The sequence below is a fragment of the Lates calcarifer genome, linkage group LG3, assembly GCF_001640805.2.
Source record: "Lates calcarifer isolate ASB-BC8 linkage group LG3, TLL_Latcal_v3, whole genome shotgun sequence".
Classification (NCBI taxonomy): domain Eukaryota; kingdom Metazoa; phylum Chordata; class Actinopteri; family Centropomidae; genus Lates; species Lates calcarifer.
This window is the reverse complement of record NC_066835.1, coordinates 29,500-173,678: the sequence shown is the minus strand read 5'-3', so window position 1 is coordinate 173,678 and position 144,179 is coordinate 29,500. Positions and strand designations below refer to the sequence as shown.

General features: G+C 41.1%; 5 protein-coding genes and 1 long non-coding RNA gene across 8 annotated transcripts in view; 3 read left to right on the top strand and 3 right to left on the bottom strand.

Moving 5' to 3' along the window:
• LOC127143692 (uncharacterized) overlaps positions 1–12,279 on the bottom strand; it is a 28,332-nt gene extending 16,053 nt beyond the window's left edge. The window contains exon 1 of the long non-coding RNA XR_007815276.1: positions 7,669–12,279. This is a non-coding gene — a long non-coding RNA (uncharacterized LOC127143692). The remainder of the gene's footprint in view (positions 1–7,668) is intronic.
• On the top strand, positions 3,797–6,896 carry LOC108896208 (thioredoxin-interacting protein-like). Its single transcript, XM_018695247.2, has 6 exons — positions 3,797–4,141; positions 4,420–4,495; positions 4,612–4,759; positions 4,892–5,251; positions 5,351–5,653; positions 5,755–6,896. The coding sequence occupies exons 1-6, from the start codon at positions 3,886–3,888 to the stop codon at positions 5,800–5,802; spliced, it is 1,191 nt and encodes a 396-aa protein (XP_018550763.1). The 5' UTR covers positions 3,797–3,885; the 3' UTR covers positions 5,803–6,896.
• An 11,616-nt stretch (positions 12,280–23,895) lies between the features above and the next one.
• On the bottom strand, positions 23,896–72,567 carry gatad2b (GATA zinc finger domain containing 2B). The gene is made up of 11 exons (XM_018695246.2): positions 72,398–72,567; positions 40,135–40,518; positions 38,146–38,275; positions 37,714–37,845; positions 33,588–33,716; positions 30,347–30,517; positions 28,645–29,014; positions 28,170–28,372; positions 26,687–26,797; positions 26,314–26,530; positions 23,896–24,728 (listed from the first exon to the last, which is right to left on the bottom strand). Exons 2-11 carry the CDS (start codon positions 40,515–40,517, stop codon positions 24,592–24,594), a joined length of 1,983 nt encoding a protein of 660 aa, XP_018550762.1. The 5' UTR covers position 40,518; positions 72,398–72,567; the 3' UTR covers positions 23,896–24,591.
• An 8,610-nt stretch (positions 72,568–81,177) lies between these two features.
• On the top strand, positions 81,178–91,511 carry LOC108896210 (gonadotropin-releasing hormone II receptor). Of its 2 annotated transcripts, XM_018695250.2 has the most exons (4): positions 81,178–81,342; positions 83,195–83,735; positions 86,094–86,295; positions 88,497–91,511. In XM_018695250.2, the coding sequence occupies exons 2-4, from the start codon at positions 83,196–83,198 to the stop codon at positions 88,910–88,912; spliced, it is 1,158 nt and encodes a 385-aa protein (XP_018550766.1). In that variant the 5' UTR covers positions 81,178–81,342; position 83,195; the 3' UTR covers positions 88,913–91,511. The 2 variants fall into 2 exon arrangements, with proteins under 2 accessions (XP_018550766.1, XP_018550767.1); XM_018695251.2 differs by lacking the exon at positions 81,178–81,342 and having other exon boundaries at positions 83,102–83,735.
• Positions 91,512–97,989: 6,478 nt separating this feature from the next.
• si:ch211-57n23.4 (immunoglobulin superfamily DCC subclass member 3) lies at positions 97,990–113,470 on the bottom strand (the record flags this gene model as incomplete). Its single annotated transcript, XM_018695244.2, is given in 14 exon segments — positions 97,990–98,064; positions 98,877–98,991; positions 99,268–99,394; positions 100,047–100,160; positions 101,041–101,229; positions 102,210–102,275; positions 102,278–102,373; positions 102,503–102,753; positions 104,475–104,640; positions 109,376–109,534; positions 109,655–109,792; positions 110,048–110,178; positions 110,558–110,702; positions 113,152–113,470. Coding segments are annotated over 14 exon segments (2,091 nt in total), but the record flags the coding sequence as incomplete, so codon positions are not given.
• A 14,523-nt stretch (positions 113,471–127,993) lies between these two features.
• On the top strand, positions 127,994–139,275 carry stx12 (syntaxin 12). 2 transcript variants are annotated; one of them, XM_018695248.2, is made up of 10 exons: positions 127,994–128,134; positions 128,911–129,051; positions 132,420–132,489; positions 132,894–132,993; positions 134,717–134,854; positions 135,027–135,070; positions 135,922–136,027; positions 136,193–136,265; positions 138,218–138,300; positions 138,387–139,275. In XM_018695248.2, the coding sequence occupies exons 2-10, from the start codon at positions 128,952–128,954 to the stop codon at positions 138,477–138,479; spliced, it is 807 nt and encodes a 268-aa protein (XP_018550764.1). In that variant the 5' UTR covers positions 127,994–128,134; positions 128,911–128,951; the 3' UTR covers positions 138,480–139,275. The 2 variants fall into 2 exon arrangements, with proteins under 2 accessions (XP_018550764.1, XP_018550765.1); XM_018695249.2 differs by having other exon boundaries at positions 128,026–128,138.
• Positions 139,276–144,179: the final 4,904 nt, after the last annotated feature.

Here is a 144,179-nt window from a genome sequence, read left to right as displayed (position 1 = left end):
ACTAAAATACTCCTAGCTAAAAATAATTTAAGAATTACTGAAGGTCGCAATTTATATCAAATAAAATGACATGAGTTCCTGATGAAAGGATGTTTTCAGTTTATATACAGGGAACATTTAACCATCAGTTACACACAGGAAGAACAAACACACATGCAATTACATGAAAAGACTGAAGCTGATCCATTGATCCACTCTGCATTTCACAATGGGGGTTATATAATGAAATGACACTTATGTATATAGTATTTTGTAATGATGATGATATTGTTAAAAATAAAATTTAATCTTCATGACGACTCATAACTGGATAAAGAGAGGAAATCTGGATTTATGGATTTGGAGCTCAGCCAGTCACAAAGGATTCCATAAGTGCTGGATCATGTCACAAACATAAAACAGGTGCTCTGCTGTTTCTTCATGTACATGGGTCTGCTGTGGTGCATCCCTTTAAGTGCTGCTGCCGCAAGGAACTGTGGGACGGCATTACCTCCTTTCCTTTCATTCAAGGAAGGTCCAGTGTATCCTGTATCCCCTCAGGAAGCACTGAAGCTCCTTTAGAGACCTGGACCAGCTCTGATCATGGCTTAGACTCAGATACTTCAGGGTCAGTTAGGAACCTTCCTAAGCTAATTTTTACCACAGCCCTGTGTTGGTTTGTGCACCTCTCTCTACCCCAGCTGACTCACTGGCTGATAAGCCTGCACTGATCTCATTCACTGGTCAGACTAGATTCTTTGCCCAATCACACAAACCTCTCTTAATCTTCAGTAATATATGACAGTACAATCAAATCATATACGCTTTGTTTTATCATTGGGAGTGCAACATCAGACAGCACAGCTCACCTTCAGAGCTGATCAACAGCCCCATTCTCAGTCAAGACACAAGCTGGCAACCTTCAACAATCAGACTGGACATGAGACACAGACACGTAATAGGTCCCCTGCCCCTCCCACAGAGGGGCGAGACCTGCCGGCTGAAATGAGGCGCCTGCGTCATTTGAGGTTGTTTTGTGTTGTGTTTTCAGTAGCATTGTGCGGGTGAACCAAACTCTACGACACAAAAATTCCTCTAAAAGTTTTATGGTAGAAAATTCTCCAGTGGGTGAAAGTTCACAATGAAATCTCATCAGATCCAAAAACAGCTTCTGGTCCAAGCCCCAGCAACAACAGTGGGTTGAGCAGATCACATTACACCATACAAACACATTACAAAAGAAACACCTGTGTAACTAGGAAGAAAAAATCCTGAGTGTCACACACATTCAAAAACTCCAAATGGAGTGTGAGGAACGTATTGTTGTGTGTGGGCAGTCAGCCAGGTGGACACACAGACAGGCAGCCCTGCCAATATAAAATGTTCAGCTCACACAACATATACACTAATTAACCTTGTTACCTAGGTATGTTGTATATATGTAGTACTGTGAAAAAGCTTTGTCATTTAAAGATTTAATGACCATCCATATTTATTTTTAGGCCTTTTTGATGAGATACAAACAGAAAAAAACAGGAAATATGTGCAGAAAAATTTTAAAAACACAATTTTCAGAACAAAATGGCCTCTACAGGCAAAAGTATTTAGTGTGACCTCTCTTGGCACTAAGCACATCGAACTCATTTGGGGACACTGTCTTAAAGATTCAGAAGTAATCTTCTGGTATATTTTACCAAGCTTCTTTCAGCACTTCCCTGCTTTGGATTTAGGCTGTCTTTTCTTTCTTTGTCTGTCCAGGTGATCCCATACTGCCTCTGTAATATTCAGGTGTGGACTCTGTGGAGGTCACTCCATGACTGTCTTATCAGTTGTTTTTCACTGCATTAGCAGTGTGCTTCAGATCATTATCATGCTGAAAAATGAAACCATTTCATATCAGGCACTTTACAGAATGAATGGCACAATGAATTAAAACATGTCTGTACTTTTCCGCATTCATGACCCCATCAATTCAGACAATATCACCAACAACACTGGTAGAAATACAGCCCCAAACCAGCACCGACCGTCTACCATGTTTCACCGAAGGCTGCAAACACTTATTCTTCCATCTCTCTCCAGCTCTTCTCACATATTGTCGACAACTGGAACTAAACATTTCAAACCCTCCATAATTCAACATCTTCATTCCAATCGTTGTGAGCTTTAGCATATCTTAGCGTTTTCACCCCGTTCCCCTTCTGCAAAAGTGGTTTCTTGGCAGCTAAATTTCCACATAGACCGTTCCTGATCAAGCTTCTTTGGACTGTAGAAGGGTCAACTTGGCATCCTGATGAAGCTTCCAGATGCTGAGCCAGGTCCTTGCTGGAACTTTTTCGGTTTCTCAAAGAAGAAACAGGGAAACTTCTCATCAGATTTTGAAAGTTTTCTTGGCTTTCCAGTCTTTTTTTTTTTTTTGTCCTTGACCTCTCCTGATTCTTCAGATTTCTTAATAACTGGCCAGGGTGTCATGTAAGTTGACAGTGTGCTTTACTGATGTTTACTCCCAGACAAAAGTCAATGGAATTAGCACAAACAGTGATACACAGTGACCCTGGAACTTTCAGGGCTCCAGGAGTCCATATTTCTTCCTCAGCCTGTGGGGATGCAGCCTTGCCATACAATAAGCATGGTACTCATACAGAGCAGGGTGGGTGGTATATACTGTAAATATTTGCCTTTAACACCAGCAGCACACTTATAAAACTCTAAGCTATTAGTTAACTGCTCTTTCCAAGGTCAGAAATGAACTGTTGAACTCAACATTGAAGTCAACATGAATGTGAAGTCCTCAGAATCACAGAAAGCTTTCACTCATACACGTCTCTGAAAACTCAGTCTGCTAATGTGGACTGTGTCGTACAGTTGAAAGCTGTTTCATCAGTTTCCCAGGTCAATTTTATCATTTGCCCATGACCTTCACCCATCTATTCTAAAAATATAATCTAGACATTTCACACAAACCTTATTTTACTGATGCAGTATAGCTGTATAGTATATGCACAATACTGCTTAGGTTGTTAATAATGTTAATTGTGAGACAGAATTGGGTAAATAGTCAATAAATGTAGTCAATAAATGCAGTAACATGTATACATTGTGAATGATTATGCAGAAATCTTTACTACTTACTGGAAGTATATGTACCAAGTAATAAGAGTTTAAAACATCTCCACAGTTAGTTCAGTCCGGGAGTCTTAAAATCATAAACCTAAACCCCCCCAGGCCACGTCTCTTTAGTCCAACCTGTGATAAAGGTTTGAAAATGCCCAAATGAATATTTATAATATTCAGAATTAAGTATCTTACATTCATACTACCAACTATATTCATTTACAATAGCCAACATCCACACTCCAATTTCTTTAGGATGTTATTCATAATTATTTCATATATGTTACATCAATAACCTTCAGTGTGAAATACTTAATGTTTTCTGTGGGTATGTGTGTATATTAACATTAACAGCAGGCCCTGTAGGTTTTGGGGTTCAGTGTCTGTGATGAGGTGACTGTGTGAGTCAGATGGATGCTGGTTTCCAGACCAACCCTTCCCTGGTTTCACTGTTTACTACAAATGTTCTGTTCTTTCTGTCTGCCTCTCACTTCCTGTGTTCACATTCGCTCAGCACGTCCTACATTCCCTCAGCCACGCGGTGTCCACGCGTCGGTTTCGGCCGCTGATTGGCTAGAGCTCACACAAACAAAGGTTTTCCACCAATGGCAGCGGTGTGCACGCGCTGAGCCATGCTGTTCATTCTGGCTTCTCGTGCCCCGCTGAAGCTCGTCATATAAAAACAGCGGCTCGCCTTTGTTTACAGCAGATAAGTCGAGATCGATTTGAGGACTACGGATCCACACCTCCGTTTTTCTTTATCTTTAGCTTGCGTACCTGCAGGAAGCAGTCATGGTGGCCATGACGAAGAGAATGAAAACCTTCCAAATTACCTTTACGGATCCCAGTAAGACTTTTTACTGCGGCGGGGACAAGGTGTCCGGTCGGATAGAAGTGGAGGTGAACGAGGTGACGCGAGTGTCCGCAGTGAAGGTCCTGGGTCTGGGCTGCGCTAAAGTGGAGTACGCTAAAGGCAAGCAGCGGTGCCGACAGGAGGCCGAGTACCTCCGATACGAAGAAGTACTGCGACTGGACGACCAGCCTACAGGTACGGACACTAAGCTCTCACACTGTCACAGTCTGAAACCAGCTTTGTTATTTACCAGCATTACCGGAATGAAGCCAGTATGAACAGCCACTCTGATGTAGTAAAGAAAGACACTGAAGCAAATAGAGGAGACTGAGGAATATTTATTTCACACGTTGAATCAAACCGCTGTCAGCAGCCACACCAGACACTCAGCAAAGCAACTTAATTACTCAAATAAGGAACATGTGCTTGTCATTTGACAGGGTAATTGAACGTATTTCATTTTCTCTTTCCAGACTCAGACGGATCTGTCGTTTTGAGGCCTGGCAACAAATACGAGTACTCCTTTGGATTTGAGCTCCCACAGCAAGGGTAAGGCAACATTTCTCAGCTCACATGATACCACAGGCCTGTGGATGTAAACCTCTTCACTGAGCAGTGTTTTGAGGAAAACCTTTGAGTGACACTTGTTCCGCTCCTTGTTATAGGCAGTTGGTGTCATCCTACAAGGGGAAGTTTGGCTATGTCCACTACTGTGTGAAGGCCCTGTTAGAGAGGCCACAGCAGCAGACGCTCGAGTGCAAGAAATCCTTTGAGGTGGAGGAGCCCCTGGATGTCAACACCCCAGACCTGTTGGTGAGTTCACTGACACAGCATAACACAGGGTTTATTTTATGGGCTTATCTTAGCTTAACATATTCATACATATACATTTAGTGCAGTGCTGCTGAGTTTGACATGGAGTCTTACTCTCCTGCGTTTCCTCAGTCTCCCACAGGTGGCATGAAGGAGAAGAAGGTCACCTGCATGTTCATCCCCGATGGCCAGGTGTCACTGAATGCAAAAATTGACCGGCGTGGTTTCTGCGAAGGTGAAGACATCTACATCAATGCAAAGTTCGAGAACACCTGCTCCCGCATTGTGATACCCAAGGCCGCCATCATCGCCAAACACATCTACCAGGCTAACGGCCGCACCAAGGTCTTCCGCCAGAAGCTGTCCTCAGTGAGAGGGAACCACATTATCTCTGGCATGTGTGATGCCTGGCAGGGGAAGACCATCAGGGTGCCAAAGATCAAACCATCCATGCTGGGCTGCAACATCATCCGTGTGGAGTACGCTCTGATGGTAAGCCTCTACCTTCAGCAAGTACCCAGTGGTTTTTGGCCATTCCTTTTGAAAACTGAAAATCAGTTTTAAAATATGTACCCATTATCCTTTTTCCAGATCTACGTCCACATCCCTGGTAGTGAGAAGCTGATCCTGGAGCTGCCGCTGGTCATTGGGACTGCCGGTCTAGGCAGCCGCAGCAGCAGCGTGAGCAGCCAGGAGGGCTCGGTCAGCAACGCCTCTCAGAGCTGGGTGTCCCTCAGGATGCCCTCTGAGCCGCCCAGCTACGCCGACATCACCCGCGACTGCCGCCTGGACCAGCCCCTCACACCTCTGCTGGACGACTTCGACGGAGACGACAGCCCCATCTTCATGAACACTCCAGCCTTCCAGTTCCCACCGCCACCTGTATACACTGAGGTGTGTGTCCCAATCAAGTTGTTTGAATAACTGAACATAGCATTCTGTAGTTAATACAAAGTTACCTTTGTGATAGTCTAACTAATAATTCTCCCCCCCAGGCAGAGGAGGAGTACAGTGGCAATGCTCGCATGATGCCAGTCTGCTGAAGTCCAGCAGGGATTCTGAGACTGTGGTCCAGCTCTCAGGGACCATTCATCTAAGGCACTTGAAAAGGAGCAGAAGGTCCAAACTCCAGAGGGAGACATGTCGGATGGAAAACTAAAGCCGAGACTGGAGGTGGACAGAATGATGCTTTCCGGTTCTGTTAGCTGTCTTCACCACGCTTTTCAGGTGGTAGATGTGGAGGTGGCACCATAGAGCCTGTGGTGCTCCCTATCAGAATAAGCTGTCCTTCCAGAGACTCTTTAACTGTCAGGGTCTCACTGTCCATTCGCAGCCACTTTATAATCTGTTAATGGGGCCAAATGTTGTAAGAGTCAGCCCAAAGCCTGCTGTGACATCTTTGCTTTTTTTTGGGTTTGTCTTTTCCTCATAATGCTTTGTCATTCCAGTCAAACCCTGTGTTTTTAAGGGATTTTGCTTGTGGAACCATCCATTTTACTGACAGAAGTCAGCTTCTGTTGCTGTAAAAAGAATTGTCTAATGTTGTTGCCTCTTGAGAATTACAGCATGTAGAATAATCGTCATCAGATGCTAATAGAATGTCATGCAGGATCCATATTTTCCTATGTACCAGTGTTTGAAAATATTCCTTTGTTTTATTGCACTTGATTGACGTATTTTGCTCCACTTCTGCCCACAAGAGTTTCTGTTTGTTTAGTTTGAACTGTGTTTGGCAGGTGGAGAGTGAATTTTTTTTGAAGTAAATCACTCCAAACTTGTTTGAACCTCACATTTAATTTCCAAACCCCAGTTTAGTGATTGGCTGTTTTTTGTTTTTTCTTGACACTGTTAGTGCCAAACGTGATTTGTACAGATGACATGCTCTGATACCATGGAACGCACCTTATTTGAGGATAATCATTGTATCTGTTCTGCAGTTGTCCTAGACGATATTTCACTGTGAGATCTCCACTGTGGTGATTTCACAACTTCTGTTCTTTCAGGGCATAAAGAAAATCACTGTTAAAGACTGATTTGTGAGAAAGTATGTTTGCAATGCATCCTTGATACTTCAAAGTATTTTTGTATGAAACCCTATGGGTTAGTTTTTTTTTTATTAAAGAAATGTTGAAAAATATCCAGTGTTTCTGCTCCTCCTTTTTAACTCAGCCATCAGGTTGTGGGTCAGCGAGGTGTGTGGAAGAGACCAGCAGTCTTCAGGACCACTGGGACCCTGTAGAGAGCATCATCACTGTAGGAATCGTGGTTATATCATGGCCTTAATCAGCCTTTTGACCTCCATACAGGCTTAAACACATAGGCCGCCACAGTAAAGCTGTCTTCCACAGAAGCGAGTCACAGCCTGTATAATATTCTGGTACAGTATGACCTCTCACTTTGTCACACAGGAAGACTACTGAGTGCTGAATATTCACCGACATACAGACCTGGAAACACAAGACGTTGAAGCATGATCTCCTGCTGTGACGTGTCCTCTTGTCCTCATTAAATGACGAGGACCAGTGTCCACAGACGTTCAGCTGAGACGAGATCCAGAGCCTGCGGGAGGGATCAGACGTCCCATCAGGCCACGGGGATGCACTGGATTCTCTAGGAGGAGCTGGAGGATGTGATTGGTGAGCTGCCAGGTGCCGTTACATAAATGGAGATGAGCAGCAGCTGCCCTTTGTTGGAGATGTGAAGAGAACATTCAGGGCTTCACCACCACCCTCCAACACACTGACTTCCTTGAAAGCTGACGGATTATTTTGGCTTTTACAACAGTTAAACAGTTAGTAATGAGACACTGGAGGAAAAGCATCCATCCTTCTAATGGAGAACAGACTAGAGCACTGTTGAAACCAGCATGGAATATACTGCATAGATCACTCCCCAGTGTCTGGTCAGACCTGTGTGAAATGGATGTTCATGGTACACCACGAGCGTGCGTCGCTGTGTGAGGTGGCAGGTAACATGAAAATGTTTCTGGATGTCTTGGAGCCTCACTGATGTCACAGAGACAACGGACACCTTTAATACTCCACCGAGGGGATGGAGCTAGCCACACACCCAATCAAGGATTGCTACATGCAACTAGTTTAGTTTTTATGAAATATGTGTATCTGAAAATACCAGTCAGAGGAGGTGTCCTCCACAACAGCAGAAACAGGGAAATCCTGTTTGTGGCTGAAAATCCAGCCAGTGTTCCTGCTGTGGGGTGTGCAGCCAGAGGCCTGAGCATGATTATTTTTCCCTTTAGAAAAGTCAGCTCTTTGCTCTGGGCTGCTGACATCAAGTAACTGCTGAGAGCAACAGATAAGGAAAGTGTTTATCAGTGAGGCGCTCAATGACGGGGGCTGCTGCGCTGGGCACGTATCTCCACCGCTGTAGGCCGGGCTGGGGGGGGACACTTCATTACGAAAGTTAGTACTGGATATTCATAATGTTCTAAGGACATTAAATTGTCAGTATGTTGCAGTTTATGACCATTTCAGCAGCAGTGTGACGTCACAAGAATGCCTCAATTCTGAATGTTCATTAGCAGCAAACTGTCATGTTTCCATTTGAAGTTGTCACTCTACAGAAGACACATGGTGAGGGCTGTGTACAATACAGTGGCAAGCGTCAACAAATGGAAAAACCACTCAGTGTGTGTTTGACATGTGCATGGAAAGTACTGCACAGCTGTCCACTGTCCATCTGCTTTCCAAGAAAGACTAACAGGGAGGAGAAACTGATCCTTTAAACCTCAGTCTCCAGTTTTCCATCACCTCTGATCCACAACTCCATCAGTACAAAACAACATTCTAGTTTAGTGGCCATGTGTGTACACCCACCCATCCACACACACACACACCACACACACACACACACAATGAGTTAGAGGAGTGTGTTAATTGGGTGAATAAGTAGGTGATTTCTTTCCGTTTCTTTGTTTGAGGGATCAGTAACACCCTTTTCTGTTTTCACCTGTGTCTGTTTGTGAGCAGGACGACACACAGGTACTGAACTGATCTGGGGGGATGGGAGTCATTCAAGTTTGGTGTAGATCCTGTTAAAGGGGCAGATCCAAGATTCTTAACATGGTGAGAGAGGGCATTTTTTTTTGACATTTTGACCTCAGTGGAGGAATGTGTTGTACTAGGATCTGAACAATGTGCCAGTGGCTTTCAGCGACTTTGGCTGTGTTGATGAAAATGGTTGTAAAATTTTGGCCTGGCTATGTATTTTGGCTATGCATTAAAAATCAACTTTGCTTTCAGTATATTGAAACTCTTTCTGTTTTTGTGCTTTTTCCCTATAAAAATGTAGGTATTATCACAGAACATAATGGCATTCATAAAAAATAAAAAAATATATATTGATGCATAATATTTCTATGGCAATCTTTAACTTTTTTTGTGTCCAAGGACACAGGTGGAGACCGTACATTCCTATATTACCTATAGGTGTTCAGCTGGGTGGAGATCTGGAGACTGAGGCCATAGCATGTGGTTGGTATATGAGGCAGCAGGCTCAGGCTCAGTGGCTGTGATTTCAATGAAAAATCAACTGCCTGATACAACAGGAAACATCTCTGTGATTCAGCTTCCTAATGTTAGGACAGTGAGCACAGCCTGAGAGTTTTATTCAGCAGAAGCAAACGTAACACTAAGTTACACAGACAGTCTTATGGTGACCATGACCTGGTTTACTGCATTTACTCTCCCAACTGCTGCGGTGGCTCGTTAGCTCGTCAGGATGTGAGGAGACGACTCGTGACTTAGCTGAAGACACAGCAGAAGAAGAAGAAAAAAAAAAAAAAAGTCAGAAGAAAATGACAGAAAACTTTGGGATGAGGTTGTTGAGTGATCAGAGTCTCAGACTGTTTTCAGGGCATCTCTGTTTGTACCTGAGCTGGCTCAGACCTGAACCAACCCTCAGTTATGCTGCTTTAGGCCTGGACTGCCAGGGGACTTCCCATGATGCACTGAGCTTCTCCCTCTCCCTCTCTATCTTTATATATATTCCTATCCTATAAATACATGTTACTAACTTGATATCTTTCCTTTCCCACAGTTTTGTGCTCTTTCCTCTCCCACTCTTTCTGCAGGTATTTCTGCTCCGGAGCTGTAGGACCTCATCTGTGATGAGTTAAATTATTAGTCCTACAGTGATGTTGTGGACCTATGATTAAGATGAATTAATGAATTAGACCACTTTATGTCACATGGTTTTGTTCTGTACATATATAGGTCAAAGGTCAGTGGATATATTGTGTATACTGTTATAACACAGCAGATACATCTTGTACTTTCCTTATGACTCATCTCTGGGTATCATCCCCAGCTCTGTAAATAAATCTGACACAACATGGTCTCATGCTTAAAGTTTGTATGTGGGAAGTAACACCATTGTGCTCATGGTACCAGCATGCAGCACGCCTCGCCCTGTTCTCAAACACGCTCTCTGATTGGCTGAGGCGATGAAGCACTCGCCTCCTCTTTGGCTGAAGCGATTGTTCACGAGGGTTAGCATTCGAGGACTGCATGCTCACACACACACACACTGAGCTGGTTTCCTCCAGGCATAGATTTGTTCATCCTCCCCTGTTTGTTCCATGAGTGCAGACTGTGATTCACTACAGGAAGTTCACTGTGCCAACACAGCAAGTTTGGTCATGAGCCTGAGGTTAGCTATGATACAAAGCGTGCTTCTGATAAACACACACATACTTACAGTTAATGAAACATTCATAAGGAAGCACTCGCTCTAAAAGAATCGAGTAATAACCCAGGTGAAGAGACTGGTCTGAGGCTGACACTTATTATCATTCCAAACAGCATTTACTGTTTACTGAAAACTGCTGATGCCCTTCTGTCTGTTAAATAAGTCAGTGTTCACACTGAATTTTCATTCAGGCCTTTAGAACCATCTCAGATGGACTCCACATGGACTCCAGTCAGTGTTTTCAAATCATTTTGCGACCACTCGTCATTAACTTACTGACATACTTCCCAGCATGCATTGTCCTTAGCTGGATTTGTTAGAGTCTAGATAAGGCTTCATGATGGGGACACCAGCGACTCAACAGTAAAATGTATTGTACTTTGGACACACACACACACACACACACACACAGATAAAAAGAGACAGAGTGGTTAAAACTGAAGCAGCAGAGGCTGAAGTGTCCCGATGTCTGGTCCTTTTCAAACTTCAAAACACTACACTTCCCACAATGCAGCTGGTCACAGTCTCTACCGACCCTGGCTAGATAAACGGCCACATCTGACAGAGGCTGACTGTCTGAGGTGAAACAGATTTTAACAGGAAGTATCTCAACATTTGTTCACTGATAATGATGAGCTCATACATGCCTAACATGTCATGTCACATACTGATGACAGGAAAACTCTTTGTGTCATCTGTCGCCTAAATTTGAAGTTTTTGAAATCACAGAAAGTCACAGAAAAAGAAAGAGAGAGAATGTGAACGAGGTGAGTTCCCATCAGCTGGATTGAGGCTGTGAAACCAGGCTGCGTGGTGTTATCAGAGGGTGGTGGTATAAACTACAAACAGAGCAGAAGAGGTGGAGGTCACAGATGAGTTGTTTGCCAACTTCTCTTTCAAACTGTGAGAAAATGAAGAAATAAAACCGACTGGTTCAGCCACCTACGAGAGAATAATGGAAAGGAAAGACTCCAGAAACAGAAACAGTCTCTTCCTCTTCTTCTTTTTTGCACAATTGTTTTTTTTTTGGAAACACAGCTACTGAACTCTGGCACAAAATACAGTGTGTCCAGCATTAATCCTGCTCTGCTCCCAGCTGAAAGGCCAGTGTAATTACAGTGTAATTACAGTTTGACCACATGTTGTCCAGTGTCAAGTAAACTCCTGTCTGTCATACTGTCCACTGTCACTCAGGCTTTATGAGGCCTGTCTTCTCTCTTAAATCAGATCAGGAAAGTACAGGGTCAGAACCTGAGGGACAACAAATTAAGGATCAGAGAGATGAAGTGGTTTTCATCAGAAATCAGCAGGACAACATCTGTACCAGCCTGGAGGTGTGCAGGACCAGGACCAGTGGGTAAAGAACAAATGAAGAAATAATATTGAGAGGTGTGAACAAAGTTCAGTTACTCTGAATACAGTTGTTTCATCACTCCTTCTCAGAAGAGCAGGTTTCCCTACTTCTCTTTCTCTGCTACATTCACAGAGAAAAACAAATTCCCCTCTTCATGACACCCATTCCTGAAAACCCCACATAGCACTGATTGGCTGAGGGCTGCTGCCATGCGTTCTGTGATTGGCTGAAGTCCTTGTACATGCGTGGGGCATGCACACAGGGCATGATAGCAGCCTCTGGTATGAGTCTGTTTCCAATGCAGTTATTGTCAGCCAGTTGGCCTCAGACATGCGGAACTTTCTGCACACTGCTGCATAGACTTATTTCACTGTGATCCTCTGTGTGTCTTCATCTGCTCCACATCTGTCTGTGAAAACTATTTCTTTGCTCTATATAAAAGGCATGACATAAACATGACTGTAATATGAACCACAGAGTGTCGACATCATCGTGTGATCGTCAGACTGAGAGTTGTTAACTTCAGCCTGAGGACCAGGACAGTCTGAGCCCAGACTGAGACACGGGGCCAGCTGTTCACTGGATCAGCAGCACACGCTCCACCTGCACGCAGCTTCTCCACCTGCGCACACAGAACACATGAACCAAGCAGCAGCTGAGTGAAGCAGTAAAATGAACAGATCTTGCACACTGTGTATGTGTGTGTGTGTTCATGTGAGGACAGGTGAGAGAGGAAGGAATAAACAGACTGAGGGAATGTGGAACGTCTGGCTGCACCTTCGGTTAAAAACCTGCAAAACAAGTTTTATCATGTGGACAGAGGAACCCCCACTTGACCTCAACCTCTCTGCTCCTCCCGCCCACTCAACTGTTCACCGTTTGCTAAGACACATTTAATGAAACAGATCCTTTTTCACTGGTTTCACATGATTTTGGTTCCCTTTTCTAAACAGTTAACACTGAATTGGATTAACTGTGTTAAACAAAAGGAAAATATTTATCCACAGATATGGAATATGGAAAAATCTGATGCATTACAATAAAAATGTTTAGTATTTTTAATCTGAGATGAAACTCTTGTTTCTTTCTTAGTCTAGTCAAAGTGCTTCCTGTAGGTCTGACATATGAAAAGCAACGCATGGGCACAGAAAGACCTGCACACAAGAGGAAACTCTTTTATTCTTTCTTTTATTATTTTTGAACTATCTTGTGCGGGGGCAGCCACCAGTTGTGAGGTGACAGATGAGAGGGTGAAAAATATGAAAATATGTTTTGAGCCATTAATCAAAAATACTCACAGTCTGTATCAGTGTCCTTGCTGCCAGTGCAGCCAATCAGCATCTCTCCCTCTCTGCTGTTTGGGTTATTTCATAGTTGAAAAAAGTGAAAAAGTATGTCAACAGTAAGCACTTGTGAAGGACAGGCCATCTTCTCCTCCTCTCTTCCTCTCATGCTGCTGGGTTGGTGCACAGATGTAGAATAATGAGCTGTCGATTGGGTGCTACTGTGCCTGTACAGAGACCTGACTGCATCTCTGGAAACCTGCACCTCAGCTCAGAGATATTGCACAGACACGAAATAATTCAAACAGGGAACTCCACCTAAAACCCTGAACTGTTGTTTCATACATTTCTGTGTAAATTAAAAAAAGGCAAATTACCTACCCAGTACTATTTATTTTAGCTGGTGGCTTATGCTTATGCTTATGTAGCATTAGCTAATCAGCTCGCCATGACCTGGCCATACAGTCTATAGTCCTGCCTAGTTAATTGAAAAGAATAACCCTGTATCACATGTGTTGCTAAGTGAATTAGCAGTTAGCAGTCCACTGGTCCCTTATGGCAACGGAACAGTGAGGTAACACTTTTATTTTCAAGGCGAGGACATGGTAACAGCATGTTTTGTGATTATTCACAGAAGTTCATGCACTTGGTCAGCACGGTGGTGCAGTGGTTAGCACTGTCACCTTACAGCAAGAAGGTTCTGGGTTTGAGCCCCAATGTGGGCCCCGGGCTTTTCTGTGTGGAGTATGTTCTCTCCTGGGTTCTCCAGCTTCCTCCCACAGTCCAAACACATGCAGGTTAACTGCTGACTCTAAATTACCTGTAGATGTGAAAGACAGTGTGAATGATTGTTTGTCTATATATGCTGGTCTTGTGATGGACTGGTGATCTGTACAGGGTGTACCCCGCCTCTCGCCCAATGACAGCTGGGATAGAAAATTCAACACTCACCTGTGTTGACTGGTGTTAAATTTTAACTGAGAGAGCTGCTGGAACTCTGTCATAGTGTGAAGTATTTAACACTTTCAAAATGTAGTTTAACTCTATGTCATGTGGACCTTTCAAGTGTAGAATTTAAGGTTGAATTAACACTGCTGATTTTGCTGTGTAATCAGGGAGCTTTAGAGGTGGTGGCTGGTGTGTCTTTAAACTGCAGACAGAGCCAGACTAGCTGTTTCTTCTGCTTCCAGTCTTAATGATAAGCTAGCCTAACCACAACCTCGTAGCTCTGGTTCTGTACTGAACACACGTGAGCTACGTGTCCATCTGAACATCTCTCAGAGAGAAAGTGAACAGGCGTACCTCCAAAATGCTGAGCTAGGGTCACAAAGCAAAAGACTGGAGAGCTGAGGATTCATGAAAACTTCAGTTAGAGAACTATTTCACCAGCCCAGTCCAGTACTGTTGTAATAGTTGGCATAAGGAAAACAAAAGGATCAAATGGAGATGAGACAAAGTCAGTGGTGACGTCTGCACCTTCATTTACACAAAGCTGTTAAAGCTGTATAAATCTCCACTGTTACTGCACTGGAGTTATATCAGCTACAACTGTTGCACGTCAGTCTCCTGCAGCCTGTGCGTATTGTTGTTGTTTTTGCATACAGCTTTCTGTACGTTTGACGTCTTCCAGCTGCTGCAGGTCTGCTTGTCCTCGAGGCAGAGCTGGGTAAACGGTTAAATAACTTCACGTTCCACACGTTAACAGTGTTCCACACAGCACCCGCCCCGCCCACTGTCACATCGTGTACCGTAGTAACACGGCTGTCCTCAGACATGTTGTTTATAGCCGCACTTCCCGGGTCACATGACTGCTTTTGTGTTGTGTAATGTGTTTTCCTGCTGCAGAGTGACAGGTGTTTGTGTTTCTGCATGTCTGCAAAGAGTTCAGAGCCTGAAGACTTCATCAGCGTGTTTCAGTGAAACCAGCTCATGCACTATGATTTCCAAAGGACAGGAACCATGATGTCAAAGAACCAAACAGGCAGGGGGAGGAAGAGGAACTTGATTTCCATGCCAGTGTGTTTAATGGACATGAACATCCCACCTGGAAATCCTGGAAACATCCTTAAAACTGAGTGCATGTCTGTTTTGGAAAACCCTAACAGTCATGTTTAAACTTTTTTGAAAACCATACTTGCTTCCTGTCTTACTCAGAGTCAGATGAGATCTGCTGTGTGTTCAGTAAAGGCCTCCACATAGGAAGTGCTGATTTGACACAGTGGTCACAGTTTCATATGTCACATGACACACTCTGAGTGTCACACACATTCCTAAATGACTCCTTGTATTATCCCAGTTTGGGCCCTCAGGTCCAATAAACAGGAGCCACATGATTCTTTTAAATGAAGAGAAGTACAACAGACAGTATTAACATAAATCACAAACATTTGTAAAGCCATTTATCAGCTGAATGTAACCGCTTAACCCCTGCATTGGATGGAACGAGGACTACCTTAAAAGACTCGTTGGAGGCATCTTAAAGGTCTAATCTCATCTGACTGCAGGCTTCATAAACAAGAGCATTTCCAAAGATGGTGGTGGAGGCAGTAACAACATTTGCTAAGTTGAAATGGCAGCACAGCAGTGCAGTGTTTAGTGCTGTCACCTCAGGCTGGAGCCTGCTGGTTGGCCCAGCCTCTGTGTGTGGAGCTGACATGTGTCATGGTCAGGTGAACTTGATAGTTCAAACTGCCAGTTGGTGTTTATGAGACATGTTTGGTTAATCCTGTCCCTCATGCTGGTGTTATGCTCCTTCAAACATGAAAACACTCCTCAGACAGCCTTTCCCTCTTTCAACTGGTTGCTTGAATCAAATGTATCTTTGCTTAACTCTGCCATCTAGTGGTCGGTAAAGGACCCATCCACCTGGAATGAACTCAGACTTGACCAACTCAGGCCTAAAAACACTGTAAAGGACCAAGTCTTGAGTCACAGTTTGTCTTTTGCAGCACACTGAAAATAAATGTGGAACCTGTTGTCTCTAATATAGATTTATATTATATATATATTTTCAGAGTTGGAAACTTTCCATGGGAATTAATGGGAATATATGGAAATTAATGAGAATTAACATGAATAAACAGGAATTTGCAAAATCACAGGTTAGCCTATAACAGGGAACTTAAATGCAGTTTAAAAAATCCTGCAGCATAATGTTGGTTAAAACAAGCAAAATCTGTGTAAATTCAGTTGAGTTTCTCCCCTGCACTGGTCATTCCTCCATCACATATTCAACAATCCTGCTCACTACAGCCACACTACTGCATCTGAGCTCACAGACTACATCCAGCCAAGTAAGGTTTGATGGTATTACTAAGGTAAATATATTTGATGTGTGTTACCTAACACCATTTCATTGACAATTTGAGTCTGGTTCTGCTCTGCTCTGGAGAGAACTTCTGTTGTGATTTGACGCCATATAAATATAAATGGACTTAAATTCAAGAGGCTAGCTATCATGGTGCTAGCTAGCTCAACTGCCATACTGTTTCTTCTTCAGTTTTCTGTTTGTACAGACTGTAGGTTATAGTTTGATTTAGCAGCTGATTGAGGAGAGTTCATCTACTCATCTAAGCTGTTTCTATTTATTTATTCAGCATCAATTATAAAATATTTTTCCAACTTGGAATATTCCCAAAATTCCCCAGCGTAACTTACCATGGAAGGTTTCTGGAAAGTTTCCAGAAATTTACTGGAAATTTTCCACCTCTTTGCCACCCCACTTAAGATAGAAAAGGAAGTCTAAATCTGTGCAGCAGACATGGAGGTATCCGGTCTTTTAGTCCCTAGGATGAGTCAAGCTCCTAAAACAGCCTATTAAATACCCAAACCAGATCTTGCAGTAGCAAACTACTGTGTTCAGTGAATAAGATCTGTTCATTCATCCACACTTCTGGGCTGATCTGGCTTGCTGTTAGATAATTACTTCATCAGCTAACAAACCAACAGCAGATCCTGCAGTGAAGTTACAGCTACCTGCTGCAGTTCACTTAACGGCCACAGGTGTCAGTAAAACAAGAGTTTTGGATTTCTACATACAGCGCCTTTAGTTGCTCAGTCCACGTAACAGTCTCCTCTAACAGCCCTGCATTAAATCTGCTCTTCACCAAGCTCCTGATGTTCAGTTTGTGTTGTGTTTGAGAGCTGATTAACTGTACACTGAGAAGTAGTAATCATTTATTTTAAAGTTGGACTTGGAAAGTTGGAATTTGTTATTGTTGTTGACAACAGAGTCGGTCCTGTTACAAAAAGGTTAATGAAGTCACACTTGGAAGCAAATTGTTTCAACCTTTATTAAACATAGCTTGCAAGAGATAAATATTACAAAGTTATTTCCTCCAAAATTAGCTTATTTTTTCAATCAATGCATAATTGTCAATCAACTGGCAGTATTCAAACAGCATTATTTTCTTTTACTTTTTTGAAGACCGTTAAATATCAAGTATGTGCAAAAGGTCAGGATTGATGTAAGCAAAACAAAAAGGACTTCAATTAATCTCCGGTCAATTTCATCTTCTGTTTCTGCTTCCCAGATGTTTATTTCAACATTGTCAACATTATGCAAAAAGAAATGCTTCTACAGGTAAATTGAAAATTGATAAAATTGATTCTGCAATTAAATGTTTCCCTGCATTAGCAACAACTAATAGAAGATAAAGCCAAACAGTAGAGGACCATACATGATGTTTGTCAGTGTTGGCAGGAAAAGATCACTGATTCAGCGTCAGCTCATCAAGGGTCAAGTGGCATTAAACAAAAATACACCTTATAATGTCAGTCCAGGGTTCCACTGATGGAGGAGCTTATTGGCATAGACTGAAATATTTAGTCCCGAACTTCACTATAAAATTAACTGTTTTGTTGCCAATAGTGTTGCATCCAGAGGGCAGCATGTGAACCATGGGGAAAGGCTTGAAGCCTTTTGAAATTGTTTAATTTGTTTACCTTTTTTTTTTTTAAAACACAAATCATGGATACATTAATGACCATTTATCACTGTCTGTTTAGTAAGTCACGGATATCTTGCTCTAGATTTCCAGACATTCCATTAGGACACTGGAATGAAATGGTTGGTTCATACAGATGATGTAGTTTGGCTTTTTTAATTTGTCCAGATGCTGAGCTCTCTGTGCTGCTCACAGCACTGAGACGACCAGAATCAGTGTTCAGTTGAGTCATTGTGAACAGCTGGAACTTTCTTCAGCCAAAGAAACTGTCCTCACGATTCTTGTTCTGTGGATTCCTCACAGCAGCAGGACACTGGAGACCACAGACTTTGGAAAAAAAAAATGTCACTGTATCAATGCTGTGAGCAGCACAAACAATTCAGCTTCTGCTGATCAGTTCAGCAAATTCCAAGTCGTAGTGGTTCATAGGAGACCAGTGGCTGTGGTCAGCAGTAATCTAACATAGACGTGATTTATAGTGAGCATGGTTCTTATAGTGAGAGGCCAGTATCTGTAAACTGATCCACTGACCAAACTATTAGATCTGGAGGGTCCATCTAATTCAACACACACAGTGAAACAAAGTGCTTTTATCTAGAGCATGTTCAGGGAACCATTCTGTAAGAAACAAGGTCTCCTCAAGTTTCCAAGATCCAAAAAGAAAACATAAGAAATGTTCAGGTTTCAGATGTGGCTGCAGACCCCGTCGGAACCAGTGAGCACTTTCCTACAAACTCTGACTAGTCCAAAACCAAAGCAAATGCATCCAGGGAGACCGCTTCAACAAGCAGAGGAGGGAAAAAAAGAATCCCAAACATTTTGCACATTAGTTACACAATAATACACAGTGATCACAAAACGAAATGACAAGCTTCACAATATTCATGGCTTTTTGTTTGCTTTTCTACACAATATACAACCATTTAATTTCTTTTTTCAGTACAAGGGAGGAAAAAATGCTTATTTACAATAAGTCATTATTACTTCAAACCTAGCAAATATCGTGTCATTTATTTCATAGTCAATACATTTGTTTATTTTTTTAAACTGCAATAGAAAGAAAACAGAACTCAATTGAGACATCAGAAAAAGAATGACTTTTGAAATTTAAAAATTGACGTTTGAAAAGAATCTGCAGTCCAAATACAAAGGTGTGAGGATGCATCTGCAAAAGAGCGAGAGACGGGAGCTTTTTTTTTTTCCTTCAACTTCAGCTTGGCAGCAAAAGGAGATGCGTGACACAAACATTGTAAAGTAAAAAATTACCCCAGACATTAAAAATTCATGAAAATATATCTCTACATCCAATTTCAACGGTTCCACCAAAGGGAAAACTGATTCATGTTTTTATATAATAAAGAGAAATGATGTTTTCCAAGTGTAAACTTCAGTTTACATCTCTGAATCTAATCCTAGGTAGTTTCATAGTTGTGGCCTAAGGCTTCCGTTTCACTGGGCTGTTTATCATCGGATCGCTTTGACGCACTGACGGGTAGATCTGGATTCCTCAAACACACACCAGAACACGTCCATCTGACAGTCTGGCTGGAAAAAACACCACCAACCAACCACTGTGCACATGTGTACAGTGGAAGTGTAACAGTGCAGGGGGGGGGAGTGTAACAGTTACACAGAAATAAACAGAGGCTGTGCAGTTCCACCAAACATTTCACAACAGTGCACAGCTCCATCACTGACTGAACAGGCTGTGGCTTAGGATCAATTTAATGACATTATAGACACGATGAACAATTTGCTGTAGTACTGTAGTGCTTTAGTACTGTAGTACTGTCTTGGGTTTGTCCTAAATGGTCTTGGCTAAGAGCCTGTGCCTCACTAGCCTTGGTCAAACTTTCTTTCACCGATCTTTCAAAAAGGCTCAAACTATCATATTCTGCTGTGGGACTAGCTAAAAACTATTATTTAGTAAAAATGACAGGTTCCCTGTTAAAAACATTAACTTCAGATTTTATTAGTAACCTGAAGAATCCATACTTAGTTTAAAACACAGATTCAAAACCTTAGTATCTTGTTTTAGCGTGTTTTTTTCGCTTTTTTACGCAGAGGCCAACAGTGACAGATACACTGAGCAACGAAAACAAGCACAACAGATGTGAACCCTTTGTTAGCTATCTTAGCTAACTAGCTGATGGGCTAATTCAACAAAGCAACTGAAATGAACACTACTGCTGCTAGCTTCTACTACTGTACAGACATTAGTTATGTTCAAATTAAAAGCGCTGACAAGACTGGCCAGTTCCACACACACTCTCTCTCTCTCACTCACACACACACACACACTCTCTTCCATATGAAGTGCTTTAGCTTTTTTCCCCATTTAATTTTTAGTGAGAAGCTAAAATGTTTACTTTTAGGAGTTTTTAACTGTGACCTTGGCTTCTCTTGCTTTTTAGCTTCATCCTGCTTGTTTGCAAAGGAGAAGCTTTAACAGTAAGAGTCCACAGCCACGCCAGCTATGTGGTTTTACTTAGCATAGCAGCGCTTTGAGCTAAATGCTAATGTCAGGAGGCTAACATGCTCACAATGACAACGTTAACAAGGTTTGTAGCAGGTATAATGTTTACCATGATTACCATCTTATTTTAGCATGTTTGCATGTTAAGATTTGCTAATGAAGACCAAACACCAAGTCCAGCTGAAGCTGAATGTTATTGTTTTTTTCAGGTATAGTTTTTGGTGAAAAACTAAAGTAGTGGACAAAGTCAAATTTTAGAACATCAATGTCTTTAAAAAGCTGCACAGAGGATTAAACATTAAAGACTGAGTCCAGAATGAAATAATGGAAGTGACTGTGTGTAATGTAACCAGACATGTGGTATAAAAAAGTTAACTACACAGAAACTTAGAGATCAACATTTTGTTAGAAACACATCAGCTGTTGCCCAAGAACTGAAGGAATCCAACATGGCTGCCAGAAGGTGTGTTAGTCCATCTGTAAGCCTCTACGACAGTGTTGTTCTCATGCCAATGATGAACCTGTGCCATGACGTTTCACCACATCAGTCTGGATGTTTGCCTGGAAGATGTCTGATGTGGACTGGACTTTCAATCAGACATCATCCTAAAATGAGTCACTAGAACAGTCTTTGCATGGTATGCTTCTGAGTCAGAGAGATTTTACAGATGAAGGGGTGACAGTTTGAGACTTTTTGGAAGCTGAGGCTTTCCCCTGTTTGTCAGACTGAAATGTGGTGGGTGGTCAGTTCAGACCTGTGTCAGCTACCTGGTTCACCCTGTCTCCAACCCAAACTAACTTCACAGCCTCTGTAAGGACTCACCATATTCATGAAAAATACTGCACACTGACTGAACACTGCTTGAAATGCTTGAACTACGAACACTGGGAGCCAGCACTCCTGAGGAAACCAGTGACGAGTTGTAGGTTCATTTTACATCGGAATAAAGTTTGGATGACTGACAACCAATACCAAGTACTGCATACTTAGGACTTGACCGGAACACTTCCTTCCTGTTAAGGTTGTGCAACAGTACACTCAGATGGAAGTCAAGGTGTATCTCTGTGTTAGCCCTGTGGTCTAACCTCATCAAGGCTGATTCTCCTCCCAACACAACTAGATCATCTATCACAAGAAACATTAGGTGGTTTTCTCCTTCATGCCAGGGTGACACATCCCATCTACTGGTGGGATATACAGAGGAAACTCTTGGGATAGTGCTGCCTCTAAATGACATATATACACAACAGACTGAACAGTTCAGTGGATGAAATGTGCAAATCAAAAGCAATGTCATTTTAGGTTTCTCTGTGGCTGTGATAAACAAAGCCGTGCCATGGGCGTCCCACATGACAAGCTAATATCTGAGGAGAAAAATCCACATTAGTCTGAGCATCATCTCTGAATAAGACGGTGCTGGTTTGTGTTGCTGCAGCGGTGTGTGACAGCGTGCCACTGACTCAGTGTCTGTGCTAAATAAGTCTGGGTGACAACTCCATTTGTGAGCTCAGCACTCGGTATGTCGCTCCATGATTTTGTTGACATGAGCAAAGAGACACAATAAGATCATGAAAATACCTTTGAAAATGAAACTAGTGGCTGAAAAACAGGTGTATATGGATTTTACCTTTAGGTTGCTTTAGAACACTATGTAACTTTATCATATGGTAACATGTGGAGTGCTGAAGCCACACAAGTGACTAGTGCAACAGCCAATGCAACTATAATTACCTTAAGTATATGAAATGTACTGAGTAGGATTCACAGAGCCATTCTTACCTCACGTGTAAGGTTTGAACCACAGAGGGGAGAAACTTTCCCTGCCTGACTGGAATCCTTCTTTATGAAATCATCTTGTTCTACGTTTATTAAATGAGGCCAAGAGGTGAATGCCTCATGGGAAATAAGAGGATGGATTGCTCTGGAAAGAAGAATAATTGAACTGATTACTGATTTTTCAGTTACTGCTGGGTTTATCAGACAGTAAGTCAGTGGGACTCTGTGCTGATGCTGGTACATGTGTTCAGGCCAGCACCAGCTTACATACAGGCTGACTAACACCCCAGCACACCGGACACCAGCGACATGGAAACTGACACTTGAAGTCCAACATTCAGAGATCAACACTGGCAAAGCAAAGGATTGAACTTTTCATCAGCCATGAAAACACACCTTCCTGACTTGTCCCCTGACTCTCTCTGGTCGGCCATCAGCCAGCATCCAGACCTTAGCCACTGTAACAACAACTGTAACATTCTTTTCCTCTTTAAAAAAAAAAAAAAAGTTTTTCCAATTGGAAATATGCAAAGTGCTCCTCTGGAGTGAGGGAATTTGTGTGCAGAGCGTGCACACAATGATTGATCCATGTCTCTCCCATAAAAGATATAATCCACATCCTTTTTTTTTTTTATCTGAAGCTAGGTGTCTATACATAATCCATACAGATAATTCAATAGTTTCTGTTTTTAGCTATGTTGATTATTATCGTCTCCGGAGGCTGATACCTCTCAGGTATGCCACCAATTCATTAGGAGACGCCGCAAAAAAACAAATAAACGAACCAAAATAAAGAATGGGAAGTGGGGCGGGGGCAACAATCAGAAAACAATCTAAAAACCCAAAAGAAGAAGGTTTCTAGGTACAGAATCTGTGGTTCGGATGCACAAAATGTGCTTCCTCCTTCAGATTTGAGTTTGTTTCAATTTCTCAAAGAACATGTGATGCCAAGAGGAGCTTCTGGGTAAAAAGGGTTCAGTCTGTGCATACCAGATAAACAAAGGAAGTGAGGGGGGGCATGGAGGGGTCAGTGGCAGGTAGTGAGATGGGATGGAACCAGGAGGGAAAATCGACTTGCTTCTCTGAGTGGAGACCATCACCCCCCTGTGAATACTGGGTGACTTTGTAGACAACGTCCTCCCCGCCGCCCGTCCGTCAGCTCCCTCCTCACTGGAGTCTGTGTGGACTGCTGGTCCGCTGATGGTGTACTGGGACGTTGCCGTGTCTGTCAGTCCTGATTAGTACAACTGCAGTAAGTCCCGCGTACGTCCATCTGGTAACTGTTCAATCCTGTAACCGTAGACGCTGACATCTGAAGTGAAGAAACTGATGAGGATACTTTCTTTGTTTTCTTTTGATGAGGAATAGTGGGAGCCGACTAGCAAAGGAAAAATTTTCCAAACTCTGATCACTTAGGATTCTCTTCTGTACACATGTGCACGTTCTGTCAGTAATTTCCAGTTCATTAGCTCTGATGCCGCCCTGAACTCCAGGTTGGACTTTAGCTGCGTGTCAGTGTAAAATCAGCTCTTGAAACTGACCTTGTCAACATGATGATATGAGTGTGGGTGCTCTGCTCTCAATTTTATGCCCCCCCCCACCATATTCTCCATTTTTTGAGCAGGCTCGTCATCCTCTTTTCAAGAGCAAGCAGAGCAGTTACTAACTTAATTTTGTCTGTTTTTGATCCTATCAGTATTTTCCACTTTGTTACTTCAAGTTAGCAAGCTAAAGTTGTTAAACTTTATGTTGCATAGCAACCAGAATGCACCCTGTTGATCTTCTGTTACTAGCAATAGTCACATATAAGCTTTATAATTGAAAGGAGAAAAAAATCCTATATGACCGTGGCCTAAAGCGACCCTACAATGATTCACCGTCACTCCCCAAAGTAAAGGAGAGACAGCAGAGAAACAAAAAAATGGACCAAACACTTACAAAAGAAAAAAGCATAATGAGTAATAGTAACTGAAGCAAAAACGGTAGTTGCAAGAATAATAATAGTGCTACCAACAGCAATAATAATGGGAATTATAATTGTTAAACAACGCTGACGAAGAAGATTTTTACTATCATAAGAACATTTGAGATGCACTGACAGTTTAGTGTCTTTGTCCGACTCGGTGGGTTTTCATGGGTTGGTCTAAGGTAGGCACACGGACAGGCACTGCATGCGATGGGGGGTGGGGATGTTGGTTGATCTGGGAGTGCTTCAGTTTGGGGAGGAGGGTGGGGGGTCGGTGGGGCAGGATGGGGGTGGCATCAGAGGGGCAGGGCTGGTTGGGGCTCATTTCTGTCCGGTGATGGACTGCGATATGGATCGAGGTGGGATCATGTCCAACAGGTACTCTCTCTGCCGGTCTGCTAAGCTGGAGCTCTTATGGGCTCCAACTGCCGCTGGGTTCAGATAGGCAATATTTAACCCTGTGGGAACAAGACAGACACATCAAGTTTCTGTCAGCTCTGGAAACACGTGTCAGTTAGAGACAGGCACTTAGTCCTAATACTACTTGTTTTTAGTAATTATGTGTTATTTTATATACTTTTACTTTTTACTTCTACTTTTCAGTTTTTGTTTGTTTGTTAAGATGCTGCAAATAAAAGCTAACACTTTCTATTAATATTTTACATTAAAAGCTCCAGCAGCTCCAAGGGCTTCCTTTTCCTGCTAAGCTTTTAATTTGAAACACTGGCAGGAAATGTTGGTTTCAGCAGCAGCATTGTAAAGTGTTGGAGAGTGTTTTTCACAGGGTGGTGAGTATGATGTTGTACTGAAGGAGTTAGTGCTGTGACTGTAAATAAAGTCATTAGCTGATGTTGTTGTTGTGGTTTGTGTTTCTCAGGTCAGTACAGACATTTATCATACTTCATTTATCATTATTCACAGTCACCACAAACAGTGATAACGGTCTACAGCTGTGTCAGCAGCGCCGTCAGGCTCATGATGATATACCTGTTAAGCAGGTATAATGTTCACCATGTTCATTATGGTTTAGCGTGACAGCATGCTAACATTTACTGACCAGCACAAACACACAGTGCAGATCAGGCTGATGGGAATGTTATTACTTCTGCAGGTATCTGATCATAAACCAGAGTTTGGGACAAATCTAAATTTTGACCAGATGATGACAACAGGGGATCACCAAAATCAGGATTCTCCATCTGGGGGCTAAAATGAAATAACCATCCATCTTATCATAAAGATACATCAGCCCTGAACAAAGCAGTGGACCAACTGACCAACACTGCCATCCATGAAGTAATTATGCAAGCATGAAGTAAGAATGTGGTCAGTCCCACATTTGTCTTTTTACTGTTGTACACTCAGTTTATTAGGTGCACCTAACCAAAACTAATACAGTCTAATACAACAGTGCTGAAATAGCTCCTCCTTCATGAAGGTTCTGATGTTCGGTTTGTGTTCAAACTGTGTCAGAGGTCCACCACAAACACACCTCTCTGTATAATGCAGTACAGTTCAACAGCTCCACAAACCACATCCACACATCCAATCAACACCTCTCTGAAACAGTTCCAACAGAAACTGAACATTAGAAACTTCATGAAGGAGGATTTTTTTTCAGGACTGTTATATTAGACTGCCTGAGTTTGCCAACTGAGCGTACATCTGAAATGGCACAGATTATAAAGTACAGTGAATGCAAGTAGTCTGTTGTATCACAACCTCACAAATTCTTAAAAGTTCAGGTAATGGAAAAAAAAAAAAACAAGTTACAGTTCCTATAGTGGAAAAAGGCTTAATATAAATCAACTAAAATAAAACTGATCAAATTTGATCCCACTGAACTCTGTGTTTCTTAACTAAACTTGACTGTGTTTTGTTTTATGACTTAAAGTCCTGATTGATCCTGTTTCACTTCATACTGGCAGTGAACTGGTGATGATGATCTGGGCTCACTGTGTTTGTGCTTGACTAAAGTTCACCTATGGAGGAAGACACACAGAGGATGTGACAAACACTCAGTGGACACAGTACAGTAGGTACCTGGGATGTTGTAGATCTGGCGACGGCTGTCATGCTGCAGTCTATTGCTGCTACTGCTGCTGCTGCTGCTGCTTCCACCGCTGCCACAGTGCTTGGCACTAGTCATTCCCATGAGGCTGCTGGCCACCGACAGCTGGGAGGCCTGAGCGAAGTTTGACAGGACACCTCGCGCTGAGTTGGACAGACCTCGCTGCAGGGAGGCCTGAGGCTGGGGAGCCTGTGGAAAACACAGATGACCCATTCACTTCACCAGCATTGTCATACAGCGCACTAATTACTCTATTACACATTACAGTGTTGAATTACTGGATCAGAGATTTGCTGGTGTTTGCACATGTAGCTAAAGTATGTACTACACTATACTACAGCATACCTGGCGGAGGGCATGATGTCGGATCATGGTGTCAGTCTTGGAGGCGTTAGGGCCAGTAGGGACCGAGCTGGGAGAGAGGGCTGCCTGCTGCTGCAGCCTCTGTTCAATCTCCTGACATGGAGGAATACACACATTTAGGACGTCACATGAACAACATTCACATACGTGAATCTATTCCTTGTGGTCACTGGTGGTTTGAGAGAAACATACAGCAGCTTCAGAAAGTATTCAGACCCCCTCACTTCTTTTTTTAACCCTTTATTGTGTTGTAAATTTAAGTTAAATGGTTTTTGCTCATCAGTTTACACTCAGTGTCGTAGGGGTCTCAACTTTTGCCTGCGTCTGTTTGCTGAAACACACAGAGTTCACAGGTGTAGAGGTGACTGCATGCTGTAGAAACCTAAGAGGTTCCTAACTGTGGCCATATTGCCCTGAAACACTAGAAGAAGAAGAAGAATCAGTTTTATTGTCATTATACAGAGTACAATGAAACTGTGTGTGGCTACCCTCCAAGACAAAATATAAGATCAATAGAATAAATATAAAAATAAAATAAAATATACAGTAAAAATATATATACAAAATGTAAAACGTAAAGGGCTAGGGCTGCGGTCCAATAGTCTTTTTTACTTAGAAAGGTTCCTAACTGAGTGAGATGACCCTGGAGTATCTCAATAGCAGCCATGATCAGAGCTGGTCCAGGTCTCTAAATGTTGAAGAAAGGAGCTTCAGTGCTTCCTATTGTGTCTCCTTCAGCATAGGATACACTGGACCTTCCTTTACAAAAAGAAAGGAGAGAATGCTGTCCCATAATTCCTTGCAGCTGCAGCGATTAAAGCGACGCACTGTCATAGTTAGACCTCGGCAGATCCACAAACGTGAACACAACAGACCACCTGCTTAATGTTTGTGACACGATCCAAAACCTCTGGAAATCCTTCCCCCTCTAAAAAATAAATAAATTATTTTCTCTACTTAACACATGTATAAAAAAGGTAAAAGTGCCTATAATAGGAAACCATACATTTCTGTGTAAGTTATTCTGGACCCGTCACACAGTTATTTTAATGGATCAACTTTCTCAACTTACACATTTGTTTCAGTGTTATTATATTATCAGTGTTGGACAGGAAACCTTATTGAATTGTAGCCTACAGCACTGAGTTTGTCACTGTACATGTCTTCCACATATTATAAATAAAGTTGGTTTTAAAAAAAAAAAAGCCTAGTGTAAGTGCAGTCGAATTCTCTAAATACAGCGGTTCTCTTTCTAATTCCTTATCAGTTCTCCTTTGCATCTTTCCTTGACCTCATGACGTTGTCCATTGAAGTCAAGGAAAAGTGGTTAGGAAAGGAGATTATTTTGACTATTGGACCGCGGCCCAGGTCTACATATGAGCGCAACAGTAAAAGTTAGCAGTGCTCATGGAAGTATAGTGGTAAAATGACGATGGCCATGATGCAGGGGGACAGTGTTACTGACCTGCTCCTGCTGCAGAGCCTTCACAAAGGCGTTCTTCAGCCTGTTGGTGTGCTCCGCCTTCAGAGCCTTCTTCTGATTGGATGTCATGCATTGCTCGCAGAGGATTCGCCCGCTCTTCTCTTGCTTCCAGTGAGGGGTGAAGTCAGTTCTGCACTGGGCGCAAAAGAAAGGCTCCATGCGGGCCAGCGTCCCTCTGAGTTTACCTTAAGAGAAAAGACTCTGCTTCAGCCAACACTAGTGCTTACAGTCACAGTGAAAATCCCCACTGACACAGGAGTCTGAAGACAGTGTAAGGGGGTCACTTTCTCACTGCAGATAATTCCCAACACTGATTAATACTCTACCTGTCCACTCTCTGAAAGTAAGAGTGAGCTTGTAAAAAATGACATTTTCCCTTCAGTGGAAGGTTAAAAGCATCTGCACCTAACTCCAATGATCAAAGTAAAACAAACGTACACTTTGCAGAAACCCTTACCCTGACTGTCGAGCACACTCTGCACCACCTCCTCCAGGCCCACCATGTAGATGAACTCGCTGTTGGCAGCAGAGGGCAGGAAGTGGAGGAGTGGGGCAGGGGGTTTGGGTGGAGGGATCTCCAACAGGGTTTTCTCCAGCTGCTTCCTGAGGGCCAGCTTGGCTGCCGCCTGGCTGCTGGCCTGGTCGGCCATGGAGCTCACCCCTCCGCTGGCTGACCCGGACATGGTGGAAGGGCTGACGGCTGAAGCTCCGCCCAGGCCGCCCGCCACCCCGCCGGCCCCTGCCGCTGCCGCTGCTTGCATGTGAGCCAGGTTCATGTACATGGCACTGGAGCCTGAGCGCTGGGAAGCTGCCACCTGCTGGCTGGCCTGCAGGGAGACACACATTCTGTACTGCTTAGCAAAATGTTATTATTTTAAAAGGTCACATCTGAGGTTTGAACACTGCCATCTAAAGCTGCTTCACAGTCAAAGTTCACCACTATTTGCCCTTCATTCATACATCATGCCACTGTGGAGGCTTGTAATGGGACTGGGCTCTGTCTGTAGTTTAAGGTATGATGGTGTTTGGTTGTGGGTTTTAACAGTTTCACTCAGGTCTGTCAGCTCTGACCGTGGTGGAGCATCATGTTGCCAGTTAGGGCAGTTCTCCTCCATCTGGGTCTGCTTGAGCTGACTACATTTTATATCTAATTATCTTTAGGTTATTTTACAAAGCTGAATGTGAGTTATTCATCAGGTCCAAAATGTGAACACCTTAAGAAACTCTAATGGCCTATCTTTAGTGGGAAATTGTATTTGTTACATGGGTAATTCCATGTAAAATCAACAGATTTTAGAAAATTTTCCAGACTGACTATCTTGGATTTGCTTCATACTTCATGTAAATAAAGTCAGTGTACACAACAGGTAGTGTGCAAAGGTTTTAACTTGTATCCTCTTCAGTTACAGGGATATGGAGTAAGTAACTTTTGAACTATTCATGCTACATACTTGAAACTGACAGGGAGTGTTCTGTACTATTAAATGTCTAAACTTCTATAAATGGTCAGTCTACAGTTGCATATTTGCCAAGTTATAGCTTGTGTAGTCATGTGCTTCTGTTCCTTGTTTCTTTGTCTCTACTCCATATCTTATTCTGATCTTTAGCTGGTTGTTGTGTGAACCCTCTCATTGTGTATTTAAGGCCTAGTGTTTGACCTGTTCTTGATTCGTATCATTGGTCTGTGTTGATTTCCGTGTAAAGTGGCTTCTTTGGCACCATACTCATCCATACATTGTGGAGGAATTCAGTTGTACTGATGTGACGCTCATTTATTGGACAGTGTAGAACTATCCCTGGAAATTTCTAACAAGCTGCAGCTTTTCAAGCTGATATTTTCAAAAGTAATGACTTATGGAACTTTGCAGTTTTTAGTTTATTATTATTTTTCTTTTATTAGCTCCATGACCCCTTTAATGACATTATGTACATGAAATATGAGGCCTCCTGACTGACCCTCTGTTGATTTGACATAGAATGACCCACATGCTGAAATGACATGAAAAACAACTAACGACACTGCATTGCATAGTTTATGGAATGCAGACAAATGGAGTGAGCAGATGACTGCAGAGCAAGGCTATGTTTTGTTACTTTAGATTAAAATCACAATTAAAGAAACAAACAAAAACAATCTGTTGTGTAGCCAGAATCCATACCTGCTGGTAGCTTACAGCATTGGCCATGCTGCTGGAGCTGGAGCGAGACATCCCAGGCTTGGAGGAGACCCTCTGGCCCTGCAGCTGGGCGGGGTTAGGGGCTATCACTCGCTGGGACATTAGCATGGGTGGCAGGTTGGCATTGGCTGCTGACCTGATGACTGTATGACCCTAGAGAAAGGGGAAAAAAAAGCAGAGGTGAGTTTTATGAGAGGAAAGGGCTCAAAGTACAGACTTTGAGTCTGTTCAACATACACTTGTTTACATATTACAATAACAAGCAGTAGGCTGAAGTCTGATGACATGCTGGATCCAGCCAAAACCTACCAGATGGCAGGTGCGAGGGGTGATGAGTAGGTGGGTGGGTGAGCACACTGTTGTTACGCAGCAGTGCCATTACTGTACAGATCAGCTGTAGCTATTTAACATTCATTTGGTATGTGACTTGATGACAGGCCAAAGCTTGGGAGCTGATCACACGACTGCAGTTAGTTGAGGCAAGCATGCAGAGAAGCCTCCCAGCATGCACTGGGGCAATACATTCATGGACATAAGTTTAATTCTATTGTAACATTTAAAATCAAAGTATTCAAATAATGACAGAATATTTAAATAGCGACCGGGGGCGTGGCCAGAACAAATAAAAACAGTAAAACTACCTATAACCTACTACAACAGCTCACATGATAAATTCAGTTTGACCTTCATTTCTGCAGCATTAATTCATCTGTACAATGAAAGCATGTCCTATTCATCATTCTGCTCAGATCGTTTCCATTTTTCAGACTCTCAGTAACTCCAGCTGTTTCTTCTTTCCTGAGCTCTTGATCCATGTTAAGCTAACATCAACAAAAATCAGCACTTTCCTCATGTTGTTCACATTAAAAGCCTACACATGAGATGAAAGCTGCAAGTGTGTGTGTTTTAATGTGAAAATTCTGAATGACTTTCATCCATGTTAATATTGCTCAGGGAGGAAGGCAAAGTGAACATCTGATGTGCCTGTATAGTTGTACTGTGGAAGTGAACATTATACTGAAGGTAAACATGGAGGAGGTATTGACTTTGTATTCATGGTGAACAGGATATTAGAACTAAAAACCTGCCTCTAAGGAGGAAGTTTAGTAGACCTGTGTCCCTGCCACTGAGGTTAATAAAACTACTATCTGCAGTACAGTGCATTTCTTCATTGTTACCAGTGGTCTACATTGCCCTCTAAAACTGTTTCCACACTTCTGTCATTGAGTTATTAGGAAGTATAAGGGCTGTGTGCACGATTAAGGTTTAATAACGTGACCAAATTACAGCAAAATCATTCAAATATTGTACACCATTCCAAACTGTATACGAGGTGTGACCAAAAAGTTCAGACTGTTCGTGCTGCAATGAATGGGGTACAGCAGGTGTGAGCAGTAACTTTTGAGAGTCAGCATTCCACGTTATTTACTGCTAACCTCTAACCTCTAACCTCTAACCTCTAACCCTAACCCCAACCCCAACCCTCACCCTAGGGTGTCAGTACTGTCCAACTTTGTTCTGGAGTCTGCTCAGAGTGAGTTCAGCTTGTTTAGGACTTGTGTGTGAACCATTTGGCTGGCTTCTCTATCACTCGATGGAGATGTTTTATTTGTTTATTTACTGGGTTGCGTCCAATCATCTTTAGCTGCTTAGAGCAATAGGTTGTTTACATTACATTCACAGCCAACAACTCTTTGACTTTCCTTTGTCTTCTTTAGTCTAGCTTCAGTTATTTCCTTTTTAATTAAACAACATTCAATAAGGAATTTGAAATAACTAGATCTGATTAAATACTACTGAATTAATGTTGCCAGTTTATGTACCTGAGTACATTCAATGTCTGCTTTATGAGGTTAACCAAGCTAAAACCTGTCTAATCCAACAGTCATTGAACAGAGAGTCTAATGTACACTTTTTGCTCTAATTGTTTTAGACTAGTGTTTTTTCAATAATATAAGAATTCTTGAGGATTTATTACAGGGTTGTTGTATTAGCCTGCATTAGCTTTAACCACGTGTAACTAATAATCAGACATCTGAGTGTTTAATACTTTGTGTAAATCTCCTTTTTAATATATGAGGCTTTAGTGTTGACACATTTAACCACAGACCAGGTTTAGTGACCTTGCATACTAAAGCGGAAGTTGTTCTTTCATGATAGTCAGATCCAGTGCTGTGTGTTTAGACAGATATAATACACAGTGTGGGCAGCAGAGGGCAGCAGCTACATGGTGGCAACAAACCAGGCAGAACATTACCACCCCTACAACACAAGCTGATAGGACAATCCACACATACATACACATACACACACACACACACACACCCAATGCCATCCATAAAGACAGAGATCTGCTGAATATTTAATACCATCTCAACATGTAATGGAGGAGCAGGGCTACGTCATGAACAAAAGCTTCCAGCAGGAGGCTGTCTCAGTCAGAGCAGGACTTCTACTAACCCAGTCATACTCCCAACGAAAACCAAGTCCTAATGTTAGTCTACACCAACACCTTAATCCAGATTTAACTTGAACCTTTACCCTGATCTCACATACCAGACTTCTGTATCTGGGCACTCACAGAGAGCTGAAGGAAATTTTCAAAAACACCAGGATGATGAGAACCTGAAGCTGACTTATGATTTGCCTGTGAAAAATGCATTTCTGCTTCATGTTCTGTTAGGATTCCTCCATTCACTTCTTGGGTTGTAGTCTAGATCACTTACAGAAAATCAGGACCAGGACATCACTGAGCACATTAACATTTAAGTTAAGACTCTTAGAGACAGGCAGAAAATGTTCAAAACCAAGCTTGAACAAAGACCTCAGTGATGTAGAACTGGATTTCAATCAAGTTAGGGAAGTCACAAGAGACAGAGTTTTTTTGTTGTTGGTTTGTTTTTTTTTAAGAGTGGCAGCAGAGGCCCAGATATCCAGACTTTCAGCCTCGTGTTCCAAAAAAAAGTGCTAAGTGCTAAAACTGGACACTACACAGAACTATGACCACAAAATAACTCACTTATAGACCACAAAGAGAGATAAGTGAAATTAAAAAAACAAAAAATAAAAAAACAAAAACTCTTTACTTTGCTATTTTGGAAGAAGACAGGAATCACAACCTCACTGTGGAGGTGCAGAAATGAAATGGTTCGTCACATATAAGAATAAGGACACACACACACACACACACACACACACACCACACACACACACACACACTGACCTGTGCAGTGCGGAGGTTCTGGGGCTCAGGGTTGTGCAGGCCCGGCCTCACAGGCAGCTTCCCCAGGCCGGGAGAGCTGTGGATGGGAGGTGGCTGAACAGAGGATGCAGCGTTCTGGACCACTGGGACCTGAAAACAGCCATCAACACAACATTAACAGTGCATTATAACAGCACAGACAACGACTTTACACCTAGTCAGTCTGATCAGATCCTCCTTCGTTCAGTTTTTATTGAAACAAATTCAGAGAGGTGATGCCTCTGTATAAGGTATAATTCAAGTAGTCCACTAAATGCTGCAATTAATCTTTCTTCCTTTCAGACAATCATTTGTTTCCATACAGTGTCAATATCAATGTGCAGATGCCTGATAGCAGCTTGAGTTATGATGGGATCAGTCTACACAATATTCTGCCTGTACAGATGATCACTGTCAGAAGAGGTCATTCTAGGTCATTCTTGCGGCGACTTAAATAAAAGGCAGTGAATATAGCCTCAACCAATCAGAGGCTGCCATGACTTGTGTGAGGTACATACAGTGATAAGAAAAAGTATGTACAACCCTTTGGAATGACCTGGTTTTCTGCATTATTTGGTCATATAACACGATCTGATCTTCATCTATGTCATAAGTGTATACAAACACAATGTGCTCAAGATAATAACACACAATTATAATCTGTCATATCTTTATTGGGCACGTCCATCAAACATTCACAGTGCTGGTGGAAAAAGTCAGTGAACCCCTGAATTTAATGACTGGTTGAAGCTCCTTTGGCAGCAGAGACCTGAGTCCAGCTCTTCAGGAGAAGAATGGTGACTGTTCTTCCTACAGTCCTGCTTCAGCTCAGACATATTCTCAGGATGTCCTGTTGGGCTCTGTTGGGTTCAGGTCTGGGCTCTGACTACAGAAGGTGGATTTTCTTTGTTTGAAGTCATTCAGTAGGAGATATACTTCGATGTATAGGCTCATTGTCATGCTGCATCAGAGTCAGGGTGTCTGTCCAGCAGACGAATGAATGTGGACAGGAAGAATAATTTGTGTTTTATTACTTAAACAGATTGTGTTTCTTAACTACTGTAACCGGAATGAAGATCAGATCACATTCTCAGCCAATCAATTCAGAAAACCACGTCAATCTAAAGGGTTCACCTACTTTTTATTGTCACTGTAGGAAATGGGTAAGGTGCTGAGGACAGACATCATTGTTCCACCTGACAGCACCAACAACAGTGCTCTGTGTTCCTAGTGGCCAGTGTATTAGAAGTTGTCATACTCCGTGAAAGAAGACGGATACGTTTGTCTTTTTGTCAGGATGTCATGAGACGTCCAAGACAGCCTGTTTTCCACCAGGACACACTACATGGGATAAAAGCAGCAACAGACCCTCCACTCTCATTTTCCCTCCTGACACCACACACACCTCTCAGGTAGAAACATCACTGGTCTGATATTAATCCCTCACAGTCATCATCCAGTCTGCTGCTGTTACTGTCCAAGCTAAACTTGGACAGTTAAATTACCATGCATTCCTACATAGGCCCATCCAAGCTCCTGTTCTGTTAGTACATTAAAGACACACTGGGGGGTTGTTTTGAAGGCAGTTTATACTGGTAGGTGTCCAGCTGATTAGAACACCAATGCTGGTCATCCACACAATAAATATCTTGGTTGTAATGAGAAAATATCGCCATCTATAGGTCTACCTGACAACCTGCAGAGCTTTCGGGCTTGACGTGATGACGTCATTTCTGGTGAGTGCACCATTGCACTGGGCTTTATTCAGTCCTGCCACAGGCTCACACAGAGCAATGAGGAGAAGAGATGATAAGAAGAAAGGAAGGAGTAAAAAAAAAAAAAACAGAGATTGAGGAGTGGAGAATTGATGAGAAGAGGACAAAAGTAGAAGTAGAAAATTGGATTTGGGGAGAGAGGAAGAGAGAAGAAAGAAAGCAGGCGAAGAGGGATAGGAGATGAAAATGTATTGACAGGAAAGCAGTGAAGAAAAAAGAAAAGAGAGAGTTGCCCAGAACAGATGTAAGATAATAAAATATGCATCTTTAAGTTTATGATCAGAAATCTGAACATTTTTCTATTGTCTTCTTCAGTGGAGGACATTTCCAGGGACAGATGGGTAGATCAAACAAAGTTCTGTGAGACAATAATTATGTTATTTATCCTACTCTGCTATTCCCTAAAGAAATCTAATATAATTTGAGTAGATGTTGTTCTGTTGGCCTGATATTCAATTCAGGCAGTGTTGAAAATCCCTGATTTGCAATTAGAGCAGCTGAAATTATTATGGCATGGACTCAAATGTAGCAGACTTGCTAAACATTCTGTGAACTCTACTCCAGCGTAGTACAACAAAAATAGGTTTCAAGATAAGTAATGCTGTTTATACCAACTTCCCACCCTACCCATGTTATGAAACAATTTTTGCCTTTTTTCGGGTGGCAGGCGTGAAAATTAGTCGTCCTCAGCATTTGTTGTGTTGTGGTTTCAGAATGACAGATGGAGAATAATAAGATACAGAACAGGATGGAGTCTCTGGATGATTTTTTTTTCCTGGGGCAACTATCCTGTTTTTCCCAGATGATGTAGAGATTTTAAGGCATTCTCTCTCAAATGACTTGAACAACAGTGCATATAGCTGCCAAGAATGGAACAAAAATGTCCTCAGGGGAGAATGCCCCTAGCCTAACCTGGCACTCAGGTTTGTGCTGAGCCCCAAATGTTTACAACGTCTGACTCAACACTGGACTATCAGATCGTACCAGCTTCCTGTAAACCTTACCCTAAAAATATGAATAACCTAAATAAGCAAAAAAGGCATTCAAATCAGTCCAGCTGAGCAAGAAATGTGTCCTCTGAACGTTCAGACATACAGTAACTTGTTTAGCTTACCCCAGGTACACAACATTCACAGTTTGAACAAACTATAGAAAGGGGAAAATTTCCTCGACTGGACCTATATTTGGTGTGGGCTCCAACATTTACAGCCAAATTTCCAATTTCAAGTGTCCAGTTTTGAATGACAATTGCTCCTAAGCCACCATTATGAGAACTGTTCTCATCTATGAGTATACCTCACTTGGCACCAAAACAGACTACTGAACATGTATGTTCACGGTAAGCCTCTGACTCTTAAGTCACAGTCGCCTAATGATGCTAACTTAAAAGCATTGCTTAAATAAGAATGCTTTGAAAATGGAGTTTTATATTTTAGTGGGATAAATGGAAACCAACTGATACCTGGAGAGAATGTTGTATGCCACGGTATCTATGTATGGTCATTAGCATGGAGTGTATATCAATGGTTTCCAGTGGTGAAGCAGCACTCAGATCTTTTGCTTCAGTGAACGTAGTATTACCACAGTGTAGTACACAATCTGTTAAAACTGAAGTCTTGCATTGAAAATGATGCTTAAATAAAAGTGCACAACTGTTAACACCAACGTAAGATGAAAGTACCAAACATAAAACTAATCATCATGAAAAATGTCTCATTTCAGAATAACATATAGTATATGATTATATATTGATTGACTGATTATCAATTTAGAAATCTAGCACTGTAAAGCTGATTTTTAAAACTTTTTAGATGTCCTGTGGACATCTGAAGTCACAATTCTTAAAAAAAAAAAAAAAAAAAAAAAAAAAAAATTAAGAAAGATTGTTTACGTTAAAAATCAACTGATGTATCATTATCAAACAGTACCAACCTCAAAAATCCAGACTTGGTTGAGATATACATGTATGGTAACTTAATCTATGATACATTAGTATTTTGTATTAATAATCTGATTCTGCAAAGTAACTAGTAACTGTAGCTGTGAGATAAATGTAGTGCAGTAAAAGAACTAAATTGCCCTCTGAAATGTAGCAGGCAGTAAAAGTATGAAGTGGCAGAAAAATAGAAAAATTTAAGTCAAGTTAAAGCACTTGAAATTCATACTTACAGTACTGAGGTAAATGTACTTAATTAATTACATTCTACCACTGAATATTCCACAAGCAGGCAGAGACAGGCAGAGGCAAAGTCAGAGAGTGTCCAGCAGTGTAATGAGTGGTGCTGGTTGTGGTTCTGTGTTGATGAATATGAGGTATCTGCAGCAGCACTGACCTTCTGCACCACGTTCTCCTTCTGCATCTGACTCTGTCTGAGCTTCTTCAGCAGCACCAGGCGAGCCTCCTCCAGACGCAGCTCCTCTCTCAGAGCTTTGATCATCTGCTGCCTCTCCTCTCCTGTCTTCCCCTGGAGGACAGGACAGACAGGACAGACAGACAGAGACAAAATCAGTGACACATGTTGTCTGGATGGAAAATTTAGGCTACTTCCTACACACCTTGGAGCTACGCCATGAAATAAAAGGTTAAAAATGATAACAACAGCCATATGATGTGCCATAGATGGCCCTGGGTGCGGACATGGTGGTACATGTGTTCACCATGTCGATGAATCCAGGGCTGTTCATCTTGACAGACCTGACCCTGACATGGGCGTGTATTCCTTTCAGCTGTGCGCAGGTGCAGTGGCTGCTGTTGATGGTTTTACCTTGAACATGTCCAGGTTGGCCTGGTGCAGGCGCTCCTCAGGGCGAGGTGTTGTCCTGGGACTGGACGCCTCGTTGTCTGACAGGATGATGACGTCCGGAGACGGAGTTCGTCTGTCGTGCTCCGCATCGCTTTGTGGGAGGATGAGAAAAACATAACCTCCTGTCAACTTTAACAACATCTGAGGAGCATGTTCATCCTCACCTATGCCAGTTTCTCTAAACTTGAACTGGATGTAAAGCTTTGAGGTTAATTATAGAGTTATTCAGCACTGTGCTCAGACAGTTTGATCGTGGAGATCTACACAGAGTTACAAGGTTTGGCCTGGTGTTTGTTTACAGATTTTTGTTTTTCAGATTTAGGAACATCAATTTTTAATGAAACCTATAACACAATAAAGTGTGCAGCGGTAAATCCTCTCTGAGGCCACTGAATATGATGCTCTCAGAGCACAATAAGATGAAATGAACAACCTTAATATTAAGGAGTTAAATCTTACTTGACACTCTTTTTTTAAACTAAATTTACAGTGTTTATATTTATCATAATCACAGCTGAACTGGTTTCGTTTTTAAAAATGTGCATTCTTTGGTGACTAAACTCACCTTGATAATTATGAGACACAAAATGAAAGCCCCACAACAACTTAGTTATCCACAGAATATAGGTTTTAGATCAGGTTTTGAAAGGAACAATAATGACTTTGATCATGGCTGTAAGAAGTGAAAGATTTAGTCTGCAGTCCTCACTGACGACTAACAAATGTAATGATTTGCAGCTAATTATGATCTATGAGTTAGCCAAACTACAGAATTTAACTCTCAGCTGTCGTGTGGTTCATAACTTCTCTACATGTCTCTGTCTGTGCTGTTTACACTCAGCTAAAGATATGTTTGTTGAGAAAGAAGAACCGCTCTGTAACATGATATATAAAGGAGCAGCGAGTGGACCAACAGAGTGGTGAGTCAATCTCTTGGTGTAAGAGTCTCACTCATGACATCACATCATCTTCAGACAGACAGGAAGCTGCTGCTGATTGGTAGCTGTACATAACTGAGTGACAGCTGGAGGAACGTGCTGTGAACATTATTCAGGTCTGTGCAGCAACTCATTCTGTCTGTGAAGCTAAAGTCAATTTTAACAGCTACCAAACTGTTAATGGTTCATTCTGTGACTGAGGAGGAAACAGCAGACCCCTGCAGACTGGACACTGAGTTAAAACCCACCGACTGATCTGTGTTCAGTGGTTTTGCTTACTTTGCTGCAGCGAGGTGTTTTTGGAAGGGATGTAATCAAAATATACATAGTGGATGTTAATGTGCATAATGGCAACACTTTTCAAACTGACTGATCACATCATATCTGTCCTGAGCTGGGCACAAAAATACCAGAAGGTAAAGTAAAGACCAAGGTCAGCAAAATACCAAACTGTCAGCACACTGTTTTACTGGTAGAGCACAAAATATAGCCAAGTGTGTTAGGGGTGGCCATTGGCCAATGAGACCAGCAGGGTGCAGGTTTTCATTCTGAACAGCTCCACCCTTTGGTTGGTGCTCCTTCAGGTAGAAGGCAACTCTGTGAACCAGCTGCTCAGGTGATCAGCAGGCCTGGTGATATGTGACAGTAAAAACAGGTGAAAATAATAAAAGTAATGATGGCTGAGTTTAGTCTCAGAGTCCTGCTACTGTTCATGCTGTTGTTAATGTTAATGTTAACGCCTGTGATTTTCATACAATGGCAAGTCTGCTGTGAAAAAGGACTACTGGCATGAAAACCTGCTGGCTCTTTGTGGAACACTCACTATTTTCTTAACCACTGATCTAACAGTAGCATTTGATTTTATTCCACTGTGATAATGAAATGGTTTCAGATATATTCTAACTTCCTCACAGCAGAATCTTACAAAGTGCTGGTCAAAGAGACTAAGAGATCTCCAATCCCCTCTCCCCCATCCACAGTGGTTCTTTATGTATAAATATTTCATTCTCACCATCTTCTCCCAGCACTCATATCCACTGGCTGCTCATCCAGGATGTTCTCCTTCCCATTCTTACTGGGTCCAACATGGCCACCATGGCCTCCCAGCCTCAGACTCCCATTCAGCTTCTCCTCATAAGCAGCACCCATTAGGCTCTGGTGGTGGAGGGAGCTGGCTCCAGGGCCCTTCCCATCTCCCAGGGGTCCTGCGACCTCCAGGGCTGCTAGGTCAGCAAGGTCCTTGCGTTTGAGTAGTGCCAGCATCTTGAGGCGCTCCATGGCCTCGTGGCCCTCCATTTTCAGGCGCTTGGCCAGTGCTTCCTCTCGCTCGCTGGGTGACTCCAGGCCTCGCTTCAGCAGGTTGAGCCTCAGCGCCTCCTCGGACATCCGCTCCATCCTGGAGGAGAGGACACAATGGTTAGCAGAGCCACATCAAGCTGGATTTGGTTCAAACACCCAACTACACTTTTCCATAGGATATTTCTACACAACTGTTTATGGAATAAGCCCCCCCACAACATTACGAACTGACAATCTGACCACACCCAGCTCACTCTGTGATTGGTCAGTGTAGATTAGGCATAGTTTGAATGTGCGTCAGCTTTTTTTCATGTTACACCGACTATATCTGTCACTGTTAATGTAAGCAACAGAGTGAAACACATGAAGAGACTGTTTGACAGTGTGTTCTGTTATTTCTATATTTGAATGTCTTATCACCCCCCCACCCCCTAAACCGCCTTCACACCACCTTCTGTTGTGGACAGTCAGAACAACTATAAGCATGTTTGATTTCAGACATGGTTTGTCAACACATTGTACTGACTACATACTTCTGCTCTATCATAACCTGGACATCTTTGTCACTTTAAGCTAAAGTATGTAATGTTTTTATAATATTTTAGTCAGTGAAATATACTCCAAAACAACCAATCAGAGAAGACCAAGGTCAGGGGCTGGAGCTCACAGCTGTTACAGTCAAATACGCAAACACGTTTCTGGTTTACTACTCCACTCACACAGGAGGCTTCAGGCTACTCTTAGCTGCTGGATGCTGCTGCTATGGCTGACTCACAGGCTAGCAAGCTCCTGATTCCTGTGTTAGCTGAGACCAGGATGTAGGTGGAGGGGCTAGGCAGAGAGTAACAAAGCAGGGAGAGGAAGGAGTGGAGTGGTTTGCTTTCCAGTCTCACCGTAGCACTAGCTTGAACTTGCATATTGTAGCAAGTTCTGGAAACAAGTTATTACTATTATTAAAACCACTACAACTTTCTGTGTCTTTATGCTTGTATAAATGCTAGTGTCAGCTATAGAAAAGTCAGGACAAGTCAATTTGTTTATAGAGCACATTTAAAAACAGCAAACACTGACTGAAGCGCTTTACAGAGAGATCAAAGTATGGGATATTTTTACTGATGATTCTAAAAGTGAGATATAATGCAGGTGTAAATACTCATACAGCACACTGCAATCAGAATGCTACCTCTGGAGGTATCAGGTGTAAACTACATCTGCACAGCTTAGAGGCATTCTTATGAAAAAAGATCAAAAAATTTGAACCCTTAAAGTATCGGTATGGTCCAAACATGGACAAGGATGGCAAAGTGCAGGTGGTTCAGTTCTGTTCCATTCACAGCTGGTATTGAAACGCTTAATAACGGGGTGTAACTGGATGTATTCACATGTTTGTCAGCATGAACGGGCTGCACAGTCAAACCTAACCTGTTTGGCTAATCACACAGACCCTTACAATGTCCTTGTGCTGACATGAATATAGAAACTATAAATTGTGCTTAACTCTGCCTCTTTCTGCTATCTCAAGCTGCCAGGCAAAAAGCTACTGACCCCATGTGGAGCCCTGTGGACACCTAAAAAGGACACTCATTAATATTATGAGGTCGTAAGAGCTAAGAAAACATCTCAAACTACTCACAGTACCTGTTATTTGTCTGAAAAGTTAACATTTTGATATTGTGACCTGACTATCAACGTTCACATAACGTTCGCCTTAGAGGCACTTCCTCTTTGGATACATTTTGACCTGAGGTTAGGGACTTTTTTTGCCCTGTCATTGTACACAGAGTAACACTGGACAACCTCACGGCAGGCTGTGAACTTTTAAAAACCACATCTTTGTTATTCAGTGATAAAATCATTATGCATAAAAGTGCTAACAGGACTGCAACTGGGTGAGGACTGAATAATGTATTTTCCATATTTGTAGGTGAGGTATGCTGGAAGAGAAAACATCAGTTTACACAGACTGAAAAAAGCAGGAACTAACTCCCTCCAACTCAGTGCATCAGTCTGAAGGGACTTAGAGTCACTGAGTGGACTCTTAATACCCTACTTTGGGTACAGTCCTGAGGTGGAGCTAGACTGTCAGGGGGTCAGACTTGCAACTGAGGAAGAGCAGGTAGTGCTCCATGTCCAGCACCACCTGAGTCAAATGAAGGTTTTTAACCAATCAGTGTGACCCCAGTGACCTGAGAATCATTGCGGTAACACACAGGGGAGGAGCAGGGATAAAAAAAATAACCAGACAATATGAGCAGCTGATGGTAAGCTCATTCAGATGGAAGTGGGTTAAACACAGTGGGCCAAGAATAGCCTGGATCTCTGTACTTGATGGAGACAAATACATTTGAGAAATGTATGAAATGTGTGTGTGTGTGTGTTACTATGTGATTCATACCACTAAGGAAGACTTTTTGTGGGGACAACAAGCCAAGTCTTATGAGCACAGTAGCTTGGTCATGTGACCAGATTCAGCGTGGGGGGCTCACAGAGGAGTGAACCAATCAAGACACAGCAGCAGAGCACAAGCTGGATGAGGAAATGACAAAGCACAAACACTTACTGTAGACTTCCTGCAGGCCCTCTATCAAATCCATCCCCTCTTCAAAGTCTAACTGCAGATGTTGCAGAGCACTGAGGGGAGCCTACACTGTGTATGGACTGAAACAGGTCTGTCAGTACTCCTGATGCTTGGGTTCTGCACTTAATAACCATAAAGAACTCTGCTTTATGATTATTGTTCAGCTAGTACTGCTCTGTACAACATTAAATCTTGCTAAACAGTGTTCCAAAAGAGATCGATACTACAAGGATGGACAAAATAACAGGAAACTCTGTAATTAATTCCACCTTTTGCAATTTTACAATTTATAGAATTTTCAGTGGATGTTAGAAAAAGGAATCCTTGCCACTGCTGATGTTTGAATCCAGCATTCTTCTCTGACAAAGAGTAAGAAATAACAAAAAGGTCAGATGCATCACAGCCACATAAAGCCACAGAAAGATTAGCACGTGGGACTCAGTGAGCCCCAACAAGTGTCACTGTGAGGAAAATGGATCTAGCATTTCTGAGGCACTAAATGAGTCAACACTGACTTTTGTCACATAAATGTCAGACATGAGACGTACAGGCCTAGTAATGACTGTTACATGTTCCACTGTTAGCCCAGAACTGGATTCTATGTTACAATTTAAGTAAATATCACCTTAAAACACTGAGCTGATTGTATCACATACCAACCTCGGTATATTGTACTACTATCCAGGAAGCGTTGTTTTCACTAGCATCTTTGAGTTGATCAGACTTAAATACACCAATTTTTTAGCCTGGACTACACCCCCTCATCAGCACTGCAGCACTTTGCCAGCTTTTGATCGGCTGATTCACTCAACTTGTCTGAGTATGATCAGTGCTTTTTTCATGACAAAGAAAACAACCGCCATGTTCCCTTCACCTGTTTCTCATGCTGTCAGTCGTATCCCACCACTGAATTAAAATGAGCCACTTTCAATGAAATATAAAAAGAGGTTTTAGGATGGAAACGGTACACTGAATGTTTTGTAAGTTGCCAGTAAAAAACAATTTGTTTTATTGCTGTTATATCATTTTAAACAGAATTTTAATAAATGTATAGCATCGTGCATCGTGATATTTTTTAGTTAGCAGAATACATTAGGGTTTTCTCAACTTTGACTTAAATAAATGATAAAGACTAAAATGAAACAGGAATATCTAGTCATTGTAACTTGCATTTAACAGACTAAAGATGTATTGTACTTGCAATCTATTAGCATTCAAGTCAGTTTCAGTCAAACATATTAGTTCTTCCATTACTGATTACTTCATTTGTTAAGATAGTCACTTCTCCAATCTTTAAAAGTCATCTCATGCAGTGCAGGACACACAGTCAGCAAAGAGCAGCTGTAAAGGTGAAGGAGTTGGGTGGGTGGGCCACAAACAGCCTAGGAGATGGACATGGAGAGAGGATGAAGACATAAAGTGCTTTGACAGGACTGTAACTGAGTGATGACTGAAAAATATAAAATAATAATTTTTAGCCCATAATCTACACTCAGTTCCTATAATGACAGAGTGAAAACATTTCGGGGGAAATTTTTGCAAATTTAGAAAAAAAGGAAAACTAAATTCTCTCATTTACAGACATACTGAGACCCTTAATTCAGTACTCTGTAGAAGCCCCTTTGGCAGCATTAGAGCTTCAAGTCTTGTTGGGTAAGTCTCTGCAGGCTTTGCACACCTGGATTTGGGGAGTTTATCACATTCCTCCTGACAGATCCTCTCAACCTCCATCAGATTGGAGGGGAGGTGTCTGTGAACTGCCATCTTCAGGGCTCTCTGCAGATGTCCGATGGGTCTGGGCTCTGGCTGGATCACTCAAGGACAATCAGAGACCTGCCCTGAAGCCACTACAGCGTTGTCTTGGCTGTATCCTTTGGGGTCATTGTAGCGCTGAAAGGTGAACAGTTGTCCCAGTCTCAGGTTGCAGGCACTCTAGAACAGGTTTCCTTCAAGGGCCTCTCTGTATTTGACTGCATTCATCTTTCCCTCAGTCCTGACCAGTCTCCCTGTCCCTGCCGCTGAGAACTAAGCCAGACATTACAGCATGGCATTTAACACCACTGTCCACTGTCCCCAGCAGGAGACATGTGTCTCAGTCAACTTCCTGTATATGGATCAAGGACTTTTTGACAAACAGGGTGACTTGGACCTCACCTTTACTCTAACATGTCTCTCAGCACTGGCTGATTCTCACAAGGCTATGTGCTGAGTGCCCTCCTCTACTCTGTCTGCTCTTATGACTGTGTACCTGCATACCCCACAGAGAAGCTCACCACTGCACTGCTCAAGAAAGCGCAGCAGTGGCTCTACTTTTTAAGGACATTTAAAAAAAAAAACAAAAAAAAAAAACAGCCTGTCCATGCACCTGCGTGAGCCATTCTACCACTGCTCCATAGAGAGTGTGCTAATGTAGTGCATCACACAACAGCCAACAAGACAGCTCTCAAGAGAGTCATTAACACAGCCCAGGACATAACTGGCCACTCCCTGCCCTCGGTGGATGACATCTTCAGATCACGCTGCCTCCAGGACTCCACAAAGCCAGAGACACAACCGTCCCCAGCCACCATCTCCTCACCCTATTGTCTGCTGGGAGACACTACAGGGCCATAAAAACATGCAGTGCAATAATCAAAGACAGCTTTTAGCCTCGAGCCATCACTGACCTGAAGTCTACAAAGCACTGCCCCCCATGAGCCGAGCATCTCCTAAAACCCCCTCAATCGTCATGTGCAATGTCTACTGTTTAGAAATAAGTATGTATAATATTATATTACAAGCTACGGCTACTTTAAAAATATTTTTATATACGGTATTTTATATCTTTTCGATGCAGAAATGTGATAGAATTGTCATGAAATTCTGTTCTATTTCCTAATTAATATTTCGACAGTGAAAATTTGGACTCATACATGCAACATACTCCTCCTCGACAAACCCATTTTTAATCGCTTCCTAAAACATAAAAGAGATTTGCCATGTTTTAGCAATCATGACAACTTCATATTACGGGTGACCACAGTACAAATCACATCAACATTAGATACAGAAACGAAAGGCTGCTCACACCTGAAATTCATCTTTTTTTTTGTGCTGTCAAAAGTCACATCAAACCCCCCAAAACACCATCAGATCTCCTTGTATCCTATCAAGTGACTGGGACCAGTGGTGTGAAGAAGTCAATCAGCAGGCTTCTACTCCACTGTGACAGACAGCACGATGTGTGTGTGTGCGGCCAGACAACATGCAAATGGATGCTTTCATTTCCAGCCCTCGCACCGTGGCATCGTCAACACCTGGCTAAGTAAATCCTGTACAGCAGAGCATCAGTGACTGTAATTCAGACAGCAGATTTAATTGGCCCGTTATCTCTTCATCAGCCTCCTATTAGCAGATTATTCCTGCTGGTGTCGTTCTATCGTTTCCCCTCATCTACTGTATCATGGTGCTAATCTGTTCGTTCTGTCCTCCTCGAACGTCTCTGTTATCCTCCTCTCATCTACAGCAGCCTCTTTAACACAGGGAGGAGTCTTAATGATTGCACAATACGGCCCTCCCCGCCACTACTTCTTCTTCTTCTCTAATTAATTTGTGACGCAGTGGCGGGGCCTGGCCGTCGCCTCCATTTGCTGAGAAAAACACAAGCAGCTCCTGCAACCTCTCTGCTGAGCCTCCACCTTTAATGAGACACAGAGCGGTGCTGAGAATGGCGCTGATGAGCCAATCAGGGTCGGCCCTGTGCTGCGCGTCAGTAACCCCCCCTTCCCCTCCCCCTCTCCCTGGCCACCGCCGACTGCCTTTACATAATATAATGACTGTTTCAGTCAGCTGCTACACAAGCCACACACTCTTTCTCTTCAACCACACCCCCCCCCCCACCCTCCTCCTCCTCCCATAATCCCTCCTACTACCTCCCACCCACCCCACCCTCTAGCTTTGGGTGCTCTGCCAGGCCAATGCAATAAAGGAAAAGAAAAGAAAAGAAAAAGAGACATGGTGAGAGAGAGGTAGAGAGACACTGGGTGGAGGTTAATAGATGGCGATTGTTGCTACCTAAAGACAACAATCACACTTTTCACAAACCCAGCATCGAGGCAAAGTTGGACAGGTAGACATCTTTATCAAAAATCTGATAAAAGACTCCTGCTAGTAACAAAGTGAGAGTACTGAGGAAGTCGCTCTGTGACATAAAACGGTGTATAGACGGTGTCCAAGCATCCACGTACTGCACAGCATTCCAACAGAAGGCAGGATTTTTAACCCCCTCTCCTGCTCCAGCCGTACAGTACGACAAAGAAAACCCTCCCTGCTCCTCTACCCTCCCCCAGTTCCTCAAACCCGCCGTCTTTTCCTCCCCCCTCTTTCACTGTAAAAATAAACACATGCTTACTTTCAGGGGCCCCTTAAATGTAGCCAGAGCTGAGGGCTTCATTTGTTCATATTACACCGGCCAATCAGGAGTGGATATGGAGTCTGTGTAGGCATGTGTGCAGAGGCATGTCTGGTGTGTGTGGTGTGTGTGTGTGTGTGTGTATGGGGGGTAATAAAGGAGTGACACAGCCAAGACACACTGAGAGCGGAGGGATTTTTTTTCTTCGTCTTGTGCTATCCTCGCACAAGTCTTTGTGTGTAGGCTGTGTGTGTGTGTGTGTGTACAGGGCTAGAAAGGAGGCAGAGATGGCAGCTCTCTCCTGACATAATGCCAACTCTTAATTCCCTCCACCCATCCCCCAGCACACACACACACACACACACACACACACAATGTTCTTTATGCACAGAGCTGTCGATCAGATGGCTGCTGCTAAAATGTCCTCCCCAGAATGAAACCAGCAGCCTTCCTCACACTCATACTGTAAGTCCACAGCCGAGAACCCTCCTGTCCTGGTCTGTCCCGGTCCCTCCTATGTGGCTCAACACCAGTTTCACAGTGTTTGCCAAACGGGCCCACTGCCAGCTGACTGAGTGTAATAGTAAGGCCATTTGCAACTGCAGTGTGGAATCTGCTGCTCATTTCATGCATGATCTGCATCATGACAATTTATTTGGCTGATGCAACTCTACTCCTCCCAGTCCGCCTTCTGTCTCTCCACCACCTCCACCTTCTTCTCCTCCAGGGACATGACCAGGGAAGCGTTCTCCATTTCATTTTTCAACCGTTTGATTCATCGCTGGATGTCAGGCTTATCTCCAAGGCGCAGGAGCCAGATGTGTCAGGCCTGACGTCCCATCTCTACCCGAAGACAAAAAAAGGAAAAAAAAAAAAGAAAAAAGAAAAAAAAGGTGCAACTACTGATCCAGGGCTGCAAATCACCAAGCACCTCCATTTGTCTCATTAATCCTGCCGTCAAAATGGTGGTGATCGCTGCAAAATGGTGGCACTGGCACAAAACTGGCAGGATGCTGAACCCAAATCAATAACCTGTTTGGTTACACAAAGCATCCCAACCACATACACATACTGTCTGTCATTTGACAAGTACCAACCAAAATGTGTTTGTATCACAGATAACCAAAAACTAGGACCAAACTTAACAAAGTACCAAAAGCTGGCATCAAAGAGTCAAATGACATTACATTAGATTTTTTCTTTTCCTCAGAAATCACTACGTTAAGATAAGTGCTACTGTCATCACACAGGTAGTGAAATGCTGGTAAAATGATTAGGTCTAGAGGTTTTAATTAATGCCTAGTCTCATGACTATACCAGCAGCTCAGTGGGGATTCAGACTGGAAACAACCCTGTGTTAAAACAACAGGAGGTTGTGTTGTTTAATGTACCAGAGAGACAATGAAATATGATCCATGTCCAAGTCCATTTTGGAGTAACAGACTGATGGTTCAACAGACGCCAAAACATTACAATACTCACAGACAGGATTTTATAACTGTAGCCAGTTACGTGACTGACGATCACAAGGTACATGGTAGAAGTAGTCTGATCATGTTAGAGTCATCTAGGACCACGCTCTAATGCCTCGTCAGAAGACATTGTGTGGCGTTGCCGCAGTAGTTGAGTATTATAAAGTGTTCGGACACACACTGATTACATAAGGTGCCCACCGGCCCCATCATCTTTTTTCATTTCTTATAGACATAAAACCTATTTGAATCATTTTGCATATCAGCAGCTAGCACCCACACTCATGCAAATAATACATTTCAATCTGCCAAATACTAGTTATGACTGAAACTGAAAGTTTATTATTGATAACAAATCCAAACAATAATAAACTCAAAGCTTATCGTTTATTATTATCAAACAATAATAAATTCAAAGTTTATTATTGGTTGATGCGAGCAGCGTCACATCTCGTAACGAGAGCAGAGCTGACCGATGAGACAGCGGTGGAGGATTTGGTGTGAAAGCAAAAAGCACTATTTCAGATTTAAACCCTGATAGGGGATCCTGGTAACACTGATGAGGCGATCTGCAAACTTAGTCTGATGTAGGTGGAAGCATCTGGAATTAACTCTTAGAATCAACACACACCGTCAAGTGCACCAGGCTGCAAAACTGAGGCCTGCAGCTAAATCTCGACTGGAGAAGTGGTGCCTTCATGTGATGCCCTAAATATGCCCTAAATCTGTGAGCAGGAATGGGCCAAAGGACCACCCCACCACTAACATGGCCGATCCCTTGCAGGAGGCTCTACAAGACTGGGGATTAGATGTGGGTTAAGTGTCCTGACTCACAGCCGACAGTGGAGCGAACAGAAAAGTTGCTGTTCATAACTCAGACTGATCCTGGTTCAGCTGCCTTGCCATAGACAAGACAGGAAAGGTGCGCACAATCTGTGTGTATATATATATCTATTTGTTCTTATTTAAATTATTTTAAATAAGAACAAACAGTTTTTTGTTCTTATTTAAAATAATTTATTAAATCCATCCCAAACAAAGTAAATAAGGGTTGGATGCCTTTCCACTTGGTAGGCCTATATACAATTATAACACACAGACTCTAAGCATATTTTAAATTAAGCTTGGTAAAACTGTGTCTTTATTTTTGCCTAACAGGTCTGTGAAACTCACTGGGGCTCCAAGCAGAAAACGGTAGTGAGGATGCTAGGGATGCAGAGGAGCATAAAGCTGATGTGAGCATCACATGGTAAGATGAGGTCGTGCACAGTGACTGTGGACTATGCCCGAGAGTCCACCATCAACACAGAGGTGGATGAAAAGCAAATCAAACGAGGTTTCCCTGCTGGTAAAAGGTAGCCAAAAAATATGTTTGCATGTGTGCAACAAGCTGTGCATCTGAGAGGGTGTTCAGCACGACAGGGAACACTGTCAACCCCCCCTCTTAAGCCAGAGAGGGTAAACATGCTGGTTTTCCTAACAAAGAGAATGTAAAGCACTGTCACACTCAGCAACTGCCAATTTAATTTTATTGTTTTCATTTTGAAAAACCTATTGACTTTCGCCCTTTATTCATTTCTTATTTATTTTGTTCCATGTTTGTAATTTCACTTCTTTTACCCTGTGGTATATTATTCAAAACTGTGTAATTTATGTAATCTATTTGTGTATTATTGTATATTAAAGGCAACACAGGGTGGGTATGCAGGCCAGTTTGTCCTGTTAATAAAAGTTTATCATCAGACAGTTTTATTCAAACTTTTTTATAAATAACAGTGAACCAGCCTAAGCAGCATTTGTTTTGAAAAGCCTGTTCTTCTTCATCATATTTATTTATGTTATTTTATATCACATGTAACAGCCAGCAGCATGGGTATGCAAGCCAAGCCACAATCCTTCACATCCTTACTGCTTTTGTTAAGAAAAGCTGTAACGTAAGAGAGTTTGTCCTAACAGTCTGTCCTCAAGGTCTAGACCTGCTCTATATGAAAAGTGCCTTGAGTTAACTGCTGTTGTGATTCGGCGCTATATAAATAAAACTGAGTTGACTGTTTGTCTAAGTGGTAGTTGATGGAGTCTGTAATTCCTTGTGTCTATGGGAGCTCGTCAGGTATAGTAATAAACTGTATAAGGCTGCCCCCTAAATGTCGACTATTGGATACATTAGTCAGGAGTACCCTGATCTGACTCACAGAATGTCAGTGGACGAGTTGTTACACTTTTTTTTTTTTTTTTTTTTTTTAGCTGTTTTTCGCTCCAGTGTCAGGTGAGTTGTACCTGCCTGCTGGCAGCTGCATGCCCGCCATGAGAAACCACACATCTAAAGCGGAAACTACCAGTGATAAGACGAGTTAAAAACCAGCTGACAGTGACTGTCTGCAGTGTTTTCACTTTATACATTTTGTAGCGGCAGCCCACCCCAGGAATATTACTGCCGCTGCTGAATATTATAAAGCTGCAGAATACCTGGTTGAGCGAGAGGGAGGGAGAGAAAGAACTGAAAAGAGAAAATGGTAGAATTAACTAACTAATCTTTTTCGTCACGAGCACAGTGCCATCAGTGGGGTTTTCTTCTGGATTCATTTAGTCATTTTTCTTTGTCCTACACAATATCTGGCCTCACACTGTCATTAGCCGCTGTCACTCACTCGCTCTCACCGGCTTTATTTGAGTATCTGCTGCTCTGAATCACGTGGTGTAATGACACATTGTGATTGGCTGACGGAGATAGGATCATACAGCTCTAATTACAGATCGCAATTTTAACATGACCAAGCATTCATTTTGTTCAAAAAGTAAGTAGAAAAGTAAGTAAAATTAAAGTAAGTGCTCTGCAAATATTGAACTGACACAAGTCTTTTTCAACATCTGTGCTGTCACAAATTTATTAACCCAGTGGGAAAAGGTTCCACACCATGGCATCCCTAACGTCATATTGCAGCAAAACTTGAGCCCAGTTCAACTTTCTGGCCAGACAGCCCTGCATTGTTTAGACGTGTCCATTTAGAGTCTCCTCCACTAACACCACCACTGCGCCAACAGACCGATCTCATTCAAACAGATGACAGGGTTTTTCACTAGAGGCCAAAATGAATCTGAATGCAGTCTAACAGGCCATACATACAAGATAAACTGTTGGCTGCCAATCAACAAAAAGCACACACACACACACACACACACACACACACACACACACACAGGTAGAAACTGAACCAAAATACTTGAGGGGTGAGGGCTATTGTTAACTGTCCATCAGTCAGTTACTCTTTGCATTCACCCTCCTGCCTCCATATCTCCACAGTCACTCTCTCTCCTCTGGTGTCTGCTCTCAGGCCAGCTCACATCACTTTACATACATCCACATGAGAGTGGAAGCCAATCCAGAATAAATGACAACCTGTGACAGTGATTAATATAACAGTTTTCATTTATTATTTGAACGTTTATGTTCTAAATTAGCCTGACTTTTAGCTCCCAGTATAGGTCAGGCTCCCAAAATGCTGGATCTACGTTTGCCACAATGCAACCAGTAGTATCTTAAACCTTTCCCCTAACATTGCCTTGGCTGGACGGCTTGACCACGCCAATGGGAACCCCTGCCCTCCCAAGAATGGCAAAGAAAAAATGTTAAAATTAAAAGCTCATTTACGCTCTTTCTCCCTGCTTCCTGTTTCACGTGTGTCTCTGCGTACGCACCTGGAATAACAGTCATTCCAGGGGAAACACTGCTCCGTGTCTGGCAAACCTTCAGTCAAAAATTGGCTAAATCCAAGGTAATCCTGAAGCATCACAGTGAATGCATTACACATCTGCTTTCACAGGCTGAGTGGTATCACGACAAGTTGACATATCTCATGTGAGTGCCTCTTAAACATGTTATACCAAATGTTATTTTTGTATCTGTAACTGAAACTCAGCTTTAGGCTTAGACTTGATTCATTGTCAGTGCTCTTCTCATTATCAACAGTTTGCTCTGAGAGGAATCAGAAAATAACAATAGAAATTTTATTAAAAATTCCAGCATGTTGATCAAACTAAATACCCTCTGAAGAGATGAGGTATTACTGACCACTACTGTTCCACTGTCCAACATGCAACAGAAAGTAAGAGAAGTGAAAAACAGTCCTGTCATGTACCAAAACAAGCAAATTTTGTTTACTGGCTTTTGTGATGTCAAAAGTTTTCTTAACTGAAATGGCAGTGATTAGTGCAAATGATAGAGTGCATTCACATCTTATATACTGACTGCCAGTGCTAGTTATCAAACCAAAATACTTTCAGGGCACTGGCTGGAATGAGCAAAGTGCAATGGAGACAGACTTAGTGAATAAATGCTGATGTACGTGGAGCATGTGACTTAAATGTCACTTGTCACTTGCAGTGCAGAGAGGAAAACATCAGATCTGTGTGGAGTAATGAGAAGACTGGAACCTTCCTCACATTAATACATGAAGCAGAAATGTTGGATTTTCATCATCTTTTCCACATGGTTTTCCTCAGTTTGAGTTGTGACTGGAGCGCTTTTAATGACTCCATCTTGTTGTGTCATCTTCTGCAGTGCTTTAATGGACTGTTTAACAGACTGAAGAATTAGCTCTACCAACTGTTTATCTTGGGCGGCACGGTGGTGCGGTGGTTAGCACTGTCACCTTACAACAAGAAGCTTCTGGGATGGAAAGCTTGAAAGCAGCTAACTGCATTTCATTACCTACAGACAGGTAAATCTCCCATGCTACCCCCCCACCAAGCACACCTGTACACCTGCTTATCCAATCTGGAGGCAGCAGTGCAACGCATAAAATCATGTAGATACAGGTCAGGAGCTTCAATTAATGTTCACATCAAACATCAGAATGGAGAAAATGTGACCTCCACTTATGTTGACCGTGGCATAATAGTCAGTGCCAGATGGGCTGGTTTGAGTATTTCTGACTCAGTGACTCAGATAACCACTCTTTACAGCGGGGCTGAGCAGAAAAGATCTCAGAATGAACAACATGTGGAACCTTGAGGTGGATGGATGACAACAGCGTCAGACCACATCAGGTTCCACTCCTGTCAGCCAAAGACTGGAAACACAGCCTGGTCTGGTGGATCTGGATTTATGCTGAGGCAGCAGAAGGTAGGGTCAGAATTTGGAGTCAACAGCATGAATCCATGGACCCAACCTGCTTTGTGTCAACAGTCCAGGCTGCTGCTGGTGGTGTAATAGTGTGGGGAATGTTTCTTGATACACTCTGGCCCCTTAACACCAATCAACCAGGGTTTGAATGCCACAGCCTATGTGAGTATTGCTGATGACCATGTTCATCCCTTCATGGCCACAGTGTACCATCCTCTAATGGCTACTTTCCAGCAGGATAATGCTCCATGTCACAAACTGGTTTCATGAACATGACAGTGAGTTCAGTGAACTTCAGTGGTCTCTCCAGTCAGTAGATCTGAATCCAGTAGAACACCTTTGTGATGTGGTAGAACAGGAGATTGGCAGCATCAATGTGCAGCTGACAAATCTGTAGAAATGATGTGATGCAGTCAAATCAACATGGAGCAGAATCTCAGAGGCAGTTCCAAGTTTCCAACATCTGGTGGAATCCATACCACAAAGAACTGAGGCCATTTTGAGAGCACTGCCATATGCACTACTGTGCACAATTTTAATATGGCAACATTTCAGATTTGAAGCTGATGGAAGAGCCAAAAAAGTAGATGAAGCAACATATAAATATTTAAGGAAAAAAGTTTGTCAAAAGGTGGTCTAATTTGAATGGCCGCTTACGAAAATATGATGCCTCCATTACTACATAGATGGGTCCCACAGCAAAAGGGAGACAGCCTTTTAGGCCTTCTACTTCAACACAACTTTTGATATAGGGGGCATTTACCAAGGGCTCGAAATTTTAACAAAACAAGCGGTGATTGTGGTGCCACTTCACTCTTTCCATTTTAGTGTTTATTGGTGGTTGGCAAATGAGCTTAGAAGTACATTACCACCACCAAGTGGAATAGGGTCCCTACATTCTCACTGATGGGCTCTTTCAGTCTCATTATGTTTTACTCGGGTGAGTAGAACACCTGTGTGACTCCTAGTGGTATAATGCAGTATACTGTATGAACATTTTTATTCTGCCCCACCCCTAATTAGTATGGTGCTCCTGCTCGCTGAGTGTGTATCACAATAACAGCACACATTATGAAGGGGAAATGGCAGAGCTCCGTTTTTCAAACTTGCCCTCTGTTTGAATGGCACACGGGAGCTAGTGTTACAGTCCTTAAACTGGCTGTGGTGGAATGGGAGTCGGACAGGCCGTATCACAACACTTGTATGGTGACAGACAACATTAGAAACATGCACACTGCCAGTTAGACATTGACTATGAGGAAATTATTGCTTCAGTTGTTTTGAGGAATATTTGAAGGAAGAGTTCAGAGTATTTTTTCTTAATTCTTCATTTTACTTTATGGTTATATTTCTTTAATAGCTTTATTTGATTTATTATTATCACTACTATTATTATTATTATTATCATCATCAGTAGTAGCAGTAGTACAGATTGACCTTTTTGCAAAATAAATGCTAAATGCATTTATGTTTGCTTTTCATATATTAAATCAAACCAGTGGCAGAAAAGGGTAAAAGAAGAGGCACAAGTATTCTGCATTCTGTATTCTTATACGTTGTTGTCACTGAACTTTTAAATGTATTGCAACTGAGTGGAATTGTAAGCCCCATACTGTCTACCTGAAGGAGAATATAGACACATCATCCTATGTAAAAGATACGAAAACAGACAGCACTGCAACATGCAACTGACTGAAGCATATGGACACTTTCCAGCTGTATTTCGGTCACTGATACAACACTTTTGTGACTTAAGACAGAAGAATTAAGTCCTGAGTGGCTCATTTCCTGTCCACAACAGTACTCTCTGCCTGTCTGACAGGAGCTGCTGTGTGTGTGGTGGAAACTCCTTGTTGCTGATCATACTGACAGTCTTTAAGGAAGGTACCAGAGGCAGGCACCATCTGGCTTCTTTAGCTAGTGCTAGAAAAGATGGAGAAATGTTCAGGAACAACAAAGCCCTCCCTGTGCCAACAGGAGGCAGTGGCACAGGAATCCCAGCAGCATGCGTGAGCGAACGTGCACATACACATACACACACACACACACACACACACACACACACAGGGGCTGTCTGAATGTAAAGGATGCTGACGACAGAGCTGTTGGGAATATGACCAATATTTGCGTATGGCTAGTTTTTGACACTAATAAAGCCAATCAGAATGGAGCCCATAGCAACAGAGTTGTAATTGGTTGTGTGGAGCGGCGCAGGAGTTGATGGTTGTGGGATGCAGATTCAGAGCCAATCAGAGTTGAGAGCAGAATCCTGGTGGTGCTTTGTTTTTGGTTGAAGTGATTGGTGCGTTGACTTCATACAGAAGTCCCATTCAGCAGGACTGCAGTGTGATAATTATTGGATACACAGCACTAAGGCAACACACCTTCCACCCCGTGCTCAGACACAACGCTGCTCTTTATTAAACTAGACAACAGCTCATTGTGGGCGTTGCTATGACAACCAGTCGTCTATTTTTATGCCGTGCCACTAATCAATTCCTGTTCTGCTGTCGCCCGAGGGATGGGGGTGTGCACGTTCGTGTGAGGGTGGAGGGTACTGATAGGAGGGGAGGGGGGCAGTGGTAGAGGGCAAAGGGGAGGAGGAGGAGGAGGGGAGAGTGTTGCAGTTGGAGACAAAGAGCAAAGCAGAAGAAGTGAGAGAAAGAAACAGTGTTGAGGATTCATCTCATACCAACACACTCCACACAGTAGAGGTCTTCATCCACATTAGCATGTAAATGGTTCAAATCATTCGCCTGTTGACTGGTCGGCCACAGAGGCTGATCTAGGGATCATTTTGATTACTGCTCAGTCACTAAATACCAAACATTCACTGGCTGGAGCCTCACTGTAATAACGATTTGTCATCATTGTGGACTGTTGGTCGGACTAAAAATGCTTAATAACATATCACTTCTAGCTCTCAGAAGAAGAACCTTGTAATGGCTTTTACTTTTGATATCTCAAAGACAAAACTGAATCTATTAATCAAAAGAGTCAAAGACTAATGTGCAATTAAACAAATCATTAGTAGCAGCTGATGTTCCAAGCTGACCCTGAGGATCAGGGTTGGAGCTGATCTAGGCATTTTGTAATGGATCAGTATCAGCTAAAATAAAGCTCATCAAAATACAATCTGAGCCCTTTTTTTTTCTGTACTCTGCTGCATTTTCTCATTGAACTCAGAGTTATTTCAGTGTGTCAGATACAGATTCTTGTTCCAGTTACTCTCAAAAAATTCAATAATGGAGAAACTAATTTTAATCTTTTTTTTTTGTAAATTTCCCCATTGTGGGACTAATAAAGGATTATCTTAGCTTATCTTTAAGTGATGTCAACTTGTGCACTTAACAGTATCCAGGATGCACATTTAGCAGGTAAAGCACTACTGCAAAGCGGTCGGTGCTCGTAACCAGAGTGACTTCCAGGTGTTGTGAACAACTGAAAAGGTTCACTAATCTACAGAGGCTTCAGAGGATTGGTCATATTCCCAACAGCTCTGTCGTCAGCATCCTTTACATTCAGACAGCCCCTGTGTGTGTGTGTGTGTGTGTGTGTGTTCAGTCTCCTTCACTTTTTGAACACTTTTAATTTAATTCAATTTAATTTAAAATTGATAAAACTACAATTTTTGCTCATCATTCTAAACTTAGTACCTACAATGACAAAGTGAAAAGATGTTTATTGCACATTTTTGCAAATTTATTCAAAAAAAATCAAAAACTGAATTCTCTCATTTACAAAATTATTTAGACCCTTAATTTAGTACTTTGGAGAAGCCCCTTTGGCAGCAGTTAGAGTTTGAAGTTGGGTCAGTGTTCACCTGGATTTGGGCAATTTAGCCCATTCTTCTTGGCAGATTTTCTCCAGCTCTGCCAGACTGGATGGGAAACATCTATGAACTGCCACATTCAGGTCTCTCTACAGCTTCAGATCATGGTGATGCTGCCACATGAGGTGGTCATCCTTCTGGCAGGTTCTGCGATCTCTGCAGAGGACTTCTGAAGCTCTGACAGAGTGACCATTGGGCTCCTGGTCAGCTCTTGACCAAGGACCATCTTGTCCAGTTACTCAGTTTGGCCAAGTCAGAGATTTATAAATGGTTTTATACCCTTTCTCTAAGCTATATCTCAGCAGGTTCATCATGGGAGTCTACAGAGAGTTCCTTGAACTTCATGGCTTAAGTTTTTGTTTTTGCTTCCTGTCATGCAGTCTGAATTGTGGGACCCTATATACACAGGTGTGGCTTTCTAAACTATGTCCAATCAGTTCGGTTTGGATAACTTGCAGTTCAGGAGCCATATTACAGAAACTTCCTATCTAAAGTCTTAAAATAGGACGAGTATAAGACAGGATTTTTCACAATTTGGTATTACAGAAGTAAATCCTAACTAACTATAACTAAATCCTATCTTATCTCAGGTTAGGATATCCAAGCACTCAATCCAACATGGTTATCAATTTTTATGTCTGTTACCTAGCAACCAATGCTTCTTTACTCATTTCATCTTGCTGAGGTTTTGTTACTCCTGAATTTGAAACGAAATAAAAAGGAACAAAAACGATAGGCACTGAACTTAAAGACATATTACACCGGGAATCTGACCGTTGTGGTAGAGAGTGTCCTTGATTATGGTGAGTTCTCCTCTTACTATATGCGATGAGCAGCTAAATTACTTATTGCTGTTGCCAAATCAGTTAGATTGCGTGACATAGCGGGCTGAGACTATTATTGCTATGCTGGCCACTTCACTCTAAAACTCTCCTTTAGCAACTGACAAAGAGCATTTGTCAGTTGCACCAGAACTGGGAGAGCCCCATGTGGCCAGTTCAGCAGCCTCTCCAAAGCTGCTTGTAGCTGCTGGGCTGACTGCAGGATCACGGCCCACGGTAGCTTGTATCTACTAACAAGTGTTTTGTCATCATCTCTTTAGGGGTATCCTAATAGCCAAATGGTTAGGGCAAGTACCACATAGGCCTTAGTGCCCTGAGCAGCCAGTCCTTGGTTTGACTCCCGATCCTGCTGAACCTTTGCTGCATTCCCCTACTCTCGCTCCCTATCCCCTGTCTATCATCACTGTCCTATCCAATAAAGGCTTAAAGCTAAATCAGTCATTCCTTAACAGGCAACATAAACTGTCATTTCTGTTTTCTTAGTGGTTACAACCTTTGTTAACAAACAGTGTGAAGTAGTTGTATCACCACTTGCTACTGTCTTCATTGCTACTGTTGTTGAACAAAGTCAGTATAATGGTTTGTTCGTGTTAACAGGTTCTCGACTTAAACGCAAAATGACCCCACCCCTGAGCTGTGGAGTGTGGGGATTTGAAACCAAGTACCTTTGGACTTATTCTTCCTGGCTGAACTTTCTGGCTGGAATTATGCAGCCATCAGGAAAAACACCCATTAGCCTCAAGTAACCCATTATCTTCTCTACACCTGGTTCACTGTGGCTGTCGCTGTGTGTGAGGCGCCTGAGCCCCACCCAAGAGGACAGAAGCAGCGCAACCAGGAATGACAGCAAAACGTGTTTCAGCATTGCTGTGTTTCTGTTTATTCAGCTTAGGTGCTGTGAAAAGTCTTAGAATGGCAGTGAAAACTCTGCTGTTTATTCTGGTATCATGTTGATGACGTTCTTATGTAAAGCAAACATGCATGTAAACACAATGGCCGATATCAGTCAGTAAAAACGATCAAGGTCATGTCCTTGTATGATAAATCTATAGCATAATTACTGTGACAGACCTAGAAATGGCAAACAGGCAGATCATATCAGCGGCTGATAATTCAACATTCATTCTGTAATGGCTTCATTGAAACTTCTGTTGTCTCCTTAATGAGCTCTCTGGAAGCTGGAGTCTGTGCAGACCAAAGATCATGTGTGATGGAAACGAAACACCACTCTAACACTAATGTATGATGCTGAGTGGATTGTGTTTTTGTACTTCAACAAGATCGACAGAGTGATGACAATCTCAATCTCTCTGATCTGGTCAAATCAATTTCAGGAATTGGAATCTTCCAGTTAAACTTTCATTATATCAGTAATTTAAGCTTATCAACATAATCATTCTTATTCAGAAAGTCCAGCTCATTTTCAGGTTGTCAACATGAATTAGACAGCCAGTAAAAACTGACAACAATTATAGATCTAAATTAGATCTAAAAAGATATGATATGGATAAGAAAAGCTTTTGATAGGCTTAAGATTCAATGGGGTGAGGCAGCATGCCTATTGAGGGTCCTCACCTGGAGGGCATACCACGCACACAGCTCTACACACCAACTTCCACCACACAGACAGGGCTACAGTGACAAAGGTGTGATCCCTCGCCAGCTTTGTGTAATTTAACTACTGGGGATGATTTCATAAATCTCAGTACGTGGTCAACATGAAAAGAACAACGTGAGAGCAATTTAAAATGAGCAATTTCAAATTAGTTTGATTGTTATTATGCTTGATATATTCTTATCTTGTTTATTACAATGCTCATGCTTACAATGCTAGGAAAACTAATATAAGCCTGGAATTTAATGCATCAAAATGACCAAAATTTATTTAATAATATTTGTTGGAAAGATAACAATTAGATATTTAACACAAATTCTTCAAGCCTAGTTGTTGTTTTGGACGGTGTTCATTTTGAGTCTGTGTGCCTTAAAATCTGCCAACTGTCTATCACTGTGTGACAAATGTGTACATAATTACAGTTACAATAATGAGGCAAAACCAAGTTGACTGATAGTTTAGTAACCTATGAAAAAAATGGATTTATGATTCAATAGAATCCAATAATATCTGTTAATCATAAAGCAGCCAGGTGGACTACTGTGATCCTTTGTGTTAAAGTGAAGGTCTTTTTCCTTTTATGAAACACACTAACAGAAATCTAGCCAGGAAAATGAAGTTAAAGTGAGAGAAACGACATAAAGGAAAACATCAAATTATTCCTAACTGTCAGACAACAGAGGTGTGTGTTTCACTCCTGCTGTAAATTAGTCTCATGTTCCTTTAAAAAAGGCACAGACGTAATTTTTTTCTCTGTTTTTTTTTTTTTTTTTGTTTGAAATGTGTTTATTTCTGCCCGGGGAACAGAGAGCAGTCAAAACGCACTGAGCCAGTCAGAGCCGGTTTGTAACCTCAGGGTATGGAATTATCTCTTAATATGTAGCCGTTAGTGGTCAAGACGTCACACAGTAAGACAGTCAAAGAGGGGGAGAGAGGGTGGGAGGAGGAGAAGGAGCAGGAGGAGGAGGAGGAGCAGCAGCCCCGGTGTTTTCAGAGCTGAAAGAAGAAAATCTCTTCCTTTAGGAGCTGGCACTTTGACAAGAAAAGACTGAGAGCAGAACTTCAGACCACAGGGTGGGGCATACACTGTTTCACCAGCCAAACGAGAGAAAAAGAAGAAAGAAAAAAAAAAAAGCAGCGGGAACATGAGATATTTAGTCCAGAGCGAGGCACACAAAGGTAGACAGACATTTTAAAATGGGGCTGAATGTGGCAGCTAGGAGGAGTATCAACACACAGCGGAGACACAAATATGCTTACGACAATTAAGTTCAAGCAGAGGTTCACACGTATGTGAACACGCAACACTCATCAGCACAGTGATACAGTTGTGTCTGAAAGTGTTTGAACAGTGACACAGTTTTGGTAATTTGGTCTCTGTACACCACCACAATGGAAGTCCCTCCATTTTCAGAGGCTCAGTAGTAATTGGATACACTAACATTATTATAAATACAAGGATAACTTTAAATACTTTGATGAAATTTTTTCGCAGACAATAACTGAAGTCTGGAACCCCTGGACATAAACACATTTTCCTCCATTACTGCAGCTTGTTGTGGGTCTTTTTGTCCTCACTTTTGTCTTCAGTAAGTCAAAAGCAAAGCTCAACTGAGTTGAGGTCAGGTGACTGACTTGGCCATTGAAGGATGCTTCATTTCTTTGCCTTGAGAAGTACGTTATGGATCATTATCTGTCTGTACTGTGAAACATCATCAGTTTAGCAGAATTAGGATCAATCGGAGCACACAGTACTGCCCTTCAGACTTCATTCTGCTACTATCAGTCAGTCACATCATCATCATCTATTGGCCACCATACATGCACATGCTATAACACTGCCTCCACTTTCGACAGATGATGTGGTATGCTCTGGATCATGAGCCATTTCTTTCCTTCTCCATACTCTCCTCTTCCAGTCATTCTGTTATGTCTCTGAAGATTCTCAGTCATTCAGGTCATTGAATTTCTTAAGATTATACAAAGGCACCTGGGCTGCTTGAGGTTCCTGAAGACATTTCACCTCGAGTTAACACATCGGGAGTTGTTGAGGTCACATGGCAGTTGTTGACCCACTCTTCCATCATGTGAGTCATTAGGATCACACGTGTCATGGTTGAAGTGCGTGTTACAGCTCCTCTGTTTAGTGATGGTCGTTACAGTTTGACATGGTTTGCTTCTTGCCAAAATGTGTACATTGCTGAATAATATAGTGTGCAGAGTTCAATGCAGCAAGGAATGCACCATGCCAGTGAATTCTCTCTGTTTAAGAATGTACCAAATTGTTGATTTGGCCACTCCTAAAATATCTGCTATCTGTCTGCTAGGTTTGTCTCGTTTTCCTCAGCCTCATGACAGCCTCCTTCAGTTGTATCAACATCTCTCTGAACTGCATAGTGAGAGGTCCCATGAACGGCTATTTAGTCCAAATTCCAACCCTTGGAATCAACTCCAAACCTTTTATTTGCAGGCCACACCTGGCCATGAATGTGACTATCAATTTTCCAATTACTTAGAGACTCTTAAAATGGAGGGATTATGTATAAAATGGCTGGAATTTCTATCCAGTTAATGCAATACTTTTGTTAAACCCCTTATATTAAAGCTGAAAGTCTACACTTGCAAGGCTTTGTTTCAAATCTATTGTGGTGGTGTACAGAGGCGCAATTACAAAACTGTGTCACTGTCAAAACACTTATGGATGATCTAACTGTATCAGATGTACTAATCCTTGATAGTCAATACGCCTGAGTTACAAGAGGCCACATCACACTGCATTCTGGGTATTTCATGGGCTAATGAATCAATGTTGGATGCTTGTGTGTGTCAACATATGGAGCAGATGGAGCAGATTTTTGGGTTTTTTTTTTTGGTAGATGACGATGCAAATCTGAGACTAAAAAATGTAAACTTAATCAGGGCTCTGCAGCCCAAAAATACTTCAAAATTCAGCCCCAACCGCCTCATAGGTTGATTAACAACATGGTTACTGCGCTGAACCGCTGTGTCTGTTGAAAAAAAAATCCATGCTCCATTCATCAGTGCAGTCCTCCTGGACAGCTGGTTAAGTTCAAAGCGGAGCAGACGACCGACTTACAAAAGCCGCATCTTGCTGCATAAGCCAGTAAAAAGTCACTGAGGTTGGAAAGGTACACAGATTCACTAGTCTCCAATGCTCATCAGCATCAGCAAAGCAGCACACAAAGCATTCAGGCGGTGCTGACGTTGCAGGTGGTACGTCATATCAGCTGTCATTAATTAATGAGCATTCTGTCTGTAACTTGACGACAAGACTAAATTAAACTTGGCTTTTGTCGGCTTGTGTGCTTTCTGTACACCCCTGCCAGTACTTGCCAAAGATTGTGTGTTTGTGAAGGAAGAAGTTCCACTCTGTAAAACCGCAGATGAACTGATGTTTCTTTAGTTGCAACAATTTCTACAGGGTGAGACTTTCAGGGTGTTACTCTCCCAACTGAATTTCCATTCATATCATATCAGCAATTTAAGCTTAAAGATTTTAGAATCATGAACCAGTATGTCATAATTACATAATTATTAAATAACTACAATTTGAAGAACACATACTTTTCTTTCAAATGTATTCTTGTATCCACAGTCATAATTTGCCTTTCAGACAGCACTATCTACTAATATTAACAGACCACATTAAAGAGTGCAGGGAGCACCAGTTGGAAATGCTGGTCTGAGGTCAGCACATGAGAAAACCATGCTGACACTGACCTGACAGTAAGTAAGAGTGTTTGTTGTGTTACAGATAAGTTTAATACTATATACACACAGCATATGATGATCCAAAACTACTACTACTATGCACAAATTCTGCACGCACACACACACACACACACACACACACACACACTCAGGTCAAAAGTGAACAGCCACAGAGGTATTCAGCAGGTCATTCATGATGAAACATCGCATTATGATCTCCTAATAAGCCTAAATGAGTCATCTGGTATTTGACACACCACCTATAGAATTTTACAATTATGCTAAATATGTATCACATTCATACATATGTATCACACAAATGGTGTTACAACCCACCAGTGCACATTACCTGGGTGTTTCTTCACCACAGTACAAGTCTTACAGTACTGATCAAAATCAGCACCTTTCATTAAAAAAACATTAGTGTTTGGTCACAAACAAATTGAAATAGTCATTTGTAGCACTGCAGAAACCCCCTGTATTACATCCCATGAACCTTCAGTGTGCTCTTCACTGTACAGTGAGCATTAGAAGGATTGCATTCAGACAAGTTGACTGGGGTGACCTTGTGCAGCACCTGGCTAAATGCAGCACAGCAATGCAGCAGCGGTGTGCACACTGCTTATTCACTGGCTGGATTAGTCACAGCTGCTCTGCTTCTGACTGCTGGGCCATTTCTACAACTGACTCAGAGACAAATGAAACTCTTCTTTCATTTTAATACAGTTATCACACACCACCTCCTGCTATATACACACACACACACATTCATATCACACAAATCACTGCCAAATTACAGGTATTACTCACACCCACCCGAAACTGAGTTGGTTACACACCAAAACACAACTCTTCACGTTTTATAAAATTTATCACCTGTTACTTAGGGCCTGATAAGCATAAGATATTCAGTGTTGATTAACTGTGCATCTGACCCACCGAAATCATTTTAAATTTTTACATGCAAATTGATCCTAAATACTGAAAGTCCTGATTCAAAAGAAGTTGGCCGGTATAAATTCTAACTTTTAGGTCTGATATGAATGAAAACTGACAGGAGGTGATCAGTTTGATAGAAGACGACTCTTTCCGTTGGAGCTGTGGGAATTACAGACACAACACTGGGGGGGCTGTTCCCCAACTTATCATCTCTGACTATGTGGTGATCTGTGTCTTTATGCACAAAGGCCCTTGCATCACACCCACCAGTTCTCCTGTGCCAGCTCAAGCAACAGCTATGCCGGCGTATGGCAGAGGTTCAGTCTGCGTACAGAGTGATGGCTGGTAAGGTCGCCAAAAAAAGCCTGTCATTTGTAGGTCCTCCATTTTACAGCGTCGGATTATTCCCCAACTTCATCTTCCACTCCGTTACATCCTCAAACAGACTCCCAGGCTGACCATTCCCTGGATCTGACTACAGTGCACTGACCAGACTACTGGTGGTAACTCCAGTATTCTGGCTCAGTCAGACCAAAGTCTGAAATTAATGGGAAGCAAATTTCAGTCTGACTGCACTGTTCTGATCATATAGATGTTAATGAGTGAGTCACAAGATAGGTTATTTGTTTCTGTTTCTGTGGGCCAACTAGCTTGAGGATCTCTACTATCAGTTTTTGTCCCATGCAGATCTGACAATTCTGCCTCTTGCTTACTAATGTAAATAAATGAGACAAAAGAAAACAGATACCTTTCAAGATAATACAGTCCAGTACAACAGCTCCAGTAACCACAGCCTCATAAAATGTCCAGATGTAAATTTGAAAGCCACTGTCCACTACCTGCTCAGCAGCAAACAGCAGACAGACACAGTTAGAGACTGACTGGTGAATATAGTAGAGCAGCTGAAGAAAGTGAAGCAGTCATTAATATTTTTAGTAACACCTATGATTTTCCTACAATGGTGACTCAAAATACTGTGAATGAACAGTTTCTATTGTGAAGCAGCTACAGCTTCCTGTAGCTTTAGTCAATGCCATTACCAACAGTGAACTCCTCAGTAGTCTAACAAACAAGCCAATGTTTTAACATCAAACATCCCTCATCTGTCTGTCTGAACTGATGCTGTGGGTAAACTTAACACAATCACAATTAAAGCTGCAAGCAGCGTTGAACGGGCCCTCACACCCCGCGCTTGTTGGAGGACCCGTGGCCACGGGGTCCTCGCAGGTCGTACAACACAGTTCTGCAACTGAGTGACCGCCAGACACAGAAGGAATGAGTCAGAAGTCCCTTACTGCCCCCATCAGGTGGCGCTATGACTATACCTGAATATTGGCGTGTAGATGTGTTCAGGCCATGACACTTAGCCAAAATGTCAAGTTTGGGGTAAATTTGTGGGAGTTAAAACAACTTCCTGTTTAATGGCGAAGCATCAAAATTCGCCACAGCGCCACAGACATGCCCTTTAATAGAACATCAAAATTTTCACAATAAGGCATCATGAAGTCCTTAAGGCTTTCCTGACCAAGTCTAAAGTGGATCATGTCAACCTGCTAGTAACAGGCCGTCAAAGTCCTAAAACATGTCATTTCCTGTGTCCAGTAGGTAGTGCTATATCTTTTTGTGAATATTGACATGTGGGTGTGTTCATGTCGGGACCCTTATCATCACTGTGGGCTGATTGAATAAAGCATGGCTGAGTTACAGCAACTTAAACGCTTCCTGTTTCATGGCAAGTCATTGAAATTTGAGGTGCCGCCATGGCCACACCCTTCGACACCAACAAAATCTTTTAATAACTTTCAATAAAAAGCCTTGAGAGTATCCTGACTAAGTTTGAGGTCAATATGATAAAACCTGTGGGAGGAGTTCAATCAAATACAACGTCCCCAAATGCCAAAAAATGGCCAAAAATGAGCAAAATTTTCAAATTAGAATGGCTGACTTCCTGTAGGTTTGAGGTCATGCTGTCAAGAGAGTTTTTGGTGCGTCTCGGCATGTTACATCATGCCTCAGAATTTTGTTCACCTCGGACAAACTAAGCCCAAAGGCAAGGGGGTTTTAAGTATGTCCAGGGGGGCGCTATGGAGCCATTTTATTGTGCCAATGAACAAGACCCCTATCAGATGTCAAATTTTGCCTGATGCGTGTGCAAAGTTTCGTGAGTTTCTGAGCATGTTTAAGCTCTCAAAAACGCAATTTTAGCATCACAAGAATAATCCTTTGCGATTACAGTGGGGCCTTCGCACGAAAGTGCTCGGGCCGTAACTGTAAACCAGCAACAACATGACTGTGGATGCAGAACACCGTGGGTAGAGCCATGCAGACATTTGGCCAGTATACACATGAAAATGGGTCCAATCTGAACTTTACAAGGAATCCTCAGCGACTTTAACTGACCAGTGACCTGTGCTGTCAGTGCACATGACCGATGGCACCCTGTAAAATAATGTCACCTACAGCTGCATGGTATACTGTGTTTTACAGTGTTTTAATAAGTGCCATATTTCCTATGAATTGTATCGATATAAGTCAGGAAGAGTACATGTGTGCAGTGCTCTGCCTCCACTCACTAGAGGCACAGTGGGCTTGCCAACCATTTTTCACTTTCATGGTGACAGAACCAGAGGCATGGCTGTGCTCTTGCCAATCGTCCACAGCTTGTTGACAAAGCAGATGCAAGAAGCAAAATACAGCAGTATTTCACTTACATATCCGACAGTGAAGACAAATCCACAGACACTGCAAAGCGTGGCTGTAAAATTATTTAAAACCTACACAGACCAACAGAGCCAACACATCCGACTTGGCAAAGCATTTCACTAAACGACATACTGACCTGTTCAAAGAATTCAACCAACAACAGGTTAGCAGATGCTCAATACCATTAATTACACCATGCCCATGCACTCAAATATACAATGCATTCAGTAAGTATTCAGACCCCTTCACTTTTTTTAACATTTAGACTAAAATAATTTCAATTATTTTCTCCTCATAAATCTATAGTGAGAGCAGAATTTCAGAAAATTTTCGAAAATTTATCAAAATGGAAACACTGAAACATCGCATTGACATAATAATAGAAAATGATATCTGGTTGCAAATGTAAAGTTAAGCACTAAAGAAATCACATAAAATCAGGGCTTTCCACAAGGACATGAAGCAGCCAGCTGGGCTTATGTCATATTTTATCTTTGAAACATGATCTGGGGCATCAGACATTAGTTCGCATAATTGGTCAATGGTGAAAAATACAGAAGCATTCATTTTTAGGTGTAAAATTACAGTGTGAGGCTGAGCCATAGACTATATTTTCCTCATATGACACAGGCTTGTTACTTGACAGCATTGCCTGTTTTAGTGTGAGTCTGCAGTGCTTCTTAGAGATGGCTCTACTGTAACCAGAGCAATGTAAATAAAGACAATTCATTCATTCATTCATTCATTAAAGCCATAAACTGAACGGTGTGTATGGAAAATGCAGCACAGTCAGTAGACTTTTTAATACTACTACTGTGCTGCTGCTGTTGTCAATCTAATGACGGATGTCACCTGTCTATGCAATCAATGCAATTCTTAATGTGTTGTGTCATCAGTTATTTTGCTAATATTTGTCAGCCACTGAAGATGACTCTTTGCTCTCTACTTGGCATGACACAACCTCTCAGCAGAGCACACACACACACACACACACACACACACATTCATATAGAGCATGTGAGTGCAGTACTGATACAGACATACACTTTTCTCTGCTATCATGCTCGCATTGTTTTGAAGCAGAGGCTAGTGATAAAACGTTGATGCATAGTGAAGCACAACTAGTTAATGAAACTTTTTATAATAAATTTGCTAGCTGGACTTAAATGATTGGTCAGCTCTTTGGCTGGCAGCTGGCACATATGGAAACCTCTGGTATAGGGGGACATAACATTACTGTATGTAAAAGCACCACAACCTACTGGTGATCTGTACAAGGGTGTACCCTGCCTCTCACCCCAGTGACAGCTGGGATAGGCTCCAGCACCCCCACAACCCTTAACGGATAAGCGGTATAGATAATGAATGGATGGATGGATGGAACACCACAACCTTCATTTAATTATTTACAATAATCCCATCATTAATGTTTTTACTAATTCATTGTCAAAAACACACCTACATGCATGAAAAACAAGAAAACACGGAACAACACATAAACTATAATTTTGTTGAGCGTGAAAACAATAAACATGAATGACATGATGAACTTCAAACTGCACATTACAGTAGTGCACTGAAGTAGACTGAACACAAATGACTCAATACACCTCCTTGGTGGAGCTCTGCACTCTACTGAGCACATACTCTTGGCAGAGTCAGCAAGCATCCAATACACTTTTTGTCAAATTCAGTGAATATCTGCTCGTGGCCTGCTAGCTGTCCGTTCTGTGTGTGCGCTGAAAAAACATCCTATGTTCCTACACAGCTCGGGCTCCGTAAAAGGGGAAATAAACAAAGTGGCTCGGACAGAGCTGTCTGATGGTCTGACGAGCACTTGATTTTTTAGCATGCTAAAGCCTTAACATGAGGCCCACTCTGGTCATTTTGCTTGTTTTTCCTTGGCAGCTAGGGAAAACAAATCATAAAATGTTACATTTCAGCAGAAAAAGACTTGTTCTACAAATGTGCTTCTGGGACATTTTGGTCATAAAATATGCCAACTTGTAAAACATAAAACAGATGGCTGTTGCTCTCACTATTATGTTCATTTCAGATATGTAATGGAATCATTAGCTTCAAGCCTGGTATACACCGATGTATAGTATATGTGGCTAGGTCCCCATCACGAGCCATTTCCTGTGAAGAACACAGGAGCTTTATTCCAGGTCTACCAGATGTATTGACGACATGGATAACTGTATGTGTCTGTATGTGTCTAACCTGTCAGACAGTTTTCATTGAACCCTCAGCTGTTCAAGTTTTGCTGTGACTGAGGGAGTTTCAGACATGGTCCACAGTCAACAACCACTCAAAACAAACACACATTTTCATTAACGTCAAAATCCCCTGCTGTGATTTGATTTATTCAGAACCTCTCAATGAATAACGACCATATAATAACAACACTGTATAATTACCAACAACCTGATAAGTGACACTGCCCACTGCCTGCACTGATTGACTGGGATGAAAACCTGCTGACTCAGAGGCAAATGTCTGGCCAATAGGGCTGGGCACCTCTCAGACTTAAATAAATTAAATTGTATAATGGTGTTTTTATGATACCTGAGTACACAGGTTAACAGAGTTGTACAAGAACGCTGCCTAATTCCATACAGAATTAAAAAACTGACAAAAATACGTTTTAATTATCAATAAAGAAACTGACTAAACATACTATGAAAACTTTCAGTACTTTGACTACATATGTAGTATATGCCCACCACTTACTAGTGTATGTTTAAAATGTTATGTTTTCTCTTTAGCATATATCAGTTATAATTCCTTAACCTAATTTAATGATCGCAATTATTATCCAAATTATTAAACACCCAATTATCAATATCAATGTCTGCTTCAAGAAGACATTATCAATCCAGCTATACTAAAAAGGCACTGAGGTTTCATACCCAGCCAAACTGGGAGATGCTGTGGTTAATAGATCTTAATTGCTGCTGTTTGACAGGCAGGTACAAAACAACAGGACGTTAAAAAATAATAATTAAAACTAAACATATGAATTAGTAGGTTTTATTCAGCAAAAATTATGTACACTTTGTTGAAAGGCCCTTAAAGTCCCAGCATGGTGGGGGAAGGGTGTTATGAACAAACTGAATCACAATCTCTGATATTCAGCCAGGACCAGCGATGTGGTGGCTTAAAAACATTCACCCCTAATTGCACTGATTGCATATTCATCAAAAACGAACGCTACACTAGTCTACAGGTACTGTAAAAAGCTGTCATAACAGTATGGCAGGCTTCATCTGTATGCTGCTGGGGCTGCCAGGGGACTCTGAGCTGGAAATAGGAAGAGGAAGGACTCCCATCATTGAGAATACTACAGTTCATTCACACTCTTCAACAGCAAGGACCTTTCATTCATACAGACCCACTATCACTGTGTGAGTGGAGGGCTGAGTGTATCAAGGTCTGCTAACTTTTATCTCACAAACCAAAGGCTGTGGGGCTACTTTACATCCACGCTCACTTCTGTGAGGTGAGCACAATGTCCTACAGCTGGTTGAAAGTGATACACTGAAAGTGAGAGGAGCACAGGTTTGATGACAAGAAGTGTCAAAGCGGCTGTCTGTCAACTTTTCTTGTTGCAAAAATCTGAGTTTTCCTTATCTACAGCTCTATGTGACAAAACTACAATATAACAAATTGGAGCTTAAAATGAGCAGTTCCTGGAAATGTCTTGTAGCCTCTTGTAATGGAGGAAGGTAACACTGACATAATTTGACCAGATACCTTCTCTCTTACTCTCACTGAACCTATCTCCATCCCAAAGGCTGTACATACTGTAATCCAGTTAGGGACTATACAGAGGAATCACAGAGACAGTGATAGCTAGTCATATGTGAATCCATCTGCCTGTGACTCATGTAAATCTGGAGGAGCAGTGCAGCAGCAGACACGAAATGAGCTCCTGTATGCTGCAGAATAATAGGCAGCACACATTAAATATTGATTCCCGTTTGGTCTCTAACGTCATCTAGACATCTAGCTCCGTTAATCCGCCGCTCAGGAAACAATCAGCCGCTCGGCCTGAATAAAGCCTTGCCCTTACAGTAACATGTTGGTTATGCTGTCAGGCGCCAGGCAGCCATTTAGGTGCATATGGAGCCAGTTGAGTCTCTACGTAAATGGCTGATGCATTTCGAATTTTTCTTCCTAATTGCCGAGAGCCATCATCAGCTCCGGCCTCCTCCTAGCGCCTTTTAATCCGCCACTTCACACAGCTTTGGTCCATTAAAACCGTTGGAACATCTCATCTCATCCCGGTGCTATTTAAATGAGCATTAACGAGTATTTGGAGGAGCCTGGCTCGTTCTCCAGTCTGAGTTAACCCCTAGAGACTCTGGATCAAACAATGAACCGATTGGAGGCATTCCGCACAACGTTTCCATCACAACGTAATCCCAACATCTCCGTTAACAGTTCGGTTATTATCGAAACACAAACCACCGGGTAGGATTTAGACATCCATAAATGTTTCTGCTTGCGACTCCAGACCTTTAAATGTAAATGAACAGTTCGAGGCGACGGCTGCTGGTCGCCAACATGTCAGCCTGCATCAATAAATAGCGAAGCAAAGCCGCTCTATTGTCTATCAGCACATCAGCATATCCACCGGCTGCAAAACGACACAACAACTTGCCGTCCTGCCGCCACACGAATCCCGCCGCTGCCATTTCAAAACATCTCCGGCCGGCGCCAGGCCTCGCACACATCCTCGGACTCACCTGTGTCTCCTTTCGCCTCAGTGTGTACCGTCTCCGGGTTCACGGTCCGGTCCTGACGCGCTGCAGTGGATCCTCACCACCAGTCCCCGGCACCGGCAGGCAGCACTGAGTCGCTGATTGGGCCTCAGCAGACGCTCACCCCCTTGGTGCAGGCAGACAGACAGTTCATTGGTCGTGTAGTCACTCCGTGTAGCGCAGACAGACAGGTGATTGGCTGTTTGTTCCCCCAGCGATCCAGACAGACAGCTGATTGGCCCTCCGGTCGTCATTAGTGGAAGTACCCAGACAGCTGATTGGTCCTTAGTTTCCGCGGCCGAGACTGAGAGAGACGCATGATTGGTTGATACTAGTGTTGTTGTCTGTGTCTGGATGGAGAGCCATGTTACCTCTACTGGGGCGAAAGAAACAATGTGCTCGTATTCAGGCAGTAATGAGTCGTCAGACGCTGTCTTCTTTGGTTCTGTTACATAGATTAAATCTATGTATCCGAGTTCCTCGTCCGGTGTCAGGGATGAGGGGAAACGTGTTTGCTACATATTTACTAGAGAAACCTGATTCTTAATATACCGGGTTTTAGGGGGTTTTTTAACGCACGCATGTGCATGACAAAGACCCAAACAGAGCAAACACAGCTGTGACAGGAATGGTCATCACTCTTACCAAACTAATGCAGTCGAAGGCATTTGACCTGTGCCTCCACTGTCTGTCCCAATGGTCTGCCAAACAAAGTCTTCAGCCTGCAGCGTCATGCTCTTCAAATGTGCCACACTTCACAGATATGTCAGGGATAGGAGAGGAATGTGATAACTCAGCAGCTGTCTACAGCTGCGGGCTTTTGCTGTGACCAGATTGTAACAGTGCAAGTAAATACGGTGTGCAGCTTCGTCATTTCTGCCCGTACAGGTCTGTGTAAACGTAGACCGTGTGAATGATGTAAACTGCAACTGTCATTTGTTGGTGAGCGTAGTAAGAACCTCTCATTAAAAGACACCGAGAAGAATAAATGTCTCAGGGCGTTTTTGATGATAACAACTGAACTGAATGGTCAATCAGACGTTTGATTTCACAGATCTGTTGCCCTCTGTGAAGCAACAATAGAGAGTCACTACTTATAAGATGCCGGCGGACTTGCTGACCTACTTTGCATATTGAAATGTTAAATAATTTATCATCTGCTTTAACACTGGATATTTTTTACTTCCACGTTTGTTTCCTGACGCATTGTGTGTGTGTGTGTGTGTGTGTGTGTGTGTGTGTGAGAGATCTTTGTTCTTTCAGGTCTCAGTCCTGGCACGCAGCACAGACTGCTGTGTAGGTCACTGGTACCGAATATTTCTGTGTCATTTTGTAAGTGTGCCGTGTGATTCATACGTGGCTTTATTTACACGAGGATCGCATTCATCCAGCAGTGAAGGTAGTGTTTTTGTACCGTCTGGTAAATCACGGTGGAGGCTGTCAGGGTATGATACACATGTTAATTGCCTTGGTTACTGGCTGTAGACAATGAATGAAGTTGGATGTTGCTGGTAGCAGCTGTTCATATCCACTACCATGTTGACGGAGCCCTCTAGTGGCTTCACATTTGAACCTCATTTATCGTGGCGGTCTACAGAATGACCCGTGTTACTACTGTTCATTCATTGCTCTTTAGTTATAATATTAGTTATAATATATTTTTTATGTTACTCTCTGGAGGGATTGTGGATTGTCTTTATGAATCAGCAATACTATCAACTGAACATATTAAATCATATACCTGTATTGCACCTGTGACATATTTTTACCACTTCCTAAAAAGGCTACCTTGAAATAATAAATGAATTAATGGATTGATACATGGAACACATAGAACATGCAAACTCTACATATAAAAGCCTCAGGGTTTGAACCTGGAACCTTCTTGCTGGGAGGCAACAGTGCTAACCACTGCACCACTGAGCTGCCCTTACTTACCTATCATTATGTACACTCTTTATTATCTTTTTAATCAACTTGGACGATTGCAATGATAAGACTATATTCCATTGTGATCTATGCACCCATAACAGTATATCCATCCACCCAGCACAAATGCAACCTCTTCTTGATGACAACACACCTGGAAGCTGCACACAGTCTCTGCACCTAACTGTTGTTCAACAAGACATAGTTCTAGCACATAATCCCCCCCTAAAACCACAAACAGTTTTTTGTCACATTTCTGTGCATGGATTGTTGAAAACAAACAAGAAATCACATGTTAATCACAGAGATCTAGAGGTATTGTTGGTGTTTTTTTCTTCCGGCTAGCTGTTTCCCCCTGTTTCCAATCTTAATGCTAAGCTATAGGCTAACCCTGTCCTGACTCCAGCTCTGTACTGAAAACGCAGACATGAGATCCATATCTATCTGAACATCTCTCTCTCTCTGGGAGAAAGTGCACTTCCCAAAATGTTGAATTAGTCCTTTTAGTTTTTCTGTAGAATAACTGTAGCATAAGCAGGTCAAAAAGGACATGTGCAGTGGGCCTGCTGTTGGTTAACCTCTGACAGATCTTTGCTTTGCAGTCTTGACACAGACTAACTGCACAATCAGTGCAGTACTCCAGGTAACCTCATGAGAACTCAAGTAGAGAGAGGAGCACAGACTAAGAAAGTCCAGCTGTTGAAGAGACACCTCATGACTCCTGCTGCATGTCTCTGGGTACTGAGCTGGGTATTACGGCCAGGCTACACAATATCAGAACAAGACTGATGTGCTGACCAACCACATTGAATGGCCACAGTGGAGTGAAAAGCTGGCCATAGATAAGGGGAAAGGTCATGATGTTTTTTAGACAGTCTTCCAGAAGACAGTCACGATGTTATACTCTACCTTAAGAACAGATTTAAAAAAAAGATACCAGAATAATTCCCGTTTTCATCAAACAAGTGTAGAAAACAATTAACCTGGACAATTTAAAGTTCCTTTTGTTGTCAGCTGTGAAAACAGGTGAAAAATAAGTTTTCCCAGGATGATTTTTGTGTCACCAAAACAGCTCTGACACAACAAGACATGGACTGCACAAGACCTGTGAAGGTGTCCTGTGGTATCAGGCACCAGAACAATAGCATCAGACCCATTAAGACCCATAAGTTGTGAGGTGGGGCCTGCATGGTTTTTCCAGCACATCCCACACATGCTCGATTGGTCTGAGATCTGGGGACTCTGGAGGCCAAGTCACCACCATGAACTCTTGGTCATGTTCCTCTGCAGTGTAGCAGGACACATTTTCCTGCTGAAACAGGCCACTGCCACCAGGGAATATCTTTGCCATGAAGGGGTATAAATGGTCAGTAACAATGTTTAGGTAGGTGGTATGTGTCAAAGTAACATCCATATGAATGGCAGGATCCAAGGACCCAGCAGAACATTGCCAGAAGCATCACACTGTCTCCACTGGCTTGCCTTCTTCTCGTAGTGCATCCTGGTGCCATCTTTTCCCCCAGTATGTGAAGCTAACGCACCCGGTCATGTAAAAGAAAATGTGATTCATTAGACCAGGTGACTTTCTTCCATTGCTCTGTGGTCCAGTTGTGATGCTCACATGTGCACACAGTTTTCTATCACAATCAGTGTTTAGGTTTCCAACAATTTGGGCCTGCCTAGCTCTTCTGTGGGACTAGACCATACAGGCCAGCCTTCACCCCTCATGTGCATCAGTGAGCCTTGGGCCCCCATGACCCTGTTGCTGGTCCACCAGTTTTCCTTTTGGTAGGTCTTGACCACTGCAGACTGGGAACACCCCACAAGAGCTGCAGTTTTGGAGAAGCTCTGACAACACATCAACACCAAGAACTGGCTGTTCACCTGCTGTCTGATATATCCCTTCTCTTACCAGCCTCAATTTGATACACCAAATTAAATCTAACACACAGCATGTTTTTTTATCAGTGAAGTATTACTTGAAAGAAGGACACAATATGTAAATTTGTATGGTTTGTTTTAGGCTAATGTGTAAAATGATTATGATCCTGATTATGTGAGTACAGAGAGCAAACTGAATTAATGTAATGATCACATGACTCTTATTTTGAAATGTATTATTATGTATAATATTAATTAATTAAAATAAATACATAATATATACAATGTTTGGACTGTGGGACATGAGCAACAAATATTGTTATATTAGTCCAAACCACACAGGCAAATCCACATGTGCTGTGCAACACACTTGCCATTTATTTTGTTTCTTATTAATCAACAATAAATATACATTGAAGGAAGTAGTCCAATCTGATTATATGATCAACACAACAATCACTCTACAACATTCAATAGTTCTGAGTTGGTTCCTGCTCTTTCCTCCTCCATCCTTTCTCTGTGTCCAGAACCACGTTCACCTGTTTGTTTAATCTGCTGGGAAGGCTAAGTCTATAACAAATCATTTTACTTACCAGGCTGGCTATCACATATTATATACCTTATAGGGTATAATTGAACTGATGACTAGTCAAGAGGAAAATTAGCAAATTTACATGTTTATTTTAACCTGTAGTTGAAGTTGCTGACCATTATTTTAAACACAAATTCAGGCTTACCTTCTCTAAATGAACACCTGCAGACAGCTTAAATAAATCTGTTACCATAGCACACTTTGCAACATCAGCTTTCTTATTTTATTTATTTTTTCTTTTTGTGCATCCTCTCTGCACTGCTGGTGTTAGTTAGTTCTGCCTGCCCACCACATGTCCACCATGGGAACACACACAGCTTAAGGGGGTTTCATGTGTCTGTTTCCTTTTTTCTCCTCCCCCTGTGTCTTTGTCATGTGTGTGTGTGTGTGTATGTGTGTGCATGTTAGAGAGAAAGTGAGTGATCAAACACACCTCTCTCATCAGCCTCATTAGACACAGTATATAGACCCTGGTTCTTCATCCACTCTGTGTCAGATTGTCAGCTCAGCTCTGTTGGTGGCTCTCTGGCTGCTCAGAGCTAGTATAGTGTTTATAGTCAGTTTTCTTCCAGTGTGTTTGAACTTTGTCTGACTGTGCCTCCCAGTCATTTGGATACCAACCTGCAAGCAAGTTTTCCCACTCCCTTTTCCTTCCTAGATTCCCTCCTGTGACTCAAGCTTCTCACTCCCTTACCTGTAGTTATTATCTCTGTGTACAACCTGTCTCCTGGGGTGTCTCTGCAGCTGAGATCGAATGTGATTGAATTAGACTGAATATCTGTATATAGGCTGTATGCTATATATTCTTGTCATTCCTCCCATCTAACATTCAGGTGGAGATACACATAGCTGTGTGCCTGCTCCTGTGGATTCCTTTCACCACATCAGGTGGATTAACCACTTCCTCACCTGGGAGATGGCCCAGGTGCTGATCCAGGCTGAGTCCCAAATGTCTCAGCCTTTTCCTCAGACAGAAAATGTTCATTCAGTCTGATCCACAAAGCTCTTGGTTATAGCTAAGGTTATAACCATGCAAAACCACAGGTGCAGATAACCTCCACCTGCATCCTCTTCATCATACACACTACTCCATACTGCATACACACTATTCAAGCTTACACAAAGTGTTGATGTCAGTGATCACAACAACTACCAATGTCCAGTATCTAAAGTTCCATGTTTCCAATCAACCTAGAATCCCTGGTTAATGTGTGATTATGTGTGGACTCACTAAACTTACTACAGCCACAGCACAATAACCGCTGCAGTCTCAGTAAATGATGACCTTGTCTCTTCTCCTGATTAAAAAACCGTTTTGTGCTGGTTTCTTCACCGACCCAGTCCTACTTTATAAACTCCATAGGTCCAGATGATGTCCCACTCACTTGGTTCCATTTTCTGCTGATGGTAGTCGCTCAAGTCCAGAAATGTAGTGCCATACTGTTATATCGTCGGCCCACTTCTGTTTACACCCCATGCTTCACCACTGCCTAACCCTAACCCTAACCCTGAACCCTGACTCTGACTTGTCTTTAGTCTGAATTTGATGACTTCCACTTATCACTTCTTGATTGCAGCCCCATTGTTACCTCAGCAGCTAAATCCTGTTTATTACAGTTCTTTAAGCTCACTAATGACAAATTTCATACTTACCTGTGTTCTCTGTAGTACAAGGTTGGATGACTGTCTCTACAGACCGGAAGGAATAATCATCTCATTATGCTCATTTATCATTTATCTTTATCTTTTAAAGCATCCAAATTACAGATGGGTGACAAATGAAAGGAAAAACCTGAATACATGAGTGGAGAAACGCAGATACACAGCAGTTAACATCCTATTATGCTCTGTGACATGTATAAATAAAATACAGTATAAAATACTGAGCAGGTCTAATTGATTCTGAGTTTGTATCAAGGTGTCAAGAGGAAGAGATGAAACTAACTTTGAAAGATGGTTCATTGTTGGGGCACAGATGGCAGGAGCTTCAGCCAGACTTCTCAGCTAGCTGGTGTTTCAATAGGAACAGTGATAAAGTGACATCTGCATTAAGATCTATGGGAAGGACATCAGTAAATAGGGTCGGAAAATGTGATCGTGATGTTCGTGCATTAGTGCGATATGTAAAGAATATGTAATGTTTTCATTTGACTCACATTCCTATGTGAGGAACTGCTGTTGTGAGGCCAAGACAGTTTGGAGTTGCTTCCTAATAGCTTGTTGTATTCATCAGCACAGAATGGCACAGGATCAAGGTCAGATTTTATACAGCCCACAACTTCTGTATGCAAATGTATTTTCTATGACCCACCAGCATTGTCAAACAGATGAATAGATCATACAGGTTCAAAATGAAATTTCTCTTTGTACATCATGGTGGCAGCACAACTCTGTAACGCTGTCTGGCTGTGTGAACTATGCTGTGACAAAATTCACACAAATTTCTGCCATGGCAACTGTAGATAAAACAAGGAACGTTGATGATGAGGACTTCCAGGAGAGATGGAAATTTCAAGATTTTCACTGAACCGGTTTTGCCAAAAGGAGAGATTTTAACAGTGAGATTTGTGCACTGTTGTCTGGGAAAGAAAGCAGTGCCATCTACAAGCTGAACCCTGTTTCAGAAGATGGACTGCTGCGATGTCAGAGGAGAGCAAACAACCAATCATCCTGTCAAAAGATCAGCACATCTCTGTGTTGATTCTCAGACACATTCATGAACAAGTAAGGCATCCTCTCCAGGCTGAAAGAAATGTACTGGATCACACACACCAATGCAGCTGCAAGAAAATTGTCAAGCAGAGTTTTTTTTTTGCAAATGTCAGAAAGGAAAGATGTGTGATCAAAAGATGGCTGACCTCTCCACAGAGAGAATAACTCCAGGCTTACCTCCTTTAACCAATGTCAGGGTGAATTTCTTTGGTTCTATTGAGGACATTCCTATGTCCTTGTTTTACATTTACCTGCTTTACCTTTAAGTCATTTTTTTGTGAATGGCAAGCAGAGCAGTTCATTTAGAAGTGGCACATTGATTGGACACGGCCTCTGGTATCAGCACCGTTTGTTGATTTGTGTATTGGGTGGAAACTTTAAGGTGGAATGAAAAGAGCACTGGAGATGACACACACAAACACACACACACACACAATTTCATTCATTGAGTGTTTGAGTTTGATCGCTTGACTCTGTATTAGATATCAGAGTCTGACAGGATAAAGCAGACATCCTTCAAGAAGTTCAGTCATTCCAACTAAATAAAATACATCTGCTGGATCCTAACACTGACCAAAACATTGGTCTGGTAGTTGTTCCATTTGGCCAGAAGTCTTGAATATTAAAAAACAAACAAACTGTAAACTGTAAGTGTAAACTCTAGTGCTGATTAGAAATTGACCAAATACCAAATATCTCTTTACCAATATTAATCAACCAATATTTGACCTTCACAGGTGAATTCAAAACTCAGTATCTGGCATCACTGATGCTACACCGCAGACATTACTGAAGTGGCTCATAATAAATGACATGAGAAAATACAAGGAGCTTGAATGTAAACGTGTTAGATCATCTCATAGGAGGCTCCCCCTCCTCTGCTGTACCACAGCCTCTACGGCTGAATATCTCCTGTTATATCTCAGCCTTTAAAACATTCAAAAGGATACATGTGATCAGCTTATTCAATCCATACATCAAACACTGCACCAGCCTTTACTGAGCCTGCATGTACATGTGGAGATGTGATCTCTTTGTTCCAGGTGTGTTTTGACATTTATTAAATTAATATACCCTTATCTGGTAAGGACTTCATTAAGTATGAACACGCTGTGATAATTGGAAGTGGTACTTAGTGCCATCTTGCACAAGATGTTTTATTTTTGGAATTTCCAGTGCTGTGTTTTCAGATCCCATGAATTATAGAAGAGACACGGTGCAGATATGTATTCATTCAGTCTGCATATGGATTATGTGGGCTGAGCACACACACTCTTACACTGAAGCATCAAACAATAGGACAGAATCATACACAGTGAGAATAACTGACAGCAGGGTGCAGGCTCTGTGAAAGCAGACAGGTAGAGACTGTTACAGAGCTGACCCTGCAGAGGAGACCGCCTGAAAACTGGATTTGAATGAAAACGTGATCCTCCATCTCTGATACTGATCCTTTCTCCTCAGCTATGCACAAAGAGCCCACAGATGAAGGCAGGCTGCTGGAAATTCACCAGGATGTCTCTTCGTCACAAAGGTGGCTACCTCTGCAACACCCTGCGCGTCACCAGCCTTAATTAACCAATCGGCGCTGATCCCTGTGACTCCTTTTTTTTTTTTACGCTGAATATATTCACTGTAGAGTGCAGCGTGTGTGCTGACGGAGAGAGCAGGTGGATGTGATTAAAAACACCGCATTGATCCGGTTGAAGCTTTGACTGAAAACCTGTGCAGGAGGACAGAGAGCAGAGAAAGTGATGCTTCAGCACGTTGGACAGCTCCGCTGATTTCTGCTTTTCTCTTCATCTGACCATCTGAGGTGAGAATAGCGCTCTGTGTGTCTGTGTGGATCCAAGTACTAGAGTCTGATAATAGATGTGGTTTACTGTGTTTAAATCAGTATTAACGAGTGAATGCCGGTTGGGAAGGAGGGCGCGTCTCCCTCCCAGTGGAGCTGAAAATATGGGAAAAGTGACTGAGAGAAGATAATGCATCCACTCAAACCGATACTCTGCGGAGAACAGAAAAGTTCCGATGAAATTATCTTTGATTTTATACCGTGAAAAATGACTGTTTTTATCACATCAGGGTGCCTGTCTGTTTGAACGGGCTTCATTCATTGTCTGTACTGAGTTCTTTGGTGCAGCAACACATGAGGAGCTGCAGCGGTCGGCCAGCAGAGGGCGCTCCTGCACCGCCTGCAGACCGACCTGCATGTGATGACTAATTACAAATCAAAGATACTTCACATTACCTCTGACCACCTGACAAAACATGCAGTGTTTCACTTTTTCCTCAGTGTGTGTATAAAGCTTAGACATTATAGAGACATCCTTTTTTCAGCTGCTCCTCCTGCAGATCACTTCAATGTATGTGATATTTGTTAGGTTGTTTTGCACTGACAACATGTTTAAGATTTAACCTCAGATTTTCAGTGATGGTCAGATCAGGGGACTGTGAGGACCGTTCCAAACACTTCAGCTTGTGTCTCTTGAGGTGGTAGATGGTGGATTTTGCGGTCAGTTGTAGAAGCCAGCCTCTTCACTATCTATCACTTTCTTGTTTGACTGCACTGATATTTAGTGGAAACCCCCCCCCCCCCCCCAAAAAAAAAAAAAAAAAAACTGGTCGAGGCAGATGGCCGCCCACCCTGAGTCTGGTTCTGCTCGAGGTTTCTGCCTCTTAAAAGGAAGGTTTTCCTTGCCACTGTCACCCAGTGCTGCTCATGGTGGGAACTGTTGGGTCTCTATTACACAGAAATAAAGAAGTACAGTCTAGACCTGCTCTATATGAAAAGTGCCTAGAGATAACATTTGTTGTGATTTGGCGCTATATAAATAAAATTGCCTTGAAATTGAAATTGAATTCATTCTTCCCTCTATCTGTATATTGTTCCCTGTGTCACTGGCTGCCACAAAAAGCAGAATATTTCCACCCCCATGTTTAACAGTTCTTTTGATGACTCGTTACCTTAAGCACAAGAAAAGCTCCTGCAAGACTTAAGTGTCTTTAAAATCATAGATGGACAGATGCTGCTTTTTTAAATTGGTATATTTCTGTATTTACTTATTTTGTTTGACACGCTTTCCTTCCTTTCCCTTTCCCCCTCTTTTTTCTTTTCTTCCTTTCTTTTTTATCTTCTATCCTTCCTTGATTCTTTCTCTCCCTTCCTTGTTGCTTTTACCCTCTTTTACTCTTAAGTTTTCAGGCAACATGTTCCAGGAAGTTAAAAGTTCTAACATGCAGAAAATTATTTTTCTAGTCATTGATCATTTTTATTCTACTTGCATTGATATTTGAAGAAAGGCTCTTTTTAGTGTCTGTTTGCTGCAGGGGTTTTATTTACCTCTTCTCATGTCAAAAATCAGCAAAATATGGAATTTGCCCAGAGGTGGCCAAACCTTTGTCCTTCTAATTAACCACATTTTCCATACGTGAACACAACAGAATAAGACATCCACATGCAGAAAATGTATACATTTATTTTTTTTAATAAAATTGTATTTGTTTCAGTCTGATCTATGGCAGGTCTGTGTGCCCACAATACACCGGCTCATGTTATAATAGTGGGATATAATAGTGGGATAATAATAATGACTGTGTCTGTCCATCGAAGCAGCATTTGAGGAGGTGATTTAATCAGCATGATTTCCTGTTTCTCTGTGTCACAGGATGACTGGAAACCTGTCTCTGTGGACTTCCACGCTGGCTGACCCCTTACAGAACATCTCTGGTTTCTCTCTGCTCAACTCATCCGCTCCACCCTCCCCTCCACCCTGGGAGGCTCCATCCTTCACCGTGGCGGCCCGCTGCCGTGTAGCAGCCACCCTGGTGCTGTTTGTCTTTGCCGCTGTCAGTAACCTGTCCGTCCTCATTAGTGTGTGCTGGGGGCGGGGATATCGCCTGGCAGCACACCTCCGCCCACTCATCGCTAGCTTGGCATCAGCTGACCTGGTGATGACTTTCGTAGTGATGCCACTAGATGCTATTTGGAACATTACAGTGCAGTGGTATGCTGGAGATGTCATGTGCAAGCTGTTGTGTTTCCTCAAGCTCTTTGCCATGCACTCGGCTGCATTCATACTGGTGGTGGTGAGTCTGGACCGCTATCGGGCCATCCTTCACCCTCTGGACTCTCTGGATGCTGGGCTCAGGAACAGACGCATGCTGCTGGTGGCCTGGACTCTGAGTGTGCTGCTGGCCTCTCCTCAGGTACAGTAGGTTTAAGTATACAAGCTCAAGACAAAACCGACTTGTGGTTTCACAAACATTATTAGATTCTAGATGAGGACTATCAGACAGTACCAGACTGGATGTGCTTTTTTCACCCAGTTCATTATTTTGACAGTTTTACACATAAACTGGTTAAATGCAACTGGCAGTCATAGCTGCACTGTGTATGATACCTGAATCTAACTGAGAAGTTAATTATATGGTGTGCAACAGTTGAAAGACCTCTTTCAATTTGTGGTCAGTCAGCAGCCACAGTACCAGAATGTTGTAATGTGCTGACATGCGATCCATGCTGCTTTGTTTGGTGCATCACAGATGTCAATCAATTGATCTGTGAGGTCGAGGTCAACACCTTGGCTCTTGTTGTGTTCTTGTGTCAAGAGTGCAGTGCAGACACAGGCAGACAAGAGCAGAGACAGAGTAAAAAAAAAACAAGGTCTTATTCAGCAGGCGTACAGTAGGCAGTCAGATAAGCACGTACAAAGGCTAGAGCTAAGGCACGGTCAAAGCTGAGGTCAATCACGAAGGATCAAGGCTGAGTACAAAAGATAGGTAAGGTCAAAAACACAGGCAATGGCCAAAAACTATGGCTACTGGAGAATAGGTTGCTTACACTGAAGGCTGGTAGGTCTGGCAAAGGCACAAGACGAACTGGCAGGGAGTCCAGGGAGACACAGACACTAAATACACAGGAGCAGGGCAGACAATGAGACACAGGTGAACCACATTAGGGCAGGGTAGGTAATCACCAGGAGGAGGGAGCACAGAAGGAAGAGGGAAGACAAGACACCTGAAACAAGAGGGAGGTCAGTGATAACAAAATAAAACAGGAAATAATCCAAACACAACTTAACTACAAAATAAAAAGCCCTGGCTCAGAACTGACACCCTGACACCTTGAGCCATTTCGTAGCAGTTTCTGTGGTGTGGTGGGAGCACCATCCTGCTGGGGGAGACCCCTGCTGTCAGGGAGTGTGTTTGCCATTTAACAATGTTAAAGTGAAAAAAATATCAGACCCCAAGGTTTCCCATCAGAACATTGTATTGTAAAGCGATGATTAATGTTATTCACTTCACCTATCAGTGGTGTTGATGTTGTACTAGCCCTGATCCAGGACCAGGAGTCCAGAATCAGTCTTTCAGCAGCTCATAAAATTCTTTTCACTTTGACTGATTTAAAAATACAAAATGAACAGATAGCAGGAAATCATCTGTGGTCTGGTTGGTCAACCCTGTACAGACACACAGTGATTACATATATACAACATACAAACAAAACAAAAGCACCCTGCAGCCTCAGTACATAGAAATACACTGTCATGTCTACTTCATCATGTTTCATTTATAAGTCTAGAAATAATTCTGTAATATGTCTTAATAACATGTAAATATCCAGTAATGACACAAAGGATTAATAACAAGAAACCTAGCGAACCCTTTTTTTGTCATGGTGGCAGCAATAACCTGCTGTAGGTTTTAGCCAGAGCATCTTATAAGCACAAGAAAATGTGTTTTTCTCCACCAATTCAGTTAATACACAGAGGATCAAATAATTAAATGAGCGAATGTATCCAATAAGTCAACAAATCTACAATTAAATACATGAGTAGTTCCGTTTTAAAACTTAATCACTGATGTGTTTTTATTAGTTTCTGGACAACAATGGAGCTCTGTGGCAGAGAGGAATGAGACATATCAGGGTGTGTTACACACTTTAGTTGTTAGTGGGGTACATTCACTGTTGGTTTGGCACATATGATTTATTGACAATAAACATATAAAAACATATTTAATATACACTCATACACTCATGTACAGTCTTTGTGGCCCATCAGTGATGAGTTGTGTAGTAAGTAACATTCTTCTTCACTCTGCTGCTGCATAGAGCCTTTATTTGTGCACCTGTGGCCTTTTTATGATTTTTTTTTGACATCACTGTCACTAACTGTATTCTCCTACAGCACTGCCACTCACAACCACTAACTGCACAGTAGTGCTGAGGCTGCAGCTTCATCTGCAGCCTCAGCATCCTGCTGAAAAAAGCCCAGTTAACAAATAATTCCCCCTCCCTACATCACCTTTTAATCTTCCTCCAGAACAGTCAATAACAAGTGATTGTCCTGATGTTATGTTTTTGACATGGTGTAACTATGACAACCTGAATGCATTAAAATGACTTTAATGCACAAAAAGGAGTCAGAGAACATCCTCCTTCCTTGTGTAGTTTGTGTAATATAAACAAATACAACATTTGTTTACTACATACAAACTACACCTGTGTTTTTCTGTGACTGCATGCAATCATGGCTCATGTCTTTACACTTTATTCATCCTCAGCTGTTCATCTTTCGGGCCATCAAGGCTGATGGAGTGGACTTCACTCAGTGTGTGACCCATGGAAGTTTCTGGCATCGCTGGCAGGAGACAGCATACAACATGTTTCACTTTGTGACGCTGTATGTCTTCCCCCTGCTTGTCATGACTTTCTGCTACACCCGCATCCTCACCAAGATCAATGGGCAGATGCACAAGAGCAAAGGTGTGTGACCTTGGGTCTTGGGTCCTTTTTAATTTCACTATTCCTATTGTTAATCAGTGTACTCACCAAGAGATCTGGGAACACAGTGGTATCACTAAATATCAGTCAGACCATCAGATAGGTTGGAAGAAGAATTATTATCCAACCTATCTGTTGTAAACATTCATCGCAGATTCATTTTCTGCTTCAGCTTTCAGTCATCCTACACAGTGTTTTCCTGTTCAGTGACAGATTATCACTGACATTGCTGGTCTGCTGACTGTGACTGTTTAAAGGTGGATGGAAATAAAGAACCACAGGTTGTACTGAAACAGAAACAACTTTTATCAAATGAATAAGAAATAGGGTTGTTTTGAACAGAACAACTGACTTTATACACTTCAGTAGTGTTAGTAGAAATTCAAAGTCTGACTTTCTGTAAATTCTCTGACGCTGTCTCCTGAGCAGATGAGACTAACTGCCTGGTCACACCAGAAGCTGTCTCAGCAAATGTCCTTTTGTGGTGCTAGGAACTCTACAGTGACTGCTCACAGGGCAAGTAGCTCGTCAGTTACAGGTTCAGTAGAGTGACCGACTAGCACTAGCCAGGAACATGCTAGTGTTTGGTTCAGTTAAAATAGCTCTCAAGGCTTGTGAACTCTGTTTGGACTCACCAACTCCACAGTCCCAGTCAGCAGGTGTGAATTCAGAGTTCGTAGTTGAACACAGACTTAAAAGATTTGCCCTAGCTAGTGTAAAGACTGTGGGAAATTGATTGGACATGACTTGGAAAGCTGTATATCTCATATCAGAACAAAAAGAAGTGACTTGGAACAACCAGGACTCTTCCAGAGCTGCCACCAGGCCTAACTGAGCAATCAGCATAGAAGGACCTTGGTAAGAGAGATGACCAAGAACTAGAGATAGACCAATATAGTTTTTTCAGGGCTGATACCGATTATTAGTAGTTAAGGAGGCCAATAACCGATATTTGGAGCTGATATTCATTTGCAGTAAAAGTGAAAATATTGGCGTCAAAATTTTGAATAATACAAACTCCAGCACATAACTTCATTTAAATACCTTTAAGCATATGTTTATTGAAACAGCTTTTTAGATTTGCAACATGTTAAAGGTTTTTTTTTATCTTAGACAATAAATTTTAAAATTCTAACAAAAAGTGCAGGGAGCTCCCAGGCTCAGCAGCAAGTCTTACAATGCTGGAGACAGAGTAGTGACTGCAGACAGAGAGGCGCGGCTGCATCAGAGCCAAAATAACCCAGTTTAATTGATCTCTTATCGGCCGTTGGATTAAAAAAAAGGCAGATGCTGATATGCGTCAAAATGCCTAATATCCGTGCTGATAATCGACCCGGCCAATAATCGGTCTATCCCTACCAAGAACCAGATCATTACTCTTGCTGAGCTCTGGAGATCTTGTGTGGAGATGGAAGAAACTTCCAGAAGGACACACTGCAACACTCCACCGATTTGGGCTTTATAGCAGAGTGGTTACTTGAACACTCACTTGATGTTTGCAAAAAACTAAACAACTAAAGGACTCAGACTGTGAGAAAGAAGACTCTCTGGTCTAATGAGACCAAGATTGAACTGTTTTGCCTCAATTCAAGTGTCAAGTGTGGAGATATTCAGTTTATAGTTACTGTTGTTGCTCTAGAAACAGTTGTAGTAATTAAAATATAAATTAGTTCTAATCCCGTTCTGAATTTATCTTTTTTTAAAATGATAAATTAAAGAAATACCCAGTCCTTTATTATTGAAAAAGAACCAGTAACAGTATACTGATGAGGACCCTGACTTTGGGAGGATGAGCAAATCACAGTTCAAGTCCCTTCTCTATTAGCCTTGTTTAACCAGTGATATGTTGTGATTATTATTTTTTATGGCGCACAGTGTGATTACTCACAAAAATGTGAAGGACTATTTTATTTTCCCCATATTAAAGAGCACTAATGATATTTTTTCCTTTGAAATATAACAGCCTTTATCAGTAACAGCACTATTGAAAAAATATGAATGTGTTGCATTGAAAGCTGATTTAAGTGGTGCTCCTAACTTTTGTACTGCACATTCAACACAGAGAGATTAAACGACCATTTTATTCAACCAAGCTGTTTTATATAGGTAATCACCATCTTTACACGTATGTACGTATGTATGTATGCTATATTCGACTTTTTACCCATGTTGTGTTTCTGCAGATGGTGAACACTGCCTGCGACGCAGTGGAACAGACATGATACCCAAAGCCCGGATGAAGACCCTCAAGATGACCATTGTGATTGTTAGCTCCTTTGTCATCTGTTGGACACCCTACTACCTCTTGGGGATCTGGTACTGGTTCCAACCAGCAATGATCCAGCACACACCTGAGTATGTGCACCACATACTTTTTGTCTTTGGCAACCTGAACACGTGCTGTGATCCTGTTATCTACGGCTTCTACACGCCATCTTTCCGGGCCGACCTTGCTGATGTGGTGGCGTGTTGCTGCTGTCGCCGGACCAACAACGCCTCGCCTCGCTCTGTGGATCATCTGTCTGCTCGAAGTGCTGGAGCTGCTGGGGAGCTGGAGTCTGATCTGAGCTCAAACCCACACAGCGGGAATCCCAGTTAAACAATGGCAATATGACTGTGAGCGCAGTTAAGCACTCTTATAGTATACCCAATGTCCTTCATGCAAGTATCAGCTGTTTGATGCTCAAGGAATTATCTGAGTACAGTATTGGATTATGAACAATTTTGGCTTTTCTTGGTCTTTACAATAACACATTTGAGCTGTGGAACTATGATCTGAAAGGAAATGCCTCTTCTCAATGTCTGCACCAACATATGTTTGATGTTGCTGTAAATGTTGAATTACTGCATAAGAGTATAATATATATAATATTATATATAATAATGTATTATATATTTACCCCATTTGTTTTTGGTTTGGGCACATGTTTGACCCAACAAATTCAAAGTCTTTTTGAACTCCGTAGCTCTGCCATGATCTGCAGCAGTCTTCTGAGATATTTTATTCATCCATTTCACAGCTGTGTAAACGGAGCATCTCACACACAGCTCAACGCATCATAACAGTTCACTCAAAGCACCAAATTTGGCACATGTTGACTGAATACTGGACCTTCACAAACTCACACCTTAGTGGCCATGGCAGCCATATTTAAAAGTGGCCACCAGTGGTTGGTTAGACTTTGGCCCCATATGCTATAACTGATATAATCTAGATCCTAATTACCCTGCGAATCAAATAAATCACCAAAAAAACTGACATTTTGGTGAAAAAGTATCCAATCAGTCCAATCTGTTTTATCAGCTACGGTGTAATCCTTTGCATCATTTGACCATTGCCCAACAATTTATTGCATTGGATTTTACTGTTTTCCCCTCAACTCATTCTAATTGAGCACATTATCTGGGCTAGTCTTAATTATTCAGTTTGCAGAAATTATCCTTCGCATTCTTAACTTCTCATGGGCAACATTGGATTGAAAGACACGGTTGTGCTCCTGAGTCTGATTTTACATTTAGATCTTTTTTATGCAAGAAAATCACAGTGCCTGGTCAGACAACCATACAGACGTTGGCTCATTACTACAACTCATTATGGCATGAACTACTGAGTTGGTAGGCAAATTTTAACAAGACTATAAACCATTGAAGAATGTAGCAAAAATATCCCTCCAACATAACAGTGAGAGTTTGCAGAGGGGCAGCATTGTTCCACACTATCAATATACTCAGGGTCACAGTGTCCTTTGATGGCATATTATCTTACCATTCAGCACAACTACAGAGAAGGAGCATCTCTTGTCCTGTCTTTCAGCCAGGCTCTCCCAGCTGTTCAGACGGGTCGTACCAACAGACATGGCAGCAAATGTTAGTATAGAAACATACATCTGTTTAAAACTGTACATGAATGTTCTTAGTTGGGATCTAAGCTTACCCTCTCTAACCTTCAAACAAAATTCAAAGTATCACTGATGCCATAATACTTACTGTCCTCAAACACGTTCAGCGGTCATTTGAGCACCGGCACCGCATGACTGAACTTCACCAGCTCTGGCTTTTCTCCCAACCTTCTTCAGTCCATGGTCTTTTTTTTTATCCCTGTATGGTTCCTCAGGAAATTCCCAAACCACAGTTCTGTGCTGAAGCTGCAGGTACCCTGGTCTTCAGCGATCTGGTCACCTCCAATCAATACCAGACTCTCCTCTGGCAGATAGATGCAGTACTGACTCTGTGGTGCGGTCTCATTAGAGCAGAAATCCTCAAAAACTGCTTCGTAGAGTTCGACCAGGCTGTGATCAGACAACATGTTCAGACACTGGACCTCTTTGAACTCCCTGAACGTCATCAGAGGAAAGTGGATGGTTTTCATTAATTTGAATACAAACAAGCTCAGATGGAAGATAACTGCTTACTACTTAGAAATGTTTGGCTGGCAGGTCTTTAAGGCGCATGCTACCTTTTGGATTTGGCTTACATGGTCGTCAGAACACCAATCTGCAATGGCCCAATATCCAGATTTCTTCTAAATGTATTAAGTTATGTATGTGTCAAATTTGGCAATTTATCACAAAATCAACAATAGGTTAGCTATACAGCTCCATCTGAGTTTTTTTCTGCATACCTAATGAAGCATGCCTGTTTTACTTTGACATGTTCCCACTGTGTAATCTGCTGAAAGCTATTTTCTTGTCATTTCTAGGCCAAACATACACTGACTCCAGCTCTATGCATAACAGAGGCATGGATTTAATATCAATCTCAGAACCTCACTCTCAGAAAAGAGAAAGTAAGAGTATTTCCCAAAATGTTGAGCTATAACTTTTAACAGTCTGTGTTACCACTTCCTCCAAGAGAGGACAAAGACTGCTAACTGGATAATAACTGTTTCCCTGCATGTAGTTTGTATTGTACAGAGAGCAAGTCTTGGAATAGTAAATCATGACTTACAGAAATGTTCCACCTCTAAAATTAATATGTACTGAGGTAACACTTGGCCAGTATTAAACTCATTGTAGCCTGTAATAGTCAGCAAGAATAACCTCTTCTTATGTATGCTTGTTATGTGGAATTCATATGTAATTTATACTCTCAGAAATCACTTTATAAGGAATAGCTTACTAATAAAGGTTACTCTGAATGGTTTGTTTGTTGCACATTTCTTACACTAGAAACTTCACAGATTCTTTATCATGTTAATATACAGTATATATAGTTATACAGTTATTGAACACTTGAAACTTTATGCTAATGCTGGGTGGGGCAACCCTTTGCCCTTAAATGTCCTCAGTTCTTTGTGGTATGGATTCCACCAGATGTTGGAAACTTTCCTCTGAGATTCTGCTCCATGTTGATTTGACTGCATCACATCATTTCTACAGATTTGTCAGCTGCACATTGATGCTGCCAATCTCCTGTTCTACCACATCACAAAGGTGTTCTACTGGATTCAGATGTGGAGCCTGATTGAAGTACTTGATTGAAGTGAAGGACTTTTACTTTGCCATCATAGTCAGCAATACTCAGATAGACTGTAGCATTCCAACCCCACACCATTGCACTGGTGCTATCAGTTTGGACTGTAGACTCAAGGCAGGTTGGCTCCATGGATTTATGCTGTTGACACCAAATTCTGACCCTACCATCTGCTGCCTCAGCAAAAAGCAACAGATCAGTCTACGTGTTTCCAGTCTTCAGCTGTCCAGTTCAGGTGAGCCTGTGTGTACTACAGCTCCAGATTTCTCTTCTTTGCTGACAAGAGTTGAACCCAGTATTGTCTCCTACTTCTGTAACTCATCCACCTCGAGACTGGAGGTGTTGTTCATTCATGAAATGTTTTTTTGTTCACCACAGTTGTAAAGAGTGGTTATCTGACTTACTGTAACCTTTCTGCCAGCTCCAACCAGTCTGACCATGATTTCTGACCTTGCTCATCAACAAGGTGTTTACATTCATAGAACTGCTGCTCACTGGATGTTTCTTTTTGTTTTTGGCTCTATTCTGAGTAAAAACTCTAGAGACTGCTGTGTGTGAAAATCCCAGGAGATCAACAGTTTCAGAAAAACGCAAACCAGCCAGTCTGGCATAATTTTTTCCACATTTTGATATTTGATGTGAACACTGACTGAAGCTCCTGACCTGTATCTGAAGGATTTACTGCATTGAACTGCTGCCACACGATTGGCTGATATGATAATTGCAGGTTTACGGGTGTTCATAGTAAATGCAATGTTTTAATGGTGATTTTTACAGGGAACATTTTGAAAAAAATGCCCTGAAGTCAGCTTCTACCCATCTGGTACTAGTATGTAGATGACACTTAGACCAAAACTATATTGCTCAAGCTCCATCCAACATCTATCTACACATAATGTTCACCAAGTGGAACTAGAAAAGGATCTTGAGCTGCTTTTCCTACACACCTGTATTAATGTGAAAGCTGATGGGAGCATGGACTGATAACTTGTTTTGAAACCAGCACCAGAGATCAATGTTGAGGAAACTCCTCCACAGAGCACAACACATATCAGTGAGCAGGAGGACAGAGAGAGGTGCAGAGGTGTCTGTCCTGGTCAAAACGAAACAAGAACCTACTGAACCACCAGTTGGACTCTCTTTTGTGGCTGGACTGTCAGAACACCTGGCCCAAGTCTTCAAGTCACAGGGTATCAGCACCAACTGCAAATCATTCCACATAACTTCTCTGCTGCTCCACCCTCAGGACCATACACATAACTGCCTCTCAAGACCAGGGCATAGTGGAGAAAACTGCTTTACTCCTGAATTTGGAAATCATCCAGTAACTACATGCATTATCTGAACATCTGGAAGAAATCTTCACGATGTATAGCCAAAGGAATGTAAGGGTGCCCCTAGGAATTTCCTGTTGGACTGGACATTACACATGATTCAGACTTAAAGTAAACCCTTATACCACTCATATTATACACACACAAAAAACATATGCATATGCATGTAAAGAATATTTAAAATTATTAAATATGAATAATGATTACCTATGGGGATACAACCATGTTCTCCTTAACTTATCTTCCCCAGGGTAAGCAAGAGGACAATCTGATCCAGGCACACCCTGAGTGAGACATGGGGTTACACCTAGACATACTGTCAGCCGACCACAGGGGTAACTGAGTGAATATATTGAATGCTAAAAAAGGAAAAACAGAGAAACATGAATTCAACAATATGTCTTTATTTGGTTTTAGGCATGTTGGAATGTGATGAAGGAAGGGGAGAGAGCAGAGTTCAGTCCAGACACTCACACAGAGACCAAGCTGTTTGGTAGGATTTATCCAAATTGAAAATGCTGCTATACTTTTGGTTCTTCTCATCAGTATTACTTTTAAATGAACTTTTAAATGGTTTAAATGAACCCTCCTTAAAAATTTGTACTCCAATATTATAACTTATGTTTTTTTTTTAATTTAAAAGTTATATTTTACCCCAAATTTTTATTTTACCCCTAAAGTCATGTTTATTCTGTGTCAATTTGTATTTCTTTTTAATGAGTAATTCAGTATATATGTAGCTTCAACATAAACAATACACGGTGTGAAAGAGGTGTCAGTCATGGACACTGGGTATGATCAGAATACTAACTGACAATAAATATGTAATTCATTGAGTCATATAAGCTCCACACTTGGTGCTGGTGCTGGCTTATAATTACTTCCATAACTTAAATACTTAAAACAGGAGCTCACAGGCTTAATCAATAAATAAGGAGTAAGTTCAAACAAATCACAAAAATATATTTTCCCTATTGCCCCATGTGGATTTTGTAAAAATATAATTTTAAAAAAGTGAATCTATGTAACACTGACTGAACACAGTGGCCACTGTCGCAATGGGTGGTAGCTGAGGGATAAAATGCTACAACACAGTGTGACAGAAGCACAGGAAATCAGTCAGTAAACTGACTACCTTATGCCAATAACACAACAATATTTATCTAAAGTTAGTCAACATTAGCCGCCATTAACTACTGCTCATACCAGACCTAGTAAGACTGTAGTTGGAGCTGTGTAATGAATCAAACAATGCATGTTTGATTCCTTGAGGATTAATTTGTAATAGGATGAAAACATGTTAAAGTCTCATTTCAAGCGATAGAAATTCCATTAATTTCCACAGTACTAGGACAGGCGAACCTCAATAAAAATGATATAACCCTAACTATTATTTTTTTGTGAGTTGTGTGAACTAACACCGTGTAAGATTTGTGAATGTACTACATTAAAGTGTTAAATAAACGCACTGATAAATGTACCAAGAAAACCTTGGCAGTAACAGCTTGATCTGTGTTTCCAGCTCTAACTTAACTGCAGTCAGTCCTCCAAACCTTTTCATTCTGGCCATAGACCAAGGGCAGGACCTAAGTCACAACAGGTTAAAGCTTTAGTTTAGCAGTTGGCTACAATACGCCAGTGGAAAGCTTAGAGAACAAAGAAGCACTTGTCATCATTAAAGCATTGTTTCTTGTTGGTACTAGCAGCCAGTTTCTACTTTCCTACTATTTTTTTTTTCTCTTTTTTGTTGTTCTTTGTCTTCTAGTCACTGACTCTTCAAGGCAGAATGTGAGTTTGGCTTCAAATTAATTTAGTCTCTAAAAAACTCACATCAGTTGCTCAAAGACCATCACAAAGAAATCCTAACAAACATTTTCATATCATCCTCACACATGTCAACAAAAGAAAACATTTGAAATGATCATAATTAAAGTAATCAGTCAATCGATCTAATAATAATAATAATGATAAGAATAAAAACTTTTTAAAAAAAGCAAACATTCATTTTGGCAACTTTTCCTGTGCACAGCAGGAAGGACAAAGGACTCAAATGAAAAGAGACAGAGAAAGGAATCATTCAAAACAGAAGCGACAGATGCTTTCCATTTTAAAAACTAGTTTAACCACTACACAGTTCGTACTACAAAAACACCTTTTTTAGGTCTTCCATATAAAATACACTTTTTGGTATCACATTGGTTTAACAGCTTTCAGTTGTGTAAGAAAGGAGAAGAGGGGAAAAGCCCTAATCTTTATACTGCTCTGCTTTGAATAAAATGTTATCATTCATACAGGGTTAAGGTAAACCTTGAGGATCATAAAAGCTTGAGGCAACACACACGTTTGGTCCATAATATATCAACCTTTCAGTCATGTAATAAAAAAAATCCTAAGAGATCCTACTTTTTAAAATGTATTATTATATTTATGGAGGTATTTGGAGAATGTTAGATTTTAAACTGTAGTTTATCAGCCATGGACAGACACTTTTACCAGTGGTGAAAAATGAGGACTACACTATTTAGGATATAAACTGTTGTTGACAGGAGAGTTTTTTTTAAATGTGTTGCAAGTAAAAATATAGGCTAAAATGAAATAATTTGAACAGACCAAATGGCAACTAACTGTTGTGTAACCTGATGTCAATTTGTCCTCTCAAAAGATGAAAATCACAGACTTTAATTTCAGCTGGTTTGAAATTTAGTTGTGTTCTTTGGTGATGAGCTTGGGTCAAAAGCAACATTGTGAACCTAAATTTGTGGTTCCCTCTCAAAGCTGCTGCCCTCAAGGTTTACCTACTGTTAGCCATTCACACACATGTATACTATCATGCTCACAAGCATGTTTCTGTGCTTTGGTTATGAGGAAGTGTGAAGGTAAAGACTATGAATATTAAAAATGTAGAGGTATTTGGTTACATATTTCTCCAAGATAGCTAAATATTTGGCAAGAATGCAACTACTTTAAAATAGAAAGCAAGTATTCCTTATAGTATTGACATAAAAAGTATTTCAAAATATCTGACATCTTCATTTGGTCACTCTTTAAAAGTTAAATGTTAGAATCAACAAAATACAGTTTCATGTTGAAGGGATCCACCTGAAATGACGTCCAAACTAAAGGACATGAAAGATATTTAAGTATTTAAAATAAAAAAGTAACAAAATTATGAGCAAAAAGGTTTTTTTTTTTTTGGCTTGGGTTCAGTTAAAGCACTTTACACACAGGTGACCCCTTTCAAACAGGAACTGTTCAAAATTGTAAGTAAATGTAATATCTCTTCAAATGAACCTTTAAAGGAAAATAAAGAAAACCATCAAAATGTTTACATCTTTGGGCATCATTCGGCTTGGTTTTCATCGAATAACTTTTTGGATAGGCTGACACAGTGAGATACAAGCCTTGTCCGTGCATTCAGGCAAGTATCATCATAAAACTTCCTTAGCCACCAACTCAGTGTCATTGAGGTCCCAGGGTGACCAATTTGGCATCTGGAGAGTTACCTTGGCAGCATGGCCTCCAACTGTATTTTTTGGGGTTTGTCTTCAATACGCCATCAGGTTTGTGCAGCTCAAACAAGTATAGTGCCTCAACTTGTTTTCTTTGATAGACTTCATGGAAAGAATGCATGGCTTAAATGTTCACAAAGCACTCTTCGGTCCATAGTTTCCATGAGCTATATCCTCTGCACAAATATGTCTTTGGAGATCGACACTTGTGGGTATTTGAAAGCCGTGGATAACCACATAATGGAACAACTAATAATAAAGGAGACAACACTACATGTCCTCCTTGACAGATTTCCACCAAAACATGATGATGGAGCCAAAAAGTGAACTGGCTTGAACAGGAGGTTGTTCAGGCTCATGTCGATTTTTTGGTACAGTAAGGCTCAGACTTGTGGCAGTGGAATTCAGGCTCTGCCGTGGTTATGCTCTCCATGGTAGTCATCCTGGTGAGCACTCTCTGGACTGGCCTGGTTGGCGGCTGGCATGGTACACTGGCACTGGTCAAGGAAGTAGGTGAAGGGAAAGGGTTTTTTGGTTGAGGTAGGCTAGCACAAGCAGCATTGACAGCCTAATACTGGCCTCAACTATGGCTCAGACATTGATGTCAGACTGAGGTAGCTTTCTTTGAAGGTGTGCAGCTTTTAGGTGAGGAGGAGTTGGATAAAGAATCCCTGTTTACATCGTTATAAATGGCTTGTATGGTCATTTCTAACCGGACTCTCACCTCTGTAAGGCGTTTGCAAAGGCCGCTATTGTTCTATTCTTCCTTTTCTTATTGCAGAGGAGCTGAAGGCAAAGTCAAGAGTTCTGTCACAACAGATAAGTCCCCATTGGGTGAAAATATTTGGCTTCATTTGGGAATTTAAGACTATAGTGCACATTTTCACATGTCAGCTTACCAGGGGAGATCTGAGAAATATATATTTTGGTTATGGAACAGACTCCCACTGGAAAAGAGACGTGCATGTATATGGTGTACACACATAAAGAATATGACAGGACCAAATCTACAGTCTTGCTTGCTTTCTGAAGGCTTTTTCAACATGCACATGTGCACATGCACAGGCAATAAAGGCAATAAGCTTTGGTTTGAGGTAGGGATGGAGGATGGGTGGGAAGTGGCCAAGGACCTGTATGTGTCCTTGCTCTGTCACAGTTTTGTGGAGGCTACTTACAGGTTATTAGCAGCAGGTTTTGGGGAGACTAAACTGACCTCTATCAAAGGACACAGAAAGTGCTCACTGATGGGAAGCCTGGGTTTCCAAGGGGAGTAGCAGACATGGGGTGGTGAAGGAGGCTGGGGTGGGGGTGAGGTTGTGGGCGAGTGGGGTGGGTGATGTTGTAGATATTATTGACCAGTGTTAACCAGCGCCCATGCCAGGCAAACCTGATGACTGCTGCTCAATGACGACCTGGCACTGCACTGGACAGACCACCTGCTGACAAGAAGACAGACAAGACAAGAGAGAAGAAAAACAAGAAATCAGACATCATTAACGTATGGAGTTATTTATGAAGTACCAATGATGTTACCTGTGGCTGCCCTCTACGCCACCATGAGACTGTTGAGCCATTGTAACAGTGTGTTTTTCTGGTAGCTCCATTCAACAAGTAATATCATTCCAAACAACCATGTGAATATCACACCAGTATAATCCTAACCATAACCTGACCTTAAACAGAGATACAAGTTGGCCACAAAATGGTGACAAGGGTGGATTTAGCTGCCCAGACTAATAACAAAAATAACTAAATTAGCATATTTCACTATATGCTGATAATCTGACTGCTCGTGTTTCTTGCCCCATTAAACTTCTACTTGTAGTATGGTAGCCACACCCCCTAGACCTGAATACAACACTGGTGAATACATAAATGCTAAAAAAAATGGTGAATACAATCTTATCATCTAAAATCACAGAGAAGACCAGACCCACAATCCCTGTTATGATAAGTCAGAAATGGACTCAACAGTGTTGCTGTACTAAATATAGAGAACAAGTAGTCCTCCCTGTCCCATTACTAACACAAAAGTACTTGTCATGTTACAGACTCCTTACTTGTGACATCTGGGGTACAACAAATTTGTGTTTTTTAGCCACACCCCCATATCTCAGAAGCCCATTTAGAGTACTTATTTTAAAATATTTAGTTTCAAGTCCCTATTCATTGAAAATGTAACAAAACTATACTTAATAAATGAAATGGTTTAAATAAGATGAACAAGCTGCATGTTCTGAGTGACTACCTGCGGCACTGACTCCATTCTGGAGCAGTTTGTTCCATCTTTAGGGTTGCCAATGTGTCCTGTGGTGTCCCGTGGTACAGACCAGCTGTCCTGAGTCCCTTTACTGCAAAAAAGACTGTAAACATGTTCCAATTATGATTCTGCATAAATTTACATCAGCACAGCTCAAAAATGATTCCTGAAAGTGGACCACTGAACTAGTCTGGTCCAGCAATCTCTATTAGAAAGCATGATACATACAGTACTATAATTCACTGTATTATAATTTATATTATTAAATTATTTGATAGTATTTGATAATATATAATATGCAAGTAAAACTGAAAATTTCCCCAATGGGATTAATAAAGGTAATCTTATCATAAAGAGATGTTCCGTATAGAGGCATTACCTGCGACGGTATCCGAACATGAGGAAGAGAACACAGAAGATGATGCAGGCGGTGCCAATATGGATGCCGATGACGATGCTGCCCAGAGAGGCCTCTCCATCCCTGCACTGACACAGACTGTTCCCTCCTGGAAACAAACAGCACTCACTCACACACACTTCATTTTTTCTAGTATCTTACTATACTGATACCATAGTCCTGAGGCAAAGGTCAGACACTCCATATTATAGATTTAATAGAAAATTGCACTCTGGTGTTCCTTGTCTGAAAGTTTGCCTGTTTTTTAAAATTATTAAATTATTAGTGAATTATTTTAAACTTACACTTAACTTCAACTTGTATAAATACGGACATAAAGTGCTAACAAACAATGTCAGTGGTAGTGTACTAATATAAATACATACTATATACAGGTCACAATGAACAATATGAAGTACATTAAGAACAAAATAGTTATGTGCAGGATATAAATAAACTATGAGCAGCTTAAAAAAGATAGAAACATGTGATATACAGTGGCACCATCTTCAGTGCTGTCCCTCAGAGCCTCTTTGTCTAAATTTGATCATTATCCTTCACTTATGTAATGTCTTTATTAAAGCACAAGTCTGTTCTTTAACTTAGCGATGGTAAAGTCTGACTGAGCATTTTGTAATGTAAGGGATAAAGTGTGTGTAGATTATATATCCATGTAGGATTATTAATTCAAATTTGACCCTCCCAGTACTTTATATTCTTGTAGACCATTCACAGCTGTAGAGCCTGTTCCAGATACTCACCAGTGTTTTGGTCACTCAGACCTTCCTGTGCCAGTGACACCAGTCTCTTGGAGCAGTCACTCTCCCCATTTCCATTGTAAGCCACCAGTTTGACTTCATACACTGCACCCAGTTCTAAACAGAGGGCCACATACAGAGTCAGTCAGAGTTTGAACAATGATTTTTAAGTAGAGGGAAACATAAATTCATAGTTTGAAACATATGCAAGTCTTTAACCTTTGTAAATACTTTGGACTTACCCAGTATTTATTCCTAGTACCTATTGCTAATAACTCTGACTTTGATTATACTTGTACAGATGGCCAACTTGCCAACACTGTAGTGTGCTAAAGTGAAATCTGTGGAGTGGTTAAAATGACATTTGATGACATCAACCTGACTGTACACAACAAAAGATAATTAATACACTGCACGTGAATCTTAAAATATATAGTAAATAAGATGATTTGATGATGACACTTATGTTCATGTAATGTGGTCATGTCCGTTGATCACAACATTCTGGTCTCCTACTCAAACAGAAAGCGGGAAATTTCTTGGAACTGTAATGGATCCAAAAGTACATATTCTTGGTGTTGGCTCCATGTGTAGTCAAAAGGCAAATTTGTAATGTTGTACACTGCAACACCTTCAAATGTGTTAAAGTGGAAATATGTATGGTTTAGTCTATTTATTTTTCTTTTCATAAGGCACTCTTGTACTTTGTTAAGTCTAACCTGCTATATAATTCATACTGAATAATGTGGGAAGAAACAGGATTTCAACTCATTTACCTATGGATGCTAGTGTAACTATGACACACATCACAGACAACCAGAGTCATGGTGAAACTTGACAAGATTGAATTTTTACACACGAGTCAGGTCAGTGTATGTGATAACTGGGATCAATATGCTGTTAGTCCAATTAGAGAGACACAACTGAGGACAAGTGCTTAACCTCTCTGCACCTGAATCATCCAAGCACCGACCCACCCCCACTCCTAAATGCTCACCCATGTTAGAGATGGTGTGGGCATTGACGTGATAGGGCAGCTGGATGGGTCCCTGGAACTCAGCGTGGGGGACTTTGCGGTAGGACAGCTTGAAGCCCTCAGTCTTGCCAGCCTTACTGGGCAGCTCCCAGAGGACCTGCACTGAACTGGAATTCACCACTTTGGTGAAGAAGGTGGGAGGGGTTGGCACTGGAGGGAGAGAAGAGACAGAAAATGGAGCTTAAAAAAACAAAACAGACCCAACTGTTCGTTCTCCAAGAAAATGAAAAGAAAAAATTGTTCTCACTGCTGACAGGAAGTAGAGTCAACACAGAAAAAAAACAACTGAATATAAAAAGCACAGAATGGAAGAAATAGTAAAAATAACAAAACAAGTGAAACAATTCAACTGATAAAATAACTTATTGAAAGGTGGAGGTTTTCATTTCATAGCACAGCCATTTGATTTTACAACTGAGTGATGTTACTGCATAACATGAGTATCATTTGTAGCTGTTGAAAAATATATAGACTCATAAACGTCAAATTGTGTTTTTGCACAAATATGTTCCACTTACATATGGAAGCTCCTCACTTGAGTCTCAGATGTCTCGTTTTTTGTCAGATTTTGTGTTGGTTTTTGAATTTTTGCCTGCTCGTTATCTGCTTTTTTTTTTTTTTTTTTTTACTTGACTGGGCTGCTTCCCTGTGTATCCTTTTGTTCTTCAGTTCTTTTTTACATTTATCCTTGCCTGCTGTGAGTTTCTCTGCTTCTGAGTCCCTGTTACTAGCAGGTCTGTTACACACTGACTGCACAAATATGAAGGGAGTTAGTCAGGAGTTATTGACTGAAATGGCTGCATCTCCAGAAAACATCATGTAACAGGTTCATATTCATGCAGTCAGTGTGGAACAAAAAGATCATCATCATGTGATGCATGAGTCTGATTTTAGTCCAAATGTTGCAGAAATGTCCCAGACACTGATGTATACACTATTCAGCTAAATCAATACTGTCAAACATCTCTTTCAGTGAGACTTCTCCAGGTTGTCTGGGACTTCTGAATCTTCTGACTTCTTCAAATTTTTGATACAGTTGTTTAAAAAACAGCTTTCACTCGTCTTTTGAATGATGGCCCTATATCATTCACTGATATTAAGTATTAATAATGCGTTTGTCATGTACTTACCGCCACCTAGTGTTGTAGCGACCACAGTGCGGGACTGCTGGCTGGCTCCCAGAGGAGAGTAGGCTTCAGGTACAGGGAATAAGTGGTGGCTGGTTCCAGGTTGGTCACGTCATGCTGGAAGGTGCCTTTACTGATGGCTTCCTGCAACTCCAGACTGTCAGGCTCTGAATAAGACACACACACACACACACACACACACACACACATTTAGATTTGTTACTGTTTTCTAATGTCAAGTACAAATGATATCTACCTGCAGGTGACTATAACTGTGTATGTGTGCTAACAGTCACCTCCTATCTTGCGGATGTGCAGGACGTATCCGATGATGCTGTCAGTGACATTGGAAGGTGGTTGACTCCATGTGATCTGCAGGGCATTGGTGGACAGGGCGCTGGCCGTGAGGCCTTGTGGGGCGGCAGGCAGGTCTTTAGCCTGGGCCACAGCCAGACGGGCGCTGGCCTGGTTAGTCCCGGCACTGTTCTCTGCGATGCACTGGTAGATGGCTTCATCTGTTGAGCTGATGCGAGTCAGAGCCAGAGTGCTGCACAGAACAACACACAGCTGCATCAGTTCACTGCTAGTCACATCATGCATCACAATACAGGTGTAGAAAAAAGTCAGGGAAAAATCAGAAGTACAATATCAAACCTGTGCCAGGGTAGCTCCAGCACAGGAGAACTAGCTGGTCTCTAGTAAACATTTTGAGGCTTTCTTGTATGGTTTGCTGCATGCTCACACAGGGTACAACGCAGAGATGAGAAAATGATGTGTCAACAGTTCAGTTTAGTCCTGGAGTCTTCTAGCAGGTATGATATGACTTCCCATCCACAAAGTGAGGTTAATTTATTTTAATTAACTGAACTATATCAGCAACAAAAAACTCATTGTGTCATCATTCATAAATATACAGTATAGACACTTATTCAATATTCCAGTGGATGGAGGCTGTCTTTTTTATTTTTTATTTATATATCATTACTCAATCAGACCACATGCTGACATTAAGAGTCTGACAGGATCAGCAACTGCACACTTTCTATGCAGTGCTGCCCCCATGTGGTACAGCTGTTAACTGCAGAGCTGTACATTTATTATCCACATGAGTCTGTAAACGCCTCGATATATATTATATATACTGTTGAGTTGTGGATTTACAAGATCTCAAATGATTCCAGCAATTTTCAAACCTAGAGAAATCTATAATTTTCTATTTCTATTTGGTCTCCTGTCAATGGCATCATATCTCCTTGTGCATGCTTCAGTGTTCAGGGTTGCAAAAAGAAGTTAGAATTAACCTTTTATCCAGTTTTCTAACCAGTCTTCTAACTACTATTTTTTGAGTTTGGTCATTTTCAACCATATATTTTAAATGTCTGAATCTAAAGTTATACCAGAAACAAAGTGAGTAAATGCTAGTGGCAGCTCAGCTCTTTTTAACGTAAACTGCTTTATTCTGTGTTTTTACCAGGTTTAATCATATGGTCTATTTGTTCTGGAGAGGAGGAGACCTCTATGGATAATTTGGCTCCCAGTAAAAACCTCTTGAACATCTGGATCAGCTCAGCTCACAGCTCTTCTGGGACCATTTTTGATGTGAAACTGCTTTATTCAGTCTTTTACCAGTTTTAATAATCTGCTCCATTTGTTTTGGAGAGGGTTAGATCTCTGTGGATAATGTGACTCCCTGTAAAAACCTCCTGAATGAATCACACTGAAGGAATCCTAACCAGGAGGACCTGACTACAGAAGGCAGAAATGACATACTGTGTTTACGGGTTTTAATGTTACAGCTGAATGGTGTACACATCTATAGATGTGAATGGTGTACACATCTATATGTGTACACTATTCAGCACACACACACACACACACACACACACACACACACACACACATATATATATATATATATATGCAGAGAGAGAGAGAGAGAGAGAGAGAGATGCACTTTATGTTGTATATACAGCATATACCATTCAGATGGGCTTGTATCTGAGCATATTAGCATTTCAGGTTATCTTCCCAGATGTGGATTTTCAGATCATACACCTCTGAGATAAGCCTCTTATATGGAGAGCACAAGTTTGTCAAATGCATCTTTTCTCTCTCTTTTCCTGCCTCTTAAATCATGACTGAGGCCTGTGCCTCCTTTTCTCTAACTTCTGTATTTTGCCAGCTGAGGCATCATACTGAATTAGTCTTGTGGGTTCTGACTTTACTTGTTTTCTTTGAACCATTTGGTTTAATATTTTAAAGACTGACCTGTTATTGTTGGTCAGCTTGACGTTGTGTCCAGGCATCAGGACCTTGCCGTTCTTTAGCCAGATGAGGTGAGGCTCGGGGACACCCTGGGCCACACAGGTGAACACAGCACTGCCCCCTGCTGGTTTGGACACAGACTGTGGCCACTGCAGGAACTCTGGAGGAGCTGAGGAGCAGAAAGGGAGATGGGACAAGGGCATTAATAAGAGTCACAATATAAAACCAAAGCAGCTAACAGTCACTTGTTCTCCTTAATCCCTGCTGCACCCCACTGTCTGCTCTCACAGGAGCCCTGTTTGTTAATAGATCTGGTCAGGTCCCTTCACAAAACACACACACACACACACACACACACACACACACAAACAGCCTGCTGACTCCAGCCAGTCCTGTCCATTTCACAACAGACATGCATATACATGCTGGCCCTGTGGCCTCTCCCCACTTCAGCCCACGCTCAGCTTCTCATTGATCTTTTGACCTCAACACCCGGTGTGACCCCCACCCATATAACCATCCACCTATGAGCTGAGGGGGAGGTGTCAACAATCATTTCAATAAGGACAGATTCAGGGAAGAAGCCAAGTTTCTGTGTCTCCTGTGTGTGTCCCAACTACAGTTACAGGATAGGTTAACAATACAGAGACAGGAAAATACTTTTTATTGCACATTTGATATGTTTACTGTCAGTTCAGTGGTGTCCAGGCAGAGTGGAGTTGTCCTCATAAAGAAAAGAAAAGAAAAAGGCTGCAAAGTGTGCTGAAGTAAAAGATAGATTTTATTTTAAATATTAGACCATTGATCTTTAAACCATGGTAAAGTTAGTTCCTCAGAACCTACTGGAGCAGAGAGACTGTTGCTATGGTTACCTCTAGTTTACCATACATTGTTCAGTGATTTTGAACTGTGTTCATATATGATTTTGATGAACACTTGCCAGCCAATGGTAAATGAGAAGAATGGTATTTTTGATGGATGTGTGGGGTTTAGAATACAAACTGGTTTGACTGTAATGGATTCGATATCTCTGTTTCTCGACTGTTAAAGTCTGAAGTTGATTCTGTCTGAAGGCTGAAGTTGATTTTTGTGACACTTTGAAATGAACTGAAAAATACAGATGCACTGATGCACTTTGTAGTAAATGAAATGGGAAACACACCAATGTGATGTGATAAATATCAAGTTCAATGCATTGTTTCTTTCATTGTCATTGTCAAATTGTACATCAGGTTATGCTCTCTCTCTCTCTCTCTCTCTCTCTCTCTCTGTGTGTGTGTGTGTGTGTGTATGTGTGTGTGGGTTCATTATCTCTCATGGGACATAGCTGTCCACCCCTTCATCTGTTCAGCTGTTCCCCCATCACATTAGAAAGTGTCAGGCATCCTCAGCTGACCGTTAATCAATCGATCCACACTCTTTATTGATTGGTGATTCTGCTGACCTTGAGTTTCACCGCACCTCAGATGCCTTATTTTTTTTCTCTGAAAATCTGGCTCTTAATTTGTATTGCAGTCTCTAGGACAGTTGGACAGTCCTCCTGCCACTCGAGGCTCATAGTTCAACTTTCACTGTGTGGAAAAGGACACGTTTTCCTACGTTCTGGCATAAAAGGATGTGTGAAGAGTGAAATTTGTGGTGGTGAGGACAAGTTAAACACAACATTCTGTCAGCTCATTTCTATGGCAAAAGCTGCAGACAAAATGTTGAAAAGTGGTATAACAAAAAAAGGAGTAAATTCAAAGCAGGCCCCCATTCTGTTAAACTGGTTATTTGAATGAATAAACAGAGCAGTCTGTTGAAAATAAATGAAAACCCTGCAACGAGTTGGATATTATGCATGTGTCATATACATATATGTATATTTTTTTTATCAATGCATTTAGTGAAGAAGTTATGTGGTTCAGTGTGTAATACTTCCTCAGCGTGGGAAAGACTTTAGTGCTAACATTCATATAAAATGTGAAAAGTGAACTGAAGGGATCCACATAATGAGAGCTCTGCAGCTCATCTCATCTGGAAAAAGTGACTGAAAATGAGGAGGAAGGTGGGAGGGAGGGAAGGGAGGGGTGGACTTATTTAATGCACCATTCTCCAAAATAGCTGGCCATCCTTTATGTCTCTCTACATGGTGACACCCTGGTTGCCCTCACCCCTCTGCTGGGATGCTATCCATCTTCCTGTCCCTAATTAACCCTGAAACCACACCTCCTTTCTCCTTCCACCTCCCTATGTGTCCATTCTGACTCCACCCCCTCCCTCCCCCACTCCAACTGTTTTCACAGACGTATGCCTAATCCTCCTGTTGAGGTCAGGGGTCAGGGGTTAGAGGTTGCTAGGTCATTCTTCACCTTCTTTCCCTATTTTTTGCACCCCCCCTCACCCTGCACCTTGCACCCTGAATTGACCGTCTGGTGAGTCGCTCTCTCTGTATGTTGTGCTCTTTGTCCCTTCATGGTGTCCATGACCACACACTGTGTGCTAACCTTCACGCTACAAACAAAGACAGCAGCCAGTCTCCCTGACCCCCACTGAACTTGACTTTAGCTGGATGGTGAAAACATTTGTCCTCACCATGAGTCATCTCTGCACATTTTAACATCAAGCTGTAGCACATTTATGACTCTAACTAAGGACATCACTGTTACACTATTACAGAGACAGAGCAAACATTTTCCAATGTAATATTTCCTTATATTCTAATCCAGGCACTGCATTTGGAAAAATTAACATGAAACATTTTTGAATGTGTTTCTACTCCAAAACATATTTTATGAATGGAAGATCACTTTTGAATATGTACGTCTCAGTCAATTCAAATCCTGTGATTGTATATCCTCCTTTATGAAGTCACTCTGTAAAAAAATAACATTTTTCAATGTGAAATATATGTGAATGTGTATTCAGATGTGTCTTTGTGTAGCTTCACCACTGATTCACTTTCAATTTTTGCACAAATTTGTGTTAGACATTCTCAGTTTTTTCTATGACTATAGTTTGTGTCTGCACATTCAAAAGAATAATTTCACAAGATCAAAATCTTATTGACACTTACTTGAGCCCATAAATGCTAAACCAGGTTTATTAAAGGAATCAGAGAAGATTTATCTCACCTTGTTATAACTGGAGCTAATCTTAGCTCTAATGCAGTTTTTGGATTATGATCAGATTTTTTGATGCTCCGCTGCAGAATAATGAGAACATTCTAACCATGCTGTGGGTGGTCGTGTTTCCTGATGACCAAAGCCTAAAGTGCTTTGTTCTCTCTCAACCCAAAAACAAGAGCAAACTGATCAATAAATTAATGAATATATTAGAGATTAATGCCTTCTCTCCTCCTCTACACCAGAGGCGCTGTCAATCACTGTGAGAGGGTGAGGGGAGGAAGTATTGATTGATTTGGGCAGACCAAACAGGAACTCACGATCTGTTTACGGCTGCTATTAAAATATGATCTGAATGTGGACACCTCACCCGATTAAAGAAAAAGATTTAAACACCATCCTTTCAACATGCAGGCATTTGTATCTACGTAACGTCATTCCCACTCCTTACCTCTCACCTCAAACACCACTGAACACTCCTTGCATCAGCTCAGCTAAACTAATGAAAATGTAAAGAAAGAAGGCTCTAACAGTTACAGTGAAATAGAAATGGAAGATTTACTATTACATGGAGCATTCAGATAACCAGATGCTTATTGGCGTTTTGGGGTGACAGCTGTCCAAGCTAAAACAGCTCAAATTACAAAGACATTCTTAACACCTACAGATGATTTGCTGCCACCTCAAAGTACTCATGTGCAGGTTTTGCTCTGGAGGACAGAGAGCAGATCTCAGTGAGGGTAATGTGGATAATGCCTTGAAATACCAGCCTGTAACTGCAAAGGCGAGATCAGATTGTTTATTATATGGATAACATATCTCGATACAGATCATATTTTACTACCAGGTGTAAACTGGGTGTTAGGGATGGATGAATTATATCGAATATGAATTGAAATTGATTTACGTCATTAGAAATGACAAGAAATCCCATTTAATATACTTCAGTTATTTCTTTTGTTTTATGTATCCAATCCTGATAGAAATGTAGGGGAAGATAACTTTCTCAATCACTGACTCATCTTCTTAAAGGCACACTCCCTAATTTGATTTTATTAATTCCCAGCTCACTGTATAGTGTTACAGATAACAGCTGGGTTAACTTAAAAAGTGGTTTGGGGTTTTGCATAATTTTGCCAGTATAATGCCACTGATGACTTATTGGATTACATTTCATACTGTTAGGTCAATACTGTGGCATGCTTTGGTCACTGGTGAGAACTACTGTAAGGTACATAGTATGTAATTCATAATAAATGGATTGGTACTATTTTGTTTGTAATTGGTCTCTTACAAATCCCACAAATTTACAGAAGTTAACTACCACTTTAATGTTGGTATGAGTGACTGGTAGCATTAATTTACTGTGGTAAAATAAGTACTCGTTCCTTTACATAGGAAAAATGTAGTGTGGTACAAAGGTCAGTGTCTCTGTATAAAGCAGCAGTGGTCTTCAAATTGTCTCTGGTCGTATGTATTACACCGTAGAAACTGGATGTATCTGAGGACTGAGTGTATTAACACTGTTTTATGCTGTTAACCTTTTCTGCAAATCAGTGACATAAACTGGCTACAGAGAAAAAACAGACTTTCCATGATTCTGTCAAATCCACTCTAACACTCTGGGAGGTGAGCAGTCAGTTAAAACACAGCTAATGACAGTAAGAAATATAGTTGGGATGAATGTATGGACATCTGCAGGGTGATGACTCTAGGACATACAGAGCCCTCCAGCCTCAAGCTTTGCTCACACAAGAACGTTTCGGCAATACTTCAGCAGTAGTCTTTGTATGACCTTACCTTGTACCACGAGTCGGCCAAGTGCAGTACGTCTCATTCTGGTGCCGGGACGATTAGCAGCACACACATACACACCAGAGTGCTGCAAGGAAACATCTGAGATCATCAGGTTCCCTGTCCCCAGAACCTGGATACCCTCCACCCCAATGGAGCGTCCGTCTGATGGACACACATACGTGGAGACACACAGAGATGGTCAGTTATTAAAGTTATAACATCATGAAAATGAACTAATCTTCTTCCTATCACAAAAATTTGATTATAATCTTCCAGTGGTACCTAGCCTGCTCCAGGAAACAATGGGCCTTGGGTTTCCTGTCGCAATGCACTCCAAGATGGCCGTTTGATGGACGGTGATGGTCAGATTCTGAGGTCCTGACAGGATGACTGGCTCCTTGTAGATTCTGGAAGCTCCACCTGCAAAGATGAAGGAAGATGAGATGACAACATACACTGACACACCTCTGACAGATGAAGTTTCATGTCTTTACAATACCATCTTCTGTTAGGAAACCTTGGGTCCTTCACTCATCTGGATGTTACTTTGACATGTACCACCCACCTAAACATTTTAGTAGACCAAACCCCACCTCATTCCATTGTTCATTCCATTGAGATCTTTCCTTAAAATCCCTAACTCCTTACATACTGCATACTGTAGTGTCCACCTACCAGTGACGTTGAGCATGGCGTCACGGCTGTACCGAGTGTTGGCTGGGTTGGTAGCAACACATCGGAAAATCCCAGCATCAGCTTGCCTCACGCCTGTCACCTGGAGAATACCCATTGGCAGAAGAGTGTACCTGGACAGGAAGGTAGGGTTGGGGTTACACATATGTATATATTAGGCGACAGGTTCTTTTAACCATAAACTAATTCATTTTAATTGCGACATGTTTTCATGGTGGAGAAAATTTGTCATGATTGGCTAGCAACTAAAGTACAGCCACTCCATGACCTATAAACAAGAACCATCTGTCCAGCCATATTTGGAGTGGTTTTAATGGATGTTCAAAAATTGAAAAAAAAAAAAAAAAAAAAAAAAGCAGGACTTTGTCAACAAAGTAGAGCAAAAATAAAAGCTGCAGCTCTTACATTTTGTAGTTTTTAGTACATGCTGACAGTAGTAGCTGCAGGCCCTATGTAGATACTGTGTACACATGTATGTGTGTATGGTGTTACCTGCTGTCAGTGGTGTTGAGTGGCACTCTGTCTCTCTCCCAGGTGATGTTAGCCTCAGGGACTCCATTGATTTGACACTGGAAACGAGCGACACCTCCCTCATCCACAGACATGGACACTGGGTGGGTGTGGAACTTAGGAAGAGCTGAGAAGCAAACCACACAAAGAGACACTCTAATGAGGAAAATCCTGGACGTGGATATTGTGTTGAATGGAAATCAGTTTACTAGCGATGATTAGCACTATTTTGCCTGTGAAACACTTGAAAATTACCCTGACGAGATTATGATGAGTGATGTGATGTCATAGTGATATCATTGGAGTTATTTCAGTTTGGATTTGACTATGGATTCGTAATAGAAAGTCTGTCTTACAAACTGTGGTTGTGGAGATGCTACTGGTTGCATTATGGGAGATGTAGGATCTAGTGTTTTTGGAGTTTGACCTATACTAGGGTCTTAGCTGCAAATCTGTTCCAAAATTTATGGATGTGCAAAACCTAATCAGTGGCATATCTCTTTAATATATCACTACCCTACAGTGATATATTTATATGAAAAAAGTAAAAATCCATGTGCATGAATTAATAAACCACAGGAAGGAATTACTGAAACGTGCCTAAGATTCATTTTACCCTAACCTAACCTAAGGATGTAAAGTAAGAGGATGGTGTAAAATCAGTTACACTTAATCTAACCATACCCCAACCTTAAAACATGTCTACACCTTGAAATTTAACGTTATACATTATGGGGACTTGCTTTTTGTCCCCATAAGGAAGACAGGTCCCCATAATTTGACTGTGTAAACATATTTAAGTCCCCACAACACACACACACACACACACACACACACACACACACACACACACACACACACACACACACTACAAATTCCTAATACACTGGTGGCCATAATCAATAAGGGTATATACCATAGAGATGGGGTCTGCAAATGAGAGAGCATCACCAAGGCAACTCATTGCACTGAAGTAAGACTACCACAAGGTACACATAATTCACCTGGATTACCCATAAATCCCTAGTTTTATTGGTCTGAGTGAAGAGGTTGGGGTTGTGGGGAGAAGCTTGAACATTCAGGTTGTGCAGGTGTGTTTCTGTGTGTGTTCAGAAAATGTAGCCATGTACAGTAATGTACTTACAGCGTAATTTATTGGTTTTTCATAATGAGAAGCTGGTTGCTTTTGATGAGGGGTTTGTATCTGGGCCCCTGTTCCTTCTGACAACAAAGGATCAAAGTGTCCAGAGGGGGTTGGGTTGCCAAGTGTAATGCAGAGTTGTTCACCATGTGAAGCATCATTTATAACAAAAACTATGGGATATTTTAACAAAGAAAAGCAACATGTGGTGACTGTTTGGGACATCCTTGACTTTCTGTTCAGGTTTATGGCCTTTGGGTAATGCAGGGATATGGATATTAAAATGCCAGAGGAAACCACTGTATGTTATCTTTAACTGAGAAGGAGAACAGGACTGGAGAGTGTGTTGTCTTCACATGTAGGACTTCAATAGCCTCACACACTGTATAACAGATTATATCAACTTCTGTGTGGAGAATGTTGAACCTACCAGGACTGTACTGTGTTTCTCCAATAACAATCCCTGGGCTACTCCTGATATACAGGCTCTCCTCAAGGAAAAAAAAAAGAATGCCTTTATGTCAGGAACTAAGGAGGAGCTGAAGAATGTGCAGAGAGAGCTGAGGAGGGGAAAAACAGCTACAGGAGTCTGTGGAGTCATAAGGGGCCTTAAAATCATCTGTGCTCACAATAAACTCAACTCCCAGCCTGTGGGAGACTGAGAGTGTGCACACCTTTTCAGCAATAGATTTGAGCATCAGCTCAAAGCTTCTCAGATTCAGAATGTGCTCAACTATCCTGCACAGCTGGTCTAAAAAGTACCTGTGCCAGAAGCTGGGGTGAGTGGCACAGCTGTGGAAAACATCCTGTGTGATACCAGAGTCAAAGTCAAAGTGCCTGAACATCTCAACAGCTACAGAGACTGGTCCTTACAGATATAAATATGATTTGAAATAGAAAATACTATTTGATAGTTAACTGCATAATTAAATACGGAGAACTTAAATAACAGCATTTGTGGAGGGATGTATGTGGGGGACTCATTCTAAAATCTTGACAAAAGTCTAGAAGAACAATGAACATTGATTAATGGAAAACAAGCAATTACTTTGAACTTTAATTCAGGCCACTACAGGAAGAAAACTGCATTGACCAAGCAAATAACTATTTTTTTGTAATTATGACTTTGCATCTCCTGATGACACAGCAAAATCAACTTATCTGATCTGACTGATTATCTCAAAATTGTAGCTGTAGGTTGATGTGGTAATGAATGTACTTGCACCTCCTCTTTGCCTCTGCTGTTTCCTATTCAACCCCTTTGCACAGTGAGAAACTCATTTTGCTCATCAGGGATTAAGTTTGACAGTGACATTATTTCTTCCTGTCTTTGAGTAATATTTGTATGGTTCCAAAGCGCATGTAATTGTGTGGCACATACACATGTAACAGTCCTGTGTTGTGGTGGGTTGTGTTGCACTGCTTAACTACTTACATGCCAATTGGACTTTGGCCTTGCGGCTGACCAGCATGCCGTAGCGGTTTTGGGCTGCGCAGTCGTACTCGCCCATGTCCGCATCGCCCCCCTCTCTGCGTTTCTGGAAGCTCTGGATGAACAGGGTGCCATTTGCCAGAACCCAAACCCGTGGGCTGGTGGGTAAAGGCACCCCGTTTTTACGCCACGTAATCATGATAGGCTCATCACCTTGCACTCGACAGTCCAGCATGAGTGGACGATCCCTCACTGCAATCACATCACTGGGCTCCTGCAGGAAAGACAGCTCTGAGGCCAGACAGCCACCTGCAGACAGGAGAAAGAGAAAGACAGGTCATCAGAGAGAGTAAGAGCTCACTCAGTATGTCGTTTGTCATGCAATCCAGAGAAGTGAGAGAGAAACTCAGAAATGTAATCAGGTTTATGTACTTTATATGTGAATTTATGTAACTGAATTAACTGAAATAAAACTCCTGTGTCATGATGCTTCTTCAAAATAGCAAGTGGCAAGTGAGAGATCAGAAAATGTCGGAACTTAAGTGGATTCTGGATTTTTTCAGTATTTTCAGGATAGTTCAGAAACCTGATCTGAAAAGGACCTGAGGATGGCCTGGTATTAAATGAAATACTGATGCACAGACTTGAGACCTGTGGTAATACCACGCTGAGGTCTGCACTTAACACATTTACAGTTTGTTGCAAATAAACCTGGACTGTCTAATGGGCAAAAGTATGCAAATAAACCAAGGCAAAAATGTGCTTCTTATTCAGTTTGAACACACGTTTAGAATCCAGTCATATCCCACAAATCCAGTGGAAGTGTCATTTAGAGGCATACAGAGTTCATGCATTAACATGAGTTTGTTGTGGGAAAGCAACCTTGAACTGTTGAGTGTTTGGTCTAACATAAGAAAATAGTGATGGATCATTCAAAATCCAACCAACTTTTCCCCTCAAACTCATAAAAAGGACAATAACACAGTGGAGGCCTTTCTGTCGGACACCAAGCCTCAGGGAACCCTACCTAAATTATCAGAAAAACCTAACTTGACACAAAAACCATCTAACTTGATTGATGGCAGATTTGGTTTTGTAGACTATAACTTTTTAACTGAGGAAGAGCCACAATGGAGGCTTGAATGCCAGAGAACTAACCAGCCAGAGAGAGAAACAACAATAGCCAAGCTGGAGAGGAGAAGACTGGCAAGAGTTGCTGGGGTCAAGTTAAGAGAGCCTCCATTGAAGCAGGGACCCATTGTGACAATAGTGTTGTGACAATGCTTATTTGGACCCAACCCCCAGTAACCTCTGTAAAAACTCCCATCAGCCACCATGCACCCAAGGGCACCATCTGCCCCTTCTTATGCATCCCCCCACCCCTCCCGTCTCTTCTCACCCTTTCAGAGCCATCTCTGAGGTGACTTTCCCATGCCACCAGATCGCTCCATGTCACCCTTGTCCCCTCTCCTCCATGACCTTGATGCCGCTCCCAGTCTTTTTTGGTGTTAATGTTCTCATATGCAAAGAGCCTTGAACCCTCACATCAGCCACTTTCCTTCCCAGCTGTTAAGCAGTAACAATTGTACTTGCACTTGAACCTGCACAATGCTTTATCAGTGTCACTATGGAGGCCTGCATCTGTTCAGCCTTTTCCTCCACATAAACAGCATTTCTTATTGTCCAGGCACCTGAACTTGACTTCAGTTGTTTTGTCTATTTCTGTTCCCAGTGAAGCCTGAAGGCCTGGTGATGCTATTTACTAATGTGTTGAAAGTCATTGTCAGTGTGTTGAGAGCATACATTTATATTCTCACTGATTTCTTTTTTTTTTTATTATTAACAAGATACAAACACATTTTTTCACTTAGCTTAAATGGTAACCAGCAAACCAAGTTAAACTGAAACTATCTGCATGGATAGAAACCTCTTGCCACCACAGTGAGAAAGTATGAATGTTAGTTCAACCCACCCTTTAACAATTTCACTGCTCCTCACCTTGTCTTACATCAGTACATGCATAGAAAGCAAATCAGTGGGAACATGGAGAAAATCTCCCTCACACTATTTACACTCAGAATAAAAGGTTTCTAGCAAATGCAAAATGGCATGGACCAAGATATCAGGGCACTGCACATTCATACCACACAGATAGCAATTCTGGCATTACAGCATTCATTTATAATTCCTCTGGATATGAGCAGGTTGATTGTTCTTTGGTGACAAGGTAGTTGATGAAAAGGCTTTGAGGTTTTATAAAAACCCATCAAACTATAAATTGTCACTTAGAATACATCCATGGAGTGTAACCACAGCTTTAACATACAGCTGAACTGTTCCCTGTCCTCATGATCTGCTGTTGGCTATACTGATGTCACTGTGTCACATCCAGAAATGAGCATCTGCCCTCTTTTTAATGATGAGATCTCCCCCCAGCAGATGCAGCCAGCAGAAAAGATTGTGGGTCTACTGGTCAGCTGTGTCTGGACAGGCTGATAGAGCCCTGCAACCCCTGAGCCTCCCATCCCTCAGGCCTGGTAATGAAATTCAGGGCTCCCAAGGGGAAACTTGCATTGCATTTTGTGGCTACGGTTATTGAACACATGGTATTGCTAACTGTGAGGCATAAAAGGCCAGTGTTGATACACTGTTTACATAACAGGCACAATATTGAGATTACATTGCAAGATGACTTATACAGTTACTCATACGGTGCATATTATTTTTTTGTTTAGATATTATTTCAGAAGTCCCAGGGAGAATTGGAGGCCTCAATAATCTCATGCAATCCAATACAACAGTCCAGCAATCATTTTGATCATGCAAGTCATACAAAAACTGCGTAGTATCTTCATCTTCATGTAGGTAGGGTTCATTGAAAGAAGGTTGTATTAGATTGTATTGGTGCAGCAAATAAGTTGCATGTCAATAACAGATTTTTTTATTTGAGGGATTTGAGCCTTGACACATCGGTATCATCATAGGATTAATGCCTTTGTTTCTAGATTGAAACCTGAGTGAGACTCTCTGGATCAGGATTTATAATGGATGATAACAGAGTGTCAACACTAAGCAGTGTTAGACAACAACCTTAAAGGCAACTCCAGACTGGAGGAGTAAAATGTTCTCTATACAAGTTCCAACCAGCTGAACCTGCATGGGGTGTGATTAAGTGCATAGCATTAGAGATTGGAGCGTTTTCAATATAAGGGTAGGACTATAATGAGATTTTTTGAAAGGAGGGGGTTGTCTAGAAACCCCCACACTAGCACCATGTGCTTGTAACCCCGAGCCCCTCATAGGTCATGGGAGAGTCAGAGGTGAGGAGGATGGATGTGTAAATGAAGGTGGGGGGGCAGCTTGTGTCCAGCCAGATCTGCTCTCCCAGCCCTCCACTGCTATTGTTTAGCGAGACTGATGCCCCTGAACTTCACAGATTTCCATCCAGCCCCCACAAAAGGGACAGAGAAAGAGAGGGGGGATCGGATCACCATATATATATATATCTTTTCATCAATATCTTTCCTTTCCTCGCAGCTTTGGAGAGATGCATGGATTTGAGCCAAGAATGCCAGCTCGAAAGATATTCTCATATATCTGAGTAATTATTAATGCTAGGGCTGAGAATAGTGTTTTAGAGGCAGAAGATTTAATAGTTAGGGTTGGAGATTCATCTGTTATGGATTCACTGCACATATCTATAGACATACCCTCAGAGCAAATGTTTGATCGTTGATTTAAATATTAACAAATCAGAGCACATTAATTACCAACCCCTATTGATCCTCTGACTCTGTCAACTTTCTGTGCTTCACAGTGGCAAAAATATACTGAGGCCTGTTACCAAGCCCTACTCAATATGTTCTCACAAATGGTAATTATATGTTGTAAATATCCTGAATGTGAAACAAGTTTCTATCATAAATACAATATGTGATCCAAAATCACTCAATCAGTTATATTTTTTGATAAAAATACAATACCATTAAGGTCAAATTTAGTGTGGGATAAGGCTTGGTCTCCCTGACCTACTGATAACATGCTGACTATCATCAGCATAAACTGATATTGGCCCTATGGGCCCCAGGGCCCAGAACATCCCATTTGCGTTTGGGGGTTGATTCTAATGGTCAGTGCAGATTTAAAAAGCCTGACCAAAAGGTGGGTCCCCACCAGCAATGTGGATCAATAAGTAATAATCTCTAATGTGATGGAGTGGGGCCTTCTTTGTTTGTCTGGCAGTTTTAATCAGTGAGGTACCAGCTCACAGAGTGGGAGCAGCAACTCTCATTAAGGCTCCTAAATAAGAGTTTCTTCCTCTCAGGACACTGAGTCCTCACAAGGCACAAGCTAATAAGACACTAAGAGTGGAGAGGTGAGTCACCAGGTGATGCAGTAAATCTGACAGTGGAAGTACTACTAGATAACTGAGACTGCCATCTAATGGGATAAAAATACAAGCAGAGGAAGACAACAGTGAGTTATAGACTCCTATGCCATTGCTTTATATTATATAGGACCACTGAATTTACCAGTCGGCAATACTCACAGATCATGTAAAGAAGTTAACACAGTTAAACTGATATAATACTATTTTTATTCTGTAACAACTGGTGCTGCTCCAGGAATGACAAAACATCCATTATACTGAGTATCCTATAGATAGTGTGAAATAGATAGATAGATAGATAGATAGATAGATAGATAGATAGATAGATAGATAGATAGATAGATATTGATATATTGAAATATCAAAGAACATTTTTTCCTCATTTTTTAGTGCTTACATTTCTTTGCTATTTTTCTGCTTTAATTCTTTTTATTATTTCTTAATTTAGTGAGTTTTTGGTGATTGCTGTGTCACAGCATCTTATCCTTTGATTTTCTGCTAATAAAATTTGTCATCTAGAGATGATGCTTTTATTTTTTCCTCGTCCACCTTTATTATTTTTGCTATTATTTTGCTATTTGAGCTTTTATTTAAAAGTGAGTGCATCTCCCAAAACTTCCAGATGAACTTGTGACTACATATGGCTATAGGAAATAATGAAACTCCAACATTGAGACTGATACTACTCGTCATAGACCTGAAATCAGTTGCTCTTCATTTGTTACTAGATTTAATCCATTTAAGGAGAAGTTCACAGTTTTGAAAGTCTGAGAACAGTCCTTTTGTGTGCTTTAGCTTAATTCTGCAGCTTGACTTAAATCATGAGGGTGTCTTGCAAAGTTACAGTTTTTTGGTTTATATCTGTTCTTATCTTTTTATACAAAGAAATCTTTTAATGGCCAGAGTGATCACAAGGAATCATTGCAGCAGGCAAAAACTGTTATCATTTTTCTACAGGTATCTGACTATTGTTGTAAGAAAGACTTGAAAAACTCTGAACCATCCTTTAACATGTCAACTGAGTGACTACAGAGTATCTGTTTCAGTCAAACATCAAAGATTTCACAAAAACTGTGAAACCTTTCCTGGTGCCATATTCAGTAAAAGTCATCTGGTCATCATTCTCACCAGCAGCACCATGTTTCACAGTTATACACTATCACTGAGGAACCAAAGTGTTCCCTCTGAAAAATCCAAATCAAGATAGATGGTAGTCTTTGATTCTCTTAGTGCTGTTTGATGGTCAAACATTTGATGGTGATGGTGGTCATAGACTAATATTATGCTGGTCAGTTTATTTAGCACATCTGTGGTTGAATGGTTGTTGCTCTGCCATTTCTGCTGTCAACCACTTAGTGGCATCAAACATATAGCTGTGACATTAGAGTTTCTACAGGGTAGAAACAGAATGAATTTAGAATTGTAAAAACCTGGTGGTAAATGTTTTTAAAGTTTTGTGTGCTTGTTAATGCCTTGTGTATTCAGGTTAATGATGTGTGAAGGCCCTCGCAAAAAGTCTCATCACTACCATAATTGTACCTCTACATGGCACAAATCCTGTTAGCATTAGCCAAAACTCTCCACAGATTGAGACATTGAGCCTATTTATGTTCACTGCAGGAAACACCAGTGACCACAGGCCCTTTGTGTCCCTGCTGTGAATTAAACTACGGGGTCTTTCTGCTGGCCTACTCCATCATGGACACAGAGGGTGCATGAGACTGGCTGAGGAACCCTGAGGGAGGGGTTGGGGGTTGCTGGGGACACGGTCATGGGCAGCTGTCGGGGGATTACCTTATACACACATATCTTTAATAAGGTCTCAATCTGAGCGCAGACTGGGGGCAGTGTTATGGAGATGAGGGTGTGAGGGCCAGGTCACTAAAAATTGAGGGCATGGGGGAGTGGATGGGTAGGCTATTGTGTCCACGGTCTGCCCCTCCACAGACTGTTCGCTGACCAGGACGACTCAGAGCCCTACCCCCTCCTAAAAGGTCAGAGGTCACTGACTCTAACCCCTTATGGTGGTTGGACCTAAACGCAGAACCTCCCACACAGTCTGCACTGCTCCCATTCTCATGCAAAGCTGTTGTGTTGTCTCTCAAATAAAATATTTTTGTTGCCATCTACAACTTTGTTGGTTATTTTGAAAGTTTATTATTCAATGATCATGCCTGATTTAAGATAACTTGACCTTCAGGTTTTCTTTTTTTAGTGTTTGGAAATATTGATATTTTCTGGAGCTTTCAGCTGCACTTCACTCTTCACTCTTCCTCAGAGGATGGAGTTTGCTCAGTTAAAATCTCCATCCCCCAAATAAATGTCCATTCAATCACCCTCAACTTTCATTGTTTGTTGGAAGAAAGTGACACAGTTGCCAGTGAATTAGCATAATCCTTTCAAGGCTGAAATGAGTTATTCAGTGTTTTCACTCTAAAACTTTCATATGTACATAAGACATGTTTGCATTTTCATGCCACATTGTACATTTGAGTTGAGCATCCAAGAAATCCTAGAGATAGCAGTCTAATGATAAATTCTTATCAAAAGGTCCTCTTGGTGTTTCTGAAGCTTGCCTTCCTTCCAAGAAGGCCACAAGATTTGACTGAAAACTCAGGGAAGATATAATAGATGTTGTGCTAAGAATTTTTGTTGGATTGTAAATGAAGTTAATCAGATCCACAGTTCTTGTGGAATGTGATACTGGTTACGTGGTTATAGTTTCTATGCAGATATTTAGGATCACTTTGAGTTTGCATATTGTGGACATTCGTGCAGGGGATCAGTGAAAATCAATACATCCATGTAGATATTGACAAGAGCTTGCATTCATCTGAACTGAGTGGAACTGATCGTTCATTCTTTGTTGGTAATACCTGTATTAGTAAATGAGGACAGAGCAGAACCCTGTCTCTCCAGTTCACAACAAGTTAAGCATCTTAACATACAGTGACAATACACAGAGGCTGATGGAACACAGATTTGATTAAACTTACTGACAGGTTTTACAGGGAATTGGATCTTCAGTAAGAAAGCTCTTATGATGATGATAATGGATTTCAGTTTATAAACTGGATGATTAACAACTTAGGTGCCAAGATCTGTGTTCAAAAGTCAAAGCAGCAACAGAACAATAGGAGCTCCAGCAGCATCCTCTGCTCTCTGGACTTGGCAGTAACCTCCCAGTTCTCATCTTTAACTCTCACAGCTGAACCAAGCTTCAGTACGGAATTTAAAAGCTGGATCGTACTTACTCAAACAGTAGAGAGCTGCCAGGCAGATGAGAAAGATTCTTGGTTTCATTTTGGTTTTCTTGATTCCAGCCTCCACGACTTTAAAGCTTCTTACCCTCAGAGCACTCAAATATCAAACAGACAAAAAGGTAATCCAAATGGAAAGGTTTCTTGTTCTGGATCCTCCTTCTATGTATCTTCTTTGGTGATAAAGCTAAAATTTGTATTGTTTTTGTTAAAGCATTGCTATTCTTTAGATTCCCTGGTCCAGGGTTTGGCCCTCGGTGGGCTGCTGGTCATGTCCAAAGCTAATCTGAGAATGGAGTGAGGATGACACCTCAGCTCGGACAGGGCTCATTAGTTGTTTAGCGTCATTGTTGTCAGTGAATGGACACTGGTACAGCGGCTTTCTTCGGCCTCTGGCAGGTTGGTCTCCTCTGGACCAATCACAGCCTCGTGGTGTTGGAGGGGTGGTAGCTCAGCCTGGGAGGGATGATTGATATTCATTTAAACAGAGGGCTGTTGGCCGGCTGCTCTGGCCGGCCCTGCTCCACTGACTGATGGACCAGCTGTGGCCTGAGCTGGACTTAATGTTCCCATCCAGGCTGGGGGAGCACACTGATCATAAGCAGCTTCTATTAAAAATAAATACATAACCTTTTCAGGTAACCATTATCAGCCTGATAACATTCTGAATTCTAATGCTTTTCATTAAAGACACTCAAACAGTTTGTGAGGGAAAGTGCAAGTTTTTGGACAAGAATGCATTTTTCATTGTTTTAGCTTTACTCCAGAAAAATCACTATCAGGTTTAGCTGTGTATTAGCTTTATGGGTATTTGAGTGTTGTCACATCCATACCAGGTGAACAGCTGAGGACTTTATATACCAGATCAGCATCACAGTAATCAAGTTGTTAAAGGACGATCCTGCACCTCAACATTTAGTAGTGGTTGTGTACCCTTTAACTAGTAAGGTGGAAAGTTAGGGTGCAGAGGTCGGGGTAGTGGATGGATGTGTAGTAGTACACATTGCAGTTAATATATGCCTTTTTATCAACTGTATCCACAATCTTCATTGACTCTAACCTGGTGTTTTAGTTGATTAATACTATTATAGTGTATTTACTACACACCCCAATCCTTCCTTAACCTTAACCATACTGTGGCTTGTCAGTGAATCCAGGGTTTTGCAGAATTGTCAGAACTGACAATGAATTTGGTGATAGGCTGAGTCACCTACGAGAGACAATGATCTACATGATCTAAATGATACATAAAATTCATCTAGCAGGTCATTTAGTCCAGTGCAATGGACAATCATCCCAAACAACTGCAAGCACTTTGGAGTTTTCCATCAAGGACACTGCTGCATGTAAACAGGAGAGGCTGGGGTTTGACCACAAACCTTATGGTTAGTGGCCAACCTATTCTGTCTCCTGAAACATGTATGTTTCCCTGAAGCTGCTGACAAATAGACTGAAGACAAAAAGTGCCTGAAACAAACAAAAAGTCACTTGACACAAAGCACAGGTCTGAGAGCAGCAACAATACAGAAATCTGTGTGTGCTGATGCATCTGCATGGGTCCTCTTGACAATCACTACACAAACATGGGACCCAGGCTGTGACGTATGTTTGAAGTCATTAACAAGCAATGAAAAGAACTCTCATCCATGAAAAGCTTTATCTGCTAAGTCACTTATTTTTCATCCATAATATGCACCTACTTAATTCATGTACCTTAGACCACATTCAACTTACAATGTTCAAATAGTTTTACAAAATTGACTGTACATACTTTCCTATGAAAAGCTTTCCCAAAAGCAACACTTCATTTTGGTAAATCACAATCTCCAGCAAGGTGTGTGTGTATGCGTATGCACTGTGCTAGGTGTGCAGTCAAATGTAAGAAATAAAGCGCTACACACAGCCAGTGTGTCTCTCTCTGTGTGGGGGATCATATTTGCTGTCTTCCACTAAACAACTGTGTTCAAGTCAATATGTCTTCTTGTCATGAAGCATTACTTTAATATTACACAATATTATTGTATTGTTGTTATAGGATTTTATTACAGATATTTTTGTTTTGTTGAAACTGAGTAAAGCAGTTTCACTTTTAAAAGCTGCACCAAATTATCCTCTCTCCAGAATAAATGTTAAGAAAACATGATGGATAAGATAGTGTGTTACAGATTTCCTTTGATGACTTCCTAATGGCGTCATTTATCATTTGTATCATTTTGTTTGAAGTGTGAACTTGTTGTGGCAAGGAGGCATGAACGGGATTTAGATGGAGTTTCTACAACCCCAGCATTTAATCTGCAAAATGTCACTGAAATAGACACAAAATGTCATTAATCATTAATTCAGACTTCTGGCTGTTGTATATTTATTTTATTTATTTATTTTATTGTATTTTTCTATTATGTTCACTCACTGTTTTAACAGAGCACAAGCAGGAAGAGACAAACATCTGGCTTTATAGTCAGTCCTTACACTGAATTACTCAAAACTGCTCCCAGTGCAGGCATTTAACACTGAGGGGCAGGCACGGAGGAAAAAGGCTGAACGTGTAGCAGCAGATGCAAATGCTGAAAAGTAAGATGAGGAAATAGTTTTTCTGAATCACAGCAGCCATATTCACTACAGGAGATGAATTATTTACAATGTGAAACTTACAGCAGGCAGTATGTGGAAATAACTCGTTGCTTTCCTGATGTAGACAGATTAACTAATAATTTTTTAAAGATAAGAAAACATTTTGGCTGAGTAAACAAGAGGTTTTGTGTTTAAAAAAAAGCCCTTGCTAAACTCAGGAAAGAATGTATAAAAATAAGAAACTGTGTGAGGCACTAAGGTTGGACTTTTATTCTTGGAGGGGTTTCACTGTTCTCTCTTTCATCTTTCTCTCTTTGCACACCTTCTTTTGAATTCTGTCTTAAAATTTTACATTTTCCACTTGAATAATCTTTCTCACTGTAGAATGATGGACTTCAGATTGTTTAGAAATGAAACCCAAAGAAAGAAATCCTTCCCAGATTGATGGGCAGCAACAGTTACTCCTCTAACATTGCTGACACTGAACATTGTGTTAACAGACACCTGAACACTCCAGACCAGCAAACTGCCAAAGCCTCTGCTTTTTATAGAGGTGCTCACACCTCTATAAAAGCTGATGATCAAGGTCATTTGATCAGCAGCACCTGTCTGCTTCTTACCTTCTTAATTCCTATGGAAGCAGTAAGGGTGTTCTTAATTTTCCACACTACTTCTGCATTTTGTTAAATAAATAATGATATGGTGTAACATGTTGTTCATCTTAGTTTGATATTATCTAATTTTAAGACCTGCTAAGGACCTGATGATTGTTTTATTATGTCCTGATATGTAAAACCATAGAATTTGAAGAGGGTGTACTTTCTTTCTCACATGACTGTAACTGACTGGTCCCTGTTTGGAGGGGAATCCTCCTGGATGCTGTATTCTCTGGCCACTGAGCCTCTCTTAAATCAGCTCAGGCAGGGTCTCACAAGGTCAACTTTGGCAGAAGATACAAAAAATACACACAGCTTTTCATATGACAGTTCTCAAAAAGTCAAAATGACATCCAGATTTTTATAGAAAATTGCATTATATGAACAAGCTTCTTCAGCAAAAGGTAAACAGGTCAAAATATAATGGCCTTACACCGAGAGAGTGGAGCAATAACATGGAGCAGAGAGAGGATGAAGGCTTTAGGTGTCTTTTTGGGGAATGACTTCTGCAGCTGGATAACAACCGTTCATCTTCAGACTGTGCAGCATCCTCTCTGTTATACGCAACAGCTCTGGGCTGAAACAGCATCTGTGCTGCTGCATAGAGTGAAGAACCTGGCCTTCTGAATCTGGCTGGTAGGGACACATAGACTTCCTGTTTTAACAACTCAGTCCTGCATACCTTGAGAACTGTTTTAAATGTGAGGAGAGACTGCTCTCACCTGTTTGGTAATATTGGGAAGGAGCCTTTATTTCACAGCCCACTCTTACAGAGCAGGATGCTAGGCTAGTGTGCAGAAAATCCTCATAAAGGCCTGACATAACAGAGTGCGATCAGCAGACTGGTTGATGTTCCTGCATTTGACTTAAGCCAACAAACACCAGATATAATGCATTGTTATTTTGGGGGGTGTTTCACCTATGGACATTAAATTTGTATTAAAATTATTATTATTTATTCTGTCAGGAAAGATGTTCTATTCAACCATTCAGAGTTTCCTTGCTCACATCCTAACATACAGCATAAGCCTCCAGTATCAGCATTTTGACATACAGTGTGCCCAAAATATAGATGTAAAAAACAAACAAACAGCGAGTTAAAATAGCTTGATAAAATACAGTTGTTGATACACTGCAAATAAAATGAATTTAAACGTGAATAATAATAATCTACTATCAACTCATCAGATGGGGAATGAATTCTCACATAAAGCATGCTGTCATATCAGTTTGCTGCTGATAAATAAGCTGACCAGACTTAATTTCTGTCCCTATCAAACACCAAAAATAAATTCTAAACATTAATCAACACTCAGATACACAGGGAGAACAAACAAACATATGACAAACGTTTTCATTGTGATCAGACAGGCCATTTAAACTGTCAGGGCATAGTGTCTGCACAATGTTATTTTAAGAATCTTCACATCCCACTCTCCAAAGGTTTTTGTGTCTTTTAATAGTCTACTTAAAAAACTGATTCAGGACTATTCATATTGTAGACTAGAGCTATATTATCATAGAATATCTGCAGCATATGTGAAGAATCTGTAATAAAAACTTTCTATGAAATATCATGTGGATAATCCATCATTTAAACCAATCAGCTAATAGATCATAAGAGAGTCAAACATTTCCCAACATGCCCTGCTTTCTTGCTGTCAGTACTGCAGTTTTAAGGTGGCAGTCACAGGACCACATTCCCAGGACCAGTTTTTTGTGACACTGCCACCATTTTAGAAACCCAATGCCTTCTACACATGTGCACAGAATAACTCTAACCCTGCGTCTGTATGGGGTGAATAAATAAGAGGGCGAGGAGGCAGAAAGTATCCAGGGTCTGCTAAACTATTGCCCCTGAGCTGGGAGAGAAGGGAACTGGTGTTGCACACAGACTAGGTGAGAGAGCACAAACACAAAAACATGTGCAATCATCATCCTCTTCACCTTTGGCTCTGTGAGAATAGCACATTCCTGAAAAAGAAGAAATTTGGCTTCGGTGATGGCTTAACAAACACTGAGAAAGCTGTTTGAGCTGCTCTGAGGCCAGTTGTTGAAAAAAGCTCAAAGGATGGTCAGACGGCATACTTCACTGGACTGAAGGCATTCATCAATGGAAAAGAGATTCGGCCTGGATAAAAAATTTAACAGACTGAATGATCAGAAAGGGATAGTTTGCATAGCTCCACCTTTTGTTTGGCTACTATGGTTAACTAAGATGTTAGGAGACATTATAAAGTGGAAATGTTCATAGGATTTAAATGAACTCAGTGAAAGAGTTTATTCTTGATCTGTATTTTTGGCCGGGACTATCACTGGACTCATGGCATACAAAGAGTATGACGTCTGATGAGGATAAGCAGGCTCAACAAAGACTGGGAGGGGCTGAGTTGACCCATGTTAAGACTGTTCTCCAAAGACACGTTTATGCTGTTACAGTCGTTGTTGTGTACTGTTCTTATTCAACTCTTAATTATTTTTCCCCTGTCTGAAATTATGAGATGAATTGTATGTTAAAGGAGTATACATAAGACAACATCCATATTGGTACAAGCAACAACATTTAAAGGACTTTCATTATTACACAGGTTAATGGATATGATGTAAGAGTCGTTAATTATTCAGTTGACATTCTCAGCAGTCTCTGAGTATTTTAATGGTTAATGTTAGTGTCTAGTAACACACAAGGTTTATGTGACTTTGTGGATTTTTTTTCTGATCTTATCTTTTTACAGGAATGCCAGTCATACTTCGATGATTTGAAACTTTTGAGGAATCAGCAAGGCAATGTGGCTGTCACATGTCTAAAATCATTCTGCTGGGGTAGCCACCCTCAAAGAAAAGATTTCAAAATGAAATGTTGTACATTATTTGAAGAAGAAAGGATGAATTTGATATGGTTTGGTCCAATAGCTATGACTGCCATCTGTCATTGACAGTGAACTCTGAAAATAGGTGAATGTATTTTTGTAATAGGATAATTGTTTGGACATGTGGAAGTATTGAAATGCAACAGAAAACTCACTTAGGCAAATTAAAATTTCAGATTTTTTTGGCTGATCTCAACCGAGCTTGAACCTACAGACAGAACACAAAATAGGGAAATTACCCATCCATTCATTATCTATACCAGTTATTCTTAAGGATTGCAGGGGAGCTGGAGCTAATCACAGGACTGATGTATAGAGACAAACAACCATTCACACTCACATTCACAGCTACAGGTAATTTAGAGTCACCAGTTAATCCTACATGTCTTTGGACAGTGGGAGGAAGCTGGAGTACCTGGAGAGAACCCACACAGGCACAAGGAGAACATGCAAACTCCACACAGGAAAGCTGCAGCTGACCTGGGGTTCTCTCTGTGAGGTAACAGTGGTAACCACTGAACAATTCTGCCACCCACAAAGTAGTAAAACTGATTGATATCAGGAAGGAAGGCTAGAATGGACCCCAAATCAGACTCAGAACACACCCACACCAAGGTAGCAGGGAAACAGGGAATGTTTAGTGAAAAAGACAGAGATCAATGGATGGAGGCTGAGGGAGATGAGGGATGAAGCCCTGGACAATGGCTTGCGTCTGAGGAGGGGAATCTAGGGGGAAACAGGGAGACAAGGCAAAGAGGCTTCACAGAACGCAGGCAGGCTTCCCCAGCAGGAGTAGGCAGCAAACAGGCAGGCAAACTAGGGCACAGGAGAAAGCAGGTAAGGCTAAAAACAATGAAAGAGAAAATTCAGTAAACTATACAAGCTTGAATGAGTGGTTACCATGACCACATACAATATTATACCGGTTAAGTAAATCTCTTTAGTGTATTATTTCTGTTTTTCTTGTTTTTTTTTCGACCAGCTAAGGTCCTAAAAATGCAGACCTTCCACAGCACTCCTGAAACTACAGCCCCCTCTACTGAAGAAACACAATACTGCAGTCAGTGGAGAACAGTTTCTGCGCTGTGCGATCACCGGTCATCTTTCTGCGCAGGCCTGGGCTCATCTCAACCAACGCGTGTGACGTTACGCGATAACGTCACAGATCAGGAAGGGCAGTATCTCGACGGCAGAACGGAAAACATTACGCCTATGTGTTCATTTGAGACAGCCTAATAAGCAAGTATTACACTGTTTTTTAAATAAACGCTTTAGTCTTATCGTCAATATATAGTTTCTCTAAGCCTTAATTGGCGAAGAATAGGGTTAGCCATTTCAGAAGAGCCCGTTTATCCTAAACAATTGAAAGCTGACAGGTTAACGTCAGTTAGCCAAACAGCTAACAGCTGAACATAGATTAATTTTGTGCACCCTCCCGTAACTTTTCGTAGCTAAACACGGGAAGATAGAGTTGAGCTAACTGGCTTAATACGTAGACCTTAAGTGTGTATGCAAACCAAGTTACCAATACATTGGCATTATGGTTCAACTAACAGAAACTGTCTTATGTATCACTGAATTTATGAGTTTGAATGATTCGACGATAGGAGGGCTAACTTGTTAGCAAGCTAACGGTCGTTAATCGGACCGAGTTACTTAGATAACCATAGGTTTATCTCTCCCGTCAATAAAACAATCTAATCTTCATTATTTTGGAACTGTAAGCGGACTATATCACACGTAGCAAGAGTGACTAAGCTATTCTGCCATTTCGTAAAAAACGATTTGAAATCCTAATGTTAATTGGTTAACGTTTCTCCCTAGTTTCTTTGTTAGGATGTCATTTAGTTAACATCTTCTGGACTAATGCTCTTTGTACAACTGGTCAGTTTTGAGCCCATATTAGCACTGTTGTTGTCTTGCCTTTTAAAATTCTATAGCAAACATTGTTATTGTCAAGAAATACATTTGAGTGAGTTGTATTTAAAAGAAAACTTTCCTCTGTTTGTCTACAGATAAAGTTTAACTCCAAAGGCTAAAACAAATTTTGGCAGACATGTCATACGGAAAAGCAGAGAGCTACCGCCCTGTCCCACGGGACTTCAATACTCTCATACAAACATGCAGCTCCAACATTCAGAAGATCACACAGAACAGTAAGTGCTCCGCTGCTTCACTGCTGTAGCAGTACCTCATTTTGCTACGCTGTGAGCAAGACCATGTCCGTAACCAAATAAATTCACTCACTCACTAACTGATTCAGGGGTGATCCTGGAGAATGCTGTGTCAGCCTGCACAGTGTCTCACTGCACTAAACCTTTAAATTTTATAGGTAGAGTGGAATTTTCACTATCAATGCAGGATTTTACCAGGTTTTAAAAGTAATAAGTTGATTGATTGTGGCTGACCACAGCCCTGTCTCTTCACAAGGATTTTTGTTCAGTTCAGTTCACTGTTGGTCATATTGTTAATGTGATACCCTGTTGTGCTGGGCAATAGAGGAAATATTTATGATAGCTACATTTTTGAGGATTTAGTTCTCTACAAGTCTAATATGACAGATTTTTTGTCAACATTTTTGTCATTTGAATGCTTTCTTAGCTTACATATTTTATCACATATTTGCTTTTATGCCAGAAATCTGTTACACTCAGTTACTGCAGGCCACCAAGATGTTTATTCTGAATGTGAATGTCTTTACTTCCCTACACTTGCAAACTTAAAGACTTAATCATGAGTCAATCAGTGGGTGCCAATGGCTGTCTGCACAACAGCACAGATTGTTGTTTTTCACAGCACACTGAGATACTAGCAAGAAGAATAGCAAAGCAAATATGCTCACTGAGTGAGCGCTATGCCCTGAAATAATCCTTCACACTTTTGTCAGCTGACTGAGTTACTGAAGCGAGTCGATTCCTCTCTCACTCTCATTCCTCTCATATAATTATTTTATCAGACAGTTAACATTTTTCAGACTTCAGTCTTTGAGCTCATCATCAGTGACAGATGTAATTGTTGGCTGTTAAACAGATTTTTCACTTGTTTATTTCTGCAGTTAAAACATTAAGAGGTGCTATGAACTTGTTTTTACTCATCATAAATTAATCTCCTCTGTTGCAGCAGAACATGTTACACCAGCCTTCAGAAACTTATTTAGGTTAAACTGGACTAATGAAACTCTTATGAGTCTGATTAACCCTGAAATAATCACTATAGAAGGACTCAGAAACACCCAAGAGCTTAGCCACATAATAAGGTTACAAATAACCCATAATGCAGCAAATACTGTAGTTACACTGGTACTTGCTCCATTCAAATAGAATATCTGTTGTAATGAATGAACACATAATTGTAGAGTCCTGAAATAACCCTATTTTTTAAAAACCTAAGTTTCATGAAAAAAATGTGTTATATTATGGCCAGTGTGATATCCTTTCTTCCCAAAGAGGTAGAAAGCTCTTTGCATAGTTGTTCTGTTCATTCAGCCCTTGGGTTAATTAGGTTAATTGGTGACTCTAAATTGCCTGTAGACATGAATGTGAGAGTGAATGGATGTTTGTCTATATGTCAGCCCTGTGATAGACTGGTGATTAGGGTACCTTGCCTCTAGCACAATATCAGCTGCGATTGGCTCATGGAAAATTCCGACCACCTCTTGTCAGTCTCTCTATATGTATCTCTGCTCTGTGTAAAGCTGCAGGCCCTGCACATGTTAAAAAATATTGTCAATATCAGTGCTGTGAACAATCAGTTTAGAAAAACACTAATCAGCTACACAGTCAAAACTTGCATTTTTATTAGTGGAAACAACAGAAGTTACATCTTGTAGCCCCGTGGACTCATAGAGGTGATGCGTTCACTGAACATGTGACGGTACATATGATCCATAGTCTGCGAGGGCTCGGTCTCCAAGTCTGGGGGTGGACATGTAAATTCAGTCTTCATGCCTGAAAACCCACTGAACTATTAAATCAAGTTCAGGATTTCAAGGTTATTTTATCAGATGTTTTCAGTGATAAAAGATAGATTCACATTTTCCTTAATACATGTCCACATGAACAATGAAAGTGTAGATCACTGATTGATATAAGTTATGGGGGACAAAATCCATAGTACTTGTTCCTTGCAAAAATGAATTCCAAATTTAGGCTGAAGCTAATATGAGACTTAATAAAATTAAGTTGGTATCTCACTGGGAATACTGCAACTTTGAACATTATCTAATTGATTTGTCTAAGTAAGACTGCTGATGTTGGTAGATTAACGTCAGCTGAACTTACATCATAATTATTTTAGAAATGTGTTAGCTGACTTGGAAAAATGTGAAATTATCCTTTAAAAATGTTACCATAGAGCCTGATCTTTGTATTTTCCAACAAAACAGAAACCGAGCCATGTATCATGACCTTCACGTGCTGTTTGTATGTATTAGTGAGAGGATAAGGCACATTTGATTAATTGTTCCGCCCCTTACTTAAAATAGTTGTCTCCAACCATGACTGTGGCCACAGATAAAATCATTATGGTTAGTGATCGGGGAATGAATTAGAACATTTCCAAAACTTGTCATAGCAGTGTGTTTCCACATGTTGCTGTGCTTCACAGTAGTTCTCTTAATTTGTATTTTAATTCTATATTGCTGAACAATGTTCAGTGACAAAATGTTTTCACTTGTCTGTTAATGCTTACTGTTGTTAATTGCTCCGTCCAGAATGGATTTTTTCCTTCATACTTTTCCTACAGACTTGTGTTATTAGACCCCAATTGAAATGAACAATCTTGCCCCTTTTACTTGAAGCAGCTACTGATTAATTTGATAATTACCCTTAATCAAGCATAACATTTTAATTAAAAGACCTAAGAGCTGTGTTGGCCGGTCTGACACAGTACTACAGTGGGTCAGATCTTTGCTCTGGACCTTCACAATGATCTTATGGTGATTCAGCTCTAATTGATTTGACATGCTGTATGGAGTCGAACAAGGTTCCATTCTTGGACTTCTGCTCTTAAATTTGTATGTGCTTCCACTTTGCTCTCTCATCAGCAAACACACAATCAGTTATAATTATGCTGATAATATCCAGCTGTGTCTCTCACTGTGTCCTGATAACATTACCACATTAAATTTGCTGTTCACCTGCTTGAAGGACATTAAACTATGGATGTCACAAAACTTCCTGCAGCTGAACAAAGACAAGACAGGAATCATAGTTTTTGATCCAAGACACAGAGGCTGTCTGTTCAAGTCCAAGTCCACATAGTCAGCGATGGGGATTGACATTTTGTTAATAATGATAATAAACAAACTTGCCGGAGAGCTGCTAGTGCTGTGTTTGATCAGGACTAGCTTCCCTGTCATCAGCAGCAGAGCCACTGTTACACTGTGTGTGTTTAAATAGGCGTTTGGGGTCATCTCCTGTCAGATTTATGAGGCCTGTAGGAGTTTTTCTTGTGTTCTATCTATGCATATGATATCTTCCATTACAAGACTGAGACTTAGCACTGTGTCTTCTTCCCATGACAGCTGCTCAGATCAAGAGCATGGTGAACCAGCTGGGGACCAGACAGGACACCAGTGAACTCCAGGATCGTCTGTATGTATCAACCTAAGCTAAAAGATCTCCCATACTGTTTCTTTCAAACACACAGACACGCTCTGTCACTTTTGGTTCGTCACCTTGATCTGTTATGAACAGTTGCTACTGTCTGAGATCTGTTCTACTCCAGTATTTCTTGTCCAAAATGAAAATTTGCCTTTTTGAACACTGAGTCTCTGAGTCCTTAAAAGTGCATATTGTCATCCAGAAAGCATATCAAAATAGTTTTAGGTCATCACTTAAATAACACATGCACCACAACACTGTATTGTCACATGTACTAGAAAGGTATACTTTATAGTGCAGAATGATGGGCAGTCTGAAGCGTTGGTTGTAGAAAAACCCACTCATTGGATTGAATAGCAGTCTTTTGTCATTCTAAACTTCTGGTGTTTCTGCAGGCAGCAGATGCAACACTATACTAACCAACTGGCAAAAGAAACCAACAAGCACCTGAAAGAGCTGGGATCCATCCCTTTGCCCTCATCACCCTCAGAGCAAGTAAGTGTCAGTCTACATTTGTTAATACATCATTAGCATACACTGAGTATGGTGGGTGTCACTCCAGCACCTGCACTCAGCACCAATAAAGACACACTTAATGTCACTGGTGTTCAGCATGTTTCCCTCCCTGAAACCCAAATCACTCTTTTTCTATGATTTTCCAATAGCTGAGAGGTTGCCCAAGTTGCCCCACTGACCATGTTGTCAGCCACACTAGTTGGAATTTCACCTTGCGTGTGAAGTTGGTGTTTAGTTAACACTCAAGTAGGTGAAAAGCTCACTAACACTCCCCAAATTCACCAGTAAAATTTAACCACAGACTGCCGTCATGGCTCATCTACTGTTGTTGTGTAACAGCAGAAAATAAGTAAATCTCATTTGAAAATCAGCTGAGAGCAACCAGTAGTTATGACCAACAGCCAATAAATTGCAATCAAAGTGAGTCTTGGCCCATCAGCAGCCACACCTTACTGCCTTTATTTTTGACAAGGTGCTAGGGTTGTTTTTTTTTTTTTTTTTTTTTTTTTTTTTATAATAATCCTTGACTGCAATAGAGGACAAGTAAAATTTCAATTTCAGAATGAGCAATCATTTATTCTTAAGGTATCAAATATGTTTAGCTCCAAAAGAAAATAAAGATGAAAAATACTCACAGAAAAAATGACATGTAAAGAATTGAAAACTAAAAAATGAACTAATGAATTAAATAAATATTCAGTCAATGAGATTCCCACCTGTTGATTGATTATTCATATTGGTCATTTACTCCATTAGTCATTTAGTCATTAGTTAGTCCATTGTCTTTGTTATTTCTTAAGGCTCATATTTGGGATTTGCGATTCTTCAATGATTCTGAATTTATTCAAGTGCCAAAAGTCAATTTTTGTAATAAAAGTGGAACATTAGATTTATAATTCAAAAAAGGTATAGCTCAATTGCAAGGACACACTGGATGTAAACAGTGCACAATACTATAGAAAGCTCAGAGTTCGTCTTCACAAAAGCCAAGCCTTTGGTTGCATTTTGGATTTAATTAATCTGTAATTAGCTTTGCAAGTTGAAGTGTTTTGTTTTTTTACCCACTGTCCTGAGACTAGGTAATGTTAGTGGAGCAAACAAACAAGACTGGCTGACCAACACCCACAGCAGCAAAGAAACAAAAAGACAGTAATATATGGAGTAGCTGAGTGAAATAAAACAACGAAAAGGAAACAAAAACCAGAGAACAAACCTGTTGATTATTCTCTCTTTCTTAAGTTCCCTTAACCGATAACCTCAAATTCTGAAATGAATGTGGTGTTGGTTTTTCCTGTATAGTTAATAGTCTATTCCTAGACTGACCTAAAAGTCTCTTACAGCTGTTGCAGGTATAAGAGACAAAGCTCTCTTAAAGGTACATTTTTGTTTCAGCCCATTGTTTATTTTCATAATCAAAGTATGAACTGAGGAACAGAAAGTTTTTGGAACAGGAAAAAACAAAAATATGTCAGTGGTTTGAATTCTTTCCACCACAGTCTCTGACTGACCAGCAGTGTGTATGCAGGTATGTAGGTATTTGACCTGAAGACTGATTTGATTGATATGATCAATTTGGTTAATTATTTTGGCATGATAAAACATCAGGTAATTTCAGATGTTTTATCATCTTTATCACCATAAATTCTTGACTTTCCAGCTGGTCTTATCCTGTATCTCTCTCTCTCTGCTCTGTGGTGTCCAGAGGCAGCAAAAGATCCAGCGGGACCGGCTGATGAATGATTTCTCAGCAGCTCTCAACAACTTCCAAGCAGTCCAGCGGCGTGCAGCAGAGAGGGAAAAGGAGTCAGTAGCCAGAGCGAGGGCTGGATCCCGCCTATCAGTAAGTAGGAGTCAGGGATGGTTCCACACCCCTGTATGGCACATAAAGAAATTGCCTAACTGTGTTATTGAGATAGTAGTGATGAAACATCAGATTAAAGTGAGTCATGTCTGGTGAATCTGTGTTTTGCTGTCTTGACTTTGGCAACAGTGAGTTTTTCCTTCTCTTTCAGACAGAGGACAGTTCTCGGGATGAAAAGCTTGTTTCCTTTGATAAGTAAGTGACTGTCATTGATTTATAGTTAACAGAAAATAACTCTTTTTCTAATGCAGTTGATATTTCCCTCACAGATCCCATTGGTGTCAGTGAAGTAGTTTCTAATTTCAAATTAACATAGAACAATAGTATATGTGTTTGACTGCCAAAAATGTCAAACATTTTAAATGCCACAATAAAAACAAATCAAACAAAGCTATGATTGGACTTTTTTGCCATTTTCTGGTACAGATAGTCCATTTCCAACTCAAAAGAAAAAAGAAAACTTGCTTTCACCTGCCCCTGGACAACACTGAGATGCAATCCAACTCTTTCTCTTACATGTCTTTCATTTTAATGTGACTTTGAAGGTTCAATATAAATTAACAATTCAACAATTCATTCAGCTGTTGAAAACAAAAACATTAGTGTTTTTAACAAATGTTTTCCATTCAATTATGCCTGTAACAAGCAATGCATCATGTATTTCACTCTATCTTGTAGCATGATTTTAAATCTTCCATATAAAAAAGCCATCACTTAAGCAGATAAACAATATTACAGACTACACGTGTTAAAGAGTGTCAAAGAATAATTAGAGACATTTGCCTTATTTTGCAGTTATGTAGTAAAATTTGTTTTAGAAGTTGTTTCATACATTCACATTCACAACTCAAAGTACACAACAACAAAAAAAAACATGAGAAAACAACATACAATAAACACAGCAGAAAGGAGCATCAGGCTTAGTTTATTGGCACATATTGGTTTTTAGTTGTGTTCAGTATCCTGCTGTAACAGTTAAAGTCTGTGCTGACACACATTAGTCCAACTCTTTACATGTTTTTAATTGTTGTCCTGTTTGTATAAAGCCAAGAGGACTGGGGTCAGATGACCACCCAGGCAGAGGAAGTGGCCATCACGGAGGAGGACCTAGAGCTCATCAAGGAGAGAGAAACCAACATCAGACAGCTGGAGGTCAGTCTTTGTTCATTTTTTCTAATATTAACACATACCAGGACACAGTAGACCACTGGGCCCCCATCATGGTTGTTGACCTCTGCTAAAATCTATTGTCATGCCAAGGGACCACACACAACTGCCACAGCTGAGTCTATCTGTCTGTCTGTCTGGTTGTTTCAGTCTGACATCATGGATGTGAACCAGATCTTCAAGGATCTGGCAGTGATGATCCACGATCAGGGAGAAATGATTGGTGAGTAGTACTGGGGTTGTTATTCATAGCACTCTGTGGATCTGTAAAGTTCAAAAAGCATCACCAGTGGACAACGCACATCAGAACAGCTGGTCCTCATATTTTTATTCATTACCCACATATTAACAGCAGCGAGTCTACCACAGCAGTACAGTGCTAATGCAAAGTTTTTAGACCCTTTTAAAGTTTCATTTGGTTATTTTTGTTGCCCATCAGTCTACAGATATACTCCAGAATTGGAAAACAAAAATTGAAATGTGTTGTAAATTTATTCAAAATAAGACTCAAATATCTCATGTACATATTCAGACCGTTTGTTATGATGCTTGTAACTGAGCCCTGGTGCATTCTACTTCTATCAGTGATCCTTGAAATGTTGTGCAGTGCAGAGTGCACCAGTGCTTAATTAAACTGCTCTCAGCTTGATGGTGTATGTCCGAGTAAAAACCAAACAATGAGATGAACAGAACTGTCTGTAGACCTTCGAGACAGGATTCTGTTAAGGTCCAGACCTGGGGAAAGATACAAGAAAATTTCTGCACATTGAAAGTGCCAGGAAGCAGGGAGCTCCATCATTCTGATGAGATTTTGGAACCACCAACTCTCTTCCTGCATCAGACCACCCAGCTATATTGAGTCACTGGGGACAAAGTGCCTTGGTCAGGCAGGTAACCAAGAAGCCAGTGGTACTGAGTGAGATCCCAAGTTCCTCGGTGGAGATGGGAGAGCCTTACAAAAGGACAACCATCAGCGCACCATCAGTGCACACCACCGGTCAGACCTTTATGATTGACTGGCCAGAAGCCAGCCCTCACAAAAAGGCACATTGACTCCCAAAATGCACCTGAACGACTGTCAGACCATGAGAAGAAAGATCATCTGGTCTGATGTAACTAAGATGAAATAATGGGAATATTTGGTCACAGTTCCAAGTGGTGTGTATGGAGGAAACACTGAGCAACATCTCATTTATACTGTCAAATACAGTAGTGGTATCATCATCCTGTGGGGGTGTTTTTCTGCAGCAGGAACTAGGAGACTAGTCAAAACCTTTTTCAGAGTGCTTAGGATCTCTGACTGGGGGAAGGTTTACATTTCAGCAAGACAGTAACCTGAGGCATACTGCCAAAAAACACAGGAGTGACTTTGGGAAAAGTCTGACATCCTGGAGTCCATACCTGAACCCAATTAAGCATCTCCGGGGAGACCTGGAAGTGGCTGTGTACCAGTGCTCCTCATCCAGCCTGACTGAGTTGAAAGGAATCCGAAAAGACTCTGTGTGAACTGTATAGCAATATGACTGTATATACGCCAGAGTATGGTATGGAAATATAATATTACAGGTTACATTACAAGTTTGCAGGAATATTACAGGTACATGTCTGTCTTTTTTAAAAATCCATAAACAGTTTCTCGGTTGTATTTTATGGATATTTATGAGTATTTACTATAACACAATTTATGTCAGTAGTGTGAGATTCCTCACTCCAGAGCCTGTGGAAGTTCACATTTTGATGAATTAACAGCAACAAGTAAACATAGAGGACGTTTTGAGTTTGAATCAACAGCAAATAGCAGGAACAACAAAATAATATGTTGTATTCATTTCTTATTTTGATGGCGATAATGGTCTGCCTCTACTTTAGCCTGTCACAAATAAAGACCTATTGAAATGATCTATATAAATGCCCTGACCACTATCACAGGCGTTGTGGTAAGTTCTGTATGTATAATAATACAGAATGTAAACATGGTACTTTTTAGTGCTTGAAAGGTGAGTGATCCTTTCAGATAGTTTTTCTCCTTTTTTAAATGAGAAGTTGTTTTGCTAGGACACGAGAGATGAACTGTCTGTTTTATTGTGGATGCTGCAAACCTGAATAGTTTCCACTGCAAGAATTTTGTGACTTCATCAGGTCCCAGCTTACCTTTTTGTGTGTTCTGCCCTGCAGATAGCATCGAGGCAAATGTGGAAAATGCTGAAGTTCATGTAGAACGAGGAACAGAGCAGCTCCAGAGAGCCAGCTACTACCAGGTGAGTCTGCAGCTGTCACTCTGTCAGTGCTGTCAGTCAGTGAAGTCCCTGCCAATAACCTTCCCATCTCTGCTGCTTCATCACAGCAAAAGTCCCGGAAGAAGATGTGCATCCTTGCTATGGTTTGTTCCATCGTGCTCGTCATACTTGGTGTCATCATCTGGGAAGCTTCCAAGTGATTTGACTCCACACAACCAATATGTCACTACTATATTTTGCCCTGCCCCCTCTCACCTGCAAGCACCTGCTTGGAATCATGAAAAGAGCAAGAAGAGGCTGATCACTTCATTCAGGTCAGCAGAGTAAATTTATGCAGAGGGCTGATCAGTGTGGAAACCATACTCATCTGATCTGATCGAGCCTTTTTCTGTAAAATAGCTGAAAAACGTTTAAACTGAGATGAAGGGGAGGATGTAGGATGGTGGTGGTGTAGGGGAGCAATTTAACATTGGAGATTCCTTTATTTGCCACATCTATTAATTTCTCATCTTATTTACTGCACTAACACTAGCTGTCACTGTATTTCAAATGTAAAAATGTTATTTGGAATGATTTCAGAATAGGAAAACTACAAATAAAAAACACAGCTTGTTGAAGTAAATAAATCTGTGGTTTTTAGGAGTTGTAAATTATTATTTTTTTGTAACCTGTTGTTGTGGTACCTGCTGATGTGAAGTGTTATGGAGTGCCACATACCCTGTGACATTACATGGGACTTGTATGACTTCTGGTGGTGAAGGCTGACGTGGTTGTACTATACATGTTGTAAAATGAAAGCTCTAACAGATTACCAATATAAATCGAATCCATGTCTGTAAATATTACAAAGTACTGCATTATGTTCTGCTACATCATGGATGATAAATAATGACAGTATCTCAAAAATGAAACTTCAGTCTGCAAACAAACCATATTTAAGTTCATTTCCAGGACTCCTGACAGTATGCATAATAAATGTTTTAAACTCTTTTATCACTCCTCTGTACCTTGTCATCAGTTTTGTTTTTTTCTCTGAGTGTCTCCATGCTGGCTCAGTGTCTCTCTTTAAGAAGGTTCAGGCCTGTGTGGTGCTGGAATGTTGAATGCTGTTTGGAGTAAAAATTTGCTCTGATTGATTCTGATGAAAGGTAAACCACAGTATATCACAATTTGGGTTTTGCTGTCATGATCATAATTTCTGATTGTTATGATTATGTTTAACTCACCAGAGTAAATGCTGATGGAAGATAATGGCATGAAATGTAACTTTAAGGTACCATGTACAAATATTTCAAGGTGTTATGGCTTGGCTTCTTTTTGCAAATGACTTTAGAGAATATGATCTGTCACATATGGAATTCAATTGATATTTGAATGAATTCATGATATAATTCTTGCAGACTGAATACTAAATGCTCAGTGTGATTGAAACTCCAGTAAATATAAGGATACTGGGGAGTATAAAAAACAACATATTTAGAAAATGTAGATATGTTTAGTGTGATGTAAACATGGACCTTTGAGTATTCCCAAATTAAATCAGATAAGTCGTGTTAGTTTTAATGAGATGAAAGTGTTGAGGATGTACGTACTGTATTTCTAATCGAGCAAGAAACAATGGAGATTTAATGAATCAAGATCAGTTGTCTCTCTCACATGAACATTAAAAATCCACTGTGAAACCTGAAGCATTTGATATGTAGAGGTTGTTGGTGTTACTACTTTGGGGGAAGTTCTGTCTGGCCCAAGCCATAACACTGTCTACAGATAATAGAATGCAGTAATAGATGAATGTATGAATGTATTTCCTCAATACACTGTTTAAAAAGAAAAAAAAAAACTAAACAAACAAAAAACAGAAGTTTGTATTGTTTATGTAGTTTTTTTTAACATTGGATACACATTTCTCATGGCTTTGGCACACGATGCATTCAATGACTATTCAAATGTAATTCATTGTCACACTCAGTCACCACAAAAACAGTCCATTTTGCACATGCTTACATTCCAAACTTTAAAAACTCAGAATTTTCTGTTCTTAATCTAACCTAACACAAAATGACTGTAAATTAAAACACATTCTGCTACATGTACATCTAAAAAATAAGAAATAGAGCAAATCTTTTGAATGAGTTTTTCTCAGCAGACATGGACTTGTCCAGACACAAAGAGACAGATGGATTCTCCTCATGGAGGTAAAAGGTTTATGACCACCATCCACGTGATCAGATGTCTCTCCTGGATGCAGTGAATACTGGGGGCCTGGATATATTTACAGAAGACTGCCACAAATGCATCAGGCTGTAGAAAGATTGTTTACCAGGAGTATTGAAGAGAAGACACAGGGAGTGGTGTTGATGAGAACTTGTGACCAAATGCAGGAACAGGGTTGACTTGTACTGGTGTATATCTGTATCTATAGCTATCCTACACATGTGATGAATATACTGTATGAACTGTACATGTGTATTTTACATTGCATAACTGGAGTTACTCAAGGAAAATAAAGCCTACTGAAGCATACTGCAGCTTTCTTGATTAATTTCTGTAACATACTGTAAGAATCTGCAGTAAAGACCGTCATCTGTTGTTGTATACTACAGTGGAGACATGTTGTAATGCTTGACAAAGCATTGACAAAGTTTTCTGGTGGGGAAACAAGCGTTTTAAGTTGGCTCAGTGTCTCTTTAAGGAAGCATGCATCTAATCAACTGTAAAACTGTGAAGTAGTTAAGAAGTGGTAGTAGACATTCTCCAAAAGAGGGCAGCACACTTTCAGGGTTTTCATCCTCATGTGCAGAGCAGGCATCACTCTCTCATCACACCTACCTCACAGTTGTCAGTGTTGTATCTTTTCTGTAGAGCTCTCCTTTTAGTTTCTGTTTTATTGCATTAGAAAGAGTGTGTTTAAACACTTGCCTCTTTGTCAGGCACAGAGGTTGAAACCACTGTATAAAGAGCCAGTCTGGGTTGTATTACAAGTCCTTGGGGGGGTAGATACCACAATTACATTTTTGGACTCTGCACCTGGACGAGAAATGTGTGTGTGCGTTTTCTACACTGATCTTTTCCACAGGAACCATCTCTGAAAGATGATGTTCTCTAGTTTTGAGTGGAGATTTGCTCAGAAGGTTTGCACAGCAGCAAAGCAACAGTGATGCACATCCATAGTTTTTAGAGGGATACTCTAGTGATTAATGATTGTACCTCCATAGAGCTGGGCGAGTCGAGAGAGAACTGCTTCTGTATTTTGGCCTAGTTTTTGTTAAATAATGACACTGTGTAATACGTCGTGTTGTTGTTCATCTGAGGTTGTATTTACTTGATTTTAAGACTAGATGATTTTTTTATTATGTCCCAAGCGAGGGTGTACTTTCTTTTTCACATGACTTTTTCACTTTGATCAGGATATGTCCTTTAACTCCCACATAAAACAAAACTTCAAGGACTTCCATATTTCACCTGTGTAATTGTTTTCCTGTCTCGAAAAAATGCAGAAAAACCTAGTCAATGCGTTTGTTAACTCTAAACTGGACTATTGCATTTCATTATTATTAACCTGCTCCCTGAATCCTGCTCTTCATCTACAAAGCCCATAATAGTCAGGCACTATCATATCTTAAAGAGCTCATAATACCTCATTACCTCTCCTCTGTATGTATTCATGTCTCCTCTCTTCTCCTTCTCTCTCCTTTGCTTTTTTCAGGTATTTCTGCCTCCTGACACGGCTATCCTTCTTTATTATTATTATTGTTATTATTATTATTATTATTATTATTATTATTATTATTATTATTATTATTATTATTTCATTATTACCTCATATCTCTATGTGGAATTTGCATTGTGCTATGCTTCCTCTCCTCCTGTCATTAATACTATATGTATTAAATTGTTCCCAATAGCTTATTCTCTCTGTCTCATAACTTTCCTCTTAGTTATGCTGCTTCCAATACAGTCAGTTTATGTTAGAGCTTTTATCCAATCAGATTTCAGCCCTGTGTTGACAATGTAACAGAAATCTGCCTTGAGGTCTTCAGAATCAACACTGCAGGCCACTGTGAAACTTTTGCCTCCACGGATCCTTTAACCAATCAGATTTTGAGTCAGTGAGACCAGGGGCTGTCCAGCAGGCCTACCATGACGTTGGTATTTTCATGACATCTGATTGGATGGTCAGTGTACTGGTCAGAGCTAGCTAATCACATCTATAGCTACTCATGCAAGCTAAAACATGTTAGCATAGATTTAATAGCTGTTTTTTCAACCCACAATGGCTGAAGGAGGAGGAAGAGTTCAGTGACTCTGTTGTAGAGGTTATCTGTGCGTCCTTTTCTATCACTACGGAGGCTAATGCTGAAAGTCGAGTCACAGAAGCAGTTTTTTTCTGTAAATAATTTTAATTTTTTTATTGTTTATGCCTTTGTCATTTTATGAGTTAATATTGATGCTTCTGCTGGAGATGGTGTGTGTGGCTCAGCTGTGGCTGCAGTGTTTGGAGACCTGTTGAATTGGGTTAATTGGGTTTTTATAGCATAGCTTTAGTAATGGCATTTATTCTGGCTACATGTCATGTCTGTCTGTGATGCAAAGTTCTGTTATACCGTATATTGATGGTTTGATCGTTTCTATAGCACTGACATTATAATGATGGTATTAAGAGCCCGCCACTGGGTTTGAGTATTGCTGAAACTGCTGATCTCCTGGGAGCAGTCTCTAGAGTTTTTACTCCGAATGGAGCCAGAAACAAAAACATCCAGGGAGCAGCAGTTCTGCGGAAGGAAACATCTTGTTGATACCAGAAGTCAGAGGTCATGGTCAGACAGGTTGGAGCTTACAGAGAGTATGGTAACAGGTAACCAGAAACAGCAGGAAACATCTCAGAATGAAGAAAACATCCAACTGTGAAGCAGATGAGCTACAACAGCAGAAGACCATGTTGGGTTCCAAACCTGTCAGCTACCAAACCTAGTCTGGTGAAAACTGTCCAGCCTGGTCTGATGAATCTGGATATATGCTGAAATGGTATGGTCTGAATCCATGAATACATGGACCCAACCTTTCTTGTTTCAACAGTCGAAGGTGGTGGTGGTGGTGGTGTGAAGGTGTGAGGGCTGTTTTGGGCACCATTATACCAATTATTCATGGTTTGAATGCCACAGGCTTTTTTTTCAGTTTTGAAGCATGTGACATTAAGCACAGCAGGCTCAGCAATATCCCAGCGAGACTGGTCACATGATAAGCAATTACAGGCTTTCATTGTTTGCTAGACTTTGTTAGCTGGCTCATTTCCAATGTGAAGACATCTGGAGCTGTTGGAGCATGTGAAGCTGTTATCTATGATGACTGTGACATTAAGACCGCAGTGGAAAACCAGGAACATTTTGCTGTAAGGTTAACAACAGAGCATCACAAAAAGCAGCTGTCCTGCTGGCTGAAGAGACACTGCAGCATCCCTTCAGTTCACACCTGCCATAAATTCTTAGTTACACACATTAAGTCATACTTTTAGGCAAAGGAGTGAAAGTGAGGAAATGCCCTAGTGTTATTTAGAAGAAGAGTAGAAGTCACACTATCTTTGCATAAGCATGGAGCGATCCACCTGCCAGAAATGATGGCCTGCAATCATGCAGGAAGAGGCTGAAAAGCAGAAGAAATAAAGGAGAAATCAAAGGTTTACAGTCACAGAAAACTGACTGGAGCAGTCATAAATCAACAAAGTACAAATGAATAAATGAAAGTTGAATATTTTCTTGGTTTAAAAAGTCTGTTTTATTACATTAATATTATGCTGTTGTCCTTTAAGTGAACATGTTGCACAAAAAGGAATACAAATAATTTTGAGAAAGTCAAAGTCAAAAATCTGTTGTGAGACTGTGATGAAGTGGATAAAGTGTGTC

What these genes read in the sequence shown, in the direction of transcription:
- LOC108896208 (XM_018695247.2), top strand. Translation starts at nt 3,886, where the DNA reads ATGGTGGCCATGACGAAGAGAATGAAAACCTTCCAAATTACCTTTACG. An exon ending in TTTGAGCTCCCACAGCAAGG is followed by an intron (nt 4,496 to 4,611) that starts GTAAGGCAACAT and finishes TCCTTGTTATAG; the next exon opens with GCAGTTGGTGTCATCCTACA. An exon ending in TCAACACCCCAGACCTGTTG is followed by an intron (nt 4,760 to 4,891) that starts GTGAGTTCACTG and finishes GCGTTTCCTCAG; the next exon opens with TCTCCCACAGGTGGCATGAA.
- gatad2b (XM_018695246.2), bottom strand. Translation starts at nt 40,517, where the DNA reads ATGGAGCGGATGTCCGAGGAGGCGCTGAGGCTCAACCTGCTGAAGCGA. An exon ending in CCAACCTGGACATGTTCAAG is followed by an intron (nt 37,846 to 38,145) that starts GTAAAACCATCA and finishes CCTGTCCTCCAG; the next exon opens with GGGAAGACAGGAGAGGAGAG. An exon ending in AGGCTCTGCAGCAGGAGCAG is followed by an intron (nt 26,798 to 28,169) that starts GTCAGTAACACT and finishes CCTCCATGTCAG; the next exon opens with GAGATTGAACAGAGGCTGCA.
- LOC108896210 (XM_018695250.2), top strand. Translation starts at nt 83,196, where the DNA reads ATGACTGGAAACCTGTCTCTGTGGACTTCCACGCTGGCTGACCCCTTA. An exon ending in TGCTGCTGGCCTCTCCTCAG is followed by an intron (nt 83,736 to 86,093) that starts GTACAGTAGGTT and finishes ATTCATCCTCAG; the next exon opens with CTGTTCATCTTTCGGGCCAT. An exon ending in GCAGATGCACAAGAGCAAAG is followed by an intron (nt 86,296 to 88,496) that starts GTGTGTGACCTT and finishes GTGTTTCTGCAG; the next exon opens with ATGGTGAACACTGCCTGCGA.
- stx12 (XM_018695248.2), top strand. Translation starts at nt 128,952, where the DNA reads ATGTCATACGGAAAAGCAGAGAGCTACCGCCCTGTCCCACGGGACTTC. An exon ending in CCTCATCACCCTCAGAGCAA is followed by an intron (nt 132,994 to 134,716) that starts GTAAGTGTCAGT and finishes TGTGGTGTCCAG; the next exon opens with AGGCAGCAAAAGATCCAGCG. An exon ending in CCAACATCAGACAGCTGGAG is followed by an intron (nt 136,028 to 136,192) that starts GTCAGTCTTTGT and finishes TGGTTGTTTCAG; the next exon opens with TCTGACATCATGGATGTGAA.